The sequence below is a fragment of the Coffea eugenioides genome, chromosome 5, assembly GCF_003713205.1.
Source record: "Coffea eugenioides isolate CCC68of chromosome 5, Ceug_1.0, whole genome shotgun sequence".
Taxonomy (NCBI): domain Eukaryota; kingdom Viridiplantae; phylum Streptophyta; class Magnoliopsida; order Gentianales; family Rubiaceae; genus Coffea; species Coffea eugenioides.
The window spans coordinates 48,916,347-49,033,577 of NC_040039.1; the positions used below are offsets into that span (position 1 = coordinate 48,916,347).

The window sequence follows — 117,231 nt, forward strand, 5'->3', positions numbered from 1 at the left end:
GCTGCTTGCTCAGAGATTCTAGATTCTGATTTCTCATTTGAATAACTAGAAAGAAGAGATTTCAAGGGAAGCAGAAAATAAGTCATCCAAAGAGCTAGTCATCCAAGTCCTAATATAATTCCTAGTATAGCACTACCTCGTAGACTCATGCTCCACATGACAATACAGAATTCCACTCCCCAAGGGGAAAAACGAAAAAAAAAAAAAAAAAACCAAATGCATGTGAGAAAATTGCTAGAACTGAATTGTGAGAAGACTTACGTTGAGAGTATTGTCACCCAAATAAGCTCCACACAATCAACCCAAAGAAGTCTTTGTTCAATTGGGATCACACCATAGGTTATAAGGTGAGCAAATGGCCACAGCTTCCAACCTGCCTGAGATTTGAACCACGGCGAAGGATGGAGTTAAGAGGGGCATACCAATTGCAGAATAACAAGTTCAATAAAAATCTTTGATTGGTACAATTAGAGAAGCTGATGATCTAGTTTTTCCACCCATTTCTTACTTCAAACTCCACCAAAATATTGTGAACACAACCTAAAGCAGCGCACTCTCATTAGTGCTTCCCCCAGAAGCAAAGACGAGACTACCAACAACCCTCACATGTATCAGTACAGGAAAAAGGAATAAGAAAGTCCATCATATGCCATTCTTTAGGTATGGTTGAACTAAAAAGATTAAAAGATTATAGTCTACCGATGCGAAGACGTATCAAAGGTGGAGACAACTATCATAAAATGATTGCTTCCCTTTGCAAAATATCCCACCAAAACCACTCAACTAAATCAGGGAAAGAAAACTCCAATACCAGACTGACATTAACAATTACATTAGCAAGTATCTCAGCAAAAAAGAAAGAAATGTCATCTTACAGTTAACATGGGCCAGAATGTCGCCTTCAATTCGCCAAAAATACTGGCAGGGGATTCAAGACGCAAAGCTCCCACAACCGCATAATAGATACTGTTCCAAACTGCAGACCAAAAGGTCTGGTCGAACAATACTTTAGCAGGAACGACCCACCAATCATCAGAGGGAAAAAGAGCCTGAAAATGACAATGCTTTATCAATTACTGGAGAACAAAAACTGTATATTAAGGTAGACAAAATGAAGATATCATGACAAAACATATACCTCACAGAAGTGATAATAATAATGAGAAAGTGATCCGTGTAGGGTAAAGCCAACAAGACCTGATCTGAACATGCGTGCTCTATCAAACTCAAGAAGAGGTTTACCTTCATAACACTGTGCAGTTTAAAGGATAAGGATTAACAATCAGGGTGTGCTTTGAGACAACTTGAAAAAGAATAATGCTGAAGCCTTGCAAAAGGGTGGACTAACCTGTGCAATCCAATCACCAACAGAATAAACGACCCCACTTATCATCATTTTGGCAAAAACTGGATTTGTTTTAAGAGCTTCTTCATACGCACTCCAGTTGTGTTGCGGTACATATCTCAAAATCTCATAAAGTGTCCATCCCTAACAGAAGAAAGAGAAGTAACTTCTTCTTAGTAGTCATTATTACACATGTACAAAACATTAACAGGTTGTCAAGTCCCTTGCCTGAAATGCAAAACATATGCTGGTACCTTTTTTTGTTCCATGGTTAATAATGCCATTTGAATGCATAATAAGCTATTAACGTTTCACAATAATAATTACTTGCAACAGCTTAACAAGTAGAAAAGGAAATTAGCTATAATGGCGTATCAACTCTCTCAACCCCATTCTCGTTTTCCCTAGAAGGCAGTGATTGCATAGCTTCATTTTCATCCCTTAAATTCTGATAGACAGCATAAAACTTTGACATATCTAATTGCATGAGTCAGATTATACAGTCAAATTTATCTCAAAAATTTTCATGTTAGATTGTCTTCTTGAGTCAAAGAAGCACCTATTTGTGACAATGAGCAAGCATCTTGTCACTAGGTTAGCAATGCTTTTGGGAAGTAATTTAGCCCACTTTTCAGAGCTTTTAGTGAAAGAATTGGACAGCCGAACTTGTACTGCAAAAAACAATTTTTTGTAAACGAATGAAGGCTTCCAGTCTTAAAGACGAACACAAACATCATGCACCACACATAACATAGCTTCACTGGAACCATGAAAGAAGTACAACAACACGAACCTTGTTATGATGATGATACCCAAAAATAAAAATATATGGGTTACAAACACAAAAGGAATAAGCTACTTAAACCAAAAGAAAAATAAACTAATTAGAGTATAACGTTTTTATGCATCAAGCAATTCCCTACCACGAATAGCAATCAAGCTTCATATCCAATAAATACACAGAAACAATCCCAAAATCTAAGAAATTTTACGATTTCCCCAACGGCTGATGAACTCCAGTCACATTACTTGGTACAAAGAAGAAGTATGAAATTACTCACATGCCAATAATCGCTGTCGATCGTGAGCAACTTAGTAACAGCAAATGTCCCAGCAGCCAGAACAATGGAAGCATTAATAGCACTATCCATTAGCCTCTCCATTTCCTGCTCCCCCTTTTCACCTTCCACACTGGACCCTGTTCCACCACCACCACTATATCCAGAAGATGATGTTGCAGCCTCAAAAGACAATCTCCCTTTGTTACTAAACCCATTCACTACTTGATTTACAATATCTTCTCCACTAAGCCCTTCTGTTTCTATCTCTACAATCCCCCCAAGAACCCCATCTTGTTGATCAGTGTAGTCACTGCTCTGTACTGGGATGATGTCTGGCTCATTGGACACCGAACCTACTATAAAGCTGGAGTCTTTATGATGCTTTGACAATAAGAGATTGAAGGGGTGGGGAAAAGATTGGATTTTGGAGGTGGGCTTTGGTTGAAAACATAGGCAGGACTTGGGTTTGGGGAGAGAGAGGAAAGTCTGAGGAGTGGTGAGGCTGTTGATGGAGGCCATGTTTGGCGTCTGGGGGAAAATGGGGGTGAGTCTCTCTCTCTCATCAAGCCGGTGAAGGAATGAAGAGGGCGAGCTCTTTATATGAGAGGTAGTTGATTTTGGGTGATCTGGTGTGATAGGGTCTATGGCTCTGCACTCTTTCTTGGTAGGGCCCGGATGATTCGGATCCTTGTCATGGAAATGTGTACAATCGGATGGATGAGAAGGAACCAACAACTAGGCTCTTAGTTTTGGGTGTAGGTCGAGGGAAGTCTACATACTTCGTTGGCAAGTGTAAACGCACCCATTTCCTTTGAATTTTCAATTGAATTTAGTTTGCTGACGGTTCAGTTTCTTTTAAGTTTTTTATTGATCCTTTTGATCCACCCCTTCTTTTTAATATAGAGTAGTAATAAGTATAAAATTCAAAACATATTACAGAACTTTTTTTTAATATAGAATAGCAATATGTATAGAATTCAAAACATCTTAGGGAGTTGTAAAGTAAAATTAACCCCTTGAGTTCACCCCTTTTCTTTATTGTAGAGAATAATGACAGTAGGTGTAGAATTTAAAACACATTGCAGAGCTTCTCTGTAGCACAGAGTAAAAGTAGGCGTAGAATTCAAAACATGTTATGGAGTTGCAAAGCAAGGTTGATTGAGATTGTGAAGTTGCAGGTTTTATGGCGGAGTGTCAAAGTGGAGCATCCCTCCTAAGTTATGAAATTTATGTTCGGTTTGTCTTATTCAGCTTCTATGATCAATGTGAGCCAGTGGGTCGTTTGGGCCTCAGGAATTTTATATTATATATGTATATATTTATATATTTTAGGAGACAAGATACAAGAAAACCAGACTCCAATTGCAAACAGAACAATTAATGTGGGATCCACTAGAATCTACTCCCGAATGTTGGAGCATCGTAGTTGCAGGTAGTCCACATGTTCTACGAGCAAGGGCCCTTGTAATAATTTCACAGTAATCTGTGGGTGACAGAGATGCTTGTTATTCATCTGTATCCATACGCATCGTATATATATTTATTGAGGTTGAGGATTTTTTACACTTCCCGTGGTGGTGGTGGAAGAAGTAATTGCCCTCTAGAACTTCAGCTTTGTGGTCCAGACTGCTACGATTCTTGTCAGCTTTTGGAAGTGTAGAGTCGACCAATTTTTGTCCAGATAAGATAAACGTTTGTCAATAAGAGACATGAGTTGAAGAACTGAAAAAAGAAGAAGGGGAGAGAAAAAAAGTAGTCAAAGCAGGCTGCGTGATTCTTTGTTTGGATGAGTTATTTCAATATTATCTGGAATAATTCCTATCCAAACATTTTTTTTTTTGTCTATTACGAACAGACAAGAAAGAAATTTTTTTTTTAAGGAGAATCAGGACAAATATTTCCTGGGCTACTTAAGCATCCAGATCCAAATAAATTGTTAAAAACCATTGCTACAAAGAGAGAATTTATAAAACAATTGAGTTCCAAAAAGATATGCATTGACAGATGGTAAAGAGTCGGAAGCATAATGCATTTGTGTATAAAAAAAAAAAAATGAATTTTTCAAAGCCAGCAAGCAATTTGAGAGCAATAACCGATTCAAAAGGATCTCTCGAGCACGTTATCATTCTTCGGTAATACAAGGCGATCTTGGCCCTCCATCAGTTTTGCAGAACGAATCACGTCACCAGTCTTAATCTGAGGAAGAGTTTCTCTTCCCAGAGTCGTATACCTACACCAGAAAATTAATCAACTTCAGACGTTATGAACATAACCAGAATTCTCTGCACTTGTCCGATGGTCTCGAGTTGCACATAAACTACTTACCCGAATACAGAAAATTGACCCTCATCAAAAGACAGACCACCTAAGCCAGACTGCCAAGATCATACACGATCTATTAATGGTTTCAGAGATTGACTAAACTGAGGTAAAAAAATTGTCATCAAACTTACATTTCTCTTGTTGTATAGATATATGAAAAACTGGTTAGGTGATGAATATTCCTCTGCGACATCACTATGGGCCATAGCAACGGCACCATAAACTGATAATGGTAGTACAGGTAATTCCCCGTCCTTCAATTAGGATTAACATGAACAATTACTTAAAAGAGTCAGAGACAAAACGGTGGAGACTTGACACTTGCATACACGTAGATGTTCACAAACCTGCACGCTTAAAGTCGTCTTGTAAAGAGGCTCAAATTGTCCTGATGGCTTTATTTCTAGTGGAACGCTGTAGCCGGTGCTATTTCCAAGCTCACCGTCTGAAATTATTGCTTGATTGGCACAGTTAAGCTTCACCCCGTCGTACGCCCCATCAATCACCTATACATAATTGAGATCGTCACCATATGATTTTCCGATTGCACAAGGCCAGAGAAACATCTACAAATGTCAGAAATGTGTTCAACAAACGAGACTCTAGAAGTTGATCAATCAGTATGAGAAATAGAACAAAAGTTGTGTATTGGCTTTCATGTCAGTACATTAATGTTTATCTCCAGTTCCCATGTATAGAGAATCACATGTTGGGTCATTATTCTCTAAGAAGTTCATACTTTTAAAGCAGTGTGTCATGTTAAGCAACTTACTGAGGAACAAAGAGAAAAATTCGAGAACAAGAATTTCTATGTCGTTCATATGGCATGTAACTGGGATGAAGGGAATTTCAGTACCTTACCAGCTTTGCAAAGTTCCCTGCAGTCAATGGAGCTGAATATCCATCTAAGACAACCTGAACATTAGTGAATAACCAGTTAAAGGAGTACGAGGGGAAGCTACAAAAGACACTTTTGTTGGCAGAGAATTATCAGCTCCACAACCAAAGAAAATGTTGTCAGTCTTAACATACCCTTCCATTATCCAGATCTCCACACAAATCAATTTACGACGATAAGGTATTACACTTCGAACAGGATGAGAGTCAGGACTTAGGATGGAGATTTAGTTACCCGTAATGTTGCAACACTTCTTGGTTCACCAGCTGCTTCGGGAGAAAATGTTGAACCATCTCCTCTCTCAATGGTAAATTCTACGACCCCTCTCCCTGTGAGCCTATTCAATATATTAACAATCAATTCGTTTGAGAAAGCATGCAAGTTATTCTACACAGTTTTGTCTTCAATATGCCTTTCTGATGTCTAAGAGCCGTATCATAACATAATAACCAAATCCAGCTCATTTCAACTAAATATTTAGGTGAAACTTTATGAGACTATTTTCCTATCAAAACAGTAACAAGAAGAATTAAAAGACCATGAAAGTTGTAGAGAGTATAGACAATTGTTGAAACACTAACTAGAGCTACCACAAAGAACCTTTGCAGTAATGGAGAAAGAGAGTATAATGCAGACAGCCATCAAAATGACCCATATAGCTTTAGTAACAATCACTTTACCTAATATTCAACTAATTTCAAATGGATCTAGCTATCTCTTCACAACAAACAGTTGCAAGTGCAGACTCCATTACAAAATTGACGAGTTCTGTGTCACATGACTATAACTTCAAATTGCTCAATGTGTTAGCTTCGGGTAGTTGCTTTTACCCTTCTTATGGGCTGCTTATCACAAGAATGTAAGCAAAGGAAACAACCAAAAGAACTAAGGAGCTGCATTATACAACTAAACAAGAAACATTACCTTGGATAGTTTAAGTATTCATTAGGCAACAAGAATGATAATCCTGGAGCCTGTCCAAAAGTACATGTCAGATTCCTTTCAAAAAGCTCACACCAAATAATTGACATATGGTAAACAAAAGAAAATTATGTGCAAGGAGTGTAAGTCACAATTGATAGTGTAATTTTACTCAAAAGTCCACCTTGTGAGTAGCATATCAATAACCAGGTGGCAGTCATTTTCCCACTTGCAGAGAACTAATACAATTATTAGAATGAGATAGAACCCAAAGACAATTGTAACACCTGTAATAACTCCAGTTGTGCAACAGTATCCAGTGAAGAGGCAAGACCAACTGATACTTTATCTGGATCCTGATCTTCTATACTCTGCAGAAGGCTTTGCAAACCACCCTGGAACAGAAATAGAAGTACCACTTTGCACTTCAATAACACCAAGAAACCACCCCATGAACTACACAAACTCTTGCCAATAAGTTGCAGAATTTGATTAAGTATACTGCATCAGACACAACTAGATATCTCATCCTAAATTATGTAACAGCCTAGAGGAAGTTAACAATGAATTGAAGAGTACATTATATGGACAATAATCATCCATTCTTCAGAATTCAAAAGGAAGAGGAATCATCACATGAAAAAAAAGGAGAAAATGGTGGTATTTTCCCTTGCACTTTGAAAATAATTCAAAAGAAATCAAAATCTCAAAATTACATAAGAGTCCATCACACTTGTGTTTGAAAATTAACTCGTACAAAAGTGAAAAAGCGGAACTTGCATAACATGGGAGAAAAGTTACAATGGTCATCACTAATCAATGCAAGTCAACTGGACATCATATAAACAAGTTTCTAAATATGTTTAAAGAGGACTTGCTATAATATGGGAAATGAATAGGGCTCTTTAAAAGAACCTATTCTTTCTTAATGGAGTATCAACAGCTGTATTTTTCAGTACCTTGCCATCTACTAGTGATGTATATAATGCTGAGCCATTCTCTCTCAGTTCAGGTGGTATGCTAGACAAAATTGATTGCTTTTCATCTGTTGCAATCTGCAATTGACAGAAAGTAGAACAATTAGAAGGTAATGAAACTAGTTGTAAATTGCTTCATCTTTCCCATACCTGAACACCCAAAAAAAGAAAACCAGTGGTACCTTAAGAGCTTTCCTCACGTTCCCCTCCATTGTTCCATATGGTTTTCTCTGTGGTATCCTTAGCAAGTATGAGATATCCTCCAGAGACTCCTGTAAGAAAAGGAAATAGTATTAGTTAGATCCCCCTATTTGAAGAAAGCAGTCAGCATAAACTTAAGTGACTAACCTGTATAGCTTTCATGTCAGTGTTAGCTGGAATTGCTCTTCGCAGAGCTAGTTCACCTGTCCTAGGAATTTTGGTTTCTGGGGAATAAAGAACTGCTTCAGCTGGAGAAACTGACCATGAATCCCAACCAGCTAAAAATACTGGGCATGAGACTTGAAGAAAAATGAGGATTCCAGCAAAGGCACCATCAAATCTCTTTACCGTCTGATCCCAAAAATTCTGAGTATAAGCAAGAGTATTACTCCAGTTCCTTGACTCCTGCATTACTAAAAGTGTCATTTCAGGACCCAGAAAAACCAATGAAGAGCAAGACAATAGTACGATTTACTTTGCATACTTCAAAACTCAAATTACAAATCCTGCAAATAATCTGAGGAGAAAAAAGACTTATAGTACCATTAGCACTTGCAAGGATGGTTAAGGAAGGAGGTGGATGCGTTTTAAACACCTTGAAGCAGAAGGCAGAACATTTAAAAAAAAAAAATACACCAGAAACTTCTTGTACATCTTACATCAGTTATACCAAAATTATACGATATTTATTGTCCTAGATTTCATATTGATCAGAGTCTCAAAGTTATAGCCTCTCTTTACTGAAATAAGGCTTAAGAACACTGTCCAAAAAATTAGTAACCAGAAGACCGAGAGTTATCGGGAAACAAGAAAGAGCAAAAGCACCTGTGATCAGTGCCTCATTCCAGCCACCCCAACATAAATGCCGCTGCTAATGAACAACGAGGAAAGGGAACCAAGCAGTTAGCTTGATCACATTTTCTAAAATGTCAATGTTAGTTGAATATCCCATATTGATATTCCAAGGATTTCCAGCCATGTATATAATGTGTTGGGCCACTCCACTCATTACCAATTGGTTTTGAGATGGAAGTCTAAGTTCTTTATCAGTCAAGATAAGCAAAACTTTCTTTAACTCGAATTTCGGTGGGTAAGAACTAAGAAGCAAAGAAGTGACTTTCAAAACTTAAAACTGACCGTTTTTTCCTTTCTTCCTTTAAATTTGGTTTCTGAATGATAAAGCATCGATGTTTATGAGCATTTTGGGAGATCGATGAAAACAATCAATCACACTCAGTCCCAATCAAAAAACACCATGACTTAATCGAAAATGTTCTGGCTTTTGAATTCATATGGATCACCCAGGAAAATACCTCTGAAAAGGATAGAACTTTACCACTTAAAGATCCACTTATTTTTTATCTAAATAATGAAATTCAGAATCAGCAGTTTGCAATATGGAACTTCAATAAATAGCTAGGACTGAACTAACCTCAGAAAGGTTCTTTTTGGCAAAAATGCAGGTGAGTTTGGGGTGAAATGGTCTTCTTTGTGGGAATTGAACTAGTCCATTAAACCGAGCCAAGGGAAATGCGAAATGGGGTGTTACAAAAGTATGCTTAGGACAAGATGGAGTGGACGAGATTTCGAAAAAGAACCTTGTTCGAGAGGGGATGGAGAGGCATAGAGGTAGAGCCATAAAGGAAGTTCGTTGTTGGGGTAGTTGTGGAGGTTTTGGCGCGCCTCATCCGAAGCCTATCTCTTTACCTGTGCCTTCTTCTCAGGGTACTATAGCAAAACAAGTCAGCACAAGAAAGCTGAAATGTCCAACCTACCACGCTCACAAATCTAATTTACAAAAACTTTCTTCAAAAATAAAAAAATGCTTTCTTGTTCTTGGTATATTATATTGTGCAAGTGTATTTCTTTTTCTTTTCTTCTTTAAATCCATTTTTCTTTTCTTTTTTTTCCTTCTTTTGGAAACATGAGACTAGTCACAAAAAGAGCAGAATCTTGTATCACATTTGCACCAATCTTGAGACTAGAAAGGGAGAAGCATTATCGTGAGAGGTTAAAATACAATAATAACAAAAACTTAAAGGGGTTATCTCTTATTTGCAAATGAATTGAAGGATTATCATTTCAGCACTAGCTGCCACTTGAATTCTTTCTAGTATTGTTATATGGAAATAGTCAACCAAAATGAGATAAAGAGTTTAAACCCTTCTTTTTTTTTCTCCCTCCTCAAATATTACCTATTTTTATGTCATTAATCAACAATTGTCTTTGCCTCTTAAATGACATGAAAAGGTTGAGTTAGAATTCAAAAAGAAGAGAGCATTTTGCTACATGCACGCAACTTAAACTTTTATTCCTTTCATAAGATTATCTTTGATTAAGTTTGAGTTTATAATAGTAAAAGAATGTCTCACGGTGCATATTATTAAATAACCAAAATTTAAATGATTCAAAAAAATAGAAGTATAAATTTATTGCTATTTTCGCTTTTCTACATGTATGTATACAACTATTTCCTTGACCATGTAAACTCAACTTCCCAAGTACAATACACAAAAAAGAATTCTAAAGAAAAGAAAATTAAATTAAAAAAACCAAGTTAAAATTTTTGAAGGGCCAAGACGTAATTAAGCTGAAGTAAAATAAGGCGTGATGATACCCGAAACCTTGGTAAAATTAACTAACAGGTGTAATGTACCATACTAGGTGGTAAAATCCCAAAATCGACGGAACAAGGAAATCTACCACGCCACCCGGCAAAGCCCCACACACACTCACTCAGCACTTGCGAGGAAGAATTTCAACTCGATTCAATTCCATTCTTCTCTGTTGGACATTTTACCAAACACTTACTTGTACCATTTCCTTATCGATCACTTCTCAACTTGGTGCTAATGGTTTCCGCCGATCTCTGATGGCCAACTTCTTAGCTCAGTTCCAGAGTATCAAAACCTCATTCGATCGCATCATAATTGCCGGTAAGAACTAGAAACTATTCCCTATGGAAAGAAAAACAATGTGCCTCCGCCCGCCGCCGGGGGGGGGAGCTCACTCGCCCGTTTTGAATTCAATTCGAATTGGGATTTGAAAATGCTGTTCTGCTTTGATTAGTCTCCTTCATCTATAGGCAAATGGGTTCCTATTTGAAAGAAGAAAATTTTAGTTTTTGCTCAAAATTTCTTGGTATGGTACATCTGGATTGCTTAATTTACTAGTATTGTATTGGTTCTGGATAGCATTCTGGATTTTAATATTTCAGGGCAGAGTTGTAGTGATTTGCGTACATGGGCTTGAGATTGCATTTTTAGCTTACTTCAATTTTGTCACTAATGAATATTAATCTGAAAGATTGCAAAATGATAGTCTTTCGAAAGTTGATCCCTGTGGATTCGCCAAAGAGGGCATTAGTTACTAGAAGCAGCTGAAGTGACGGGAGCAGTGAACCAAAAATATCAAGTTACTATTTTTTCCTAGCTATTTTGGTCGATATCTTTATAAAGCTATCCTGGACTCATTTTGTAACCGGGAATACTTTTCAGTTGAAGATGTGAGTGATTTGTGGCCTCTTGTCAAGAAGGGGTTTGAAGAAAAGTTGCCATTCAAAAGAGCATTTCTGAATAACAAGACCCGTAATTCAGTGCTTGTGGATGATCTGCCTGCGGAGTATATATTGACAACAGATTCAAGAATTCGTAGCCGGTTTCCCCAAGAGCAATCGCTGTTCTGGTTCCGAGAACCATATGCTACTGTGGTTCTTGTGACTTGTGAGGTGCATGAAACAATTTCCTGATCATCTATTGGTGTCTTTATATGATGTATATGGTAGAATTGTTAAATGTTGCTTCATAAGCAGTTATACCATCACATATCTGACATGCTACTCAATGGGAGCCCACGTATTAGGTTGCACTATAATTGGTTCTTACAATGCAATGTCCTAATTGCACTTTATTGATTGATTTTCGTCATGATAAATTCAGATGGAGTTATACTGGAGTAAAAGGGGTTTAATTTAGCCAAACCCAAGCTTTTGACTTAAAACAGAGACTGTCCATTTCCTTGACATGGTTTAATTCCATATGCTGAGACACATTAAGGAATAGAGTCTAGATCCAAAACATGAGTTTTTAATCTTAAAAAAATTAAAAGAATAAAAAAGACCATGAACTTCAAATTTGCTGAGTTACGAGAGGGCTTAGGAAATAAGGTTAATCTTTGTGAATGGCAAAGTAGAATTGCCAGTAACATTTTCTCATGCCAAAGTGCTTTTCACCGATATTCTTATATTCCTAGAGTTAGCGATGGGAAATATCATTCCTGGACCATCTTCTGTGCATTATTTCATGTTGGTTGAAGCTTTAAATGGATTTATTTTAAATTGTGATCTATTGCGGTGCGTTAGTGACTGTGATACACAGTAATACGGTAGGGGTAGGTAGTTCTACAATCTTTTTCATTCTGCATTTCTGTTTTTTACCTTATTCTGATTTTGTTTTTCTTCTTCTGCCTCTGATGAAAATTTTCTTGCTTTGCTAGGATCTTGACGAGTTTAAAACTATTCTTAAACCACGCCTGAAGCTAATAGTTCAAAATGACGAACGGGAGTGGTTTATTGTTTTTGTGTCTAAAGCCCCAGTTCACAATGATCAGGCCACCAAGATGGCCAAAAAAGTATACGCCAAACTTGAAGTAGAGTTCAGCTCAAAGAAGAGGGAAAGGTAAAGCTGTAATATTGAAAATTTAAATAAGGTCTTTTATCGAGCAATAATACAGTTTTTATTTAATAGTTAAGTTTTTCTGGTTAATGTTGCATTCATATTTTGATAACTCAATTTGATATTCTAGTCTGAATGTGGTTAAATTGCGTAGAGTTCCTGTCATTACAAAACCAGCTGGTTGGAATTTGAATTGAAGTTGTCTTGAAATTGTTGATTCATTCATATTGTCGTCTTCTTTCTCCTCTCTCTTCCATCATTTGCTGTCTATATTTTGACCACAACATAAGTGAACATCAAGTAACTGAATAACACAATATCCAAGCTAATTCAGAAGCTTGTTATCGACTTAAGAGGACATAAAATATGGAAAACTGTGGCTTGTGGTTTTTGGTGATAGAAGGCAATGTGATCACTGCAACCCTATATACTTTTCTGAAGTGCTGATTATTGTTTCATTCAGGTGTTGCAAGCTGGATATACATGGAATTGATGCAAATTTTTGGGAAGACTTAGAGTTGAAAGTCACGGAATGCATAAGAAATACACTTGATCGGCGGATTCAGTTTTATGAGGATGAAATTCGCAAGCTTAGCGAACAGCGCTTTATGCCCGTATGGAATTTCTGTAACTTCTTTATTCTTAAGGTATGATGGTTGATGATGTTAAAGAGTATGCTTGTGGGTGAGGGCTAGATTACCATCAGCAATCAGTAGTTCTGTTTTAATTCTGCAACAGTAATCATGTAAAACGTAGTGACTTGTTGAATGTCGAATGTCTTGCCACTCCTCTTTTCCCCCCTGTTGTAAGTGGTATTAGGCTAGTGTCTCCAGACTTATAGTCTTCAGCGTTCTTACATGTTTGCACACTATAGGCTTATCATATACAACTGCTTTAGTACTAGCATTCTCATTCTAGGTTTTTCTGTTGCAACTGCATCATGTCTATTTGCAGGAAAGCTTGGCTTTTATGTTTGAGATTGCTCATCTCCATGAGGATTCATTGCGGGAGTATGATGAACTAGAACTCTGCTACCTGGAAACAGGTACTGTAAATTGTTGTATTGTTTGTTTTTATTGAGGATAATTTGTTAATAACTGATGGTTAATGGTAGCCATGCACTTTGAAGCTTACTAACTTAGGGTCCAAATCTACTATGACTCCTAATTGATCCGTTATGACGCTATGGTTAATTATTCATCTAAAATCACTTAACTTTCACTTCAGAGATGGTGCTAAAATTTTGGATTTGAATTAAAAATTTTGATTTTCCATCTCCATTGACGGATCTCCACATAATTTTGACATAATGCATCAGTTACATTCTTCAGCTACCATTATTGGTTGATGACAGTTCTATTAAGTTCAGCAAATATGCCTGTTCCCTGTTTTGTGAATGATCTGATTGCTGATTTTGTCAGGACTAATGAGGCAGTTTTGTCAGGTAAACTGAAGAAGTATATACTTAGTAATTTAGTTGTTAATCCCTTTGTCATGAGTTTTTTTCTTTGTTCCTGTTTTGGAATTTTTGAAGTTTCTATGGGAAAATGATTCATAAAGTTGTCCTATATGCTGGATCTGGCTATTTTCATAGGTCCACTTTTCTATAAATTTGCTAAGCTGCCTGGTCTTCTTCATTGGTACTGTGATCCCTTTCTTTTAAGAGCTGAGGAATTAAATATATGTCTCTCTGTGTCATGTAGTTAATATTAGTGGGAAACAACGGGAATTTGGAGGTATGGACCATGGTGATGATCAAGCTGCAGTGCTGAACCTGGGAAAGAAAGCACTGACACAAATGGTTCAAGACGATTCATTTCGGGAGTTTGAATTTAGGCAGTATCTGTTTGCCTGTCAAGCAAAGGTGTGCAAGACTCACTATGACTAGCTTAGGTTGGTAGTGCATAGGATACACCAGCTTTTCTTCCATTTAAACACTTCCTTAAGTTTGATTCTGGACAATCTAGATTTGGGCCATATTTGGACTTATATTTCCCTTGTTATCTATTACTGTTTGGTTGTTCGACGGTCTTCAACTTGATATCATATTACAAAAGCTTTTGATTGAAGTCACCATAAATCTTGATTTATCATATGGATCTATCCCGCTGAGTTATTTGATTCCATTTCAATTGCAAGAATTTCCAAGACCAATTTTTGAGGTTGATAATGCTTTCTTGGACTTAGCTTATGCTGTATTGCTATTTCATGGATGTTTTAAGCGTTTTGTTTCTAATAAGAATTATTATCTCATAGGCATTTTCTTCTCCATAAGTTGGTATTGACCTTTGTGTTGTTACATCATTTTTTAGCTACTATTCAAGCTAAATCGCCCATTTGAGGTTGCATCAAGGGGTTACTCATTCATTATTAGCTTCTCAAAAGTGTTGGCTCTACACGAGGTAGTTGCTAACATTATTTAAATTATTTGTCTTGTATCTTCACTCCTTGTACATTACTTTCTTATTTGTTTATTTATTTTTGGTGGTACTCTTTCCTCAGAGTGTATTACCCTTCTGCATGCGTGAAGCATGGGTAATAAATGCTTGCTTGGCTCTAATAAATGCAACTTCCTCCCATTACAAAGATGGGCTAGCCGCAGCTGATGTAGAACAGGAGTTTTATCGTGTTCAAGGGGATCTTTATTCTTTAAGTCGTACTAAGGTTGTTAATCTCTCTCAAGTAAATTTGCACTGTTCTGCACACACTGTTTGAGTGATTTCCTTCATGTAAAATCACCAGATATCTGCTTGCAATTTTCTGCTCTTTTCTTATGATGAAAGAATGGATTTGGCAGTTAATGCGACTTGCATATTTAATTGGTTATGGATCAGTTATACCAAGAAGTCCTGTGAACAGGTAGCTGGACAACTTCCCTTGCTCCAGTCAACCCTTTCTCTTTTCTATAAATTGCTTTTTCAAGAAACATAAGGCTGCTATGCCAGTACACTTAACATTCCTATTCTACAGCACCAGGGTTGTCCGACTTGTATGCTGACAATTTTCTTCTCTTAAGCAGTGCTTCGCTCAGCATGCTGTCATGGCCTAAGCCAGCAGTTTGGCCTTCTCTTCCACCTGATGCTTCGTCAGAGGTGCTTGTGAAAGAAAAGGTGCCTTTCTGCACATGGTATCTAGTAACTGGACAGAAGCTTCTTTTTCTTTTAAAAGAATGAACTGCTTATATGGTTGAAATCGGGTGTCAATTATTCTGAAGCAACTGTAAAGGTTTGGTAAAGATGCAAGAAGTTAAGACAACTTTATCAAATAGTATTACTCTCCCTCCCACAAAAAAAAAGTGGAATAATACTATTTTATTACTCATGTTAAGTTGAATCTATATTGCAAGTCATGTTTATGCTTGAGTACATTTTTGGTAAGAAAGTTTTTAATAAGGTTCTTTCAGATAATTAGTTGAGCAGTGCAAAACAATCGTCATAGTAAGTTAAATTGAATATAGTGGTTTGGCCTGATTATAAGCCTAGGTGAGACTTTACGAAATATGATATTCCATGGGAAAACAAGGAATAATTGGAGTAATCGAGGGAGATTATGGGACCACAAGCTACTTTCTGCTTCTTAAACTAATGAAAAAGATTATAGAGCCAATCAACTTTTCTTGATACTACTTTCTGTGAAAAATTTGAACTTTCACTTCGGGAAAGTAGCAATGACTAGTTAACTGATGTTTGGTGGACTTGACATTGAAACTGAGACTATTTCATTATAAATTAAGGATTTTCAGTTAATAGCATGCCCTTCCTGGAAGCATCTGAGTTTTTTATAGTAATTTTAACATGTATCATCCTCAACATTGTTTGTCATATCGAAATTAAGCTTTTTGTATGAACTTTTATGTGCAGATGATTCTTCAAGAAGTTCCACAGGTAAAACACTTTGGCATCCAGAGGAAACCACTACCCTTAGAACCAACTGTACTTCTACGTGAGGCAAATCGCAGGAGGGCTTCTCTTTCTGCTGGAAATGTGTTTGAGTTGTTTGATGGTCGAACAAATGCTGCCGATGGGTAATGAAAACTTATGAAACATGAGTACATTGCTAAGATTTCTTCAGTGGTAGTGGTGGTCAACAAGCTGCTGCCATTGAGGAAGCTAGTTAATTGATCTTGTCTATCTGATTCTTGTGGTCCTAAATTATTTCATTCGTTCTTCCTAATTGATTTTAATTTAATAACAGCTCAACTTTACTCACTCCATTGCCTAAAGCACATGCTATATCAATGTCACGAACAAATTCTTCACCTGGAAACTTTGAGAGCATGATTGATCGACCAATGAGACTTGCAGAAATTTATGTTGCTGCTGAGCATGCTTTGTGGAATACCATTTCTGATGCAGATCTAAGGAAATCACTATCCTCTACAGAGGAATTTGAGGTATAAACAGTTTATTTATCCTAGGCATATTTATTATGTGTCCTGCGGTGCTAAGGTGTGGATTAGTAAAATACTGGAGCCCTGCAATACTTAAAAGAAAATCTGTGCTTCCATCATGTAAAATACTTGTCTCTGCTAGTTTATGATAGAACCTTTTATAAATGATCGACAGCTATGTGTGGGATAGTTGACAGACAGAACTATCTTAATAATGATCTTGCTTTTTCCTATTTTGATTACATGTTTTTGGTTGACTTGGTTTTGGTTTAAAATTCAATTTATTGAACTTAATGGTTCAAGGAAATGCTTTATAATTTTGGCCAAGATTAAATGTTTGTTTGACATTGATTTGTCTGAAGCAACTGGCCCAAGTCAACTCTTTCTTTTTTCGTTTTTTAGGAGCCTCTTACTTTCTTCGTCTTTTACTGTTTTTGTTGGTTTTTTCTATTAGCGGTTCCAATCTTCCAAAGTTGGTTTTTTTCCAACTTAAAGATAAAGAATAACTATACAGTTGGAGATTTTTCTGTCGTGTTTTCATTTGTATTTTCCTGGTATCCAGTTTCAAGTTCAGTTGGCCAATCATTGTTTAATCTCTCTTTTTCATGGTTCCAAATCCTTTCCCTATTGCACAGCAAAAATACCTGGATCTGTCAAAAGGTGCTGCTGAAAATTATCATCATTCTTGGTGGAAGAGACATGGAGTTGTCCTTGATGGTGAAATTGCAGCTATTTACCATAAAGTTGGAAATTTTGATCTAGCTGCCAAGTTGTATGAGAAGGTTTGTGCTCTTTATGCTGGTGAAGGATGGCAGAATTTGTTGGCTGAAGTTCTCCCCAGTTTAGCAGAGTGTCAGAAGATACTCAATGATCAAGCTGGCTACCTGTCTTCTTGTGTCAGACTGCTGTCATTAGATAAAGGATTGTTCTTGACCAAGGAACGCCAAGCATTCCAGTCTGAAGTTGTTCGTCTAGCTCATAGTGAGATGAAACACCCTTTGCCTCTAGATGTATCCTCGTTGATAACATTTTCCGGCAATCCTGGGCCTCCATTGGAGCTATGTGATGGGGATCCTGGTACCCTGTCAGTAACAGTTTGGAGTGGATTTCCTGATGATATTGTTCTTGACTCTTTCAGTCTCACGCTGACGGCCATGAACAGTGCTGATGAGGGCGTTAAGGTTTCCATTCTTCATTTTTAAATGCTAGGTCTCAGTCTTTTGGCAGAAGATTATTATTATTATTATTATGGAAACATGATATTTACTTTCAAATTTCAGGCATTGAAGAGCTCCAATGCTACAACCTTGAAGCCCGGTAGAAATACGATCACAGTAGCCCTACCTCCACAGAAACCAGGTTCTTATGTACTGGGTGTTCTCACTGGGCAGATTGGTCAGTTGAGATTCAGATCACATAGCTTTTCCAAAGGTGGACCAGCAGACAGTGATGATTTTATGAGTTATGAGAAGCCGACAAGGCCTATCTTGAAGGTAGTGTGCTTTTCATATGATAGAGAATTGTTGGCAAAATCTTGCTCAACAACTTCATATATGTTTGATATTAAGGATAGGATAAATCCACTAGCTCATTGATCTCCATTTACATTAATTTTTTCATATTTACTTTTGAACCTTACAGAGGGTGGAAAGGCAGTTTAATACTTAATTTCTAATTGATATCATTATTCGAATGGAATTTACTATCAGGTATTCAACCCGAGACCTCTGGTTGATCTTGCTGCAGCTGTCTCATCCGCTTTGCTGATGAATGAATGTCAATTGGTTGGCATTGTTGTCAAGCCAATAAACTACCCTCTTAAGGGTGCTATACTGCACATAGACACTGGTCCTGGTTTGAGTATTGAACAGGCATATGGAATCGAAATTGAGAGGTATGCTGATGGATCCCGTGATGCATCTGACTTTGGTCCCTCAGAGTTATCTGTAGATCATGAGGCTCATGCTTCGGCAGAAGCTAAGCAGTTGACACTCCACGATGGAAAGATTGAGTTGCCTGATTGGGCAAGCAATATAACTTCTATATTGTGGATTCCAATGCGTGCTATCAGCGAGAGATTGAATAGAGGAACACAAGCAGGTTGAATCTAGTTTTGCTGTTGTTTAATATGCTGTGAGCAGGTATTATGTTTTAGTTTCTCATTCTGTGCTGCTTGATGGTTTTTCTTTTAATTTATCAGGTGCTGCAGTTTCACAGAGGCAGAGTGTTGTGGATGGATTACGGACAATAGCTCTGAAACTTGAATTTGGTGTATCATGTAACCAGACATTCGAAAAGTACTAGTATCTGTTCCATTTTCCCATTGATTTTTCTCTATTCTGATATTCTGTTTTCGAACTGATCTGGAATAGTTTGGCACCACTCTGCAGGACCTTAGCAGTCCACTTTACAGAGCCTTTCCATGTCAGTACACGTGTTGTAGATAAATGCAATGATGGTACTCTGCTTTTACAGGTACAAATCCCACAGTTTGGGATTCACTTTCTTCTGATTAGTGTCATACTAGTTTTGTTTCGATTAATATATTTCCTTGTCAAGCATCATGCTTTTGATTTTTTTTTGAGGTTCCTAAGCTGCAGTACATCAAAATCATCCCAACAATTAAGCTCTGCTTGGTATTAATTTTCTCTACAGGGCTCAGTTTCTAGGGTAGAACAAGTAACTCGACCTGATTAACTATAACTGATTAGCCTCCTTCAGCAATGCCCGTGGAACTTATGTGTACAGTCAAATCTAGATTTAATACTTGAATGTAGAACAATTGTCAAAGTTGTGACTAAGTCCATGTCTCACCTAGGTGATACTTCATTCACAAGTGAAAGCTTCACTGACGGTCTATGATGCTTGGCTGGATCTTCAAGATGGCTTTACTCATATTGGCAAAGGTGATAGGAGACCAACTTCTGCCTTCTTTCCACTCACCATATCTCCAAAAGCAAGAGCTGCAACTTTGTTCAGTATAGGTCTTGAGAATGCATTGCCCAAAGGTATGCCTTTGCTTTTGTTTTGGTCTCTCTTTCATGTCCTTTTTATCTTCAAAAAGACATCACACATGATGCAGTGTCCATTGACTGCATTTATTCCTGAATGTAAACAGTGAAGGAAGAAATATCAAAGTAAGCCGTCCAACATTTATATCCAAAGGATTGTCGACTTTTTTGTCGCTATGATACAGAATATGATAATACAGGAGGCTACAGTACATAAAAATATGCTTATAAAGATTTATCCTCTAGTTTCAGATAATGTAAATTTATTAGACACACATGTTGATGGACCTTGAAACATTAATAGCTGTATCTTGGTAGGAGTGCCCTTATTGTTAAAGGAATCTGTAACTAGTCAGGAAGCAAATTTTACCTCATAAGTGCAAGTTTCTTAAGGAGATTTCTTGAAGAGTTTTTAGTGCCCATTTCAGCCAACTCTCCATCATCTTTCTTTGGCAGAGCAGCATGTATTTCTACAGTGCTCGTTTTTTCCAATGATGAAGCGTGGCTAAGTGATCCAACTCACATTGGGCCTGGTGCCCGGGTGGTTTGGCCAATAGTGGGCCAAGAAATATCGAATGGTGATGTGGGCAGAGGTTTCCGTGGAATACAAATAACTTCCGGTTTTTGTTTTTCAGATTTGGAGAGCATCTGGAGCAACTAGTGAATTACAACTCTATTGTACCACAATTGGTGCACATTAATTGCCAAAGAAGTTTTTGTCAAGCACTTATAACCGTCTGGCTTAACTGATGACTGAGAAATTTCTGACTGGAATCTCGTGTAAAATGATTACGTGTAATTTGGAATTTGGACATATTTTTGAAACTAACAGTTTGTGCTTTTAGATAACACTAAGTTTATCTTCTTGGTTATGCTGCACTGCTATTGCTGCATTATTTTATGGAGGGGTTGGAATGTCTTGGCTTGATACTTTTCTTGGTAATGCATTTGGGCACTTAAAAGTACTTATTACTACACTGTACTGCTTGATGAAGCAGAATGTAAGATCATTTGATGTTAGGTGTAGTTGTGGGTTCTTACTGGGAGATAAAAGTTGGAAATTGAAGAAAAGTTCTATTGATGCTTATCCAAATTGAGTCTTCCCTATTCAGTGGGGCATTCCTTCATGTTAGTATCTCTATGAACAGTTGAAGCTTTGTGTACGTTGAACTATAGGACATTTTATCTGGAATTTCTACTCAGAGATTTTAGCATTCCGGCTTGTCCTAGAATAAGGATCAGAATACTTGAAATCAAATGCTTAGACTGATTATTCACCCCCAAAAAAAAAATTGCTTAAACCAATTAGAGATTCTATGTGGAAATGAGACGTTCTTTATCCCTGAGTATGTATAGTTTTGTGCATGTAAGCAAGTCAGTTGCACTCTCTCTCTCATTTGTTGTGTGTTCCCTCAAAATTGTTGTTTTCCTTGTGCAGATCAAGTAGAGGCAGTTCATTCTGATAGCATACTCAATATACAATATGGAATTTCGGGTAGTAGAACTCTTGGAGCCCACACACCCATGGATGCGAAACCTATTGCCTCTGATGATTCTGTGAAGCAGTTGAATTTCAGGAGTGCTCTTGTTTTGCAGCGACCCGTACTGGACCCTTTCCTTGCGGTTGGTTTCCTACCTCTTCCTTCAAGTGGACTCCGAGTTGGCCAGCTGGTGACAATGCAGTGGAGAGTTGAGAGGTTAAAAGATCTTGGGGAAAAATCAGAAAATAACGTAAGTCCATAGTTTCTTCTTTCTGTTATTACTGTCACTAGAATGTCATGTAGGAAGCGGACTTATAGTTTCTCGCTATTGATGATCTGCAACATTAGCGAGGAGATATTATGCAAGCTATTCATCCTTATCCTAGATTTCCTTGTTAGTAGTATTTGTAGTCCTAAAGCAAGCTGGCAATGCTGATTTTCTTGCTATTGAATGTTTGATTAGCATGGGAGCTTGTGGTTTCTTCATGTTCATTTGCAAACTGCTCATGGTTATTATTCTTGGGCACAGGATGAAGTACTGTATGAGGTAAATGCTAATTCTGAGAATTGGATGATTGCCGGGAGGAAAAGGGGTCATGTTTCGCTCTCCGCAAAACAAGGTATCTTTTTGACATTTTCTTTTGCTTGCTTTTGACATTTAAATTGTGCAAGTTGCCGTCAGTTCTCAATAATAGGCACTACCCTTCCTGAAAATTTCTTGGTATTTGACCAGGTTCAAGGATGGTGATTTCAATATTATGCTTACCACTGGTTGCTGGATATGTGCATCCCCCTCAACTGGGTCTGCCAGATTTGGACGAGGCACATATAAGTTGCAATCCTCCTGGCCCTCATCTGGTCTGCGTCTTGCCCCCAACTATGAGCTCTTCTTACTGTATCCCCACATAACAGCTCATGAATTATCTTCATGTCACTCTGTCTACAACTGCCTTGTTTCCTGAAGACTGCAAGGTTAAATGTGTAAGAGACAAAGTAGCCAGTTTGGTCATCACTGGGACTTTTGTACATTTATGTTCTTTACACTGTAGGAAGAGTACCTACTACTTCAGTGTACTAGTATTCTGCGGATTGTAATTTTTCCTTCGCCTTCTGTACAGTTTGAGTTTTACTTGTACAAGAGTGTTTCAAGCGGTACAACGAAAACCAAACAGAATTGAGAGTTTGTGGCATTTTGATGGCCAGAATCTTCTTGTAGTTGGAATCTTGTCAGGAAATGGAACCATGAGCAGGGACAAAAAAATGGTATATAGTCAAGTTGGTCATATTTGCATACCATGTTGGATTTTCAAATTGATGCTAATATTTGTCTTATTTTGTGAGCGTATTATGTTGTGGAACTGTTGACATGCATGCGTGCATCCCTTAAAAGTGCTAGGCCTTCTGCTTGTTGGTACGAGTATATACCATTGTAGTACCAACTTGAGTCGCGCCTCTCTTCATTGCCAGTAGGTTGGCTGTCATGAGGTAGGAGGATCTGGATATGTTGTCAGCAATGGGAATTGAGAGGTAAGGAAGGAAGATATTACGTAGACGTGCTGAAAGTAACTCTCTCCGATTTAATGATTTCTGCCGTCCCGGCTTTGGCATCTGATTCCTCGCGCTCTGCTACGGCATAATCAACGCCGTGAATTGTTGTTGGAAACAAATAATGCAGACTCGAAAATGGGAGGATGTTATTGACACCCCCGAAAAAGTCCATTCTCCCTTTAAAAGTAATTCATTGTTGGAAACAAATAATGCATGTGAAAATGAAAAGATATTATTAGCACTCCCAAAAAATCCTCTACCACCAATATTATTATTTCCCGTGGAAATGTGATTGAAGGCATACCATAATTAGCATATTTTAAGCATTGTAAGTAGGAGATTTGGTTAAGGATGAACTAAAGGTTGGGGGCGTACCATAGTTAGCATATTTCAACCACTGTAAGCAAGAGATTTGGTTAGGATGAACTTATGATTGTGTTTAAAGGCTTAGCATGGACTGCAGACTCGTTAATTAGGCCCTCAACCTAAAACAACTAGAAAAACCGATAATCAGAAGAAGGCTTGCAATCTTTTGTGGATGGCCGTAAGCCTGCCCTCTCCTCACACGTGCAGTCTTCGGAAAGAAAGCCTACGCCATTTAGGCCTTAAATAAAATGGTGTCGAAAACAGGTCCCACCGAGATTTGAACTCGGGTTACTGGATTCAGAGTCCAATGTCCTGACCACTAGACCATGGGACCTGGTTGTTTCGTTAGGTAAATTATTAATTAATCATTTAAATATATGTCATGCAACGGACGAACACCACATGCCTTTCCATGCATGCCTTTCCATGAAAAGGGAATGCATCTTAGATACACTCTTATTAGGAGTTAGCTAATACTTCTCATACATAAAATTTATTCAATGGTTTTTTGCATTTTTCATTCTAAACTTGTTTCATTCTTCTCCCTGTAATCCTAGGACTAGGTTTGTTGTACAATTGTCCATACAATTTAAGATCAGATCTGACCGCAAATCGATTAAGTCAAATTTAAACTCTCAATTTCAGAAAAAGTAAAATAAAATTTAAATTGGATCACCCATACTATGCATTGCGGGATGCCATTACCACTAACAATTACAAAAGTCCCAAATCCTAATTTTACCCACTTTAATGACAACCTATTCGCATAGTCGCTTTTCTTAGCGTATGTGTGTAGCACAGCGTTGAAGGATTGGGGTCCCTATTGGTAGCTAAACTTACATTCGGTTCATTGGTAAAGCCCATTCTTTTGGTATCAAGCTTCGGTTTGATCCTTAGCCGGAAAAAAAAAAGAAAAAAAAAGAAGGGGGGTTAAAAAATAAAACAAATTTAAAAAAAAAATTGTGAACATTGGTGATCGGACAATTTATGATCCAAACACTTTTCTCTTGCCAAATGGAATTTAGTGAATTCGGCACAAGGGCAATGTTAAACGTGCAGTAATATAATATCTGAGTGTCGTCTTGCAATGTGGTGGTGCCTCTATCTAATTTTGGAGCAAAAGCAACAAAATTCTCCTTGTGCTGACTAGTTAGAAATGCAGTTTCTTGAATCAGCTTGGAGTAAGCAAACGTGCATGGTCAATTTCTTGAGGGTTCTAGAGCTAATTACTTCGATAGAAGTCCCCAAAAAAAAAAAAAAACGAAGAACTTCAGGCTAGTAGAAGAAAGGACTAGCATGCTGCTATTTCCAGAAGTGGTTGATCGATGTTAACAGTTGAGGAGGAAACAAGAAGGACCCATATAATCACTAAATTTTACATCAGCATCTTAGAGAATTTAAATTGTTTAATTCCTATGTGAATTTCTTGCATTTTCTGCTATGATTTGGGAGATTTGACTTGTTCTGGACACTGAGATGATATCTACTCCAATCAAAGAACCTTCCATCATACTTAAGGCCGAAAAAAATGAAGACGTGAAAGCCACAAACTGAGCACGTGTTATACTAACTGATCATTGTGGATGCAGCAGGACTGTATCTGTATGGTTTCTTCATTTCGACTCAATCTAAAATCTCTATCTTACCTACGCAAGGCAAGATTGTTGTCTGCTGCAAAATGAGTTAGAATGCAAATGATTTTCTTTTCTTGTCCAAATGTCAGTCCTTTTTCATCATCAAAAGTCTTGACTCAAAACATTTCATCTGGCACCAGTAGTGTATCATCCCATCATAGCATCATTTTTGTATCTCCCGCTTGCTTGAAATTACTCCTAGTACCTAAACAAGTCCTTCGTTTCCTCTTATTTTCATCGTGGAAAAAGCACCACAAGAGGACAATGTCCATCTCGTCAACCTGCATCATGCAGATTATTAATTTGAGGAGCCGAGTAATTATTCCCTGAAGTAGCTAGCTTGAACTCTAGCAGAAGCAAAATCGCGAAAGAGAAAGAATATGAGGGTAGGTATTTGGTCTCAATCCAAGCCTTGTTGCAACTTAGATGCTAAGCTCCAGGAATAGGTGAAACATCGAAGACATCAACCAAACTCTCCTCCTCCACAAATTCAGGTGAGACAGAGATAGAATGTTGAGTTCAGTTAGATAGATAGGCAGTCTTCTCTTCGACTTCCAAACTTTTACTAACTTTTGTAAGATTTAAGGGACTAATCTAGCTTAGAATGCAGAAAAAGAAAGAAAAGAAAATGATTTTGTAACTTACTGTTTACTAAAAGCTAATATGATTTGAATTAATCTTCTTGATCTTGGTGTCTCACCCTTTTAAGCACACAAGGAAAAAGTGTATCCAACAATAATACTAAACATCGTCAAGTGCAAGAGCAAATGTTCCTATAACTCACAGCTTAGTCTTAGTGGGGGCGCTGGACTGGAGGATGTAATTATGCTCGGAATAAACAATATTAATGTTAGCATTTAGGAACTTTATTTCTGCTTTTTCTTCAACCTTCCTAGCTGAATGATGACTGTCTCAATTCCTATGCCTTTTAATCCCACAATTTCGAATAATAATGAGTAGGACCTTTTTTTGATTATCTGTCTCTCTTGAATTGGCTACTTTCAAGCAAGCATGGGAAGACTGTGACAAAAGCAGATCCCTACAGTTTAATCAGCTTTATAAATAGTTCGAAATCAGAAAAAGACACCATTTTTTTATTTTTTTTCTTCTAATTTTCTTGGTTAGATCAGATTTAGATTTTTTTTTTTTCAGGATTAGTTATTTTCAATTACTGTTCCTTTTCAAGTTCATTAATCCAATCGTATCAAACCTATAAAACTTTTGAAAATTTATCTTGGTACGTCAATTTCGTCTTGGTGGGCTGATCGATGTGCTCAAAGATCAAACTTTCTTGGAGATGTTTTGTTCTTATTTGCTCTCAGTATATGAAGTACATTTCTCAGTGGTACAAAAGAGTACTAAGAATTTTTGAACCAATACATTTAGTAAGAACAGCACACTACTATTTCACAAAAAAAAAATTATATATTTGAATCCTGACGTGAGGACTGTATTGATAGGTAATTAATTTACAAAAGCTCCGGTGACCTGCAGTCCTGAGAATATACAGAGACCCGAATTGGCGATCGAAATTGAAACCACCCAATTCTTTTTTTTTTTTTTTTTTTTTTTTATTGTTTCCCTTTCAGCCAGAAATAAAATAGTTGTGATAATCAACAAGACTACAATAATCATTCCACTGGCGGCCAAAAACAGAAAAAAAGTTTCCTGCATTTAAATAGAGAGAGCCAAATGCAGAGTGTTGAAAACAAGACTCTTCCCGACAACTGATATTTTATGCATCGCTGCTGTTGAAATTTGAAAGGTGCATATTTGAGGATGGCGACAACACAACGACCCTTAGCCTTACTGATATCAAATCTAATCAACTTAACAATCACCATGTCAAATTCTAACCGATGCAAAATGGCATCAGAATCAGACCATCCATATTAAGTACCATCAACCTCCCACCGCCGAATCCGTTAACCCTTCATGACGGGATGGGAAAACGGATGGATGGTGGTGGTTCTGCTTTCACTAACCAAATCTGTAAAATCAAAGTAAATTTTGCCAGAAAAAAGAGAGAGATGATGCATTTCACTACCACTCAAATCAAATGGTTTTTGCATGGACGATAGCAGCAGCGGTGGAATTGGAAGCAATTAATAATGCAGCGCTGCCAAAAAGGAAAGCCACATCCAAATCTTTCAGAAGAAACTACCAAAAAAACATGCATGGCCACCAGCTCACATGCCTAATTAGTGTCATATTCACTTTCCATGGCACTAATCAAACCGTACGATAGCGACTTGGCAATTTGATACATAACATTTTCCTCTGCTACAAAGCAATACTATTAGTTAGGCATTCAGACACAAACTCCTAAACATGTCACTATAATCCACTCTAATAGAAAGAAACTCATTCTCATCTACAAAGTACATAATAATGTTAACAAAATAATTATGCAGACAACAACAAAAAATAAAATAAATAAAAAGGGAAAGGAAAAACATTAATTACTTCTCTGGAAATAAAACATTTATAACGAATTCTGCTTGTACTCTAGTGAATAAGTATGAAAAGAATAAAGCAGAAAGAAAGTAGGAAAAAAAGGAACGACTTTATATTTATTTTGTCCAACTCTTTTACCATTTTCATACTCTAAAAATTAGCAGAATCTTTATATTTATACTTTCAACAACTTTATACACAAAGTGCTCGAAATATATTCTCATCCCAAATACTAGTATCATGAGACGCATCTGGTTCCACTTCGTTTTCCCAGATTCCTTTCTCATCATCAGTCATCACCCGTCCCCACAAAAACCCCCCACCAACCCCCCCCCCTTTTCCCAAAAAAAAAAAAACCCATCCAAAAATTAAAAAAAAAAAGAAAAAAAAAGATCATATTGTGTTACTATATATTAATTATGCATATATATATATATATATGCTTCTCTATTTTCTCCATCATCATCATTTCTCCCTTTTTTTTTATAGGGGAATAAAATTTGTAAATCCTTTCGATTCAACAAAGATTGTTGAATCTCCAATCGAGTCTAACTTCGTTAGACCCGGCAAAATGGTGGTTTGGCTTCTTGAATGATACGATGTGGCTGCTGACCATGAAGGCCGTTACACGTTCAGACACTCTGATATCCTCCATCCTCAATTCATGCAACCTCTGCACAAATTCGGGAACGTGTACTAGGTCCCACACCACCCCGACCCCACCCGGCTTCAGAACCCTCACCACCTCCCCCAGCACCCTCATCCTCTCTGCACCCGCCGCAGCTGATTTCGCCCCAAACTCCTTCCCTACCGTGTGCACGAACACAGACGATACCACCACGTCGAAGTAATTATCGCTGAAGGGCAGCGTCCCCGGGTCACCTGCCCGGCACGTGACATACTCTTGGACCCCCTCCAGCCCGGCTGTCCTGAGGGTCGACAGGGTGCTCGGCCCGTTCCTCCGTGCCCCAGTCGGATCCAGCCCAACCACCCGCCCCGACGACCCTGATTTCTTCAGCTGCATAGCCACCGCGTTGAGGAGGATTCCCCGGCCGCACCCGAGGTCGAGGGCTTGCTTCACCGACGACCAGTCCGAGACCGAGTTGACCATCCGCTGGGCCATGTCCCAGTGCAGTGATACCGAGGAGTACAAGAAGTTGGCGGCTGCAAAGAAGAGGCAGACGGCGGAGAGGGCCGTAACCGAGCCTGTAAAGCCCGCTATGAAACGGGCCAATCCGGGCCCGATGATGGGGAGGAAATGCTGTGTGAGGAAGCAAATGGGCTCGAAGTAGAGGAGGAAGAAGACGGAGAGGGCGGAGAAGAAGACGGCATGGATGAGTAGGAAAAAGGGTGTATGCCAATCGTCCATGCCGTAGATCGCATAGATCTGCGTCCAGTCTCTGCCGCTTTTGCCCATTTGTATCAACAAGAAGTTACCACCCCAGTCCAATAATTCTGCAGAGTCACTTATTTCTTGATCAGAATCTGCAACAATTCAAAACCATTCAACTGTTAACACTGTTAAAGAAATTCAACATTGAGATATATGGGAATGACTAAACCGGAATGTGGTGAAGTCATTGCGGGATATTGAGCATTGAGGGGTCGGAGCTTACTTTAACAAGATGGTTGATTAGCCATTTTTTGGTCCTCCCCCAAAAAAAAAAAAAAAACCAGCTGAAAACTTTCTACTTCAGGCAATCCTGACGCTCACTCAGCTGAGATTCTGTTGCAAAAATAGAACCAGAATACGCAATGTTAGAATAAGTAGTTGTAAAAAGTCCAGTAAACTACCGCTAGGATGTAGAGGAAATAGCAAAAAGATTTGATTTTTTGTGAATTTGAAACGAGTTCAACTGGAGCAAAGCTCCAAAAATCATTTCTTGATACAGAAAAACTGAGGTTCAAACTGCAAAACCCAGGAACCGAAAAATCCAAAGGAAAAGTAAAAAGACAAAGTTGGAAACTTTCACTTACAGAGTGATGAGATGGTTGGCTCAGAAGCAGAAAAACCTGCAGTCAGATCTGTGTGGGAATGCAGAGAATAAATTGGTGATCCCAACAAGGAAAATGATATTGATGACAAACTGAAAGTACAACTCTATCCACTGTTGAGATGGAGAAGAGGAAGGAACGTTTCTTTTTTTAGCAGTAGCCCTCCTAAAAGCATCCCACCTACAATTAAAAGCCCAGTCTTGACCCCAGTTAAATTTATAGCATTACTGTGCATAAATGATAAGGGTACATTAGAGGTGGCAAAATGGGCGGGATGGGCGGGATTTGCTTGGGTTTGAAATGGAACCGAGTCATATGGGTTTGGGCCCAACCTTACCCATATGTGTTTTGGGACTAACTTGGGCGGGATCATTTTGGGATGGGTTTAGATTGATCCCGCCCAATACCCAAATCCATTTTCTACATATTTTTTTTCCTTTAATTCATTTTTTATTTTTATATAATTTTAATATTTTTGATTTATTAAATTTCTTTTAGTTTTATTAAATAAACATGCAAGTGCTTTATACTCAAGATTCCCACCAAAAATTGGATTAACAAATAAAGGAAAAGATAGATATACATCCATATTCCAACATATATCAAGATGGCCAAGGTCCTTAGGATGTTGAATATTTATTCTTATCATTGTCCAATGATGACAGGTCTAAACTAACTGAAATGCTGGAAATTCTTGTGGATAATGACTAGGAAGACTACTAGATTATATTCGCTGGTATGACTATAAAAATTGTTAAAGATAATTTTTGAATCTAAGATTCCGTTTGGATTGACTTTTTTTTCAAAAAATAAGTTTTTCAAATACAATGTTACAGTAATATACAATAACTCAAGAAACATCCCATCCATATTAATATATCAAATATTTCAAAAAAATTTTATAGTAAAAATTTTTCATATACACTGCTACAATAAAATATTTCAAAAACACCTACCAAAAACAGCTAATCCAAACGGAGCCCTTGCCATTTGAGCCCAATGGGTACCCAAGTATTTCCCATCCTTTCCCATTCATTAATGGGTATAGTTGGGATGTGTCCCAACTTAAACCCAATACCAAATTATAATACCCATCCCGCCCAAAGTTCCTTTGGGCATGGGTAGCCCATTGGGACTTGGGACAAATTGCCAGCTCTAGGGTACATCTATGGCAGCTTTTTGATTAGTGGAGCTCTATTCCTCCAAAATAATCTGAGCTGAATAATCTGAAAGAGGGGAGAAAGGGCCTGTAGTAGATATTAATTGAAGTAGTCGTAGTTAAGACTTAAGAGGAAGAAGCAGCTTTATAATCTTGAAAATCTAGCAAGTTTTGGCCGACTGTTATTGAAGTTGAGAAGGGATGAGGGTTAAGGTTTCGAATTTAAAATTGAGTAATCACGCGTTTATGATTTGTCGGTTTCATTTTTTGAAAGCTTATATAAAAAATCGTAGAAAGGTGGGAAAGTAAGGGATTGGATGTTAAGCACACAGCAAATGAATATGAGTGACTGCTACTCCTACTCCTTTTTAAGGTTTGAGAGTGGAGTGCGGTGTCATCCATCGACAAAGATATAGCAATTGGGTTTTTGTCAAAAAAAATATGAACAATTAAAAATTAAGACGTCTAGTTTTAATTTTCATCCATTTGGCACCAAACCCACAATTATATTTTTTAGGGTAAAATATACTTTATCTTTACGTGATTTAGTACTTTTTTATATAACTCTTTTATAGTTTGAAAAACTATATAAAATCGCTTTATCGTTTGAACTAAAATGTTAAAGTGACGAAATTTGCATTCCATAACAGAATCAGTTAAAATGTCAAAAGTACTCCTCTGTAAAGTTTAAAATTATTAATTAACTACCAAGGGATTATGTTATATATTTTAAAAATTATAAGGGAGTTATAAAATAAAACATTAAATTATAAGAGGGTTATGTTGTAAAATATAAAATCATTAAACGTTAAAGTGTTATACATTTTATATTTATATATTTTGATCACTTCAGCGATTTTAATTTTTAGACAGTGATATTCTCGACCTTGCCTTGAGTTCCGTTATGGCCAAAATATCCGTTGCAGAGTAATTTTCCCGTCACTTTGATACCTTAATCCAAATTATAAGGGCATTAAGTATAACTTTTGAAACTATGGATAAATTATATGAAAAATCACTAAATCACAAGGGAATAAAGTGTATTTCACCCTAATTTTTATTAACTATTTCATGGCCAAAAAGGTTTAAATGGATTCGACTCTCATAATCATCATGAGTTAATCACGAGTTGATGCACGTCTTTCCAATTCTTACAAATCGACTGTCAACGCAGTCTTAACGTGACCATAGTCTTAACGCATTCTTATTGTTTCACTGCTCGTGTCAAAACAAAGTGCTTCTATACATGTGATAACTTGATGTAAAAGATACATAAGTTAAAGCTTGAAGCATCGTTTATTTATTTGACAAATAAAAAGAAAGAAAAGGAAGTAACGTGATACATACAAACCTTCTTTTTTTCTTTTTTTTTTTTTAAAGCACGATGCATACAAACTTAAATGTTGTCGACCAAGTAAACACTGAATTGATATTCCAAATTCTCAGCTAAGATATTCGAAAACCCTTAGGATCATGTGTTTGTGTATGGATAATGGATGGATGATAACATGTACATTTGGTGAATTTGTATGTGGTGACCGAGTGAACTGTTCCCAACTAGAAATTGACTTGGAACTTTCATATCAAATCCATGCGCCAATTCCTCCATAGATTTTTCATTTCACGTATTGAATACTTGCATTCGAGAAATTAAAAATCTCTCGGCCGGGTTGTTGCTTTTACATTTTAGCTGAGCTGTTTTTCTGATGTAGTTCTGGAAAGTCATACATGGAAAGATAGAATAAATTGCTCTTGACGTAAATAGGGTGCTACTTATCATTTGAAGTTTTCCATGCAAAGCTCAGCAACTTTCATATGGCCATTGTCTGTAGATATGACAATTTCTTCATTCCCCTTTCCTTGTACCACCAAGAATAATTATAATTCAAATTCAAAAATAGTTAGGATATATTTTCCAATTCTCCTTTATTTTTTTTCAATATTATAGTATTATACATGATAATAGAATGGTTACAACTTTCAATGCAGCTCTAGCACAATACTAATCCACTAGCTAGTAGAACTAATTTTTTTTTTTTTGTTTCACGAAAAAGCCTAACAGCGGTCCCTCCTCACGACTAATTCAATGTAGCATAGGTAAACTGTTGGCTAAGTGCATGTAAAGATTAAAGAATATACATATATTTCATCCTTGACGTATAGTTTATGAAATTTAGTGGGCAACAGAGTAGTAAATGTTCAATAATAAGACAGTCAAATTCTGCGGATTAAATCCGAATTTTCATGACCCTTTTATGCAAAAGATAATCTAAAAAAACCATTTGTTTGTTTCATATCTCTGTCATGTGTACGATATATTCCGCTTAAATTTGCTATAATGTTGATGTTCTTTAAACTCGCAAGAGAACAGAAATGCCCAACATTTTTGAATAGCTTGGCATACAGGGACAGGTAGGTGGCGCTAATCAAGGGGCTTTTTCAGTCAAGAGAAAGCAAGCAACACGATTTTTCATATACTACTACTCGCTACTTCCAATTACAATACACTAGTACTGAATGAGATATATTCCTCCTGATAGGGTAGCGTAAAGACCATTATTGGTTCTAAAGCTCTGATCCCATTTGAGAATTCAAGATTTCTTTAATTTCTTTAGCACAGCAGTAGTGTATCTTTGAATCCCACAATTTGGTGGATAGCTTTTATTTTGTTTCATTGAGTTCTTGACTTTTAGTACTTGCTATTGATTAATTAATCCCCTGAAAGAGATTACTTAAAAAATCTTTTTAGATGGTACCTTTTTTGTCAACACGTCTTCAATCTTAAGACAACCATGCCCTTGTCGACACACTCAAACTTGCATAATGCATGAGTGCATTCTGGTCAGCTGAGTCATTTTCATTTTCTTGGATTTCTTAAATAAAGCTTGTAAATTGGAATTTGATCATTAAAATGTGGGCCCCAAGAGTAGAAAAACGAGGGAAGAGAGGAAGGAAGCTGAGGAAGGCGGACAAAAGGCTCGTCCTGACGGTGCCACCGGCAGCAAAGCAAAGCAGTGGGATGTAACGGAGGCATTTGTCCTCAGGAGGAACTGGTCCAGTAAGAGACTACTTTCCGAGTTGAAAGTTGGAACTGACCGACTGGGCTTGTGTACAAGCATCACTCGTCACCCACAATTAGACATTTCTCTGCCTCTCTGGAACGCATCATCTAGATTCTAATATATTAATACTGCTAATTACACATTAAAATGAAAAAGTCATGCAATATCCACTTTTAAGCAGTTTCAACTATTGTATTCACACTTGCTTTGCTTTAATGCTTTCCTCAGTATGCCAATGTTTTAGATTAATGCAAAGTAAGGATGACCACACACACAATAATAGAAAATGAATGCAGTTGTTTGAGGTTTGCGTGATATGCCATAACCCAGAGTACCAAAGAAAAAATGGAAAAGAGATTAAGATGGAATGTTGAGAGTCAAATAATTTTGGCTTTTAATCAATAAGTCCCAAATTTTAAGGTCTGAGAAGAGCAAGTAGAACATATAATACTCCATACATGCCATCTATGACATGAAGTCTACAATATAGGAAATCTTTTCATAACAGAAAGAGAAGTTTAAAGTCCAGTCCAATAATATGGCACGTCATACCATATGGTTTTTAATCTTTTACAAAACTCAAAAAGTGGAAAGTACTTGGTTAAAATGGTGTTATCATGTATAAGGGTACAAATGAGTCGAATATTGACCTAATCGAACTAAGACTCAACTTAGTTTTATGAAGCTCGAATTCGAACTCTCAATGTAAAACTCGAACTCGAGGTCGACTCAAATTCAAGTCGAGCTCGAACTTAAAAAAAATAATTATTTTTATTTTTAAAAAATTAATAAAATAATAATTTTTCTTAATAAATAATAAAATATTAGGAATATATATATATAATTTTACTATTAAAATAATATATATAATTGAGTCGACTTGCAAGTTAACGAATTAAGTATCTTTGAATTAGAGTTCGACTTAGTCAACTCAAGTTCGATATTGACTGAGCTCAAGTCAAGCTCGGACTCGAGTTGCTCGCAAACAGTTCGATTCATTTGCAACCATAATCATATACAATAATCACTTCACCTAATTTCTTTTTCAATATATATACACATACTAATAGGTTAAACCAATGAAATTCTGAATATGACATGAACAAATGCCAAAACATAAAGCAAAAATTTTGGGATTTTTTTACATTGTTATCAAAAAAAGAAGCTGAGAGAGGGAGGAATGGATTGGATGATGCGGAAAGAGAGAGTGCAACTGAGAAATCTCAGGTTCGAGACCTCCTACTTAAACTAAAAAAAAATTATCTTTTAAAAAAAATGAAAGAGAACCTAAGAGTTAAACCATGGCCTGCATATCTAACTATAGTTAAATCTATGGTGTTTGGATAGCAATAAAATAGTGAAGGAATCCGCATGAACATGTGCCAGATTCAACCACTGCGCAAAACCGTCATTTAACAGTAGTATCTTCCATGACCAATCCGTTGACTCCATTGATGCAATCCATTTGAAAAATACTACCAAATTTAAAAAGAAAAAAAAGGGCTTATTCCTAGTTCATAGATCATATTTTATTAGCCCTACTAGTCAGTGGTCAACCGGGTCGCCGGCTGGGCTAAGCCAGATTCATAAAATAGCGGTATTAAAATACATCCAGTTAGGTACGGATTGCGGGTTCTTTGATCAAGAAATTGCAGACAAGCCAACCACATAATTTATGTCTCAGTTCGCCGGATGAAATGGCATTAGAATTTGTAAATTCGGGACAGCCGACAAACGTGTTGAAGATTCTTTGAATTTTCTCCGAACTGGGTTAGGCGTTTACTGTAACTTTTGGGTCATTAGAGTACTCCGTGAACGCTCACTGCTCGGACTAACTTTTGGGCCTTAAGACTACCTTGTTAAAAATCACGGCTTAAGGTCCAATGGGCTGTTAAGACACACACACTCTTCAGCCCATAATATACTAGTAAAAAGTTTCCCCATACGAGCTAGATTTTGAAGTCTCAGCAGTTTCAACACCCTTTTAGAGAAGAAAGAAGTGGAAGTGCTATTTCAACACACTTAAAAAGAGAAGGAAAAAGACTTCAGCAGTTTCAACATTCACAAGAATCTGTGGATTTCTGGTAACAGCAATTATATGATGAGAAGTGTCATGAATGACACAAAACTGCAACAGTACAGAGAAGCTCACAAATCTTGTCGAAATGGACAGAGAGAGACAGAGGAAGAGCAGCAAAGACTGCAAATCAAGAATCGATTGTCCAGACATGACTTGCATCAAGAGTTTAACAATCAAAATACATCATAGCCTCACAGGGTTGCCAATAATTGTTGTCCAAAACTGTGTAAGAAATTTAGTCCGGATTCCAGTGGGAGAAAGCAAAACGTTGCTTGCCAAAAGCTTGCATGCTCTCTTCCTTCTCATGGACAGGGTGATTCAGGGAGATATTGTACTTGCCACTGCTCAAGAAAAACAAAGAGCTCTTATACTAGCAAACACGCTAAGATAAACTCTGACAAATTTTTTGCCTGAAACATGTCAAATATCCAAATGTAAGTGTAGGTCAAATGTCCAAATGTAAGAGTAGGGACGGGAAATGCTGGCGCTTTTACAGATTTTAGGACAACCTATTTAAACCTTTTAGGAAGCAACTGAACTTAAGAAGAAAAACTTCCGTACTTGTCAACAAATTCCAACAAGTCTGAAATTATATCCTACTTTGCCTAGATAAATGTAAAGTCAAATTTTACCTCTTGAGATAAAGAAAAAGCTTCTTAGTATAAAGATGTAAAGATTAAACTTTGATCAAATTAATATGGTCCATGAAAACAGAGAATCGGGCTAAATAGGACAAGTTTCATCACACCTAAACCAGGAACAAATCTACAGAAAGATATGATCAGCAATTTGGGGAAAAGAAGAGATGAATATATTAAAATTAGCTGTCAACAACTTTTTTGCATGAACAATGATTGACAAGGCATTCTCTGTAATTTTCAAAGAAATGACAAACCAGGTGAAGCCATCTTCAAGCTGGCTGCATCCAGATGTACATTTGATTTGGTGAACCTGTGAAATGCAGCCAAAGAACAAGTCCTGAGGATCAAGTACTTAAGAGATTCAAAATTCAAAAGTTACTACAGGTGTGTTACCATGCCGCTCAGCATTGATTCAGTATGACTAAGCTTATTTGCGATGGTGGACAAAATGACTATCGGTCATAGATTAGATGAGTCCCAGCTAGCATAAACAGCCCCAATAATTTTTTCATGCAGCTTTACACCGGAGCAAGCGACTATACCCCTATCAAGCCCTTCAAGGTACATTCCCTTCGAAAAGTCCAGTGGCCGCCCTCCTGCATCAGTTACCACACCACCAGCCTCCTGTACAAGGAGAACACCAGCAGCATGATCCCATATCTTCTCCTTGTAGCCCGCTCTGGCAAACTTCATAAAAATCTCAGCATCTCCCCGAGCTATTGCTGCATATTTCACCATGCTATGAACACGGAGCGGCTTCTTTCTGCCATAGTGTATAAAATTGCAAAACCTCAGCCTTTCAAGAGCCATTTGAGGCTGTCCAAGCATGTATTATTAACGTATAGGAGGTTAAAGCCTCTTTCCACAACCAATAGAAAGTAAAAGCGAGAAAGAAAAATAGAAAGCCTCTTTCAAAATTCAGTTTTACTGAAGTACAGAAAACAGACTAAGGGCTTAGTTGTCAACAAGTGGCATTCTCCAATCATTGTCCTATAAGAGTGAAAAAGAAGTGTAACACCTTAAAGAGCAGCCATAAACTGATATTTACCATCCATTTAGTGTTTTCTCTCCATTGAACCTTTTGAAATGCAAAACCTATTGTTTGTAGCGCTGTAACCGCAGAGGGCAGAAGAGGTTACACCTCTTTTAAAGTTAAAGCTGTACAAATAACTGCTCTGCAGATAACCAACCCAAGTTGGTAACCAGCTTCAGAAATTAAATCCAACTCTAAAATATGCAACCAGCATGATGTCCAAGTTTACTAACCATTCAAGCTAATGTAAGTCATCTCCTTTTTAATAAAGCCACAGACGTTTAGTAAGGCATTCATACAAAGTGATAGAGAGCTACACACCTTAGCCCAACGGCTTGAGCAAGTCCGGCTGTGAAGGAATGATTTGAATTAGCTTCTTCCACAGGCTCACAGAAAGTAGCCAGTGCTGGATCCTGAATAGAAGAAACTCGCACTAATCTTGCAGAATTTGGCCAGACAAGCTTTTTATCACCCTGGACAAGTGGCTGCATCCAAGCTTCACCACTACCTGTCCTTGTGTACAAGATACACCCTTCTTCCCATATACCAGGGTTAGTCACTGACAATTCTGGCACGGCATGACTTTGTTGCTCGTGTTTAACAAGCCAGTTTCTTTTAGCTGGGTAATTAGGGCACCCAAGAACTCCAATAACAACTTCTGCATTATCAATCAAGGCAAGAGCAATAGCATACTGGCTCCCACGCAAAAATCCTAGCGTTCCATCGATAGGATCAAGGACCCAATGCTTACCAAGAGGACCTCCGGCTGCATTGCACCTGCCAATTGCCTCAAGAACTTGTGAAGGCCCAAGAGCTTGAGCTGGGCTTTTAAGACCAAATCTGGGTGCTTCACTTAGGCATTCATTCACGGTGTTGACAACCATTTCCAACAGACCTGCTGATTCAGGCTTTGAAAGAGTTTGAACATCTTCTTCAGCAACTATGGAGATGTTCTGGCTCCCAAATATTTCTGACAAGATCCAGCTTACCATGGCTTGTACACTCCAATCTGTCAAAAAAGCCATCACATGTTTTGTCAAGTCAAGTACAAATGCAAATACAGATGTGGCCATATAATAAGCAATTACATAGCTTCTGTATAGCTATGCAGCTATAAAAGCTTCAACGTTTCAGATATTCAAATGGTAGCATGTTACCACGAACGAATTTGAGATCTAACAAAGTGATTAAATAAGCATATTGACATGAGAGGTGGTCAGTATGGTTTTTGATTGGAGCTGTGTGTACTTGTTTTTATCAGTCAAATAAAATAAAAAAGGACCTACTTTACTCACATTCTGCCAATATAAAGCTAATCAAATGAACTGGAAACCTTTTCTAAACAGTTCTGTGCTCCTATATTCCCCTTAAGAAAGAGAGCCAGTAAACTAACAAGGAAACAAAAATTCCTTAAAATTTGGAAGAAACGAAGTTCATCTCCGTCGACAGAAGTTCTCAAACCCCTTTCGTGAAGATAAAAAAATTCTTACTGAACTATACAATGCAGAACAACTGCATTACATAAAGTTCTTTAGAGAAATGTCATAGGGTCAGCTTTACGTGAATGAGGAAATGTCTCACCTGAACAAATTTTAAATGCCAGCTTATAGACTATCAATCAACAGAAACCCGTTGTGAGTTCTATAAAAAAAATGCAACTGTTTTCGCAAATAAGATCACATTAATATGTGAATATGTACTGAAGAAACAAGATAAAAGCATGCAATCTTTTGTTTGTTAAGAATACCAAAGATGAGAACTTTCTTACAAGACATATGGTTCTAACAAGTATACTATTGTTCAGTACATTTACGTTCCTTTTTTTTTTCACCTACTTTCTCCGAATTTCAACAATGCAAAGCTCCACAAACTATTAAGAAAAACAGAAACACAAAAATCACCTATATTAAATGTTTACCACGAAACAACACCAAAAACAAAGTTGTAACTGAAATACGGGGAAAAATAGGAAATAACTTTTTCCTTCTAAGAAAAGGAAAGTTACCAGCGATAGTGACAGGGGAATTATCCTCTTTAGACTTGAATTGAACGAAGGATGTAGAAGAAAGCAATCCTTTTTGGACTTTTTGACAGAGTGAGCATGCCATATGCACCACCCTCACGGCCACATTCAATTCCAGAGAGTATTTATCGTCCTCCATGATGCCAATTTCAACAATATAGATCCGACCCAGGTGAAGAAACAATGCTATGTGAAAAGGGTTGGTCTAGATTGGTAAAGTAAAAGCTGTTCTCTGCATGGTTGATACCTCGGAAGAGAGGTCACTGATGATGCTGCATCATCTGGGTTGACGGCAAGGGAATGGAACGCGTTTGTAATGTACCAATTTTTAGGAGTGAATTGCAATTCGCTCCCTCGGTTTTTACACATGCGAATGTGTTTGGAATTGTAAATTTATCTCAAATAATATTTCATTTGTATCATAAACACATTTCTTAATATATTTTTTTATATTTTTAATTACTTTTTATGTTACATACATCACATCAAAAAAAAAGTACAACTGTAGTTATTTTGAATAATACTCTATATGAGTCCCTGAAGAATTAGTAAATTGTGTAAACGCCTCCAATTTTTTCCTGATTTTAGATTTCTCTTCTCATTTTTTTTTTCATATTCAGATTCGCCTTCCATTCCATAATTCAAGTTAATCGTTAACTTACAGTTATAGTTACTTCCATAACTCCATTCCCCTGCTTATAGTACTGTCCATTACAAATATATTAAACAAAAATTAAATCTTTGGCCAAAGCCATGATTTTGAAACCTTAACAAGCCTTGTATTCTAGAGGAGTATAAAAGAATAAGGATAAAAGCTAATTTAGTTATATTAGAGTAAAATCAACGACTGAAAGTTGTCTACTACTAGACAAACTCATAAATCTTGGTGTAAGTCCCAAACTTAAGATCTATAATCTTTGCTATTTTTCTAGTAGATAATCAACAGATCTATAAGAAGTTGTTATCCTAGTGAGCGAGACTTTTTTTTTTCCCCTCTGAGTGGGGGTGAGACATAAGTTTTTTTTTTTTTTTTTTTGGTGTGTTTGGGTAATAGAGGCCAATTTTGCTAACAATACAAATCAAACACCGCTAGCAATCCCTTCATTCATGTACCTTTCGTCAACATTAAAGACTTGGAAAAGCAGTCGATGCTGACTTTAATTGTATGGTTCACATGGAAAGATTACTCCCCCACGCCTTGATTCACTTTTATCGAACACAAATCTTAGTAGCGTAAACATTTGACTTGCGACCCATTTTAGGATTGGAGTGCAATAAATGAGTTAGATATATTTTTCAATCGCGCGCGCGCTTTGCTTTCTTTTCTTTTATGGGACTGAAACTTCAAACAGTTTCTTTCTAGCACACATGACGCAAGGCAGTAGGCAAATTGGGCATTTCAGTTTCCTTCTTCCTCTTAGACTCGTCTACTAAAAGCTGACAGGTTTGCATTAATGTTGTTAAGCTCGGATGGATTCGAGACTTTCAAGTGATGAAAGCTGCAGGGCAATACATAGTTGAAATTAAGAAAGTTCAACTTTAATTTTCAGGGGTATCATTTTATATGCTGCTGGGGACAAAGAAAATCGAGGTGTTGATGATATTCTTGATCATTTCCTCGGTGTAGCATTAATGAAAGGGGGAGAAAATTGAAAGAATAAAGACATACTACTAGTGTAATTTATTATTTCAAATGGTGGCCGTCCATATGTATATGTGACATGTCTTTCATGGTTCTACATTCCTGGGGTGGGGTACGTATTTGATTTCAAGTTTAGAAAATTGAAAGAATAAAGGCATACTACTAGTATAATTTATTAGGGAAAATGACATGTTTCATCCCTCACATTTCACAAAAATATTCTTTTCGTCCCTCACTTTTAAAATGAAGCAATTTCATCCCTGACATTTAAAAATTAAAGCTATTACATCCCTGAACCTAATTTTCAATCTGAATCAAACCATCCAATAATCCAATAATAAATTTCGGAGATAGAATTGATAGGTCACTCGGTCAATTTCATCATATTCACATGACATTTATCAAACCAAAAAAATAAATATTATAACATAAAGGCCATTATTTGTTTTGGAATAGTCGGGTTTTTCTTTTGGGTAAATCTTTTCATGCACCGTTAGTATATTCGCTTGCGAGTCTAAATGTGTATCATAAATACAAAATTTGGTGTTTAAATTTAAATTGAAACGATATGGTAGGTACATAAAACTATCAGTGTATACAATGACAATGTAGGAATTCAAGTTGAGTTATATTCAAGTTGAGTTAACCAAGTGATCTACCAATTATACCTCCAAAATTTGTAATCAGGTTGATAGGTGGTTTGATTCAGATTGAAAATTGGGTTCAAGGATGTAATAGTTTTAATTTTTAAATGTCAGGGATGAAATTGCTTCATTTTAAAAGTGAGAGACTAAAAGAATATTTTTGTGAAATGTAAGGGATGAAACAGGTCATTTTCCCAATTTATTATTGCAAATGGTGGCCGTCCATACTCCATATGTATATGTGACATGTCTCTATTCATTTCATGGTTCTACATTCCGGGGTGGGGTACGTATTTTTATTTTTTTTTTCAAGTTTTCAACATCCAACTGTATGTGACACGTGGCTTTCTCCCACCACCGAACAGTGAATCCTGTGTAGGTTTCCCGCTACATGAACATATTATCATGGACGAACGGGCGTCATCAACCCCTACATACGTAATAAATTCGAGAGATTGGCCAATCATCCCGCGGTTGGACGACGTTTCTTAGGAGTAGTTTACATAACATAATACCATTTGCCGACTTGTATAACCAACCTGTCATTTGCAATGCCCAGGAGCTTTGATTGAAACTAATACCATCACCAATAAATATGTAGACCAAGTAGTAGGCTTCGCAACTAAGTTTAACTCCACACGATATAAGAGGCTGAATCAGTGTGTGTGTGGTATAGCTAAATGAATTGTCTAGGTTATGAAAGTTGATTGATTTATGTGCTCAAGGAGAAAGTGTGTGCCCATTGGACGGAAAAAAATAGACAATACTAGTATTAAATACAGTAGTAGCAATTAGAGCAAATACAAATTAACTTAATTGATAAATACAGTAGTAGCAATTAGGGCCAATACAAATTAACTTAATTGATAACGTTAAGTCAATTTCTCGTTCGAGGTCGTATGCAAGCATTAAATTGGTGGGATATTTCTAATCTATAATAGTGACTCGAGCTAAATTCAGCTTAATCTTTTCTTTAGGAACAAAAAAAAAAACAACTACGGATTTCTATATGTAACTATGTAGGAGTTTTGGATTTGTTAAAACGGATTAAAATATGTATAAAAGGTGGATGGAAGGAACTGAACCTCCGCGCTATAAAATAAAATGTATGTGCTGCTAATGCTAAAGTACGACATAGTAATATTAGTGCTATTGACCACAGATTCTCTTCCAAGCCTCCGGCCCTCACCTCATTGAACTCTTTGAGTTGTGACCAGCACCGAAAGCAATTCAAGACAGAGACCTCAAAACTCATCATTTTCTACCCGTCATCGACTTCGACTTCCATGGTTTGCTTCTGCTTTTTGGTGGATCAGAAGAGGATGGTAAGGCGGTGCAAGCCGGTGGCAGGGTCGTGTTCGCGGTGCGGTCGCGGGGCAAGCGTGGCCGAAATGCGAACTTCCACGAGATTCTGTTACATTCCATTTTATTGGAAATCTTGGAAGGCGATCATATGCAGCTTCTGTGGAGCCGTTCTCAAATCCTACAGATAAACAACTCTTTCTTACCCTGTGGTGCGGGTGCCTTTCTTGTGCACAATTTGTATATTGAGCTAGAAGCCAAGTGATCATGATCAGATTGATGCTGATCATTCTTGGAAAGTCACATCGAGCTGCTACTTTCTTTAGTAATCATGGAACTTCAGGGTTAAGCATCGCGTTAAGGGGAATAAGGAGGAATGTTTCTTGGACAGTACAGCACCCACTGAAAGAATCTAATACTCAGTTTGCCGGATGTTCTCAAACTTTGAGTTGAAGAGAAGAGGAGAAGTACGGGCCCTTTTTTTGTTTGTTTTTTTCCCCCTAACCAATATCTGTATTTCATATAAGTACTTTCTTTATCTCTTATTTTTCGTATCAGAAATTTCATCTGCTAATCCCTGATCAGCATATTTACCCAAAAAATTTCTTTCTGCATATTTACCCAAAAAATTTCTTTCTGCTCCCCCGTAATTTCTGGGTTAGTGGAAACGAAGAAAAGTGTCAATCCTCGACCTCGAGAAATATTTTGACAGTTGAATACTAGTCATCCTCAAGTTTTACCATGGCGGTTCGTTAATACAAGAGCAAAAGGTTTACCTTCTCAACAATGCTTTTTTTTGCTGTATCAACACACTATCAGTATACTTACTAATCCAAATACCATTATAATGTCATCAACAACACCTTTTATCCGGTTAGTGCTGAGGTTTGGATTGAATAGCTAACAATGAACTGCTGTGCCTGTACCCTTTCTCAACATGATTTTATATATTCTTCTCTCCCTTCTGTGTTTTTTTTTTATTTATTTATTATTCCCTTTGATCATAAATGTTATTAATTACCACCGTATTGAAATTTCTACTTTAATTATACCGAATCTAAGCAGAGAAGACCATCTAGAATCTCATTATGATTTAGGCAGGGTAGTGTAAGATATATTTTTGGGCCAACTCGAATTAGGCTTTGCCAGCATGGGTAGATACTAGGCTTAGGCGTTAAGGTTCGTACAAACATGAGTTGTTTAGAAGGCTGGAGCATTGGCTTGGTCCCCATCGCAAACCTAAAATCCTAATGATAGTTGTGGAGTTTTCCAGCGCTGATATTAAATTAAAATTTGCTTGACAGAGCTTTTTTTTTTCCCTCCCAAGATTAGGAAGGAAACGACAAATTTCATTGTCAAGAAACTCTGCCATTCTAAATTTTTCTAATATCATCTCCAAACAAACCAGCAAGATATGTCAGAACTAGACTCCATGTCTTCGTCTTGGAGGTGGGATTGTACAGACATTTACTAAATTCAAGAGACATGATGTACTTTTTCGTTTCAAGGTTTAGTTAAAAAAATAAGTCACGCTTTCACTCGAAACTATCTCATCATGTGGTTTCATATTCGAATATTTTTGACGGTTTTGGAAATAGAATTTATACTTTCTTCAACTTAGTCCTACATCGCAAAATGATTATCAGTGGGTAAAACTATAGAAAATTTTCACTAAGAAGATACTTTCTAACAATCTAGAACACACACAAATTATTATTAATTAGTAAACTAAAAAAAAAAAAAAGTTGAGTTAATTCTTTGACATGAGGAGTAAAAAGGAACAAAAAAAAAAAAAGGAGAGACTTTTGGTAGCATTTGGTAATTCAAAAACGGCCAGTGACAAAATAAAATGTGTATTTGACTTGACCCAAAAAGAAATTAATTCGAGGAAAATTATCAGAAAGAGCGGCTCACGTGAATGGCGGTGCTACCGTTTTGAACTTTCTCCTACATTCTAGTCTTGTATCAGAGGATAGGCTGTCATTCTTACGTGTTAGTACTCATTAGTACTTAATTCCTCTTTACAACTCGACAATATTAATACCAAACGTACATATGACAAATAGATTAATAGTACTAGTTTTTATCATCTAAAGTCTTGGGCCTACCACCCGACTCCTCTAACCATCTTGATCCTGCAATTTTCGATTAATGCTGGCTTGGGTAGCAAATGAGACGGACTTCGGGTTTTTAAATGCTGTTGACATATCTACATGGAACGTCACCGACTGCTCGAGCTGCTATTAGTTTCAACCTTGATATGGATTCGATATGTAACGCTCCGGCCCAAGGCTCCTAGTTGACGAGGGACTGGGGTTGCATCCAAGTCAAGTCGAGTTTGAATACTGCACCGTTTAATTTCAATTCGAGTTAAAATAATCAAACTTGAATTTGTGGAATTTTGAGAAGTCAAATTCAAATTCGAATTAGATGTCATATTCTTCTTACTCGAATTTAAAGTCTAATCGTGCTTACCTAATAAAAATTAGTATTTTATATATAATTTTGAAGAAAGGATATAATCGACGTTTCATATTGTTACATATAAAAAATTATATGTGTGTGTCTATATATATATATATGTATGTATATAGAAAGTTGAATTAGACTCGTTGAACATATGAGTTTAGGAATATAATACTCGAACTCAATTCGTATATATTATCGAGCAACTCGAATTCGATTAACATCAAACTTGAGTCGAGTGGTTGACTGAGTTACTTGTGAGTTTGACTCGAGTAGTTTGGTCAACTTGGAACCCTACAAAAACCACCATTCACAATGTATGTCACATACATAGGGGTGTTTCGCGAATCGAGCCGCTCGCGATCTTGTCAATATCGAGCTCGAGCTAATTAAGTCGATCTCGAGCTCGAGCTCGTTGGCTCGCGAGCTCAATTATATATATATTTTTTATTTTTTATTTTTTATTTTAATGGTAAAATTACATATATATCCCTAATATTTTATTATTTGTTAAAAAAATTATTGTTTTATTCATTTTTTTTATTTTTTAAAAATAAAATAATAATAATTATTTTTTTTTATTTTTTTAGCTCGACCTCGATCTCGAGCTCGACTCGAATTTGACTCGAGCTCGAGCTCGAGCTTGATATTTTGAGTTCGTCGAGCTCGAGCTCGAGTTCGAGCTTCATAAAATTAACTCGAGCTCGGCTCGATTAGCCAAAGCTCGACTTGAGCTCGACTCGTTTGCACCCCTACATACATGATTGATGGTGTGATATGTGCAACATTTTTTTAATACCAAAAAATGGAGTTTTAGCATTATTAGGAGAAGATTTTGAAAAAGTAAAGGGAAAAAAATTCAATTTGTCATTTTAGCATTATTACAAGAAGAATTTGAAAGAGCAAAGGAAAAAAATCAATTTGTCAAATTTCCCTAGTGCATTGTTAAATCATCTTTTACCAAATTAATGTAAAAGAGCATCACGAAATTTAATCTAGTCATTGTCTATGTTATCATCATTCATGCAAATATATATTGATTGACAATCGCTAAACTACGTATGTGAGGCTACACAATGATCACCGTTGTGCACGTCATGTGTCAAAATCAGACGAATTCCGAAGAACTTTATTTCATCAGTCGTTATTTTTGTGTTCAATTGCAGATTTTACTGCAAAAAGTAAAATTACAGATAAATCGACCACACTGAATTTTAACACATAACTTAGCCCAAAAATTTTTTTTAAAAAAAAGGTTTGCATACCCAAGCCCAATCTGTCGACCCGCCCTTTCGGCCCAAAACAAAAATTGGATTAGCACTTATTTTTGGGGTACAAAAGAATTTATGGTTTCCTCAAACAAGAACTTTTTCCCTGATCAAAACGGAGCATCAGCAGTACTCTGGTTGGACAGGGGAAGATGATGATGGCCTTATCCATTGCTGCTGCTGTTGCCTCCCCAGCTCATCATCCAAAGCAAACTCTAAAACCCCTTAAACCCCTTAAGCCCATACTTGGTCTTCCACTTCGCATAAGTAGCCGGCTCTCAGTTCCCAAGCTTCATCTTTCCGACCACCCCTTTGTCCCTGAGGTACAATAATTTAGACTAAAAGGCAATTACTTTGAAGCAACTATGTGTTGCTCGTTGCAAGAAAATGCTACTTTTGATTTGTCATGAGTTGAAATGGGCAGGTTGAAAGAGCAGTGGATTCGTTGCACTCGGAGTTCAGAGCTGTGGATAATCTGGTGGCCCGCAATACTGCTCGTGTTCTCAAGGCTTTTCAAAATGTCCGGGTCGGATCTCATGTAAGGAGAAAATGCTCTCCTTCATTCTTCTTCTTCTTCTTCTTTTTCTTCCTTTCTTTTTTTTTTGAGGATTTTGGTGGGATTTTAGCCACAATGCAGAATGATGCTTATGTCTCATACTGTTCTGGTTTATTTTCTGAATTTTGGCGCATGATTATAGTATAGTTACTTGCATAGTAATCAGAGATTAGGACACAACTGACATTTTTTTGAAGCATGAGTGAGGGTAATCAATAAAGTCAAGTCTTCAGCTTATCTTAACTTAAATTTGGCCTAGTTGGTTGTTTTCTTCTTTCTTTAACAGAAGTCATATTCTCGATTAGAAAGAATTCTCTGCTCCACGTTGTCGATTTTAAAGCCAAATTCCTAGTAATCGACCTCTCTTCTCTTCTCTGATTAAGAAAGACCTCTTCCACCTTTCATTGGACGTGTAGTCTGCTCTTTTCTTTTTTTTTTTCCAATGGGCTAAAACAAAAGTATTGGCAACATTTGTAGAATTTTAATCCACGTCTTTCAATCTATTTTGTCGTCATGAGAATCTTCAGAAAAAGTGTTATAAATCAGGGAAGTTTACTTCTATTTCATACGGAAAGAGTCAGCACACATCAAATTGAGCAGTCTGTTCAAGTACTTGCCTGAGGCAGTGCCATGATTGTCAATTACGGGAATTTATGGTGCACTAGTAAAATCTTCTTTGAAGTCAAAAGTTTGGTTGTATTTTTCTTGTGTAGAGGTGCTGAGTGGGAACCAGAGAAGGGAAAAGAGAAGTTCATTTTTTTGTAACGATTTCTATGAAAATGATTTCAGTATTTGTGGAAGCTAAGGAAAACATTACGAATATTTTAATATAGAATAAAAATATCAATATTTGTTTGAATAACTCAGAAATAGGAATTGTACCATTACACAATGCCTCTTACACATGGTTTTGCTGAGGCGGAACTGGAAAATTGCAACTTGCAGCTTACCGATGTTGTCATGTTTACAATTTATAAATGACTGCAAGATAAATTTAGCAAACATGGCAATCGTTCTATTCTCGAGTACCAGGAAACACCAGCATATGGGCACTTGTTGTCCTTGTTAAATTCCACGAAGTTAATTTGACTTTGCCAACCATTTTATTGGCATTAACTCTACATCTTGCACCTGCTTCAGCACTTTAGTAGTAGCACTGGCTATGGACATGAAGAAGCTGGAGGACGTGAAGCCCTTGACCAAGTTTTTGCAGAAATTTTTGGTGCTGAATCTGCCATTGTTCGAGCACAGGTTTACCCTGCATTGATTGTTAATATTTGTATGCTTCCATGTTAGATTGGTTCCTTAATTCTGTTAATGTTTTCGTTCATCAGTTTTTCTCAGGTACCCATGCCATTACTTGTGCTTTGTTTGCCTTCCTGAGGCCTGGGGATGAGGTTAGCAGTTCTTTCTCTTTTCCTTGTTTTTGAGTCTCAACCCAAAATCATAATACGGTTATGTTGATTTATTTATCAGCTTCTAGCAGTTGCCGGTGCTCCTTATGATACATTAGAAGAAGTTATTGGAATCAGGGACTCTCATGGAGTGGGCTCTTTGAAAGATTTTGGAATAGAGTATAGAGAAGTCCCAGTATGTTGCCGTTCTCGTTCTCATGCACGTATGTGCATGTTGTAAAGTTCTATTCTTCTGATTTTTTACTCATTGGACCATGCTCAGCTTAAGGAGGATGGCAGCCTTGATTGGGATGCACTTAAGCTTGCTGTAAAATCGAAGACTAAATGTGCACTCATTCAGAGGTCGTGTGGTTACTCATGGCGTCACAGTTTGAGTGTTACTGAGATAGGAAGGGCCATAGACATTATCAAGGTAAACCTTCAGAAGTTCCACTAGATGATATGATCCTACTCTGTGGACCAAGTAATCAATAGCTATCAACGATGAGTAAGGATGTGAAGCATAAGTCCTATCATTGTGTCCTTGCAACACTTAGAAATTAAATTGGAGTTACATTGACACTGTTAATGTGATATCCTCTTGACGTCTTTGACAATTGCCTGAATGAGCTAAATCTTCCTGTAGATTTGCTAAACCGTGAATTATTTAAGATTCTTACTGAACTTTTCCATTGTTAGCCTCTTCATTTTGTTTTCCTGTTCATGAAGGATTTGTACGTGCAGGTGCAGAACCCTAACTGTTTGGTCATGGTTGATAATTGCTATGGTGAATTTGTGGAGAATATTGAACCTCCTATGGTTGTAAGTTGAAAGATTTTTTTTTAATCGTCTCATTTACATTCTTGTTGAGGTACAAGTAAATTAAGTGAACTGAGGGCAGGGTGCAGATCTAATTGCTGGGAGTTTGATAAAAAATCCTGGTGGAACAATCGCTCCTTGTGGTGGGTATGTTGCTGGTAAGAAGAAATGGGTGGAAGCAGCAGCAGCTCGTCTCTCAGCTCCAGGACTTGGTGTTGATTGTGGTTCAACACCTGGTGATATAATGCGAACTTTTTTTCAGGGTTTATATCTTTCACCTCAAATGGTTGGGGAAGCAGTTAAGGTGCATTATCTTTCGAATTATGTGAATATCATGTTTTGACCTTTCCAACCTTGAATAATGGGTTTGTTTTGTCTACAAGGGAAGCTTTTTGATTGCTGAAGTCATGACAGATAAAGGATACAGGGTGCAGCCTCTTTCTCGGATTCCACGTCATGATACTGTGCAGGTTTGTATATGGATATCAGTGGTGCATCTCTATTCTGTTGTATCTGTGATAGAAGATGATTGCTCATATTCTTCAAGTGCACACCTTTGAGTTGATTTCAAACATGTAATTCTACGGTATGGTCGACGGCTAGTCTAGCAGCTCCATTTGAAAGTGTTGTTTTGTGCAACAATTCATGGGACCTCTAATGTTGATAATTCTATCCCTAGATATGATTGAAAGGAATTGGTGCACCACTGATGCACATGTGATACTTCTTAGGCTGTGCAACTTGGAAGCCGTGAACTTCTGCTTGCTTTCTGTGAAGCTGTGCAAAGAAGCTCTCCAGTAGGTTCCTTCACTCGGCCAGTTGCAGGAGCAACTCCCGGCTATGCGTCGGAGGTAAATGCCAATTTCTGTCTTTTTCATCATGAACTGATTCAGGGAGACTTAGTATAGGGTTTGTACAAGCACATTGCTGAATGGGATTACTTAAATGTGTGAAAACAGGTGAACAAAAATGCTGTGAATCTGCAATTGGCTTATTTTATTTACCTCTCCAGTCTTAGGTGCACTTAAGTTGAATGCTATGTTCGTACTTACCACACATTGCCATAGCTCCCAAAGTAGCTCATACATAAACAAAGTCGTGACAAAACAGATCAAATCTTTCCTTGAATGTGTTCTTTTCCAATGTCTCTTCCTCCCAAAATCTCAGGAGACCACATAAATATTATGGTGTATTCTGGTTATTCAGCTTCGAATATAATTTGTCTGACTTTCTTTTCTGGGTATTTTTTATATGAATCTTCCTCTTATTTATTATGTTATTTCAATGCACTATTTAAGTGCCAATATTTGAAAAAAGTTGTTTGGATAGAGTATTATTCCAAATAATTATTTGGAATAATTACTGTAGCACTTTTTTGTGACGTGATGTATGTGCGATAAAAAGGTGGATTGGGAAATATGTTTATGATGCAAGCGAAAAATTTTTTTGGAAAAATTTGTTATCCAAACATTTGTAAATTTTGCAGATATATAAAAAAAAATTTTAAAAAAATTTGCAGATATAGGCATAATGGGTTCTCATGATGACCTTTGTAGCATTTTCAATAAGAAACAAGAAAAATTTCGTCTTGGCTTTTATAGACATTCTTTCTTTTGGTGTAAGCAGTAAATCTGCTACCAAATCCAGGAATATAGTCTATACATCCACTTATGGTGTCTCAAGATTTCGGTTCATCATTTTGACATATTTCTGAAAAAGAAATCTGCAACTCTGACAATTACTCATGGTTTAGGTGATTTTTGCTGATGGGACGTTCGTTGATGGGAGCACAAGTGAACTCTCATGCGATGGGCCATTACGGGAGCCCTTCTGTGTTTTTTGTCAGGTTGGTGCACATGACCTCCATTATCCTCATTTTGGGATACCAAACTGGAGACATTTCCTTTAAGATATAGCAGCCTTGAAACATTTGACTTTGTTTAAAACGTCTACAAATCATGGAATGCTAAACTGCTTCTTCAAATAAATTTCAATGCAGGGTGGCACTCATTGGACACAATGGGGACTAGTTTTAGGGGAAGTTTTAAAACTTTTGTGATAGAGAGTTGGAATAATTAAGAAGGGTGCTTTGAAGCATGATCACGACAAATTGGTATACCACATGAGGTTATAAGTGGCCATGAAATGTCAGCCAGCCTAAAAAGGACTGTTCATTTGCTGTTATGACGTGATCTTACAATCAGCTGGAATAAGGTAACGGACCTAATGAATAATTTTCTGCCGTGCAATACTCTAAAACATGATTCATGATCGTTTTAATCATCTAAATTTTGGGCTTGACCTTTCTATATGTCTTAGGCTCTACCGGTGGGAGAACCATAAACTTGGTCGGAGTCTTTTGAGTATATTGGCAGAGGCAGGAAAATAGTGGTTATCTGAGTGTTCTTTAGCTACCAATTTTGAAAAGTTGTTTCCCTGTCTTTAGCTCTTAGCCCAGCTTAATGCTGGTTTTGGGTGACAACATTATAGGGTAACCATGACCTTAGATGTTACATGCTAAACATGATTGCTTCCCTGTTATATCTGGTAACAAGAGGGAAAAAGTGTTGATTCTGGCATAAAGCCTGTTTCTCTCTTTTGGTATTAAGAAAGAAGCCAATTAAACAGGTTCGTGTACCCTTAATATGGTAATAGTACTCGAGAACAGAGACGGGAATAATAGTTCATGGAGGAAAGTTTTAATTTTAAGCAGTGTGATGGAAAGGGATATGGATGTTGGATCCATTTGGCATCTTCTTTGACTGTTTGTGCATGTAATTGTTATTGTTTGATTCGTTTCTGGTTAAAATTGTCAGGGTTGTGGCTGCTTCATGAAGCAACAAAATGTTCAAGAGATATTCATAACTCAGGTGGTGGATAATTACAATCTGGCAGTCTCTCTATTTTCTTCTCCACCTCCCCAAAACCCCCTCCTTTCTTGATATTTTCCTGCAGCATATGTTCAATTTTGTCTCCATACATTCTTCTAGAAACTTGTCCTTTTTTTTTTTTTTAAGATATATATTCTCCTAGAAATGTTAATGTGCCGGCAGCAAAATTTTTTAGCAAATTATAATGCAGGAGATTCGGGGTATCCCAATTTTGTTTCAACATGAAAAAATCTCCCTTCTGGTTTCAAGTTTGTTTGTTGTGTTGTAGTATTAGTTTACTTCCGTTATCCTACTACAAACTCCAGAAAGTAATTATAAATCCGGTCCAATTTGTGTCAAGTTTTTTGGTTAGCACATCATCAAAGGCACACTTTTCACTTAATCAAACATCACACCATTGAGCAAAACTTATAATTGTGTGAAGCACAGATTCAAGAAAGACTCGAAGCATTTTTGGTAAACCAGATTGGCTTCCTATCTACCCGTGATAATCTAATCAAATCCCTCCAGTTGCTTCTACATTTCAAGGAAATTGTTTCAAGAATTCGTAGCAAATAATTCAGGAAAAGAAACGAGCATGAATACTCGAGACAGACTTCCATATGGTCCACTTTTGGTTTCGTGTAGCGTCTTTTTGCTTTGTTGTTGGCGTATAATACTCTCTTAATGGTTGAATGATCGCTGTCTTCCCCACTGTTCCTTTCATGACGTGCCCAAAAATGAGAAGCATGCAGCATCTCTATCAAATCTTCAATCTGATTCTTTCAGCCATACGGAAAACCTTCATTTTCATTTGTATTCGTCCCTGATCCCCGACAAAAGGGAATATTAGATCGGTTCCCTTCAGGTTTTGCATAATTACAAAACTTTCCCTTTTAAAAGTTCCGAAGTGAGAATAGGTCCATGTAATATTGAATCAATTCTTGACCACGGATTCCTCAGTGAGTAACGTTACATTTGTATTGAATCAATTATTTCTATCACAGTACCAAAGTTCTCAGCTACCTAATGCCAATTAAACTCAAATAATTAGTGGTCGAACTTAAATTTTAAGTAAAAGCTTTTAGAATATGATCATTTATACGCGTGTAATGTAATAGATGTTAAAAAAGTAACAATACGGTAAACTTGATGAGTCTGCGACTCAAGTCAACTTGGACTTTTGGATCGATCTGCCTTGAGCATTTCTTTTGGTCAGTTCACTCAAACAAGGACATGATTGAAAGTAGGAAACTTAATTGGGAGTAATTAAAATTTTAGTAAGAAGAAGGGACGGATTTAGTCCAAATAACGTCTCGAGATCAGCAACAATAAATAATACCGCGAGTACTCAGGATTCAGGAGTACAACGTGGGGTGGGACCGACGCTTACGATTGTTATACGATTCTTCAGCTACTGTTGAAGGCGCGTTTTTTCAATCGTTAACAAGTCCAAATTTTCTTTGTTTGTCAGTTTTCCCCACTTTTCTTTCGGAAATTCCCAAGCTGTAGTTGGACTTATTCACGTACAAATGGGTTTTTAAAGAAATTCGTTCTGAAGTAGTGGTTGATAGTGGGTAGAGGAGTAATTTTATGTTTCAGACTTGCACAGGCCCACAGTTCGTCGTTACACATCTACTTGTTATCATATCAACCCATTTCAGCTTTGATTGCATTCATCTGTTGATCAATCGCAGCTGGAAAGTGGCAACCCTGTAAGTGCAATTCTTGAGAACTCTCCGTTTTACTTCAATTTTGAGGTTGCCTCGTGTAATCTCTCATTTTTGTGATAAATCCGAGAACTTGAAGTAAAATTTTGTCTTGAAACGAGCGATTCTTGTGGAAGACTGGGAAAGTTTAAAATCTGCTGTGCACTGAATGTGTTGACTTTGTTGATGTGCCATAGTTGATGTTTTTTATTGAGAAGATTTAAACTGATGATTGTTAAAGATCATGTTCTTTTCTTGCAAATCAACTCATGAAACTTGAGCTATATTCAGAAGATTTTAAGTGATTATTGTTACCGATCATGTTCTTTGCTTGCAATTAGCTTATGAACTTTGAGCTCTATTGAGAAGATTTGGGGTTAAGGAAGTGGATAATTCCTGACGAAATTATCCAGCTCATGTTGGCTTCCCTTTTTTTTTATTATATATAAAAAAAAAATTGAACCTTTTGCAGTTTCAGAAGTGCTACGATGAGCAAATGGCTCGAGACTTGAATCATAGGAACTGCAAGAAAAGCTTTTATGAGGTAGTTGGTTAGGCAACTGTGAGTGTTGAACAACTCTTTGGGGAAAGCCGGGGTCTTATGAGCGTGAGGAGACTTCTTTGATCGTATGTTTAAGTAATTTCATTGGGTGTATGTTATCACCGTTGGTTTTCAGATTAAAGGCTGCTCAACATTGACCCATGGTTGAGCGAGTCATTGCATTTCGATATATTTCTGGTTAAAAAATTTTCTTTCTAGAGTTGAGCTGCATTGTTGGCTCTGTATCTTTCAAAAATCTGCACAGTGATTGACAAAAGTTGCATGATGGAGCAGCGATCTGTTAAATAATTTTGGATTAGCATACTTCTACATTAAGATGAATATCAAATGTTCCAGTGTTGATTATTTGCTATATTACGCCATGAATGTTGAATATTACAACCTCAGCTGCGATGTTGATTTATGATTCTGGATGTAATTGACAAGAACTAAAATCTTTTACTGCTAATGATTTTTCATTTTCTCCTTTCGAGTTACAGATATAGCCAAAATGGATCGAGGTCAACTCACCTTCATGGGATCTACTGTATGTGTTATGCTCACCCTGCATTTCACCATACAGCTTCTGACGCAACACTTCATGTCTTGGAAAAAGCCAAAGGAGCAAATAGCCATAGTTATCATCATCCTCATGGCTCCCATATATGCCATTGACTCATATGTTGGCTTGTTAGATCTTCTTGGAAGCAAACCATTTTTCACTTTCTTAGAATCTGTCAAAGAGTGCTACGAAGCTCTGGTAAGCCGTTTTGTAGCCAAAGAGCAGATTGTCCACCATCTGGTTTTGTTTTCTCAGTTTCTTGGATCTATGGTACATTTGTACTCCTGCATTTCATTCCAATTTTGCTAACTTTCTCTTTTCATTTTACATAGGTGATGGCTAAGTTCTTGAGTTTGATGTACACATACTTGAACATATCGATAAGCAAAAATATTGTGCCAGATGAAATTAAAGGACGGGAGATTCACCACTCCTTCCCAATGACACTTTTTATGGTAGGGTTGTTTGATTTCAGTTCAATTTTTTGTTTAGTCCTGGCTTGTTTTTGGCAGAAACATCTTTCCCACAGTGAAGAACGCAGTTTGAGTGTGCAGATCTTTTTTAAAAATAAGTATGCTGAGTGTTGCTTGCAAGGGATGAGAAAAAATAACAAGTTGTGCAAAAGGTTACTGTATCTCTTGCTTTAGCAATTAGATGTAGAGCTCACGATGGGTTGCTTTCTTGTTTAATAGTTGTTTCCTTAAGATGAGTCAGTTTCTGAAGGGCCACACACCCATGATTGTTTACAGTCACTAATTATAAACTGTCAGTATGACTAATTAAGCTCCGTATGCCAATCGAAAGGCACTGAAGATCATGGCCACTTGAGCTCTATCACTTGGTTATCTATTGTTCCTTGATCTCATGGCCAATGTCACATGCCTAATCTGCTGTTTATATCTATTGCAGCCTCACACTACCCGTTTGGACCATAATTCACTGAAGCTTCTCAAGAATTGGACGTGGCAGTTTGTTGTCCTTCGCCCTGTGTGCTCCGTCTTAATGATTGCTCTTCAATTGCTTGGCTGGTATCCTGATTGGGTCAGCTGGATATTCACCATGATTCTAAATGTATCCGTTTCATTGGCATTGTATTCCCTTGTGGTTTTCTACCACGTTTTTGCTAAAGAGCTGGCACCACACAAACCCCTTGCGAAGTTCTTATGTATAAAAGGGATTGTTTTCTTCTGCTTCTGGCAGGTAAGCTTGCCACAGTACCTGTCATAAAGTTGCTCATAACTTTAGTTTGAAATGGAGAACAAACTATATTGCTTTTTATCATGCATGGAAGAAAGACTATTACCACAATTGTCTATAATTATGGGCATATTTGGTAATGTACTGCTGGTAATTAGTCTGGTTTGTCTTCTTATAATGTTCTGGGGCTATTACAAGTAACTTGTGGAAGTTCTTCAAGGGGCTTGTAAGAAGTTGCTAGGACACCTCTTAGCCTGTTTTGACCGCCATTTTTTCTGTGTGGCATTGATGCATCTTGCTTTCATGTCATTGTTCTTTGTCACACCTTGTGCTAATTAGCCGCGCAACTTGAGCATAAATATACAAAAGAAAGCGATACTGCTACAATTAGGCTTAAATGTAATGAGCTCGGACGGGGTACAACTGAGTGGTTGAATAGGAAGTGCATAGCATACCTTCTACTTTCCTTTTTGCAAGTGATGAACTATCTAGTTTCCATATATTTGTTAAGCCAGCAAATTTTATCGCTTTTGCAGGGTTTGCTACTCAGTGGTCTTGTGTCCGTTGGCATAATCAAATCTACTCATTTCTGGCTTGATGTGGAGCATCTTCAGGAAGCTCTTCAGAATGTCTTGGTGATTGTGGAGATGGTTTTCTTCTCCATTGTTCAGCAGCATGCATATAGTGCTGAACCGTACCGTACTTACTCAGTTTCGGGTTCTGGAGACAAAAAAAATGAGTAAATGAGTAAAAGAAATTTTGAAGGTAATTTTGGGGCATCTCAGTTCCTCTCTGTATTTTGTCTGGAGATTTTTTGTGATGTTGCCTATCTTTAAGCTGGAGATGATATTACCCTTAATTTGGGATACCATCAGCATCTTAGCAAGAGTAGTGGGATTGCAATATATTATTTCTAATTCCTGATTATACTGTGCTAATTAGTTTTATTTACATTTCTCTTGCGTTGGTAATAAATTATTGGATGCAGAATAGAAATAAGTAAGATGGTGAAGGTGATATTTGTGGTGTTCGCCATCCTTCTGTCATTTTAATGCTTCTATCATGAGGATATTTACTCAATAACTAATAGGCGTCAACAGTTGCCTTTACTAATGAAAAATGAGGCAGATAATTAAACATAAGAGATTGGGACTTGGGATAATTTGACAATATTTCTGTTTAAATATCCTTGTCTGTTTTCCCAATCATTTCCTTTCTGTTTCTTTACTCCAGAGCTTCCTTGTAAACAGCCATATAGCTGGTCTTCTACACTTCGCTTCCTCATCTTTGGTCCTTAGTTCAATTTGTCCAATTTATCTCTCTCTTGGGGGATTGTCATTGAGGGAAAGGTAATTCAGGTCTGCTAATGCTGCCTGCATCTAAAGCAGTCAAGTTCAGTAATGGCGCGCTTGACTAATGCAATGCATCCTTAGCAGCAAACAAGAGAAGAGACTGATATACTTGAAAATGTACACTAATGAAAGATCTGCTCTAGTTAGGATGCCTGGGAAAAGGCCTAAATTCCGCTCTTCACGTCCGCTAACTGTCATGAGATACCCGTAAAGGAAATGAGCAATGGTTGTATACCAAAACGACTAATGCAAAGTCAGTTGAGCATTGCGCTCATCATATGTTCATCAACAAGGATGGGATTTTTCTTTGTTAATCACATTGAAAGAAGAATATAAATTTTGTACAGCAGAATCGGAGAGAAGTGAACAGATCAAATACGCTGTAGACAAGGGAGATTTTCTCTCTCTTTCAGTCTATGGAGACGACTCAGGCAAGGTATTGGGTTGGTCATCCATCGAGAGGAAGCACGCAACAACAAAATGGGAAGACTTCACGCTTAATGCCTATAACCCCAAGGCCATGATAATGAGAGCTCATGTTCCCCTTCCATCTCAGATATATGAACACAAAAATTTGGAAGGATGGATGGATCAAGCCTCGCATCCATTGTACTCTTGCTTTTTGATATGGTTAGAGATTTTCTCTCTAACCTTCCACAACTAATTATGATACAACCCGCATTTTCTTTGTCCAATATTGAGAATATTCAAACTCGTCCACTACTCGATTGTTAATACATAGATTGTTGTTTTCTTTAAATAATTGCACGTATGTAGTTCTAAAGACTACTAGAAAATGTCCGAAGTAGGTTTTTTTTTCCTTTCCTGTGAAGCAAAACTTTTACTATAAATATACGTAAAAACATATAAAAAAAAAAGATTTATAACTCTCCTCATAAATTTGTAAAAGTTCTTAATGTGATTCTAGAATCAAATTTGACAAGTACTTACTAATACTTCCAATATCTCTAAAATATACTCTTTTGTTTTCTCTTTCCTCTTCTTCCTTTTTTTCACTCTAGGAAACTGAAGGTTTTGTTTTTTTTTCTTTTTTTGGGAAAAGAGAGGAGAGAGGGGGGGGGGGGTTTAAATATAGTACAGGGAGAAAATTACAAAAGAATCTTTTCAAGGGTTCAATTTACAAATAATGGCAAAGACAAATTGGTTGGTATTCGGCCCAAAAGATGCCGTCCATCAATGAAAATGAACCGTGCTTAGAAGAAGACGATTCTGCACTGAAATCGCAACCCTTTCAGAAGTTGTGTTCCCTTTCCTCCGTCTCAGTAGCCGTTGGAGGATCTTCTCAAAGCTCTCAGCTCATTCCCTCCATTTTCATCACCTCTGCAAAATTCCCGCCTAAGTTACACTGATCTTCTCTTCATCTTTTCAATTCATCCTTCAAAACCCTAGCTATGAATTCCTCATGAAAAGCTGCTCTTTTGTGCATTACATGCAAATACTCAAATGGGATTTTGAGCTTTTGGGCTACTGAGGTAAATATCCCGTTTTTCAGTTTTTCTATTTTTTATTTTTAATTTTTTTTGACAATGAGTTGTGCTTCGATGTTGCTACGTTCTATCAATTTGGGGGTTTTTGTGGAAAACGTAATTCTGGTGTGAAAATGTCAACTTTCCATAGTTTTTGTTTTAGAATCGTATGGTTTTGAATTTTTCACTCTCTGGGCTTACATAATATCTACTTGGATTAAGTATATTTGTTATTTCAGTTATCTTTTGAATCTGGTTTGGAAGTTTTGCTTGATTTTCTGTTACTTGTTTCAGTTTCAAGAAAATTTGTGTTGCAATTGAGGTGATGCCAGTCTGTTTAGGATTTTCCAGCGCAATTGAGAAATGTTAGTATGTCGAGAATAGTTGAATTTTGGAGGTGAAAATTTTGCAATAAAGAGAATGGCTAGTTCCACACTTTGGCGGATGTTGAAATAAAGTTTTCTGCTTTTTATATGGTTGCAATCTATTCTGATAAATTGGCCATCTTAGCTTGCTCTCAACACTTTAGCATTTTTAATTTTACTATTGCAAAAGCGGAATGATGGAAATCTCTTGAATTAATTTACAATAGCATGTTTCTTTCAAAATGTTTTTGAAAAATTAAAAGCTCTCTTTTGAAGCACCTTGCTGGCTGCTTCTCATAATCATCTTTCTTTCAGCTAGACAACATCAAGGTGACAGCACCTCAAAATGGATTTTGGCCTAAAAAAAGCTATATTGTGCTGAATTTAAGATTCCAGAATAAGTTGAACAGGTTTTAGCCTATTTTGTGGGAATTAGTTTTGGCATGCTGTAGTGGAAATATTTTGACGAGCAAATTCATCTGTTGAAGATGTCATGAGTTGATTGTGTGTGCTAGCCCAATTTGGATGATGAGGACGAATGATGATTAACATTTCCATGTCTTAGTTCTGATGATCAGTTTTGACGATAGTTTCAAGGTCTGAATGGCAACTGACACAGCACCAGATGAGAAAGTTCACACCCATGAAGAGAAGATTGAAAGGCTCGAGCACACAATTGACTACTTAAAGAAAGCAATTGAAGACCTACAGAGAAGTCAGGATGAACAAATGCAGCACTTTGAAGGTCGATTCCAAAAACTGGAAGGCATGCAGAGTTGCTCTACCTTGGCAAAGCAACCAAAAGAGTTTCGAGGTGAAAAAAACTTTTGTTACTCTTAAACGAGAGTTCACATAGATATTTTAAACCTTTACTTCTTCAATAACCAGAGTTGTAATGTACTGTAACTATGCAACAATATGATGCCTAGTTTTGGATTTAGGTACAAATTCCAATTTTAAAGTGAGGTTGTGTCGGACCATGAGGAACTATATGTATGTCGCTGTTGACTATCAGTGATCGCCAGGCAAAATTCTCTCTTTGGCATTAGTCATTTTTGTTTTGTATCTCTCTGCAGTAAAGCCTAACACGCAAGATGAAGTAGCATAAAAAGTTAGGTCCTAATCCCTCATTTTATTCTTTTGGATTCCTCAGAAAGGAATCTTATTTTATAATGGAAGATTGTAAGTTGTTGCCTTTTTCTTGCACCTATATAACTATCCAACTCAAGGAATTATCTTTAATGGGCGGGACTATCTGTGGTTGAGTACAAAATAGGAATGAATTTCCAGTGACCCACTTTATCACAAGAACCCATTATTCTCGAGGGTACATAAATGAGACTTACATGCTTTATCAGACACTTGCTAATATCTTATGCTTCCAGGACTAACATTTGATCTATTGTGCCCATGTAATAAAAGTTCATTTACCTACATCAAACAGTCGTAACTAAGATAAGAAATCGAATGTATCACTTAATTTGGTTTGCATTCTTTGAGAAGGATTCTCTCTCTGTATCAATGTTGTTTGTACTTGTGTGTTTGTTTATTTAGTGCAATAGTGCATTACAATGTGTTATACAAACTATGCATAGTGCTTCAAATTCATTCATTGAAGAGGATCGAACTGACTTATGACTTATGACTTATCCTTTACATTGGAAAAATGATCCAGTAGTTTGTCAAATTATGGTGCTACCTCTCTTCCATATTTTATGGCAAGTGAATTTGGAATGACGTTCTTCATGAAAATTGAAGAATTAATGGGTCATTGAGTGTCAAGCCTACACATAAATGGATATGATAGTGCTTTAATCATCATTTCTGTTTGGGAAAGTTCAAAATTTTTTCCTAGCAAGCAGCATAAATAGTATTTATGGAATAACAAATACCAATATTGGTCTTTATAGATCCTGGGTTCATGTTTCTTTATATGCTTAAATCCCTAATATATGTTGAAAGTATTGAAAAGTTGCACTAGATGAGTAAAAATTTATCTGGAAAGAAGAAGAAAACATGGACACTGTTTTTTTGACAAAATCAATTTCATTTTTCTGGTCATAGTGTAACATGGTTCAGAGAAATATTGAAGCCTGAGATTTGTCACAGTGGTGCCTTATGTAAAACTAGATTTAGATATGCATTTTTTTCTGATCTTAATACTCAGTTTTCATGTATGGAGATAGCTAACTATTTTCCAGGTACTAAAGTAGTGATGGACCGTGGGGCTAATCATGACTTGCATCCAGGACCCATAGATGAGTCTGTGCTGACTCTGCAGTATGATCATAGGTCCACAGCCATATGGCGTGGTCAAGAATTTGAGCCACTTACATGTAGAAGGTGTGATGGTGCATTCTGGCGATTAGGTGAATTAGATTCTCGTATACAGTGCTTGATGATCCAAGCTGGCTTCTATGGTGTGTATAAGGCGGGTCATATACAATTAGATCATGCTTTAATCACAGCACTTGTTGAGAGATGGCGCCAAGAAACTCACACGTTTCATCTTCCTGTTGGTGAGGCTACTGTCACTCTACAGGATGTCTCTATCATGTGGGGCCTCCCAATTGATGGTGAGCCAGTGACTGGGCATGATATAGCTCGGACCACAGAGGAGTGGCAAGAAATGTGTGAGGAACTATTAGGATTTAGACCGCCATTGAGTGCTTTTGACAGTGGGCGCCTTAAACTGAAATCCATAGAGGACCATTTTGAGGTTGAGCCATTACAGCCAGATGCCCCAGATCATGTAGTGCAATTCTTTGCTAGAGCACGCATACTACAGCTTCTTGGTGGTTTATTGCTGCCAGATGCATCAAATAATAAGGTAAAACTAATGTTTTTGCCTTTGTTAAGGGATTTTGAGGCAGCTGGCAAGCTTAGTTGGGGTAGTGCTGTCCTTGCTTCATTATACCGTGCTCTATGTCGGGCTACTAAATCAAATGTAGATGGTGTATGTGGGCCTCTAGTTCTTCTACAGGTTAGTATTTTACTACGATATGACTATGAACAATCACCAAATGTCATGCCTTGCTCGTTCTTGTTTCTCGTTTAAGAATGCTGTTTGAAAAACCTCATAGTTATGGGCATGGGAGAGAATACCGCTCATCCGTCCTGAGAGATTAGCCCCTCGACAGCAGCCACCATTTTTTGTGGGGGACAGAGATCAGCCTTTACCTGCTGGACCTTATGGCGCTAGGTATACAACTTGGTATTGTTGACAAAACGCTCTCAAGTTATTTTCTATTGACATTTTTACTTTATAAGAATGGATCTATTTGCAGGTGGGATGTTGGATTTAAGCTGGAAAAGGTGGGAATGCATGTCTTGGTTGTGTACAGGGACATGTTGGACTGCATGAAGGATGACCAGGTTTTTACAAAATTATGTTCTTAATCTACAACCAGTCTTTTTTTCATTTCTGATACACTTTCTGATTGAATAAGCTTGTATCTCATTTATGTGTAAACAGAATATCATTTTCCCTTTTCACCTTTCTTCTATAAGGATTTTAAATTGCACACATTCTAATTATTGGAGTTGCTGCAGTTTGTATGGCAGCCCTATGCAGATATCATCACCAGTTTGCCTGACTGCTGCTTATCTGGACGTGATATTTGGCAAACAGTTTCACCTCTTATATGTTTTGATGTCGTAGAACTGCATTATCCAAACCGTGTGTTACGTCAATTTGGTCAGCACCAGGGTATCCCTGCCGAATGTGACACTATTAAGGAACTCCATTCCGTTGATCGACGGGGAAGACAAAACACTGATTGGGTCCAACACCACAAGCAATATGTGGACATGTGGGCAGACCGCCATGCCCGTGTAGTCTGTGAATCCCCAGTTGATGGTCCTATGGATTATTCAGATCCATATATGATTTGGTACAGGCGGATTACCCGTCTAATAATTGGCAACCCTGCAAATCGTACAGACAGTGGATACCAAGGAGTGGGGGGCGTTATTGAGCTCATGGTAAGATAATATACTAGGAGTTTTTGGTTCTGAAAATCATTATTTCATTGATTATTTAAATAGTTTGTTTTCAAAATGTGAACTTAGAGATTGGTCATTTGCACAGGCTCAGAGTTTACAACGGATCTATTATTGCTGTAGTGATGCAATAGATCAGGGGGGTGAAGTTTCCAGATCTGACATCCTGAGGGAAATCCAGGATTTATGTAAACATGCTCTAACTGGAGCTCATGAAGATCGACGCCTTACTCTGCGACCAGATCTAGCTCAACCAGCTCCAATAGCCGCTACCATTGTTGGTCCATCACAGGTTAAGCGGCGTAGACCCCGGAGAGGAGGAAAAATGGGATTATCAATTGGTGATCGACTAGCATTCAACTCTGCAGACATTTCCTCACCTTATGCGTCAACTCCATCTTCTTCACTGGCACCACCATACCATTCCCCAACACACTCTCATGAAGTCTTTACACCAGACGCAGAACCATATGTTGCGCTGTCTGCATCTGCAGCACCTGAAGTTGCTCATGAAGATTTTTCATCAGCTGAGCATTTAGGCACTGTGGCCATACCCGTAGAATCCAAGGTTGAACCAGACACTTCATTAGCTGAGCCTGTGGACACCATGAATGTAGCCACACCCCACGTTTCAAGACATGATTCTTCATCAATACCCCCAGTCCTGAATACCACACAGCCCAACATTTTAGAATTGGATAACATGGTTGGAGCAATTGCAACAGAGCCATCGACTGAGATGTTTGTTACACTGAACTCAACAGTCGAGGATGATTTAATTATGTCCTGTTTGGAGAATTCTCAGCGCCCAAAACTGAAGAAAAGAAAGGCCAAAAGTTGACAACTACAGAGAAGAACCCCAGTTCCCATCTTTTCTTTGCTAAAGTAGTTTGAAGTTGAAGTGAAGTAGAATCCTTCATTTCTGTTTGCAGAGTGAATATGTTAGTGGCTCTCTAATTATCCATGCATATTTTTTGGTTGTTACATGTAATTATGGTTCTTTTTCTTACAGCTGAGTTTCAGCTTTTGACTTTCTTTTTTTCTTTTATTAATTTCTTCTTCTTCAGAACCGTTACATTTTCTGTGAAGTATCATTTTCTTTCTCTGATCAGCATCTACGAGAGTCGAAACTGAATTTTATTGTACTTGGCTACTTGCAAAGCATTTGTGGTTATTTAATCAGGCATTTGGTAATTGTGGTCAGAAAGAAATGACAAATGCCTAAATAAAGAAATATTCATTTCTAGATAAAGTCTTATAAAATCAACGGCCTTTGGACTGTTGGTCACTATAAAAACTTTAAATTTTGATGGAGTGAAATATCAAAAATTCAAACCTTAACTTTTATTATTATTTCATGCGAATTCTTCAAAATCTATACGAGTAGACGAATCTATTGGATCCTCTAAATTGGCCTAACTAAGCCTCCCCTCCCCTCTTCTCTTAGAATGGAGGTTATTATTTGACAAAAAAAAAGAATAAAGCCTTAAAACATACAAAAATTCCAGAAAATTTCAACCCAAACACATTCTCAGAATTTAATAAGTAGAAAAATAAGACAAAATCCGTTAGGCCACGTCGGAAAGGGAAAATTCCATCATCGGTCCTAATTAGTCTCCATCCCAATAAGTTTCTGGAAGAATGATGGAGCTAAAAATATCCATGCATCTCTATCCTTGCTTCCTCATCAGTCTTAATGGACTATGAATAGCTCACCTCCACATTTAATTAGTCAAACAACTTAAATTAATACACTAACAGCTGCCATGACAGCATTTCTTCAGATTTCCACTAATTTTTCTGCCTTAAACTTTCCACCCCAGGATTGTTTGAGGAAGCAGAGGCTTCTGGGATTGAAAGTATCCGAGCCCATCAACATTCGCAGTCTTTCAAGAAGAAAGATTCGATTGGTAAGTAAATATTGGTTGAAAACAGGAGTTTCCGAGAGGAAATTGACATTTTTGAGAGTCAACAGGATTAAAGATGGGACTTTTATCGGAGAAGATGGGTGGAAGAAGAGCAAGAGGGTAGTGCTTGTGAGATTCAATGGCCTTGGTGGTGGCGGTGGAGGTGGAGGTGGCGGTGGCGGAAGAGATAATGCTAGAGTATTGGGGAACCTTGCTTTGGCAATTGGCTTGATTTATCTCTCAGTGACTGGACAGCTTGGTTGGGTTTTGGATGCAATTGTTTCTGTTTGGGTATGGTAACCTGTCTACCTTTATCTTCCTCTTTTTCTCCCTGTATCTGTGTTTTTAGTTAGTATTTATCTTTCGTCTGTATTTTTAGTTGCATTGCGTGACCATCTGGCAATCTATCTGGTACTGCACTTTGCATCTGCTAAAACTTTGTGTATGAAACTGTAGGTTTTTGTATGTGGGGCCTCATTCCAAGATTAATGTGCGTCCTTAATGTGTTTGTGGAAGTGGGAGCAGCAATACGTTCAATGTATCGACTTGAAATTAGTTGCAAAATTCATGGATGACCAGAAGATGTGATATATTTCAGTCTTTGCTACGTTGTTTTTTTTTTCTCTACATTTTGATTCTTTAATCAACTATGAAACGTTAATTCTTGGATTTGACATACGTGGCAGTTTTATGTACTGGTACAATTTGCTACGTCCATATATAAGTTCTAATTGTTGCGTGATGAATATGGGTGAATCGATGCCTTCCTGATACTGAAAAGTTTCTGACAATTCTGATATCAGCTTCTTGCCGTGCTGCTACCAATTGTGGGATTGGGAGCTTTTCTCTGGTGGGCTGGACGGGACATCGTCCAAGGCACTGTGAGTAACCTAACCTCCAATCTGTATTTTCTGCTACAATAGGCCGTTCGCTTGCAACAAGAAGCTTCCTGCTGAAAACATATGATATAAAGATGTACCAGTACGTCTGATATCACTTTCTGTTGTATCTGCAGTGTCCAAACTGTGGGAACGTTTTTCAAGTTTTCAAGTAAGATCAACTCTAACCCTAAGTATTGATAACATTAGTTATGAATTCCTTGTTCTTATGGTTCTTTCTTTGCCTGCTCATTGATTTCAGATCTACGCTTAATGATGATTTACAGCTATGCCCTTTCTGTAGTCAACCGTTCTCAGGTAACAACAAATTCCATCTTGGCCTGCTATTCTGCATTTTGCCCATTTTGTAAAAGCATTTTACTAAATTTGTCCAGAAATTTATTCTTCTGGAACATCGCTGTAGTTATATGGCTACAGATTGTGTTTGTGGCTTTGCCAGGCTGCTTTACATGGTAAAATACTAGTTTAATTTTTTAACTTGTGATCATTTACTTTACCTTTATTCAAATGATGAGCAAGCTTAGAATTTTTGTTAATGAACTAAAAGTTTATTGACAACAGCTTTTCCCATAGAATTCCTTCATTTTGCTTATATTTTGCTGTAATTGAAATGAATTTCTTTTTCATTAGTCTAATTTTTTACCATGGTTTTGCACTGAAACTCCTACACTTCTTACAATCATCTTTTATAGCTGATAGTCTTCACTATTGCGAAGAAAGCTCTTCCCCTACCTACAGTGCTCCACCTCTTCCTTTCAGTCAGCAGTATATTACCTTGCTTCAAGGGTCAACTCATGTGCTATTTATCTGTTTTAGTGGTAGGAGATAAGTTTGTAAGAGATCCGGTAAAGTTTTCCAACCAATCCACTACTTTTGAGGACGCATTCAATGATTTTTTCCCTCATGCAAAGAAAGGTTTGTGCCTCTTTACCCTTCTTTAACGCTGTCTTATGCATCAGGCATGCAAGCAGTATTTGTTTATTTGTTTTAAGAGCAACAGCAGAACCTGTGATTCCTGCCATGGTTTATGTAAGTTTGCACTTAAGTTAGGAGACAACCTTTGCTTTGGCGCTTGTTAAATTCAATATTGAATTCTGAACTTATATCAGTCTTTACTACTGTAACAACTGTCTCATGCTTCTGGAATTGCTGGCCGCAATAATTTCCTTTAACAGATGCACTTAGTTTAAATTTATTGAATGTTATGTTGAATTTTGGTCACATCTATGCCACTTAATTTCTAAAAATATACTTGTTCTATTCTGTTTCCCCAAAACCTGATATCTATACAGAATATAATCCTCAGGGTTTAGGGAGCTGGAAAATGGGGTAAAGAAAAAGGAATGCCGAACAAAAGGGTAGAAGAAAGTAAATCATTTTCCTTATGAAACTTTCAGTCGCACTAAATCAGTATCATTCTTTTGCAATTCAAGATTCATCTGAACATAGAACCTCAGTCTTTGGTTATTTTGATGCTGGTGTTGAAATTTGCACTGTGATGAAGCATTTAGTTCCAAGTTACTAAAATTGCTGTCCTTCAAATTTAAGCACACAATATTCCCACTGTACAGGAAAGGATTCATCTGTATCAGTTGTCGATGTTGAAGCTGAAGTAAAAGATGCAGAGTAAGGCACCTTTTATCCCAGTCACGGCATTTGGTAAGAATCTGACTTTTAAGTCCTTTTTTTTTTTTTCAATTTCCACTTTTTTGACACACATGGTACCCAGTGACAGTAATCTCATTCTAGATTGGAACTGTTATGTTCCTCATTTTCTATAGTTACATGTAAGGCATTTTGGTTAGCATTTTTGGGGAAAAGCCACTCATTCTTGACTGAGTCAGTACTCGATAGTCTAACATAGAGCATCTGCATCTCATGCCAACTGTTAATTAGGATGGATAATTACCCACAGGAATCGCTGGGCATGGTTCCTACAAAAGAATAATGGCGTGACCATGAGGTCAAAATGCCTTAAAACCATTTTTCGCGAAATAAACTCAATACTGATCTTTTAATATATTTTTAACAATGACTATAAGCAGTAGTTATCTTGCTGAAAAGTCACTGTGTGCAGTTTAACTGCACCACTTGTATCATCTTGATCGTGCTTTTGAGATCTTTTTTGGAGATGCCAACAGTTTATCTTAGTTGCTCCTGTCTTCCATGCACATCTGCATGCTCTTCTACTTTAAGCTCTTTACAATATATGCCTACGTATGATGTCAATGGAAAAGCAGGTTGAGCCTGGTAAGGAGAGAGTCTCTTGATAGAGATCATGATACCCTCTTTGAATCCTCCCAGGGGCATATGGTGTCTCAAAGCAATGGATTTAGTTGCAAGCGCGGGTTGTTCGACCGAGCAAAGTGGTTTATCCATTCAACTTTCCAGCTATACCACGCAATGTTTGTCTAGTGTTTCCTTGTTGAAAGATGGAAATTTGTACCACAGTCTTCTCTAAAATTTGGGTAGAGTTGCTGTACATCTTTTTGCGCCTGTAAGCCATATATGAGATTGGAAATGTTACAGGATTCCTGTAAAATTAGCTTTTGCTTTCTGTCCTCTGTGAGCCCACTCCGCCATTCTTTGGCATTGGAGAAGAGAGGGCGTAAGAGAGGTTTGTGGGGAGCTACTGAACCTTGAAAGGAGATTCCATTTCCAGTGTAGATAGATAGATAGATAGACTTGTGTTGGATACCCTCTCCATTTGTCCAGACAAATTTGTGTCCCCGGACACAAGCTTGTATTGGACTCCTACCACGATGGCCCGTAAGCATACCTTTGACATTGGACTAGAGTTTTAGTGCCCAGCTATGTTTGGGCAGTAACATCAGTCCTCAACGTTGTCAAACGCTATAAACGAATTTGTCACTCGTGGTTTGCCTTAGTCCTACGTGAATAGTAACTCGGATACCGGCCATTACCCCAGTTGACATCGATATCAATAATAGGATAGGATTACTATGCGAGCGTGCCACTATTTAAGAATGGCAAGAATACTACCCTGGAATCTGGATGAACTAGGACCATGCTTGATTCAACACATTTGATGGTTTCACAAATGCCTCTGGCAATTAAGCCTATTTAATTGTAAGTTCCAGTTTCCACGAGTCAATTATACAACCGAAAAAGAGTTTCAGATACTCTTCCGTCAAAACACCAGTTAAACAACAGAAAACTATATACAACAACCAGCCGACAATATCATAGTAGAATTATACAAGGAAATCAACAGGCGACTTCATGCAGTACACAGAATACATGCTACTAGACAAGGCCATAAGTCACCTGATTCTAGAGCCGTGAACGGATAAAGACCTTCTTCTTGTCAGTCTGTGCAGAAGTTGGAGTCTGTATAGGCTCATCAGAGAGCTCTTTCAAAGGCTCCAATTCCCTTGAACACTCAGCACATGTCTGGTTTTGCTGCTTCAGTATATTTACATCCTCTTGCATTTTCTCCATTTTAGCTTGCATCTCCTCTGTTGCTACCGTGAGGTCTTGCTTCTTAATCTCATTGGAAGGGCGTGATTTAGGTTGATCCTTCAGTCCTTCCCTCACTATCTGATACACCTGTATGCCACCTGCAGATACCAAGTAAAAAGCATAAACTATGGCCCCATTTGGCAAATGTTCAAGGAAGATTCAAATATCAATAAAGAAAGCAGCAAGACCAACAGGGGTAATTTTTTATGTAAAGTTTCAAGATGGTGTGAGTAATCAAATTTCGAGTCTAAGCGCAAACCAAGTACATTTCAGCCAAATCGCTTTCCAGATGCGAATTTAAGAACATCACTCCTACGACTTGAAAGGTCCTATAAATCCTATACAATATTTGACTCATATTGAACACTTACTAAGAGAATAATTTACTGTACTGTGATAGTGCTTCTAGTGCTTACTGCTCGGTAACTCTTGGTCAAGTACTCAAGGTTATATATTTCTTCCAGGCAAAATCCCCTCTGTTCACAGTTCCATATTTGGATTTAATAACAATTTGTACCGGAGTCATAAGAGTCCAGGCTTGGTCCTTTTCTCCATCTCAAATTCTCACTGTAAATCCTAGTAGCATGAGTCAGCTTTACATTACACTCAATGCTCAAGCAGAAATTTACATGGCGTAAACAAGTATTAGATTATGTGGTTCCTTCCTCAAAAACTGATACTGAAACATGCCTAGCCAAAGCAAATCAATCAATTATACAAATATTTGGGGGAAGAGCCATAAACAATCAACAGCAATCTTAGGCAATTTTAATTTTTTAATTACTAGTTCAATTAAATAATACAGTCCCACCACTTGAATTTCGTAATCCAGTTAGAATCACATCAAATTGAAGCAAAAATTGGATATTTAAAGCAAATATCAGATAATCCGGGCGACAATTATCCCTATTTTAGAGAAAAATATCAATGAAGTAAGATGTTTGGTACAGGGGAGGAAGGTGTCTGACCGGTGACGCTTTTGAGGCACTTATTGATGGCGGAGTCAACGGCGAATTTGCCAAGGTTAGTCAGAACCCGGCTTATCTTTTCGCGGCGGTGAGGGCCTGGGAAATAGTCATCCAATTTCTGAGCCCCGTTAGATCTAACGGCATCTACGACTTTTGTAGCTCTGGATACCAAGGCGGCGGCTGGCTGACCATGGAGAGCTGTAATTGTATCGGACGGACGTTTGCTCGGACCGGAAGGTTTTCGGTTTACAAGTCTGGACACACTGAATTGGAGCTCATCCCATATACCCATTTTCAAGGGAGAGTGACTATAGGCCTTTCGGTCTTTCAGATTCTCTCTCTCCCTTTTTTTTCGTCCGGCCTTCGGCTTTTGTAATTTAGTACGACTTTTGTTTTTTCTTTCTTGACATTTTATTTTGACTTTCCATAATCCCAAAGTCAAAAGTACGCACTTAATTATCAAAATTATTTAGCTGAAATTATTTTTAAATAATTTTAAGGATTATTATCACTTTACCCCCTTAATGTTTGGTGCTACTATCAATTTTTCCCTTAATATTATTTTTTAATCACTTTACCCCCAAGACTAACGGTTAAACTTAACGGAGTTTGTTAATTAAAGTGAAAAGACATGTTTAACCCTTAAAATTATTATCATTTTACCTCCATAAAATATAGTCTCATTATCAATTTACCCCTAGAGTTATTTTTTAGACAATTTATCCTACCATTAAACCAATTTAGCAAGTTAAAAAATTTTAGAAGAAAATACCCTCATCTTTACATAATAAAAATAATAAAAAATTTAGAATGACTCTTCTCCTTTTTAGTATCAAGAAAAAAAGTCAAAATATTAATTTCTTTCTTCTTGACAATCAATATTGAAAAAAAAGGGGAAAATGCACTTTTTATCCTTAAAGGTTGGGTTGATGACCAATTTCGTCCTCAAAGTTTCATCAAGAATACATTTCATCCTCAAAGTTCCTGAATTTTTGCCAATTAGAAACAATTGACAGAATAACAATCAATTTGGACGGAATGCTGCACGTGAGAAGCATGCTCTGTTAGAACCAATAAAAAAGAGATAAAACCCGTTCGGAAGTGCAGATACCAGTGTTATAACTTTTGAACACTAAAATTTGTATCTTTACGTTATTTTGTTTATGGTCCATATTCAGTAGGAGCCATGTCAAGGACCACTTGGATTGCAATTTTGACAAGCTTATACCTCTTCTTTTTTGATGGTTTTAGTTGATTATATTAATTTGGTTACAGTATCCAGTTTGGTTGTTACTTCGAATTGTTAAATTTTAAGGCAAAATTCTACCAAAATTTTCCTTCTTACTTTATTGACATGCAAATCAGCATGAAGATAAAAACAGTTGGTGGTTTTTTTATATAATGCCCATTTTAGCTTGGAACTGAAAATCATACCCATAAATAACTGGTAGTTTTTTCAAATAATGGACGAAAGCAACAAACAGCTGATAGTTTATAGGAAATAAAAGAAGCTCACAAAAGAATCTTATGCACAACTAGTATTTTTTTCATTTCTAGAGAAGGTAAAAAAAAAAGAAGTTATAGAGAGATGATAATTTTTGGACAAGATAAAAGAAAGAAATAATTCTAGAAACCTCGACCTCCCCGAGGTTTCTGACAATTTTACTCACCTCCCTTAGTTTTGAATAATTACATTAACCTCCATTCATGCAGTAAAATAACTATAATATCTTTCATTTATAGATAATTTCTAAAAAAGCCTACAACTAAAACTAATCTTTCATTTTAAAACAACAGCTACCACACAAAACAAACTCTTATTCTCTCTCTTTGATGCTCTCTCTTACCTTTTCTCTCCTGTATTTCATAGTCCACATTTTTTTCAGAGTCGCTATTTACACAACCATCTAATACATCCCGAATCCTCATTATTATGGAAATAGATCGTCTCTTTTTTTTTGTTTTCCTTTTTTGTAAGTATTATTGAATTGACATTGCTAAATGATAGGTTGTCAAAGCATATTTGTTGTCAAACTAAATAAAAATGAAAAGAATGGTAGTGATACAGAATATAAACAAGAAAATAAAAATGATGGCTAAAAAAGAAACATAGATTGAGGAAGATTACACTATTATACTAATTGTGCAAAAAAAAAAAAAATTTTGGGATAAAAGAACTATAATCAAATTGGCCTAAAGACATAGAATGTGGTCTCTAATGTTGCTTTTGATTGCTCCATATTGGTATTTTTGATGGGTTATATTATTTTAGCATCAACAAGCTTGCATCCATTTTGATTGAATTTGAATAATGACATTGGTCAATTTAGATGCAAAATTTAGGCAAAAACAATTGAGGAAAAGATTAGGTTGAATGCAAATGTTAATTGTCATAATTGATTTGCCCAGGAAGCTTTAAGGCTGCAAAGTTGGGCTTTCGAAATTATGAGAATACGAGGATTAAATTAAGGTGGCTTATTGACTTCGTTAGGGTGGTAGTTATGCGGATTGCAATAGTTGCAATATGGAAGAAATTCATGAGCGAGTTTTCCCCCCTTTTAACTAACAAAGGGGTATTTTAGGATTTTTAGGACAAATTTAGCATAGCGATTTTATATTGTTACTGAAATGCTAATAGTAGAGAAGGTAAGTGTAATCTTTTAAATTAGAGAGGACCTATCTGCAATAGTCAAAAACCTCCCCTGAGGTTTCTAAAATTATCCCTAAAATTAAAGTTATAAACAGTTGGTAGTTTCTATACAAGATAAAGTAACAACCACCTACCAGCTTTTTATGACTTTCCTCTATTTTTGCAAATAGGGTTTCTTCTATTATATTTTTTTTATAGATAAAAAATTAAATTAAATTAAATTAAATGGACTAGGCTAATTTAATACGTTTGGATAGATACTCAAATCCAAGTCACCTATAATCCATGAATAAGTGGATGTCGACCATTTATGTCAACCTTTTTGCCAGCAAATGACTGGATTTAGTGGTTAGAATTTTTTTTAGAACTACAATAAGAAAAGGAGTGGAGAGGACATAAATGAAGCAAGAATAGGTTTTACCTGTTTTTTGTTGAATGCAAAGTTGGTTCTAACAGGGCATGCTTTGTACGTGCTACTTTTCGTCCAAATTGAGTGTTATTCTGTTAATTGTCCCTAATTGGTCAAAATTCAGGAACTTTGAGGATGACATGTATTCTTGGTGAAACTTCAAGGACGAAATTGGTCATCAACCCAACCTTTGAGGATAAAAAGTGCATTTTTTCCTTGAAAAAAAATAGAAAGATGGAAAGGGGGAGGGTGAGGGGGAGAGAGAGAGCTCAATTCTTTTTTTAAAAATTACAAATAAGAAAGAATTAAATACTTTTATTATTTTAAAATTATTTCACTTTTTTTGTTTACCACCAAATTCTAATTCTAATCCCGACGACCTTAAAGTAATACAATAATGTTAGACTTTTCTTTATTTTCTTTTTTGTAAAATCTAATTTTTGTCCCCTTCTTTCCTATCTCTTTTTCTTTTCCTAGTATTAATAAGTGTGAAAAAAAGAAATTTGAAAAAATCCTTTTATTTTTATGTTTTTCGATCTCTTAAAATGAAAGAAAAGGAAGAATAACCATTCCAACTTTTTATTTTTAATTATATATAAAAATGGTAAATATATTTAAAATTTTTGACCATACTAGTTAGATTAATGATGAGGTAAAATGCCTATAAAATAATATTAGGAACTAAAGTAATTGTATTACTATAATCCAAAAGAATAAAATGATAATAACAATGTAGTAATGCTATAAAATAAAAGGGTATTTTTATCCAAAATTTCTTAACATGTTGAGTTGAATTACTTATGGGGGTAAAGTGACTAAAAAATAACAACGTTATGGGGTAAACTAATAGTAGTGATATAGTTTAAGGGGGTAAAGCGATAATAACCCTAATTTTAATTCAAAACGTGCTCATAGAAGTTATTATTTTATGAATTGCCCATCAACGGCGCGCTTAAACTAACAGCAGCACTCACTCGACCACCAACACCAAGACAAGAAAATGCCAAATCTTTTGCCAAACATCATCATGGGCTTGTTTGGAAGTAAAGTTTTTGGCAAAGTTTTTTAGCTACTAGTTTTTTAACAACTTTTGCTACAGGAACCCCAAAAAACTTATCAAAGTTTTTTACTTACACACTTCAAAATAATACACAAAAAACTTTCCCTTCAACTTTTCTTCTTTTTCCTCCCCCACCCAACCGGCTACCACCTCCACCACCGCTTCCGGCGCCGGTAACTATTCCGGCCAACTTTTGCCGGCCTTCCTCTTTTTTTTTTCTCTCCCTCCCCTCCCCCTTTGACTGATATATTGGTTCAAAATCTCTTTTTTCTTTTTTTTTCTTTCTCCCTCCCCCCTCCCCTCTTTCCCTCTGCCTTTTCCCCTCCCGCAGCTTGGGGAGAAGGAAAATTGCAAAAAAAATAAAAAATAAAAAATTACACTCGGCTGTTGCTGCTTATTCTGCCGGCAAGATAAGGAGAAGAGAGGGAGATGGAACATTGGAAAAAAAAATCATTTCTGTTGCTACAAAACTCATGTGCAAAACTCAGGTGGCGACAGAGGGAGAGGGAAAGGGAGGGATGGCGGGGAAGCTTTTGCAGGGGTGGCGGGCAAAAAGGGTGGCAGGAGAGGGAGAGGGAGGGGTGGCGGGGAGCTTTTGCAGGGGTGGGAGAGGGGGTGACGGGGCAGAGGGGGTGGTGGGGCAGAGGGGAGGAGAAGGGGAAAGGGAGGAGAGGGGTGGCGGGAGGTGGCATTGGTGGAGTTGCTGCTGGGGGTGGCGGAGGTAACGGGGAAGGGGGAGGGGGAAGGAAGAAGAAGAAGAAGAAGAGAGGAAAGAAAAGAAAAAGGAAAGAAAGAAAAAGAAAAAGAAAGAGAAAGAGAAAAAGAAAGAGAAAGAAAAAAAAAGAAAAGGAAAAAAAAAAGTTTTTCACCCTACAAAAACTTCTACAAAATTTTTCACCTTACAAAAACTTTTACAAAATTTTTTCAAAAACTTCTACAGTGCACTACAGTAAAGTTTTAGATAAATTTCCAAAAAACTCAGGTTCCAAACAGGCCCATGTTATTGTTAGCTGAATTGAGAATGCTGATGATGGATAGAAGTTAAAAGGGTACCCTAAGTTGATAAGTACTACATTGAATTATTTTATTATTAACTCCACTAAATAGAAATATCCTCAACTTCCTTCCAACCTCTTCTCATGATCAGTGCCTACTAACTAGTCTCTTTTTCTTCCCTTATGGCTAGTTTGGGAGCATAGGATAGAAAAGAAAAGATGACAAAACTTAAGTTATGAAAAAAAAAAGGAAAGAAGAGAAAAAGAATTGTAGTGATTTTGATGTTATTTGGAAGTTCAGAGAAAATAAAGAATGATTTAGAATATATATGTCATTAAAATTTTGTTTAGTACTCATCTAAGGATAGAATTGGTATTTTGAAAAATTTTGTGGGCTTTGTTCGACATTCGGTCCAAATCAAGCCATAAGTATACTGAATCCCTCTGCCAAATCCTTTGTCTTTTGTCACGAGTTTACTCGCAAATGAAAGAAAAATATTCCTTCCTCCCACTTTCTTTTCTAGCTATTGGTGATGGCCGATGGGAGTAGCATATGATCAAAGCTGACATTATATCGAATGGAGCCCTTACAATAAGAGAATTGCAGGATTAGCGGTTTTAAAAGCCAAAATTTAAGACAAAATATGAGCTGGAACCTTGCCTTGATGCTGACACGAGTAATCATCAAAGAAAGAAAACTGAAAAATATGAAGCTCTTCCTTACACTAGCTTAAATAAGATGTCGATTTGCCGGGTATACGAGTGAAGATAACAGGAAGAGAACTGAAAAATGGGCAGCCTGTTCCTTAAACCGGCTGCTGGATATGTTGCCGTCAATTTGGTGCAAAACTTGCACCCTCGGATTTTGATACAGCCAATGCAGGAATAAAATGCACAAGTCTTGAAGCAATTCTAATAGCCAACTCATACATGGGCTTATTCTTCAAACTTTTTTCTTTTCTTTTTATAATTTCCGGAAACTTCACAAGTTCATTAGGAAGACGCAGAAAACCCAACAACAGCTTCTTTCCTTCTTTTTTTCCTTTTTAAACAATGAAAACCACCATTAAGGCTTGAAGGAGCTGGATTCAAGAAAAAAAACTACTACTATTTATATATTGCTGAAACACACCAGAGTAGACTACAGAAATCAGAAAAGCATATTACTCCATCAGTAGGAAAGACCAAAGCCTTACTTAATGATCAAAGACCTTATTGCAGCCATTTACTTGGTTTTGATGCCATGCATAATCTGAGGAAGTATCAAATCATCAGCAAAACGCTTGCCCATAAACTCCTTCATCATGAAAATGCGAAGCACATCTTCTGGTGTCTGATTTGCAGTTGATTCCGCCGCAAAGTTTCCCTTGTTAGCTGACCCCATTTCCAAACCTCTGCTTTGCATTTCTACTCGGTCAAGCAAATTCCTGCCAGCGGAGACTTTCCCTCCGCCACCACTTCCAGTAACTTGGGTCACTGCCATCATCTTTTGTGTGCTGAGATTCTCAGATTTCACATCATTCATTGTCTCAGAAATAATTTCAGCCACTGCTTTTCCACCTGTAGATGAATGAAACCGATAAAATAAATAAAATATCCAGCAAAATATACTTCCAAGCTACGAAAACCTGATAAATTTTTTAAGTCCGCATAAGATACGATACGAGGGATACATCGAGGTCTGAACTCTGAACATTAATGATGAATAGTAGTTAACCAGCAAAATATACTTCTTCTAGCCGAACCATATTCTCATTATTGAATATATTCTCGAAATATACTTCTGGCTAGTAGATTAGCCTCCGCAAGGCCTCAGTCCACACATGAACCCAATTTAAAAAAAAAAAATACATCTAGATCAATAAGATAACAATAATCCTCAGGATTGAATTACTTTTTACCAACTAAGACTGCACTTGGTGGTTGATTGCGATAATTATATATAATTGCGCCCACACGAGTACACGGAGCTCGATTCGTCTTAGTTTTGTATCTAATACGAGATAGTAGTATATGTAATAACTCGGACAAAGGAAGTGAAGTAGCGTATGATTAGGATCTAAGCTGACCAGGGATCAATTTGTACCCTTCCCGGAGAGCATGACGAGCAGCATTTTGGGTGAACTTGGAAGCGAAAAGGCTGATCCTTGACCGGGTTTCCTCGCTGGGCATGTAGTCATTGAGCGCCTGCATCCCGTTGACTCTGACGGCGTTATCGATGTTGCCAACTACGGCAGAGCTGTAACCGTAGGAGGCTTTGCATGCATCTATGACGGCCGCTGGAGCGGGTGCGTTTCGCTTCACGGCTTCAGTTGTTGAGTTGATCAAGTCCCAGACTCCCATCTGCTGTGCTTTTGTTATCGATCAATTTCAGATGTGGAACCACTATAACTATTGCAGGTCTGCTGCCCGGTAGTAGGAGAGTAAAGTTCAAGCACTCACCAACCGTGAACAGAAAGAATAAAAGGAAAATCATTCAAATTGTCTACTGCATTTTGTTAAATAAATTCTTTCATCTTTTAAATATTAACTATGTATCTCTTATAAATTCAAGTTAATAAAATTAATTTTAATCTAAATTTTTTTTATCATTTTTTAACCTGAAATCAATACGTGACTTGCATGTGGTCATTTTTAATATATAAAAAGTTTATATCCCATTTTTTCAAAGACAAAGAGAATATGGATTAAATTAGATTTTATATTTTTAGAAAAAAAAAGAAATATATTCTAATTCTACTTTTTTAGAGGCAAAAAAAATTGAGTCGAGTTAGTTGTTTAACTATAAATATAATTTAACTTGTTTATCCTAAAAAAAGATCATATGTGGGTCATATGATAGATTCAAAATAAAAAATAGTTAAAAATTTAAGTTAAATCAAATTTTTATTGACTTAATTTTGTAAAGAACATAGAGTGATCATTTTAAAAGTAAAAAATAAAAAAAAAACTCATTTAACAAACTATGAATACATTTTGAATGATTTTCTCAAAGAATAAACAACTCTTGAAAACGAAGACCGTGAGTCAACGTACATAGGAGGACCTCCAAGAGAACTGTACAATATACCTCCTCATTTTATTACACACTGCGACGTTCCCCTTTTTTCATTACAACGGTTTGCAATATACTTTAGCTGCATATTCTTCTTTTTTTTTTTCAATTTCTTGTGCTGAAAACGAAATAATTTCTAGTATGGAAATCTTACTTCATTTTTAGCTGCTCAGATCATTTGGATTATTTCTTCCCTTCCATTCAATTTTAAAGACTAATAAAAGTTAGACAAGCGAATATCCGAAAGGCTGAAACTCCATTCTAACATTTTATTTCAAGGCAAAATTATGAGCTAGTTTGGTCCGATTTTGCTCTGAAATTATGCTCATATGATAGAGGTGTGCTATTTTTAGCTAGAAAAAATGAGCAAATACGAGCACTACAACTAAACTGGCTCATAATTTATATGTTAGGAACTATTTTAACTGATTTTAAATATTAGAGAATAAAATTTTTTTTTGTGAAAATATTAGGAACCAATTTGACAAATTTTCCTTAGAACTCTCCGTCATTCTACAAAGAAATGGGGATCGAAAAGGCAAAACTGCAAAGGCTTCGCAGTATAACCTCTTTGGCTCCTAAACGGAGGACGCGGAGAAAGAATAATGTTGACATTGAACTGAAGAACTCACTGCTGTGAAACGAAACTCGTCGAAGAGGACGGGTATATTCCGGATTGATCATTCGGGGCGAGTGACGACCATCGCGAAACGACGACGTTCAGCATTTGTAAATCTGTTGGTATATACGTCCGCACAAATTGCCCTTTTCGTCCTTAAAGTATTTACATGTTTCACTTTAATCTGTAAAGTACAAGGGCTAGTGATCTGAAAATAAAAGTAACTTATTTTTATTTCCACAGAAATGACAAAGTTTTTGTTTTTGAAATAAATCCAATTTTGATGTCATCAACAGCGTATTTCTATTGTGGTCATCGTCTCTTCTGTTCTTGATCGGTAGGGATTGTTACTACAGGATGGAAGAGTTTCCATTGACCAAAACAAATTAGGAGTTAGTACTGGAGATTGATTGAAAGCATGTGTGTTCTATCCGTACACACTTATTTCTTGATCAATAAAAGTCCATATTGCTAAAAAAAATCAACTTTGATTAACGAAGAACATAGTTGTCATTTTAGAAGAAATCTACTGTAGAATTAAATTTGTGGTCTTGCATTTTAATTTGTCAAAGTATTATGCCGGAATTCAATCCTTAATGTTTGTATTATCTTCGCTCTCCTTTTAAGTGAAAAGATGGTACAACATTCAATTAGGATGGTGGTATGTTTATTTTTTCATGCAGCGCATTTACATTAGGTTTGCAGCAGTATAAGCGGCTAAGCAGTTGCATTCCTACTATAGGTTTACTTCAATTTATATTTTCCCCATATTCTACTCATGACTACATTAATCAAAGTCTCGAGGCCGAGTTAGACATTTTCTTGTGAACTTATATGCACTAGATTACTAATTAAACATGTAGTATTCATTTCGCATGGGGTATGATCTTCATCCAACTTGGCAAAGAATTCCTCAACTAGGCATTGTCTAATTACCCTGTTTGACCTTTTTCTCACTCGGCTATATAGGTGAATGGTGCGTTTAATGGATTTTTTGGCACAAGGGTTTGATCATTGTTCAAATGAAATTAGTGCGACAGTTTTTGAGAGATGAGAATAACATTAAGATTCCTACCAAAAAAAAGGGCAGAATAACATTAAGACATGATCCATTAACCTCGAGTTCTGTTTGGATTAGCCTATTTTTTTACAAATTATTTTTTTTGTGTGTAATCTATAATAATAATAAAAATAATCCAAAAAACACACATCTCAAATACAACTTACAAAAATATAAAAAAGAGTAACTCTAATAAATTTTCACTAAACATGACTCGTTAATCAAAGTCCTTCCTCCACTATTACCACCTCCAACGTTACCCCCTCCCTCCTTCCTCTTTCCTCCTTCTTTCTCTTCCCTCATTTTTTTTCCTGTCTCTCTCTTTCCCCTCTCTAGCTACAACCAGATCTAATTGCAACCAGAAAGTCTCACGACCTTTGGGTCACAGCCAAAGATTGTAACTTTGACGGTAAAACAGAGGGAAGGAAGGATGAGGAAGGAAGGGAAGGAAAGGGAAGGGAAGTGTGGCAATAGCAGTGGCAATAGGGTGGAGAAGAAAGGATGGGGTGGCAGGTTGCCAATGTTTTTATATTTTTAAAAAAATATATCCCAATAAAATTTGAAATTTTAAAAACACACCAACAAACAATCCTGATGAAATTTTTTTATATACAATATTACAATGTAGTATTTCAAAAATACCTGCAAGGATATCTAATCTATACTGAGTCTCAATTTCATTGTGCATAAAATTACCCTTAACTAATTCATAGTTCATACCTAGGGATAGCAATGACGCAAGAGTAGGCTGGGACAACCCTCCTCCGACCTCCACTTTGTCACTCATAAGTTTCTTTGGGTCTCTTGCTCTAATCCTGCTACTCTCACCGCTATCCCACCTCTCGTTCCCCCACCCATTATCTTCATGGGTGCCTCTGCCTCGCCCAGCCTACTATTTTTTGTTTTTACATTTGACTTACGCTCTGTTTGGATGAGAGTGTTTTTTAAAAACTAGTTTTTCAAATACAATAAAAATTTTTAAAAAGTACTCTAAAAGGTAATCTAAAAATTAGTTTAAATTTTAAAAAATATCTCAAAATATATTCTAGAAACTCTTCTACTCTTAAATATCCCAAAATATTTTTATGAAAATATCCCAAAATATAATCTAAAAATTCTGCTACAACAAAATTTTTAAAAAATAGCTAATCCATGTATAACACTAATAATGAATTTGTTAATTATTCTTTTGAATTTTTAATAAAAAATTAACAACAAATAAAGTTTAGAAATCATTTTGATATTATGAATTTGTTTCTTTATATTTGATATTATGTAAAATCTAAATCAATTATCATTATATTTTTCAAAAAAAAAGGAAGGCAAACTAATGTAATGAGATTATCATTTAACCACAAAAGATTAACAGACATAATTATTTTATTTTATCATAACAAAATTTCATGTTACGTGTATATAATTATATTGTATTTTGTATTTTATATTTATGTATATATTATTAAAAATTTAAGCAAGGGTTCAGGCAGAGAGTAGAGCAAGAATATCCTCTCCCATCCTTGCCTCGTTTAAAAGCGATGGGAGTTTTTCCTACCCTAACTCTGCATTTTCTCCCGCCCCATCGTGAGCCCCGGTTACCATTTCTATGTGAAGCATATACTTGAAATCTGACAAGGTGCGCAATTCTTTCCTAAGTTTCATGTTCATTACATCTTGAACTGATTCTTTGTTTTCGAAAGGCACCATTATTAGATCTTGAATTGTTTGGTTGTTTCGAAGAACTAGTTTTCATAATCTACCTTTAAAGCTCTTACTAACAGCCTAAATGCTTTGATATATGTAGGAATTTGCTTTTAATAAAAATTCAACACGATAAGCCTAATAAATCACTAGAAAAATAGAAGGCTATAAAAAATACGTTAATAATGCAACTAATTGTTAGTTATTGGTCTAATATAGAATGCAAAGTTGAGTACTTCACTTTGATTGCTTCTACTATTTATGATTTCAATAATCGGTGAATACACTAATAACAAAAATTATAGAGGTTGGATTGGATGATAAAGCGGGAGGAATTGGAAATAGGGGTCCTACTTTAAAAAAACAAAGAATATATATACCCTATTTTCGCCCTATTTCTCTTGAAGGAAGAATATATATACCTAACATCTATCATTTCTATCATTTTTCCATTAGTTACCGGTTATTTACCACACCAAATTTACCTCGTCTTTATACAAGTACCATGTGGCCCCATAATTTTCACCTTTTGTGGTTAAAGCCAAAAGTTACTGGTGCTAGTATCATATTTCTCGTCAGCACCGGCCACATGGTTCTCATCTATTGGAGGACGACACCCCCAGCTCGAACTCCTCACAAGAATTACGCGTGGACCCTACTTCTGACTTCTTTACCACCGGTCCACCAGAGCCCATTACACGTACGAGATAGCAAAACTCCACCAACGACCAACGAGTCCAATCGCACGTGCTAGACTCCAAAACTTTTACAAATAAATAAAAAAAATAACAAATAAGTCAAGCATAAAATCGAATCCCAATTGTTCATCCCTTCTTTTCTCCTTCTCCGGTTAATCACGATTGGTATTGAACGGTGGTCATCTGATCGGACGGCTATAGTGGACGAGGGAGGGGAGACGGAAAGGATCGCCGCCGCCGCCGCTGCCCCCGACGTCGTCGTTTCTTCGCTTTCTCCTCTCTCGCTCTCTTTTTCCGGTTCCACAAATTTGATTTGTGCGAGAAAATTTTTAGTTTCTATCTGTTTTATTAAATATCAAAGCAGTTGGTCACCATGAACGAGAAGGCTAACGTCTCGAAGGAGCTTAATGCCAGGCATCGGAAGGTATTAGCTTTATTTAGCTTTTTATTGAACTTTAGGAAATTGATCTCTTGCCTTCTATCGTAATTCGGCTTGATCTCTGATAACGCCAGCTGTTGAGTGTTGAGAAACTAATGTGTTTTTTATAACTTTTGTTAATGCGATCGGGATGGCTCAAATCTGAATTGTGGGATGTTTTTTACGTGCTTGAAATTTGTTTAGGACGGTTAATCATGAACTGATAAAATATATGAATCTCACGCTTTTTTAGTCATATAAGTAACTATTAACTAGGTGAAGCAAAGCTTTTTAGGTTTAAATGCTTAGAATCTTGAATGAAGATATGAAATTTATATTAATTCTGTAATTTGATCTTGTTAGTTTTGAACAGGATTAGTTTGCGGATGGAGATCAAGGATTGAGCTCAAAATATGGTCTGGGAGCTTTTACATTCTTCAGATTTAGTGCACATTTTAGGTGGACTAAAGGTCGTGAAAAGTGGGTTAATTGGTTTGTAAAAGGTCCGCAGTTCCTTCAGGAAATTAATGCCTGTTGTAGTCAGGACTGTGGGTGGCTGGACTTAGGTTATATGCTTAGTAAGCTATATGAAGAAGTGTGTATTGCTTGAGTGTTTGGTTATGTTCATTTAAACACTTCAAATGTCAAATCATGTATTTCTAGATATCTTCACTTGGATTTTTTGTGAATTTATTAGATGTCCAGTTGAGTAGTTTGCCAAAAAAAAAAAAAAGGCTCAATTCGTTTGTGTTTCTACATTTCAATGGGATGATGTGATTGTGGTTGTTAATAGTCATAATTTGTAAAATCTGTCCAAATTCAACTTGGTCTTTTATATAGTCTCCTCCCTCCTGCTAATGTAATCCTTTTTTCGCCATTCTGTGTAATTTATACTCTCCATTTTATAAAATTTATGCTGTTCTTATCTGCAGATTCTGGAAGGGCTACTCAAATTGCCAGAGAACAGGGAATGTGCAGATTGTAAAACCAAGTAAGTTCCTAGAGTGTTTCTCTATTTTGGCATTTTATTTTTATGGAGATAAAAGGTAAAGGGGTTGAACAACAAATTAATAGCTCTCAATGGATATCAGAATTAAAAAGAGTTAATTTTAGAAGTCATTAATTCGTGTAAAGCTGTAATCTTAACTTATTTTCTTTTTATTATTGAAATGCAGGGGCCCTCGATGGGCTAGTGTGAATTTAGGCATCTTTATATGCATGCAATGTTCTGGAATCCACAGAAGTCTTGGAGTGCACATATCCAAGGTGAATAGTTGTTCCTTAATTATGTAACTTGCTGGTGAGTGGAATTTGACAAGCATTTGCTAGTCACTTGACTGGGACAGTTCAAACAATGTACAATACTTGTGTGATACATCTGAGAGACTTCCAAAAAGAACCTTTTGATAGGAATATCAGGATTAAATATTGTTGTGCCTGACAAAATATGTGCTCAACTCCTTAGCTGATAATGAGTTTGTTGATAGCACAGCCTCATTAGTGGACCTGTTCAAATCATCTACTATTAAGTTTGTCTCATGTGCTACAATGCAAATTGACAGAGTTGCATATGTACTTAATTGCCAATTTTTTTTTCCTCGTCCGTCTTGTGTCTGAGTTCTAGCTCATCGCCTTCACATTTTTTGTACGGTGTTTTTTGTGTCAATATTCTTGAAATTTTTTCTGCTGTCAAAATTGTTATTCTTTTCAAATGGAAAGTGACCATCTGGGTTCAAGTAAGTTAGGCATTGTTTTATGAACTGTGTTTTGATTTCTTTTCAGTTTACAATGATGGATCTTTCTTGAATGGCTAATTGTTCTAGGGGCCAAAGCAATCATATTGCAGTTCACTTTTTTTTTGTGGGTAGAAGTTGGATAGGATATGTATTACTATCTTGTTTCTAGATGTAATTGTTTCACTAAAATTTGCAGTTATAGAGATTTGTAAGCTATACACCTAAGATAAGTTTGTTTTTTAAACTGATTAAATCTGTTTTCTGAGTACGTATGGGCTGATTACTCCAATAATATACTTCTGTGCTTTGCTTTGAACCCTTTATGGCCAATTAACACCATGGGGACGATGTGAGTTTGATGTCTGAAGAAGAAATGGAAGCTGATATCCGCATCAGCAACTTGACTGTAGACCTGAATTTCATTGTTGCAACCAATATTTTACTTCTTGTTCATATAGATCAGGGTAATTTATTGAATGCATTCTGTTTTTTGCTTCATAATGCACCACTTCCTTCCGTCCTTTTTGTCAACAGATTAGTGTTTAGTGGATAGACATCATCATTTGAAATATCTTGCGACTGATGTTTCTTGGTGCTTCTGCAGGTGAGATCTGCTACCCTTGACACATGGCTTCCTGAACAAGTGGCATTTATTCAGTGTAAGATTTTCGATCTCTTATTTTTTATAGGTTTGAGAATTTCTTGATTCAAGTTGATCTGATAGTTCAAAGTCTATTACATATGAAATTGTTTTCTTTTTGTTATAGCAATGGGAAATGAGAAGTCAAATAGTTATTGGGAAGCAGAGCTACCACCAAATTATGATAGAGTTGGCATTGAGAATTTCATTCGTGCTAAGTATGTCTGGTTTAACCCCGGCAAAACTTTCCACTATTTGGAAGCATTCATCATTTCACTTATTTTGACACTTTTTTTCTTGAATACCTTGATTAAAGGTATGAGGAGAAGAGATGGGTTCCAAAGGATGGGAAACCAAATTCTCCTGCTAGGGGACGAGAAGACAAGCTATCAGCTCAGTGGCAAAGACCTAATGATAGAAATGTTCCTGCATACACTGGCCATTCTAGGACTTCATCTGATGAAAGGAAGAGCATTCAAACAAGCAGCACTAAAGAAAATGTTGCTGCTGGGGGAATTAGTATTCCAGTACCACCGAAAGCTCAAGAACCTGTATGTTGAATTGCAAATTATAGTTTTGATTTTTTTTTCCTTGTTATCAAATGTGATTTTATTCTTCTATATAGAGAGTTGAATAGTCTCTCTCTTATCTGATTGGGCAGGAGTGATCGTGTAATGAAATTCCTTTGGTTGATTTTTTCTTTTAACATAATGGAGTGGAAGCATTCTGATTTGCAAACCTTTAAATGATGTTTTTGTTTGCAATAACCTGCCTTAAGGTTAAGTTGAAGCTATACAAGAATGAGTGCATATTAATTATACTTATCAGAATATGGACAGTAGTAATTATTAATTTACTAGTAATAAGAGTAATATAATTTCCTAAATTTGCTGATAGTCCTAGACTGATCCCCTGTTTTTTCTAGGTTTCTGTGTGCCTTATTTTTTGTAATTTATATACAGGTTGTTCCAGCTCCAGTGCCTCAACAAGTGATTCAGAAAACAGAATCTGTTGCCTCAGAATCTGTCAAACAGGTTGCACAAGCTGCCTCACCACCTAAGGTTGACTATGCTATGGATCTTTTTAACATGCTTTCAATGGACACTCCTAGTGAAAATGGTTCAGGAGCAGCATCTGCAGATGATAATTCATGGGCTGGCTTTCAGTGTATGTATAGAAGATCATTTCCTTTTTTTTTCCTGCTTCTGCACCTTTTCTTCTTCTGGGATTACGAAATTTTGTTCTAGACGGATTGAGGTGTGGTGGTTGGATTGGTTTCCTCTAATCCTTGTTTCTATGTACAGCTGCTCAAGAAACTTCGACAGCAGAAGGAAGTGTTCCATCAAAGGTCGATGACAATAAGAAACAGTCTGCTAATGAAATTGAGGATTTATTCAAGGATACACCATCTATTGCACCTCTAATGACAGAGAAACCTGAAAAAGATGTGAAAAATGACATCATGAGCCTTTTTGATAAGGTCTGTGCCTGTTCTCTCGTAAATGTTGTTAGACTTTTCTCCTGTCAGTTCTAACAATTGCAGTGTAGTTTAAATGAGAAATGTATTAACACTTGTACCTATTGGCACCCCTATTTTTCTATGTTATTTGCAAAAACTTTGTCATTCTGATTTGGCTTTATTCTGGATAAAGTGTAATTTTGTTGCGCTATGATTTTGTTATTTCTTTTGTTGCAGTCCAATATGGTGTCCCCATTTGCCTCTCATCAACAACAAATAGCAATGATGTCACAACAGCAGTCTCTTCTAATGGCAGCAGCTGCTGCTAATGCTGCTGGTGGATTGCTAAAGGTTCCTGGAAATACGCAACAAGGGCCAAATGGCATCAACTTGCTAAATCAGAATTTGGCAAGTGCAGGCTATCATCAATTTTATGGGATGATGATGCCAGGTGCTGGAAAGAATGAGCTGGAGAAATATATGCAGGTAAGATTCGCTAATTATGAATGTAATTGATTGAAGTATTGTGTTCTTATTCTTCTCTCTGTTTCTCTGCTAGAGTGGGAACTTGGGGAACGCCCAGCTGGTTGGGAGCACTGCTCAATTTCCAGCAACGAGGTATGCTATTATTGCATCATATACTTGCAATTTCTCCTTTGACAGCCCTTATTATTTTTGTGGAATAGGTGCTAAAACCTAATAGTATTTTGATGTTTAGCTGTTGACTTGTTAGGTATCCTTGGAATTTGGAAATGTATCTTCATTTGTCTATGTATCTCCTCATTTTACATATCAATTTTTGCCCCCCTGTTTTCTTCTGCAACTTAAAAAGCTTAAAACTTGCTGTGATACGTATGTTCGATGTTTTATGTGATCATATTTTCCTCACCATATTCCATTTTGTGCTTTCATCCTGCTCAAGCTGTTAAAGAACCTGCTGATTCATCTACTTTTGAGCAATTACTGATGGAACTTTGTCTCAGGAGCAAATCTGGAAATTAGACAGAGATTGTCTGACTCCTACTTTTTTTTGCTATGATATTGCAGTGTCTACCCTGTGGGTCAAAGTACTTCTAGCAATGGTGTAGTGACACCTGGAGTGAGCAGGCAGACGGCATCCCCTGTTTCATCTTCTTCCACGCAGACAGCCAAAGAGTATGATTTCTCCTCTTTGACTCAAGGCTTGTTCTCAAAGCATTGATCAGCCTGTGAGAGAGAGCAACCTGCTTAGTCATAGTATACCAAACGAGACATTTACGAGAAAAGTAGTTTTCGGATGATATCTTCGATATCAGGATTGTACACTTATTTGTAGAGTAGCAGATCCGCTTTAAAGTCTTAAATGTCTTCTTCCATTTTTGTTTATACCTCGGATAATAAGCAGTTCATATTGATTGTTTTTGGAACAGTATCTGGTTCACTCCTACTGTTCTGGTTTTCGGGATGAATTGGAAATAAAATATTGCTGACTCACACTATGGATCATGGCTAATTGGTGTGACCGTACGATTTAGATCCTTGACTTGTACCTGTTTTTTTTTTATCCCGCGGGAGTGGATCCCGCAGACTATTTCCCACCTGCAGGTACCCGTTTAATGTTGGCTATGTTGGGAGCTTGGGAGGGCAATATCGTTATTCTATCTTTGTAATCTTTCTTCGGGAATTGTCAGAAGAGAAAGGCACGGTATCTTTCATCAAGAGGGAGGTTGAAGATGAAGAGACCATAATGTCCGTGTCCGTCTCTCTGATTAGCTGGAAACCTGGGTTAGACGTAAGCAAGAGTAATCAATCATCCTGTCTAGGGGTGCGTTGTACTATTCGAGCTCGACTCGAGATAAAATAACTAAGCGTCGAACTTTTAGAATTCGAGCTTTAACTCGAATTCAACTTAAATTTATGTTACTCGAGCTCGAGTTTAATTAAATCTAATCAATTCAAATTGAACTCAATCGAATCTATTCAAGTTCAATTAAACTTAATTAAGCTCACGTAATAAAAATTAATGTTTTACATATAATTTTAAATAAAGGATATTATTGATATTTTATAATAATAAATATTAAAAAATTAAAATATATATTATAAAAAACTCGATTAGGTTCGTCGAGCCTTCGAGTGCAGAATATTAAAACTCGAGCTCGACTCGCTGCTTCTATCAAGCAACTCGTCGATCTGCTGACCGAGTAGCTTGCGAGCTCGAGTCAAGCTATTCAATCTAGCATCAGCCCTAATCTTGACGGTTCTTAAAAGGAATTATTCTGGTTAACTACATTGAACTCTTTGCAGTCTTTAAAGGACTAAAAATTTGGACTAAAAATTTTGTCTATTTTTCTAGATTAAAAATATCAACGTCTATACAAAATCTTAGTTCTATCATTTTGAGTTGTTATCGCATTTGAGTTAGTTATATTCCTTTTCTCCTCTTCGATGTTCCTTTTTCAAAATTTATCTATTGAAAGTTTGGGGAATTTTATTTTCACTCTATTTTTTTTTTGTTATTTGTACTCCTATCATTTATTTTATCATATAGTCTAATAAATAAAAATTATATGATTAGAATGATAGTGGGAGTGTGATTAACAAAAATGGGAGTGTAAATAATAATTTTGAAAGTTATTAAATTTATAAATTCAGGAAAAGTATGCCTTTGGCTACAATGTACTTGCTTGTCACCAAAAAAAAAAAAAAGAAGAAAGAAAGAAAGAGAGAAATAAAAAAGGCCATCTTGGTAAAAGACTAATTCGAACACAAGTCAAATTCTGCAATCTACCGCTTTCATCAGATATCCCGATATCTCGATCATTCTTTGGTTGGCCGCTGCCTGCTGATAACGAGACCCTCAACCACAGACTGAAGTTTCTGAAATCGTGGCCCTCTTTCTCCCGTCGGCGGAGTTCGACCCATAGTTATACTTTCATTTTCTGCATTTCGCTTTCATCTTTTCTTTTCATTTCGGCGTTTGGTCGAATTTTAATACATAGTCACACGCATGCCTGTCACATCGATGTCAAAATATTGGAGAAGTGTTAACTGTTGTAGCTAACATGTCATGACAAAGTGATCGGGGATAGAGCTACATTTGATTATCTAAAAACATTAGTTATAATTATCAGGTCCAACGTATAGGTTTTTTTTTTGTTTAAAATTAAAGTTTGAGTGGTTTCAGTTCCGATCATCATCATATATTAGAGTTAAAATTAAAGTTTGGGTGGTTTTACTTTCGATCATCTTCATAGATTAGAGTATATCTTTTGATTAGAGACCCACCAACACAACTTTTACATTGATGTGAAGATTCAACATCTCTTTTCGTAAGAAAGTGATCCGTTCTTACCAACTAAAACAACATGAATTAAGCTTCAATATAGTATTTATTTCAATATCCTGTTTATAAGTTACACAGATTTTAAATTTTGACAAAAATGTCATCATCATTTGTAGTGATAGAGTTAAGGATCTGTGAGCAGAGAGGACAATGCTCAATGTATAGATTTGTGATAGAATTAAATCTTCAATAGGAATCGTCGTACAACCTTGTATTTAAATTGTCGCTTCATGGTTATAACTAACATCATTGTGCTTAAACTTATAAAGGTTGATTTATAAAGTGAATTATGTTGTATTTTACATGAAGAGAGAACCTTAGAAACTTGAAGGGGAAGATGTATACAAACGTGTGAACTTTGTAAATTTCAAAGGGTCTAATTTAAGAAACTTTACAAAATTATAGAGATAGATCGAGCAAACAGATGCTCTTTAGAAAACAAATTGAGGAGGAACAAGAGAGGTGTAAGAATAAAAACACTACAAAATATCAAACTTATTTCATAGTTTTCTAGAACTCGAAGGGAGGAACAAATTGCCCCTCTCAAGTACAAACTGTTGTAGAATCAACAACGTATGGTAGGTAAACCAAGGGGAGAAAATTAATGATTTTAGTGGAAGATAATCACATCTGTCTCAGTCTAACTAAGTTTGCACGGAACCAAAAAGGTATACTGCATCACGTAGCTACCCCTGCAGATACACTAGTATTAGTCGTCTTTGCATGCATGATCAGACAAAAGCAGTAGTATATATTGAACTTTTGTGCAGCTTCGTCTAGTTATGTATGTAAATGGATACAACTTCAGTATAGATATATACAGTTTTAGTATAATTGTAAGTTTTGCAAAATTAAAAAAAAATAAAATTCATCTTTAACTTCCTCTCTTTTAAGGAAGCTGTCCTTTAAATTCATTGAACATAGAAGCTTGTTGTTATTTACCTATTGCGTGCATGGATAACATAACGCATTCTTGTGGCGAGGGTTTCGTAGAACACTATACAATGTATAGAAAGACAGGCGGTGGTTGTCAATCTTTTCTCGTAAGGACCTTACGTACGTTTTAGTCTCTTATTGAAAATTTTTTGTCAACCATATCTAACTTCCTGTAGAATAATACAACATACTGAGCGCATTTTTTCAACGCCAACCCCTACAACCACCCGTGTGGAATGGTGTAGAAGAATTACGGGTCTAAACTAATCATTTGGCACTCCACTTTCCTTCACATAACAATAAATTGTTAGAATGAAATTCTTAGAGTGCAATTATCACTTGTCCATGATGATGTCTAACCGCTTATCCAATAAAAAAAGAAATTGTCTTCTATTTTCACCCACTCACAACCCCCCCTTCCCCCCCCCCCCCCCCAACAAAAAAAAGGCCAAAAAAAAAAAAAAACGACGATTCTGACAGCCCTGTATTCATTCCCATTCTTGTCTTCGTGAAAGCGTGATCGGTCTAAAACTGGGCTGTTGGGCACATGCAGAGCGAAAGAATACAACTTAGCAACTGTTTCAGTGTCCCACGACGGCGATCCTAGAACAGCTCCCGGTTGCAACGGTCATTTATTCTGAGTATGGCCGTTGATGATGGAATGATCAATCATACACATTAATCAATTCACTTCTTCTGACAATCCCAGCTTTAGCCATGCATATAAAATTGGTTAGGGAACGTGAAAAGGCAATCAATTACATACTCATAGATTCTCGAAATAGATGGGATCCCCGACTCCACGTACTGATCAAATTTTTTAACGACGGGTCACTAATAAATATTTAAAATGCTTCTACCACGGATGGATGTAGTAGCTAGGCAAGAAAGGATTTGACTGAGTCATGCTTCGCTTTCCATCAACACATGAGAGGAGGGCTCTTCGTCCAAGAAGGACAGCGCCAAGAATGAAGAATCACCTGCTTCCTTGCCGACTTTGACAATTATTTACGCATGGTTTGCTAGTCTTATCAGTAAAGCAAGGCAGTGATAATTATGAAGCTTTTTCTTTTTCTTTAAAACAAAAAATGAGTGTCTGATTTACCTATACACATTTCCCTTGTGCTCCCAACAAAGGTCATGGTGTAAATGATACTGCTTCAATGTGTACAATCTTTAACGAAAAAGTCATACAAAAATTGCTTTATAGGATTAAAAAAATTCAAATTATTTGATACTCGAACGGGCTTTTGTATAAATTTGGTGTGCCAATTGATAAAGACAAACAAGAATACCATTTATATTTAGTGTTTGTTGAACTTTTACATTTTGGTTAGACTTTACTTGAGTAACACATAATTTCAAACACATTCTTTAGAATAAACACATAATTTTAAACATTAACTCGTTAGAGTTGATCATTCATACTTCATGGGCCCTGGACCATAATAGCCACCCAACAACCCAACCCAATCCAACGCTTCGACTTCAACCGTTTATAATGTAGAAAATAAGCCATCTTTTAATTTATTTATAGTACTACTATCAAGTATATCGCTTAATACACAATTTTTCGATGCAAGAACCCAACCCAAGGCAATAATTAAGCTTCTACTTCAACGGTTCATAGTTCTTTTAATTTATTTACGTGGCTTGACCAATTATCAACTGAAATATATCGTTTAGTATATGATTTTCCAATTGATAAAATATGGAACCGTATAAGCATTATCAACTATATGGTTTGGTATATGATTTTCCGGTTCAAAGTACGCATGTTCCAAAGTCAAATATTGTACTACGCCATAATTAGCCCAAATATCAAATCAGAAAAAAATAATAGTAGTAATTCCAAAAAAATGATTTTTTGCCATCTATAAAAGCGTCTCCCCAGGCCCAGACTAACGTTCTTTTTTATAGTTTCCCTGCTCCGCTCCAGAAAAGAAATTATACTACTGCTATCCTATACCGTTCTCTCTCTCCAAGTCTCAAATGTCGATCCTCTTCCCAGAAGCCTCAAACAACTTCATGCTCTCGCTCAAACTCGTCTTGATATCCACCACCGTTTTATCAGCTGCGGTTGCCCTGAAGCTCTCCGCACCGGCTATCACAGAGTTCGCCGTCACCGAAGTTCCTTCCTTGTACCACGGCGTCGTTTCCTGGCTGAAGCCTCCCTACCTCTACCTCGTCATCAACTGCATCATCATCACCATTGTTGCTTCCTCGAAGCTCCAGTCTGCAGCAAAGCTCCACCATGACGTCACTCCACCCTTGCCGACTCATCCCCAACTTCAACCGACGCCGTTTCAGGTCGCTTATTATCAGCCTCAGCCAGTGCCTTTGGTTGTGCCTCATCTTCAGCCGCACGAGTTTGCCGATGTCGACCGGCTGGCTGAGGCTGCTGGTACGGCCAGTGTTAGGGCGCCGCCGGAGGTTTATGAGCGGGCTAACGATACCATTAGTAGAATCAGTAATATAAACAGCAATTACTACGAAAATAAGCAGGTTTTGGTGGATGATAATGGAAAGGAGGAGTTTGTTGGTGTGAGTGAGGTGGCGGAATTGAGTAATGGTGGTTATGGAGACGAATCTAATTATGCAGATGTATCAAAGCCTTCGTGGTCATCCACATCAACATCTCCGGGGATAAGTAGGACGGATTCACTGGAGCTTTCGTTATACTCGAACGAGAAGCCGCCGGTTTCGGCTAGATTCGGCCACCGACGAACGGCGAAAGCCAGTCCTGATCAAGGTACTTCATTCGTCTTCACTTTTTCTTTTTCCTCTTTTAGGTATCAAGCTCACCGTGACACATGCAAACTTGTTCCGGAAAATGTTTCGATTTAGTGGTCCTGATAATTGTAAATTTGTAATTTGAGCTTCACAGTCCGGATTGAATATTTTCACTCATTTGTTCGTGGTTCTGAACTTCTGATTACCATTTGAAGTTACGGGAGATTTTTTTTTTTTTTCAAAAAAAAAGGCTGATAACGGTACTATGCCGGAGAAGTGTCTGGTTTTTACTAGCCGTTGGATCAGATGGTGCTTTTAGCTTTGAAAGAAAAGATGTTACCCAATTTGAATTTATGATTGTGCTTTTAGCTAGTTTTAGTTAGCTAGAAGGATTGTGATTGGTTAAGACTCTGAGACAGAGACACCCAAGACGTACGAAAGTTGAAATGACAAGAGTGTCCCCCGGAGATCGGTGAGTAATTGAGCATCGGTGAACAAAAAATGAGCGTTTTATCGTCACGAAGTTTAAAACGATAAGGCCCAAGACTAGACTAGACTAGACTGGACTAGGATAGTCGTCCGAATCACCTCCTATATCGTTTTTTTTATTATTGTCCTCATCTATCCATTGGCTTAATTGCAGCCCACACACCGCCGCCGACTTTTAGTCCATTTCTATTATATGATTTCTAATTTTTTTGGGCTGCTGCTACTCGTGATTCGGTGTTTGATGTTCTCATGAGCTTCAACAAAATATGGTAGTAGTCGGTGGTCAACGATGTAAAATTTGCTTGACGTTTGGTTTTCTATTCAGGTGGGAAAGCGGCGCTGGGGGTGTCGAAGCCCAAGAGGCAGGAGACGCTGGAGAGCACGTGGAAGACTATAACGGAGGGGCGTGCGATGCCGTTGACGCGGCACTTGCGCAAATCTGACACGTGGGAGACTCACGGTGGTCGGCACCACCATAACCAAGCCCCACAAAATCCGAGGATGATCAAATCCGAAACCTTCGCTGACCGCCGCAAAACTGACGCAAGTACTGGCGGCGGCAGCAGCAGCAACAACTCGCTGCTGAGTCCCTCACCCGGTTCTGGCAAACTCAAACGAGAAGCCTCCCTGAGTCAGGACGAGTTGAACCGACGGGTGGAGGCTTTTATTAAGAAGTTCAATGAGGAAATGCGGTTGCAGAGGCAGGAGTCTTTGAATCAATACATGGAAATGATCAATCGAGGGGCACATTAGTACATTCAGGGAGGAGTTTCGAATTACTGCTGTTTTTTTTTTTATGTTCATTTGTCAATTTGTTAAATGCACATAGAGAAACTCTCTCTTCGAAAGTTAAGTGGATGGAAAAATTCTTTTTCGTCGAGGCATTTTGTCGCTGCCCTCTTCCATTTTTTTCCCTCTCCTTTAGCCCCAGAATTTAGGAAGAAGAAAGAGATGCTACCGATAGAATTTTTCCTTCATACATTATTATGGTACTCCATTTTTGTGATCACATTCCCTTAGACGAGCAATCGAAATTTTTGTGGCTGGTAGTCTGGAAAACAATTGACAGTGACGGAATCTATCAGAATTGGGTGTGAATGAAGTGACATAATGCTTGGTAGCTTGTAGTTCACAATGCCAAGTACTATATCTTAATGATGCAAGGATTTAACGACTTCTTGGATCTGAATCCTGAGCGAGTAAATGTGTATCAGGAGTGGGCATTAAAGAGTTACATTACATGGGGCTCCGCGTCACCGATGTTGACAGTGATGTGCTTAACGGACCTTATCTGCTGAGTTCTAACTCCGTCTTCATTCTTATCTCTTACGGCCATTAACTGAATGGAACTTAATGCACCATCATCTCAAGATACCGATTCCATGAAGTCATGAAATTTAGTTAGTAGGCATTCAAGTACTACTTGAAAGTTGGTACAGAAACTGCTGCTTTCCTGTCTAATATTTTTTTCCCCCCCCTTTCAGCTGATTCTGTGCATTTCAATGTACGTTGCAGTATTTTACACAATATCTAACTCCATGTTTTATATGTTTATACAGTTCAGGACCTATCAGAAACTTAACCTTTCACACAACTGCTTCTGATCTATAGCTTACTTCTTGTGCTTTCACATGGTTGAAAAAAAAGCAGCTCTAAAAGTATCAGCATTTTGCTTCGAGTGCCAGTTGAATCCTACATTGCCATTGAAGTAGCTGGGAATAGCCTATCTAAGAGGGTATAAACACCTCCACCTAAAAGCAGAGCACCACTGCAAAGCAAAATAATCAAACTTAAATATAGACTAGAAGCAAGCAATGCTAAGGAGCATGAATGCAATGATGCAGGAAGTGACACAGCCGCACGGTACGTGAACTTTTTAAGAGAAGTACTAGTCCAGTCTACCGTTTTAAATTCACTACAGGAACACTATGGGGTTTTTTCTCTGGGACAGATCATGAGCATCAGAAGACAAAGATACAGATAGATAAAGCTTAAGTGATATGTATACAACTACATGTCAAGTAGCATTCACTCTCAAGTGATTACCTCATTGGGTTAATCCACGCTGAAAACTTGCGAAAAGAAAGCAAGCTCTGCGGACATTCAAGGGATAGAAAAATTAATTCTCAAATCAAGAGAATAAATGACTAGAACAGATTGCTGTCAGGTAGGCAGTGAAAGGTGAATGGCATTGAGTCCATAAAACATCCCTCCAGTGATAGCTAAGCTTTTACAACTCGATCAACAACTGATATAACTAGTTACCAAAAAAAAGCCTACCTGCAATGCTCCAGCAAAAGAAGCAGCAAGAAGCAGAGGAGTAACATAGCCAGTGGTATAAGCAAGAAGTAAACTGCCCCCAACTACTGTATCCTGCATAAATTTTTTAATTGAAAAAAAAAAAGAAAAGAAAAGAATTTACCTGATCAGTTTGAACTAAGCGTAAACCATAATACCGTAACTCTAAACAAATAAATACACCAAAAGTGGTAAAACATTTAAACTTTGTACCCAGTGCAGTTCAAAACTCCTCGATGATAAATTGGTCGCAAGCAGAGCTCATGCCCAAGGTAATATGAACCATTTACAAGTTCCATCTATTGAAAGATGATACCCAGCAGGACTATATACTGTAACAGGAATGTGCCTTGGTGACTTGTTCCTGTTCACTTAGTCTTCACTTTTTCCCCCCATTGTGCTTTTATTTTTCATTTTATTTCATGGGAAGGTTTTTGGTTTTTTTTTTTTTTCTTTTTTTGGGGGGGGGGGGACAAGTCTGTGTCTTAAACCAGAAATTCCTGCCTAATTTATCCACAAAACATATGCAGCATATAAGAATTTTATGCAAGTTGAATTACCCTGGAAGCAGCAACATATCCGAGCAAGGTGGCCAGGACAGGTGTACTGCAAGGTGATGCTGCTAAAGCAAATGTAAGCCCGGCCAAATATGCCTGCACACCTGCCCAGCCAAAAAAATTAAGTTGCAGTTTCAGATTTTCAATATACTATGTAAACCAGATTGTGATCATCTTTTGTAATTAGCTGATACTACTATCGAAATGCACATTACTTGAAGGAAAATTAGCTGCGGCAGCACGGGGATCAAAGTTGTTAAAAAATGAGGGAAGCTGAATCTCTATTATCTGCAGCATTGGCCAGGAGAATAACACCAAATGAAAAAGAATTAGCAGGACAAAATAAAAGGCAATTGTCTTAACGTTGTACTGAAATCAATTAAATTTAAAAAGAGGACAAAACATGCACAGTTGTCCATTCCTCTAAAAATTAAAGGTTAACTTATCAAAGCCCTTATCTTTGAAGACACACACATTGATCTGATTAAACGTTGTCAATAGCAAGCGACCATCAGTCTCAGGAATTTTATTTGCAGATATTTGCATGCGGAAATCAAGCAGAATAAGAGGCAGAAAAAGACCACAGCCCATGCTTGTATCTGCGAGAGGAAAGATGGAGTGGAATTGCAAATAGGTTTGAACATTTCCATTCATAACTTGCATAATATGCTTTAGGCCGTTAGTCAGACCCGAACAAAAAACACAAGGGTATGAGATGTACAAACTTTATCCAGGATGATCACACACGGATTAAATTTCTAAAAAGACCAGATTAAGATGCAACCAATTCCAAACCTACGCAGGCCTAACATAAAAAGTTTTTTTGAGTGGAAAAAAATTCATTCAATTTAAGATCAAGCAATTAAGGTTGGAACATTGTAGCAAGTCTGCAAAGCCACAGACTTTCGGCATCCATTGCTTATCAGCATCCCTATTCAAGAACTTTCGCTGCAGATAAAAGTACAACAGTATACTCCCAGGGTATTACAAATCTCATTTGGATCGAAAGTCCATGCAGCTGACAATTGAATTCACTCCAGTAGGTAACTTGGGGAAAGGTTAGCAGTAACATGAATAGACAATAAAATAGCAATAGATACGTAGTTAATCACCTCTAAGAGATTAAAACCCATGACAATTGCTAGACAAGAAGCAGCCAATGGCAAGCCTTGGCCTATCTGACCATATGCTTTTCCAGCAAATGAGGCTGCTATTCCAAGCAATGCCAATGTAGTTGCCAATCCAAGGGCAAATGCAAGAGAATCCCCAACAATCTGAAGTATGCAACATAAAAGATAATAAGAGCACCAATAATTCTATACGTACAGATTTTAGTAGGCAGTTTAAACGAAATTCAGTCACTCCAAACAGCCAGCCAGACATACATGTGACTTATTTTCAACAAGAAAATTTGGATGTCAAATCATCATTTGAACATTTGTCTAAGCTATAATTCACACCAGAAGATCTGGTGATTTCAGAATGAAAGAGCAAATGAGATCAATTGGTAGCTTACTGCTGTTCTGCTTCTTCCTGAACCATAAGCCCCTGAATAATTTCCAGTAAAGACAAATGGCATCATTAGATGAAGTCTTAAGAACAACGAAATCAAGAGATTTTGGGACTTAGTCTCTAACCAATATAACCAAGAGTCAGTGGCAAAACACTGAGTGTACAAGGAGAAAGGCTGGTAACGAGTCCGGCACCAAAAATGACAGCCAAACTGTATGTAACAAAGCGCTTAACATTCAGTCACTTCAGAACTTAACCCTCTTCCAGACTGAGGGATCCAACAATATGAATACATGCCTAGTAAAACTGAGGGCAGACAACTGGTCTAGAACAGCTTCATTTGCTTGTTGTCCAGCCGAATATAAAAGGCTTCCAAACCAATCTGTAATGTTTCCATCAGCCAAAATAAAAAGAGAAGTAGGCGCCTCCTGATACCAAAGAGATGGCAAAACCTCGTAAATATACATCATAAAGCTTATTCGTGAAAGTACACTAACAAGCCATGATTCACTGAATATATGGTACCATGAAACTTTCATTGCTCAAAGCATTCGCAGCTTGGGAAGTGACCAAATTTGCTGCTAGAAACATTACAGAATGAATCAAAATGATGTAATCAGTTTACAGAAGAAACTTATGCATTGATAATAAGTTAACAGGCCTAGTATTTTAAGAAGAAGACCACAAACTTCATTACATAAAGATTAGCAACAAAAAATTAAACTTCAAAATTAACCATATTTCCCATTTGAATGGACTCTTAACTGTTTCAACGGGGACCTACGTAGAATTTGGCAACATCATGTAGTGAAAGATGCCAGAAGGCTAGGTCATTTCAGAATACTAGTTAAAAGTGCATGATACTAATAGCAGAGAACTCTATGAGGAGCGGCACAACAATTTAATGAAAGTTATGAAATACAACAGATAAATGAGATTTTAAAACAAGGTAGACTCGTCCACAAGTAACACCTAGGACTAATTATTTCACAAGATATAGTAGTATCACACGATGCCTTGCTGAAACAAGCATTAACTCCATCTAAATTTACCTCACCTTCGATTGGAATTTCAGCCCCTCTGAAAAAAGATTTACCAACCAGAGAATCACATGTTATATTTTGATGTGGATTGATTGTCATTCCAACTCCAAGCTCCAATTTTTATTTAAACGCATCCAATTTGGTTGATATAGTTAAGATATCAGCAAAGCTCAAACCAAACCATCGCAATGTGTTTAACGTCACATTCAGACCCATACACAAAACCAAAAAGGAATCTCAACCAGCCAACAACCAAATAGCTAATTAAAACAACTAAGCTGTAAAAAAAAGTACTAAAAAGAAGTAAAGAATGAAGGGTCCGATACCTGTAACAAATGTAGTGAGTTTAAGTTTGTCAGTGGCGCCCACTTCACTCGTACATTTCATTGGCATTTCGCTATGCTTCTTATAGTTCCCTTTCAAGAAAAAGAAATCATGGAAAGAAGCATGTGGACAGTATTAAGTACATATTATAGACTGACAGCACAATCAGAGTTTCGAGTAACTAAACTTGAGTTGCCGAAATTGTGCCATATCCCAGTTGAATTTTGTGGATAACTCGAAAAGGGATAGAGAAACATACAAAAAGATGTTCTATATGAAGGTGAGACGCCTATAAATGTGGCTTACCATGAGAAAGAATTGATCTTTGTGGATACTTTGAAGCGACGATGTAATGAAGCCGCTGGCAAGTCATGCCATTTATGGTTGATAAATTCATTTGTGTTAAGCTTCAAGAGGACACAAAAGGGAACCCAGAAACAGGAAAAGGATGCAGTCTTGGGCAGAGAACTTTTTTTTTGGGGGGGGGGGTGGGGGGGGTGTTGGTTGTGAAGGAATTATGAGGAGGAGGGTGTGGGAGTAGGAGAAAGTGAAGCAGCCTTCAAGTTTCGGAGATTATTAGGTGGAGGAGGACCAAAGTCAGAATTACAAGCTTGATATTTTTGTGTTGTTTTTGGGGTGAAGGGAAAGGCGTTGATACAATTGTTGTTATGCCCTTACTTACTGTCAAGTGGCTCACTGCCACCGGGAAAGATATCTTTTTCTCATATTTTAGTACATTTTCAGTCTAGAAGATGGTACATTTGACCTGACAATGAGATGATAAAGGGCAATTGATTTTACATTTTTCATGTAAATTGAAAATGTTGAATTTCTTCGTGTAAAATTTCTTTTACAATGGAACCAAAATGCTATAAGCGAAAGCATGGCCAACCATGAAGGTTTTCAGCAGGCTTCTTTTCTTTTCTTTTTTTCCCATTAATTTTCGATGGCAAATTTCCGCTGCTAAAAGCTCTTTAAAAAGATATCTGCACCACCAGTTTCTTTTTCGTTTGGCACCGGGACTTTTGGGGAGCTTGGGAGTACCTTTTCTTCTTTCTAGTTTTTTGGTTGCGTCAGAGCTGAGTACATGAACCCTTTTTCCTTTTTTATCTCTTTCTTGGATCTGTTCCAGATAGAAATAACAGGATGAGGAGGGGAATTGAATTCTTTCTCCATTCCAATATCAAATCAAATACGGTAGGCAGGCCATTCGTGCAAATATAGTAGTAAGATCATCTGACAAAGCATCTACTTTCGTTTAAAAGGAACTGAAGATTAAAAGGGGCGAGAAAAATACTTCCTCAAGCAGTTACATAAACAGACCGAGGTTATAAATCCTCTCTTTAATCTACCACTCTAATTACACATGGTTGAGTTTAACTTTAAGCAGTTTGAACAGATAAAAAAATAGCCCCCACAAAAAAGGCATTTTATCCAACGTTTGGATTGAAAGGGTACATTTTGATTGGCTCAAAACACTCCGATTCTACTTGGTGGTTGACAGAGTATCCACAAAGGTGATAAATGCTTCCAAGGGGAGGCAGAATATCCAGTCAGGAACAACAACTCCCTGAATTCAGGCAAAAGACTTCAGCTTAAATCTTTTCATACGCGCCCCGGCTTCATTTCTGCCAAAACAAAGGTTGAGCTTGAGTTAAACATGTAAAAGCAGGGCTTGAACCTTCTCCTTGGGCTTGACTTCATCGTATGTAAGCCGAAATGAATAAATATATGATAAAATAAACTCAGAAGACTGAATTAAGATTTGGACCGTATGCCTGTCTGTCATAAACTAAATCTGTAAACTTTGAACAAGCTGAAAACAGAAAGAAAATGCATATCTTGGGGATAGCGAACGAGAGAAGTTGTATTAAACAATCGACAGACAAGAGCAAGAAAGTTGACATTATGTTAAGCCATTTTATAATGTTTTTCTTCTGTGTATGTGGGGGTATCTGTCTCTTCGCACGCTTTTGTGTGGTTCAGAAAGGTCTATGATCATTCTAAAGACTCTGGTCTACGTTTATCTCACTGAAGCATCACAACTCGTTCTCTTTTTTGCAATCCACAAAGATCACATTATGCAATTTCATAGCATATTCTGATGTTATTTGATAAGGAAGTCATATGATAATCTACAAAAACCACATCCTTCCTAAATTTTGGAATCCTTAAGGTGAACTGTCTTTTGCTTATTTCTGATAAATCAGTATTCTTTAAGTTTTCCCATATTTTCAGAATTCTTATTTCCCCCTCTGGCTCTCTTTAGAATCACCATACTGAAATGGTTAGAACAGCAAAGCAAACTAAATGAAAAGAGTAAAAGTGTTCTTATGAGCTCGACCCTGCACCATACAAATGCAACCTAAGTATACAAATCAAAATAACTTTGAATGCCATACCTCATTTGGTGGTTGCAGAGAAGAAGTTTTCCTTAGTCCAATTATCAACTTTCCACCCGGTTCCACTCTATAAAATGTGACTGTCAGAACACATCAATTTAAACATTGTCAGGGAAAAAAGTTTCAAATTCATGAGACATCATGAGCTGAAAAAAAAAAAACAATAAACCTTCAAAACTTTAATTTTCATAATCTTGGGTCCTAAAGAGCACATTTACAGCTCCATGTTGCTCGGGTAATCTGACAGGGTAATATTAGTCTTATGACACTCCTAGTGTTGGCAGCAACTGATGGGTACCTCCTGGAAAGACAATCACTATTTCCTCTCTTTAAGGACCTATGCATGCAAAAGCTACACATGAACTTGGCCCTTTTACAAACTACACAGGAGGACATCGCCACAATACAATGTGAAAATGAAGTTAAAACCCTGAAACATTGGTTATTGAGACCTTCCCTTTTGAATGTTCATTGGATTGGAAACCACTATCCTACCATGACCACAGAACTGTCAAGTATGATCTGTTTAATTGAATAATAGCAATTGGTTATAACCTTTTTCCTTGTAACTATAAACCACTGAGTCATCAAAAGCCATTTAACCTTAGGAGATAGGATACTGACCAGTATCCCCTGCTTGCCATCTCTTTGAAATCATAAAGTCTCTAAGCCCCTCCAGGATATACATCTTACTGCCACCATTGATCCAATAACGATAGTTAAAATCCCAATCCTTGCCTTCTGTATCCTGGATTTTGAGGAGAAATCCACGTGGCTCAGAAATATCTGGGAAGAAAGCCTGGAGGATTATAAGCTTCCATTAACATAATTGACATATCAATAAGATGATCCATCCTTCATGAAGAATTTATTCATAAAGCACAATAGTCAACAGATGAAAACATGTATCTCACCACCAACACTACACAGTGAATACACAAACATCATCCTCGTTCTCTGCACATTTCTTTGGTATTATAAGGCGTGCAAGTTTCAGGTCGCATCGGTAGCAGTAGGCAGTTTCTCAAAATAAAGGAGTGACCACACATTCAAAACTAAAGACTTTGTCAAGGAAAAGTACAGTACTAGTATTACATTAGAAACAACGGACTCCAGATACAACCAGTAAAACTAAAACTGAAAAGACAATTCATTTCATTTATATTGTATGCCAACAAGACAATTGACTTTAGAAGTTCTAACTAGGCTTACAACAAGAAAAGCTGAACAGCATCCTTCAGTTCAAGGAAAAAAAAAAGAATAATAAATCACGAAGTTGTATAGCTAGATTTCTTTGGTGAAGTACTCTCAACAGAAAAACAGGTAAAATATAACAGGATACTTTCTGGATATCTGTTGCACTTCCATCTCACTGCTTCGAGGCCGGTATTGAGGCTCTATGACAGTTTGCCTGGTGATATCTGGCTGACCTTCAAGAAACAGGCATCTGCTTCGTGCCTAAAATGTAAACTTCAAAATCTTGTAAGAGTTCTGGATACTATTGGAGAATTTAGATGGAGCACTTTGGGAGTCATCTATCCTAATTTTCACAAGTCAAAATCACTGAAAATGACTATCAGGGGCCAAAAGGTTCATGATTAACATTGTCTAAGATTGGTCTTGATAAATTAATATCCAACTTTATACTCAACTAAAATTCAGCTTAGCATTGTACCACCTTATGCAGGCAAGATTGTTAATGTAATATGAATGTGACTCACAATAATTTCCTCTGTCATGCTATTTCATTTCGGAAACCAACAAGCCATTCTGCCGAGGCAGGAGGATCTGCTGAATACATTAATCCCAACCATGGGTACCATAGACAGACACACTGAAACATAAAGTGTGACAATCTAGAACGAAGAACTTGCCAAGGACAAATTTGTCACATAAATGAGTTTAGAAAGACATCAAGAGGTCAAAATAGTCCCCCTCTTACCAGAGCAAAATTAATCCTTGAGCACTCCATGCAGATTACTCCACCAAAATCCAACAGCAAATATGCATTAAATGAGACAATACATCCACAATGGACCAACTGCACAAAAAAAGGATTGACTTTAGGGCCTAGTCTTTAGTGTCTCTCAATCAATCAAAATGTACTTATAAAAGGCTTTCCACAACTATATTATTATTTGCCCATGAATGAGTTGCAATTTGGGAAAAAAATTTGGAAAAACCTTCCATAGAAAACAAAATACTGTTAAGTAAGTTTTTGGACAACTTTGACACACATTGATTTTGACTTTAGCCTCCAAACAGTATATCAAAAATCACACTGGAACACTTGTTGCAATTATAAGGGTGGTCGACACATCTGAAAAATATGATTCTGAAAGAAAATGATGCGACATCCATGAACCACATATATTCAAAGTTCAAACATAAGTTCCTTACCTTACCACAAGATTCACAATCCCTCCAACCATCATCGTTTGAGTGGAAAGCCTCACAGAACTTTCCTTCCTCATAAATGGAACTACAAAATAACAATGCCGTATGTTAAACATGATTACAATACCTAAAGAAGGAACTGCATGTGCTACATAACTAAATCAGTTCCAGGAAACTTAAAACAAGGTATCAGCAGATAAATCATGTTAATCATGGTAAGTAAGCTTCACCACATAATACACATTAGCGTCTTCTTGATTACAAAGTAAAACACGAATTTTGTGAAATATGCAATCAAGGTATTACATCAGATCAGATATCGGGTAAAGAATTAATGTTTCAATCATGTACTCGTATAAAGGCTAATCCAGCAAAAATTACCTCCTAGCTTCGAGCTCATATACATGGGAACTTGCACATATTTTATCTTTGGCTTATACTTTTAGCAGAAAAAATCACCCAGCTATCAGCTCATTCCACTTTTTGATCAACATAGCCTATTTTCCAAATTGTACTAAATATGTGACCAGCATTGTCATTAGCATGTAATTTAGGGGACTAAAACGTGAATCAGACAAACTTTACACTCGCCATGTACAATTGGTTCACACTTCACAGTCCCCCAGCCCACCCCTCCTAATCTCTTGTTTTGAAATTAAAATTCCAATTTCAAAACCCCAGTTATGCAAATGAATACAATCAAAGGCATTACACGAAACTTAGAATGAAAGGCAAAAAAATAAAAAAGGAAGAAATCTAGAATCACGCACCCAATAATTTAGAGATTGCTTAGGAAGCAAGAAAAATCACAAAACAGTACTAACAAACCACAAACACATGTCAAAACCAGAAATTTCAAGAATTGAGTGAGAGGGGTAAATATTTGCAGCTAAAATAAAATGTTCACAATTTCAAACGACAAAAGCTCTCAACAACAAAAGAACTTCACAGAACCCAAGCCCGAAAATATCAACGGGCTTCAATTTTAACATCTTCAAGAAAACTTAAAATTGAAGGTAAAACCAATGTGAATTCATTCATTCATGCAGGTGTTTCTGTAAATTGTCAGGAAGTGGAAAAGAGTACGCGCAGCGGGGGCAGAGCTGAGCAAACTCGCCACTGCGAAGGCGCCAGCCATTTCTGAAATGGTCAAAGCTGGAGCTGGTCTCTTCACATTGAAAGCAAGAAATCTTTGAAGATGATGATGTTGAAGTAGAACCCATTTCAGCTTTCAAGAAGAAACCCTAGAAGAAAATAAAGAAGAAGAAGGAAATCAAAGCAAAAGGGAGGTGATGTGATTTTTCTGGTGTTGTAAGAGGACTGTACTGTTCGCACTTCAAGAAAGAAAGGGACGGTTAGGAACTAGGAAGTGAGTCGGGGAGATATCAATACGGAAGTTCCTTCTCTTCAGTTTCCGCAAGTGCAATTAGTAGTTCTACTTAGCAGGAGCGTGAGATTTTTACTAGATTTCGTGAGTAATGAGTCAGCATAAATCCAGTACAACCCAAACTTTTAAGGTTTGAAATTCTCTCATCTGTGCTGCTGAAACAACATTTTACAACAATTTTTTTATTTTTTTATTATTTTTCTATCTCACATTATATCCAAAAAAAAAATATTACCGTAATTCTTTCAAAATATCATTTCAAATCATTTCTTAGCCGAAAACACTTATTAGGTGTTGGAGAAAGTGTAGTATATAGTTGAAACATAAATGCCTCTTCATTCAATTTGGTAAGTATTGATAATAAATTAAAAGCACTGGTTTATATTTTGGTGGTGGCGTCTCAGAGTCAGATGCATACAACAGTACATACCACTAATGAATTGATGAATCAGAGTCTGCCGGAGAAAAGTTAATGAATACCTACTAGGGATTTGGGGCAACAACGGTTGCAGGAAGCAATCGTTCTGAAAGATTAATGACCAAGATTTAATAAAAAAATATATAATATTTAAATATCATCTTGTATATTATTTTTCACACCATGTGTGAGATTCACAAAATATTGTTATATAGTTATACGTTGTGCAAAGTGAATTACATCATATGCAAATTAAGTTACATCTTATGTAAAATGCACAAATCGATCCGAACGATTTCTCTGTTTACGGTTCTGCTCCAAATCTGAGCTACTAATATATTATCTGTACACTTGTCGGAGTTTTTGTACGGTGTAACCGCGCGCGAATAACTACACAACTGGGCATTGGTAACTTTTCAGATCATCTTATAAATCAATTAGGTGTTATGCATGTTTCCTGATTTTAATGTTAATGTTTTTTTTCCCCTTTTGGGGTTGAGTTTCAATTTGGACGTTTGCACTTTGCTCGCCAGACGCAATAATGTAGAACGATACAAGGGCGCGCACAAAGACAGGATCAATCTGTCAGGAGCAAGGACGTAATTGCAATTTGGACCAAGGTTTTAGGGGCTTAGGGTAATTAGCTTTCTTCGAGCCAAAAGCTGTTAAAAGTTAGTTATAACAGAATTTGTTATCCTCAGGCATTCCGTGCCAAGTTAGAATCAGAATCTTCTGTGAAGTTGTATAAATGTCCGGCAATGCTACGGATTGAATAACAAGAAATACATTCACAATTTTCATTCCAAATCTCTCTCTCTCTCTCTCTCATTTTTCCCTCTTTTTTTCTATTCTGCCCTTATTCAAACTCCCCCAAATCTCCTGATCATAATTCTTCAATTCATCCTAAATTGGAAGGGCCTGACAAATTGGTATCAGAGCTGACGATCCTTCGGCAGCTCCGAGATCCACCAATGGCAGAAAGTACGTGCTTCAAGACTTTAGAAGATCATCTCAGGAAGCAGGAACTCAAGTTGCAGGAAATTGTGGAGGATATGAAGAACATGCAGCTGCAAGTTAAGGAGGAAATGGAAGGCAGGGACAAGAGACTGGATACGATCACTCTGGGAATGGAACAAAAGTTTGAGGCTCTCCACTCGATGATGATGTCACTACTGACCAAGGAGAAGGTCTCAGAAGAAGAAGGCAGAGTTGTGAGGGAACGTGCTCCATTACTTCCCACACCTCCCAGTCATCAGAGGTTAGGCTTGGGAGTAGATGGGGAAACAAAAAGTGGCGAGTTCCTGGGTAAGATTCCTGGCTATAATCCTCCCAAACTTGAGTTACATTTGTTTAGTGGTGAGAACCCCAGGGAATGGATCAGAAAATGCAACAAATATTTCTTACTGAATAAAGTGCCTGATGAACATAAATTGCTGTTGGTAGAAATGTTCTTGGAATGTAGAGCTGATAACTGGTTTCAGGGGATCAAGTTGGAAAAACCTAGATTAACATGAGAGGAATTTGGGGAATTGCTTTGCCAGAGGTTCAAAGGAACATGTTGTAGAGATATTGTGGAGGAATTTAATAAACTACAACAGGTAGGTACCGTAGAGGTTTATCAGGAGAAGTTTGAGGAACTAAAGACGTTGATGCTGATTCAGAATCCAAGCTTTAGTGAGGAGTACTTCATTTCCAGTTTCACGAGTGGTCTCAAGGAAGAACTTAAGCCTATGGTGAAAATGCTCAAGCCCAACACTCTTTCTGGAGTCATGGAGGTGGCTTACTTACAGGAACAGGCTCTCAGGTTACAAAGGAGGACTGTCAAGGATGGCAATAGAGTGGTGGCTGAACCCAAATTTGGGATGTACAGGCATCCCACGTCTGCCAATGGAGGAGTCAGTGCATACAAGCTACCTCAGAACAGCATCCCAAAGTAGCTCCCAAGAATTCAGATAGAAGCCCAGAGTTTAAGAGATTATCCCCTCAAGAACTACAGTTCAGAAGGAGCAATGGACTGTGTTTCAGGTGTGGGGAGAAGTTTGGGGTTGGTCATCAATGCAGGCAGAAACACTTGAACCTTATGATGTATGAAGAGGAGGAGGAGGATACTGAGTTCCAGGATGCACATGGGGAACAAGATGAACTGACTGGAAACCCAGGCGAGCCAGTTGAAATTTCACTAAATGCCCTATCAGATTCCCTTAGGAGAAATACTATCCTATTGCAGGGACAGTTGGCAGGGGAGCCTGTTAGAATATTAGTGGATACAGGTAGCAGTGATAGCTACATCCACCATAAGCTGGTATCTACACGAGGCCTTTCCTTTGAATATATCAAGCCTTTCACTGTCACCATGGGGGATGGAAACTTGGTAACCAGTGGAGCTTACTGTCCAAAGGTTTCATGGAATGTGCAGAACAACAAATTTTGCTTTGACCTCAGGATAATGGAATTAGGCGATTGGGACCTGATTCTGGGGGTAGATTGGATGCACAACTACAGCTCCATCACCTTTGACTTTCGCCAACTAAAAATTTCCATGTTTCATCAAGGGGAGGTGGTCACATTGCATGGGGCAGTTACTGATGCAACCATGGAACTCATTAGAAGGAAGGATCTCAGAGGTTTCTTACATGAGAAAATGAGGTGCTGTGCTATTGCAGCACAAGCTGGAAAGGAGGACACAACTACACAGGGAGTTCCTGGATCAATTACTGCTGTTTTGGAGGAATTCTCAGGAGTATTTCAGGAGCCTACTCAGCTGCCCCCTAACAGATCTTTGGATCATCAAATTCCCCTTAAGCCAGGAGCACAAGCTTTTAAAATGAAACCTTACAGGTACCCTCACTCACAGAAGGCAGAGATTGAAAGGCAGATAGCAGATATGCTAAAAGCTGGAATCATCAAACCAAGCAATAGTCCATATGCTTCACCTGTGCTGTTGGTTAAGAAGAAAGATAATACTTGACGTTTTTGTGTAGATTATAGGCACCTCAATGACTTGACAATTAAGGATAGGTACCCTATTCCCAATATTGATGAACTCTTGGATGAGTTATATGGAGCCAAATTTTTCTCAAAAATCGACCTGAGATCAGGCTACCACCAGATCAGAGTTAAGATGGCAGATACACACAAGACAGCCTTTCAAACTCATCAGGGACATTATGAGTTCTTGGTGATGCCATTTGGGCTCACCAATGCGCCAGCAACATTTCAAGCACTGATGAATCAGGTTTTTGAGCCATTCTTGAGGAAATTTGTCTTGGTTTTCTTTGATGATATCCTGGTTTACAGTGCTACCATGGACCTCCACAAGGAGCACCTGGAACAGGTGCTGAAGGTGCTCCAACAGAATCAGTTGTATGCCAAGCTTTCAAAGTGTTCTTTTGCTCAGCAAGAAGTGGAGTACTTGGGACATGTGGTGTCCAGGACAGGGGTAAGCATGGATATGAGTAAGGTGGAATGCATACTCTCCTGGCCCCCTCCTAGGAATATCAAAGAACTCAGGGGCTTCCTAGGCCTCACAGGCTACTACAGACGTTTCATAAAAGGATATGGGGCAATCTGTAAACCACTCACAAATTTGCTAAAAAAGGATGCTTATGACTGGAATCCAGAATCATACAAAGCCTTCAATTGCCTTAAGCAGGCTGTCAGTAGTGCTCCAGTACTGAGGCTGCCCAATTTTGATATTCCCTTTGTGGTGGAAACTGATGCTAGTGGACTGGGCATGGGAGCTGTTCTCTTACAAGAAGGCCACCCCATAGCATTCATCAGCAAGGCATTCTCCCTTCAGAATTTAGGATTGTCTGTCTATGAAAAAGAACTAATGGCATTGGTTTTTGCAGTAACTAAGTGGAAGCATTACCTGGTAGGGAATCACTTCATCATACGGACAGATCACAAGTCACTGAAATTTTTGTTAGAACAAAGACTGACTACCATGGCCCAGTACAAATGGTTGACAAAGCTGTTAGGCTTGGACTATGAGATTCAGTATAAGAAAGGGACAGAGAACACTGTGGCTGATGTCTTGTCTAGAAGCACCAGAGTTGAACTGCAACATGAACCACAGCAGTTGATGGCTCTCACTGGTGCTCAACCTATATGGATGCAGGAATTACAGGACAGCTATTTTGAAGATGCATAGTGCAGGGAATTGATGAGTCAACTGCTGTTAGACCCCACACCCCAGAACTCTGAGTTCCAGCTCAATCAGGGGATACTCAGATTTAAAGGGAAGCTGTTTGTAGGGAATAGTAGGGGAATTAAGCAGAGAATAATCAAGGCTTTGCACGAGTCCCCTGTTGGATGACATTCTGGTCAGCGAGCTTGTATCCACAGGGTGCAGAGTATATTCTACTGGCCAGGAATGAAGAAGGAGATCATACAGTTCATACAAGAATGTGAGGTTTGTCAGAGGAGCAAAAGTGAACGGATACCTTATCCAGGCCTACTTCAGCCACTGCCAATTCCTACCCAAGCCTGGTCACATATCACTATGGATTTCATTGAAAAACTGCCTAGCTCCACAGGTTTTGACACTATCCTGGTGGCCATTGATAGATTGACTAAGTTTGGCCACTTCATGCCACTCTCTCACCCATATTCAGCTGCTCAAGTGGCACAAGTCTTCTTTGATCAGGTTTACAGGCTCCATGGTTTACCAGAGTCCATCGTAACAGATAGGGATAAGGTATTCACAAGTACATTTTGGCAGGAGTTATTTAGGATGGCTGGTATTGAACTGCACTACAGTTCTTCCTACCATCCTGAAACTGATGGCCAAAGTGAGAGATTGAATCAGTGTTTGGAAACTTATTTGAGATGCATGACCAGTGAAAGTCCAACTCAGTGGAGTAAGTGGCTTAGTTCAGCAGAACTTTGGTATAACACTGCCTACCATACCAGTTTAGGGGTATCACCATTTGAGGCTTTATATGGTTACAAGCCTCTATCACTGCCTATGGGTCCTTACCATGACACAGTAGTTCCAGCAGCTCACCACACGTTGCAGACAAGAACTCAAATGCTGCAGAGGATAAAAGAACACCTGTATCAGGCTCAAAGTAGAATGAAGTTGTTTGCTGATAGGCACAGGACGGAAAGGCAATTCAAGGTGGGAGATTGGGTCTTCCTGAAGTTACAACCTTACAGGCAGCAGACTATAGCACTCAGGAGAAATCTTAAGCTCTCTGCCAAATTCTTTGGCCCTCTTCAGATTGAGGAAAAGATCAGTGCTGTGGCATACAAGCTTAGGCTTCCACCAGGATCTCGAGTACATCCAGTTTTTCACGTCTCTCTCCTTAAGCCTAAACTGGGACCTCATCAAACTACTACTTCTACACTACCTGAACTCAATGGACAAGACCAGTGTCTCCTACAACCTGCGGAAGTTTTAGAGAGGAGGGTCATTATGCGCAATGCTGCTCCAGTGATCCAGTACCTCATCAAGTGGCACCAGCTGGGGGAAGAAGAGGCATCTTGGGAGGATCAAACTTTTATCAGTCGCCAGTTTCCTGAGTTCCAGCCTTGAGGACAAGGCTGATTTCAAGGAAGGGGTAATGTCAGGAGCAAGGACGTAATTGCAATTTGGACCAAGGTTTTAGGGGCTTAGGGTAATTAGCTTTCTTGGAGCCAAAAGCTGTTAAAAGTTAGTTATAACAGAATTTGTTATCCTCAGGCATTCCGTGCCAATTTAGAATCAGAATCTTCTGTGAAGTTGTATAAATGTCCAGCAATGCTACGGATTGAATAACAAGAAATACATTCACAATTTTCATTCCAAATCTCTATCTCTCTCTCTCTCTCTCTCTCTCTTTCTCTCTCTCTCATTTTTCCCTCTCTTTTTCTATTCTGCCCTTATTCAAACTCCCCCAAATCTCCTGATCATAATTCTCCAATTCATCCTGAATTGGAAGGGCCTGACATAGGCCAGCAACAAGAGACGGCAGAAAGTCTGGATAAAGTCCTGGAGTCACAAATGACCCCAATGAAAGGATTGACCATCGGTCAACCAATGAAAGAAATGGTCAAAGATGGTTGCCCGATGGGTCCAACCCAAAAGGAGGAAAAAAAAAAGAATTGTTGTTTTTTTAAGAATTGGGAAATATAAATATATATATATGGTATAGGTTTAATTGTTGCCCAATAGTTGAACGTTAGATAAAACCAGCCTATCTTTTTGGACTAGCATAGGAACTAAATTTCAAAACCCAACTTAAAGATAGCTTTCGAAGTAAAGTTCAGTTATTAAACTTATACTTGATTAATTACTTCCAATATACTCAAACGAAAATCTAAAACATCTTAATCTAGCCGTATTAAGTCAAGTTAGATAAGTAAGATAAATTCTAAATTGCTAAACGAAAATACTTAAAAATCATAATAATAGTAATGCTAATAATAATGCTACAAATAAAAAATAAAAAATAATAAAAATAATAATAAAATAATAATAATTTAACAAGCATATTAGTAAGGATAATAACAATAGGGACATGAAGAAATAAATTAAGGATGTAAACGAAAATAAAAATATAAATACGAGTGAAATAAACTAAGTCAATACTAATTGTAATAGCCAATATAGATATATATATATATAATATATGTACGTGTATACATAAATAATAATAACGCTATACACGCACAAAGGTAGAAATAAAGCGAAAGGACAATAGTAAACTAATTGACAAACATATATATAAGTGATAATAAAATAAATTAGTGACGACGAGGATGGTGATAATAATAATGGATAATCATAAATTATAAATAAATATAGTAAGATAGTAGTGAGAATAATAAACAGGATTGTGAATAATTATTTTCTTCTAAATTAGGAAACTTTACAAAATGGACACTTTCCAAATTAAGAAACTTTCTAAAAATAGAAACTTTCTAAATTAGGAAACTTTCCAAAAAAAATAGAAATCTTCCGATTGGAGGGAAATGATATTAGCGTCCATACAATGGTCTAGATATGAATCTTGTACTTACTTAGAGGTTGTATATTTATGCATCTATAAGAAGTAACAACCAATTAGGGAACTCATGCATTTGATAGGTACGGTACAAGGATTTAAGGTAGTTCCACTCGAGCAGCCAAAAAGAGGTAGGTGGTACTTACCCTTATGAGATTTTCAAATGTGCAACTGAAATTCTTGTTTTCAATCCTATTTGGTTGTGTTGACTCGAAACGTGTTTGATTAAATGCTTTACTTGGATATTTATGAAAGTTATATTTTGCTATCCAAAATTGGACCATGTGACTTATTTGAAATGTTTTGATATGTTCTTATATACAAAATGAGTTGAATCTTTTATGAAAGCAAAGAATTATGTACATGATATACAAAATGAATTTTGACAAGTAAGGCTCAGAGCAGTCATGGAATAGACGGTAGGGGCTATAGTCCTGTCTAATCGCCATGGTAGCCTGGTATAAAGTCCGGCCGATTGGTAAGGTCATGGTAGCCTGGTATAAAGTCCGGCCGATTGGCAAGGTCATGGTAGCCGGGTATGAAGTCCGGCCGATTGACCCAAGAATGAAATGAGATCAATTGATAGTCATGAAATCTATTGGTCGCCCACCTAGAAGGGGTCTAATCTCTAGGCTGAGTACTCAGTAGCCGGTTATTACATGTACTTGTTATGAGCTGAACTGATGGAATGATTTATGAACTGATTTGAAATGAGACTTATGAACTGATATGAGTTGATTTACGAATGGGTATGAAGAGATTTGTGACTTAAGACGAAATGATTTATGACTTTATGATTCCTCATGTACAAATACCAATAAAATGCTTTTAAAAGTACTTGTCCTTCTTTACTGCTGATTGCTTTATAAATGACATACTTCCAAAATTACGAATGTGAACGATATGCAAACGGTTTGAGTTGTACTTATATTTATATATACATCTATAAAATTAAGAGTGCATGGTCCAACAGAGGGGTAAATATTACCTACTGAGCGATGTGTCGCTCAACCCACTTCTTACCATTTTTGCATATTCTGAAGAGTATGAATTGGTCTACGTAGAGGACCCTGAGGATGACTTTTATTAGTTTTAAAAGAATAGAAGTTGGCAGACTAGCTACTTCTAGTTGTTAGTCTTATTTACTTTTGTTCCCGCTGTTTCAATTGGAGAATAAATGTACGAACGTTTGAATATCCATAGACTTTCTCTTACATGTAATTCGTACCGCACTTTAATTAGTTGAACTATTTAGTACCGTTAAAGTTAAATTAGTCAATGTAGGCTTGTATTCTTGAGTGAGACTTGGGAGTACGGCGGATGTCATGTGACGGGCACGGGCGGGCTCGGGGCGTGACATTTTTAGTGGCATCAGAGCTTAGGTTATATGGTCCGGAAATATGTGAAATGGTTTTTGAGGTATTAGGGGTTTTGAGAATTGAAATGAGATTAAAAGAAAAAGAGGATTAAAGGAAATAAGAGATTCATGTGATTTTTAATGTTATCCAAGTTTAGGTTATGCGATCTAGATGTATGTTGAATGATATTTGAAATATTAGTGATTTTAAAAAAGGGGAATGAGGTTGAATAGAATATTGTGAAATAAGAGATTTTCATAATATTTAATGATAACAGAGTTTGAGGTACAATTTACTCTTTAGATGAAGTATATCCTAGGAAATTATCAATTGTGACTAAATAAATAGGCTTGAAAATTTGCATGTGTGAATAGTTGAAATGGTACAATTGGTGTTTATGATGTCCTTTTATTGGATGTAATTTTGGTAGTACACTCTACGTTTAAGATGTCGGACGTGTAGGAAATATTATGTGTATTTGAAGTATTGTCTATTGGAAATTAAAAGGAGATGGAAAAATAGATCAAAAGAAATAAGAGATTGCTGTGATTTTTTTGTTGTATCAGAGCTTAGGTTTTATAATCTGGAAGTGTGAGAAATGATGCTTGGATATTAATGATTTTGGAAATGGAAAGGAGATGCCAAACGATCAAGAAATTCCTATGATATTTAGTGGTATTATAGCTCAAGTTGTAATAGTTGGAAGTAGGTATAAAGATACTGAAGATATTTGTGATTTTGAGAATTGGAATGAAATGGATAAGGGATTAAGAGAAAATAAGTGACTCCATAACATGTAATGGTATTAGAATGACCTCAGGTATTGAGATGATGATTACTTTTAGTAAGTAAGTGGTGACTATATGTATATGTTAAGTTGAAAAGGTAACCAAGCCCACCTACCAGATATGATTGACACTTACCAAAATAATAATAATAATAATAATAAAAGGGTATTTAGGGTGTTCTTTTGTAAGTTTTGATCTCTATAGTACATTTCAAGGTTATCATTTAGGATGTCAGATCTATGGATAATCTTATGTCTAGTTGAAGTCTAGTATAGAGAAAACTGAAAATATTGAGGAAATTAGAGTGCACAACGAAAGTATGAATGATCAACAATATGATGTCATCGAACGCAAGCAATACACGTTGGATCTTGGAATTTTGTTGACTTATTTTGAGGTTTATGATAATTAGATCTAATGCTCAAGACATTTATTAAACTAGCTGATATTATTAGTTCAGGTAGTATTACCTCATGATCAGGTAAACATATTTTATAAATTTCTTACAATATATAATCTTACATACTTTTTTCTACCTAAAAATGAATAAATAATGAAACCAAAATTTTATTTGCACAAATAGTTTTTAATCAGAATTTTTAAATATGTACCTTTACTTACAGTTGCTTGGTAAGTATAATTTCTAAATATATATGTATATATCTATAAGAAAAAAAAGAATAAACACATTAAATAATTATATCTTATAATCCTGTGCAAAATATATATATATATTTTATATACTCATCCAATCTCAAAAAGAGCTTTAGCTAAATGTATTATGCAAAAAAAAAAAAATTCTTATCGTATAAAAAAAAATTTAACAATAATTCTTGATAAATTTTCTTTGTACTCTAAATTCGAATGCTGTAAGAAGTATAGTTAGTTGACTTATGTATTTCAAACACTTTCAGTTTCTAAACCTGTATGAGTTCGAAATTCTATACATAGATAAATATTTTACCAAAGTTATATAAGTTATTATATTCAAAATATGAGAATTTGATAATAATTTTTGTATAAATTTTCTAAATTTTGTATGATCAAGAAGTGTGAAAACGATATTT

At 37.1% G+C, this 117,231-nt stretch overlaps 17 protein-coding genes, 1 long non-coding RNA gene and 1 other non-coding gene across 26 annotated transcripts in view; 9 read left to right on the forward strand and 10 right to left on the reverse strand.

The window, feature by feature from the left end:
- The window catches only part of LOC113769828, a 3,452-nt gene extending 483 nt beyond the window's left edge, over window positions 1–2,969 (reverse strand). Inside the window, exons 1-6 of the mRNA XM_027314129.1 lie at window positions 2,407–2,969; window positions 1,349–1,489; window positions 1,139–1,252; window positions 876–1,049; window positions 262–377; window positions 1–45 (exon numbers count right to left, since the gene is read on the reverse strand). The exon at window positions 1–45 is cut by the window's left edge and continues 40 nt beyond it. Coding sequence (XP_027169930.1) covers window positions 1–45; window positions 262–377; window positions 876–1,049; window positions 1,139–1,252; window positions 1,349–1,489; window positions 2,407–2,925 — 1,109 coding nt within the window. The 5' untranslated portion in view covers window positions 2,926–2,969. The remainder of the gene's footprint in view (window positions 46–261; window positions 378–875; window positions 1,050–1,138; window positions 1,253–1,348; window positions 1,490–2,406) is intronic.
- A 730-nt stretch (window positions 2,970–3,699) lies between these two features.
- LOC113772433 (peptidyl-prolyl cis-trans isomerase CYP37, chloroplastic) lies at window positions 3,700–9,435 on the reverse strand. Its single transcript, XM_027317026.1, has 13 exons — window positions 9,158–9,435; window positions 7,873–8,130; window positions 7,707–7,796; window positions 7,507–7,602; window positions 6,835–6,942; window positions 6,551–6,600; window positions 5,861–5,963; window positions 5,590–5,643; window positions 5,076–5,234; window positions 4,860–4,982; window positions 4,732–4,781; window positions 4,500–4,636; window positions 3,700–4,128 (listed from the first exon to the last, which is right to left on the reverse strand). Exons 1-12 carry the CDS (start codon window positions 9,362–9,364, stop codon window positions 4,504–4,506), a joined length of 1,431 nt encoding a protein of 476 aa, XP_027172827.1. The 5' UTR covers window positions 9,365–9,435; the 3' UTR covers window positions 3,700–4,128; window positions 4,500–4,503.
- A 1,046-nt stretch (window positions 9,436–10,481) lies between these two features.
- On the forward strand, window positions 10,482–22,565 carry LOC113770562 (trafficking protein particle complex II-specific subunit 130 homolog). The gene is made up of 21 exons (XM_027315059.1): window positions 10,482–10,661; window positions 11,223–11,452; window positions 12,220–12,401; window positions 12,862–13,045; window positions 13,353–13,443; window positions 14,102–14,262; window positions 14,711–14,800; window positions 14,901–15,062; window positions 15,196–15,257; window positions 15,418–15,508; window positions 16,259–16,422; window positions 16,593–16,791; window positions 17,424–17,969; window positions 18,069–18,281; window positions 18,498–18,888; window positions 18,989–19,085; window positions 19,179–19,263; window positions 19,607–19,796; window positions 21,238–21,530; window positions 21,810–21,900; window positions 22,014–22,565. The coding sequence occupies exons 1-21, from the start codon at window positions 10,598–10,600 to the stop codon at window positions 22,187–22,189; spliced, it is 3,762 nt and encodes a 1,253-aa protein (XP_027170860.1). The 5' UTR covers window positions 10,482–10,597; the 3' UTR covers window positions 22,190–22,565.
- Window positions 22,566–23,456: 891 nt separating this feature from the next.
- On the reverse strand, window positions 23,457–23,528 carry TRNAQ-CUG. Its single transcript has one exon. It is a non-coding gene; the product is annotated as a tRNA-Gln (tRNA).
- Window positions 23,529–27,703: 4,175 nt separating this feature from the next.
- LOC113770767 lies at window positions 27,704–29,526 on the reverse strand. Its single transcript, XM_027315344.1, has 3 exons — window positions 29,263–29,526; window positions 28,902–29,011; window positions 27,704–28,770 (listed from the first exon to the last, which is right to left on the reverse strand). The coding sequence occupies exon 3, from the start codon at window positions 28,700–28,702 to the stop codon at window positions 27,803–27,805; it is 900 nt and encodes a 299-aa protein (XP_027171145.1). The 5' UTR covers window positions 28,703–28,770; window positions 28,902–29,011; window positions 29,263–29,526; the 3' UTR covers window positions 27,704–27,802.
- A 6,049-nt stretch (window positions 29,527–35,575) lies between these two features.
- LOC113770901 (PAP-specific phosphatase HAL2-like) lies at window positions 35,576–39,586 on the reverse strand. 2 transcript variants are annotated; one of them, XM_027315528.1, is made up of 6 exons: window positions 39,261–39,586; window positions 38,007–38,264; window positions 37,577–37,913; window positions 36,616–36,985; window positions 36,477–36,532; window positions 35,576–35,922 (listed from the first exon to the last, which is right to left on the reverse strand). In XM_027315528.1, the coding sequence occupies exons 1-4, from the start codon at window positions 39,415–39,417 to the stop codon at window positions 36,682–36,684; spliced, it is 1,056 nt and encodes a 351-aa protein (XP_027171329.1). In that variant the 5' UTR covers window positions 39,418–39,586; the 3' UTR covers window positions 35,576–35,922; window positions 36,477–36,532; window positions 36,616–36,681. The 2 variants fall into 2 exon arrangements, with proteins under 2 accessions (XP_027171329.1, XP_027171328.1); XM_027315527.1 differs by having other exon boundaries at window positions 37,577–38,264.
- A 3,015-nt stretch (window positions 39,587–42,601) lies between these two features.
- LOC113772053 lies at window positions 42,602–43,608 on the forward strand. The gene has a single exon (XM_027316592.1). It carries the CDS (start codon window positions 42,851–42,853, stop codon window positions 43,055–43,057), a length of 207 nt encoding a protein of 68 aa, XP_027172393.1. The 5' UTR covers window positions 42,602–42,850; the 3' UTR covers window positions 43,058–43,608.
- A 3,114-nt stretch (window positions 43,609–46,722) lies between these two features.
- LOC113770021 (uncharacterized protein YnbB-like) lies at window positions 46,723–52,508 on the forward strand. 2 transcript variants are annotated; one of them, XM_027314366.1, is made up of 13 exons: window positions 46,723–46,923; window positions 47,025–47,138; window positions 48,297–48,407; window positions 48,491–48,553; window positions 48,633–48,746; window positions 48,834–48,983; window positions 49,295–49,372; window positions 49,452–49,673; window positions 49,753–49,839; window positions 50,101–50,220; window positions 51,123–51,215; window positions 51,369–51,583; window positions 52,186–52,508. In XM_027314366.1, the coding sequence occupies exons 1-12, from the start codon at window positions 46,753–46,755 to the stop codon at window positions 51,426–51,428; spliced, it is 1,383 nt and encodes a 460-aa protein (XP_027170167.1). In that variant the 5' UTR covers window positions 46,723–46,752; the 3' UTR covers window positions 51,429–51,583; window positions 52,186–52,508. The 2 variants fall into 2 exon arrangements, with proteins under 2 accessions (XP_027170167.1, XP_027170168.1); XM_027314367.1 differs by lacking the exons at window positions 51,123–51,215; window positions 51,369–51,583; window positions 52,186–52,508 and having other exon boundaries at window positions 50,049–50,120.
- Window positions 52,509–53,633: 1,125 nt separating this feature from the next.
- Window positions 53,634–57,201, forward strand: LOC113770637 (transmembrane protein 184A-like). 2 transcript variants are annotated; one of them, XM_027315158.1, is made up of 5 exons: window positions 53,634–53,954; window positions 54,990–55,249; window positions 55,384–55,506; window positions 55,961–56,251; window positions 56,785–57,201. In XM_027315158.1, exons 2-5 carry the CDS (start codon window positions 55,001–55,003, stop codon window positions 56,989–56,991), a joined length of 870 nt encoding a protein of 289 aa, XP_027170959.1. In that variant the 5' UTR covers window positions 53,634–53,954; window positions 54,990–55,000; the 3' UTR covers window positions 56,992–57,201. The 2 variants fall into 2 exon arrangements, with proteins under 2 accessions (XP_027170959.1, XP_027170961.1); XM_027315160.1 differs by lacking the exon at window positions 53,634–53,954 and adding an exon at window positions 54,473–54,575.
- Window positions 57,202–58,776: 1,575 nt separating this feature from the next.
- On the forward strand, window positions 58,777–64,465 carry LOC113772536 (serine/threonine-protein phosphatase 7 long form homolog). 4 transcript variants are annotated; one of them, XM_027317159.1, is made up of 7 exons: window positions 58,777–59,093; window positions 60,018–60,266; window positions 61,654–62,435; window positions 62,536–62,654; window positions 62,740–62,827; window positions 63,005–63,436; window positions 63,543–64,465. In XM_027317159.1, the coding sequence occupies exons 2-7, from the start codon at window positions 60,056–60,058 to the stop codon at window positions 64,293–64,295; spliced, it is 2,385 nt and encodes a 794-aa protein (XP_027172960.1). In that variant the 5' UTR covers window positions 58,777–59,093; window positions 60,018–60,055; the 3' UTR covers window positions 64,296–64,465. The 4 variants fall into 4 exon arrangements, with proteins under 4 accessions (XP_027172960.1, XP_027172963.1, XP_027172962.1 ...); XM_027317162.1 differs by having other exon boundaries at window positions 61,702–62,435; XM_027317161.1 differs by having other exon boundaries at window positions 60,031–60,266.
- A 635-nt stretch (window positions 64,466–65,100) lies between these two features.
- LOC113772306 lies at window positions 65,101–68,955 on the forward strand. 2 transcript variants are annotated; one of them, XM_027316899.1, is made up of 7 exons: window positions 65,101–65,652; window positions 66,165–66,242; window positions 66,377–66,411; window positions 66,502–66,557; window positions 67,077–67,175; window positions 67,832–67,919; window positions 68,501–68,955. In XM_027316899.1, exons 1-6 carry the CDS (start codon window positions 65,221–65,223, stop codon window positions 67,888–67,890), a joined length of 759 nt encoding a protein of 252 aa, XP_027172700.1. In that variant the 5' UTR covers window positions 65,101–65,220; the 3' UTR covers window positions 67,891–67,919; window positions 68,501–68,955. The 2 variants fall into 2 exon arrangements, with proteins under 2 accessions (XP_027172700.1, XP_027172699.1); XM_027316898.1 differs by having other exon boundaries at window positions 68,565–68,955.
- A 341-nt stretch (window positions 68,956–69,296) lies between these two features.
- On the reverse strand, window positions 69,297–71,077 carry LOC113770416. Its single transcript, XM_027314860.1, has 2 exons — window positions 70,712–71,077; window positions 69,297–69,841 (listed from the first exon to the last, which is right to left on the reverse strand). Exons 1-2 carry the CDS (start codon window positions 71,001–71,003, stop codon window positions 69,555–69,557), a joined length of 579 nt encoding a protein of 192 aa, XP_027170661.1. The 5' UTR covers window positions 71,004–71,077; the 3' UTR covers window positions 69,297–69,554.
- Window positions 71,078–76,761: 5,684 nt separating this feature from the next.
- LOC113770645 lies at window positions 76,762–78,254 on the reverse strand. Its single transcript, XM_027315168.1, has 2 exons — window positions 77,895–78,254; window positions 76,762–77,385 (listed from the first exon to the last, which is right to left on the reverse strand). Exons 1-2 carry the CDS (start codon window positions 78,166–78,168, stop codon window positions 77,051–77,053), a joined length of 609 nt encoding a protein of 202 aa, XP_027170969.1. The 5' UTR covers window positions 78,169–78,254; the 3' UTR covers window positions 76,762–77,050.
- Window positions 78,255–83,039: 4,785 nt separating this feature from the next.
- On the forward strand, window positions 83,040–88,686 carry LOC113770667 (ADP-ribosylation factor GTPase-activating protein AGD5). The gene is made up of 11 exons (XM_027315198.1): window positions 83,040–83,379; window positions 84,306–84,364; window positions 84,549–84,639; window positions 85,714–85,768; window positions 85,877–85,967; window positions 86,066–86,300; window positions 86,712–86,916; window positions 87,054–87,229; window positions 87,446–87,694; window positions 87,768–87,826; window positions 88,256–88,686. The coding sequence occupies exons 1-11, from the start codon at window positions 83,329–83,331 to the stop codon at window positions 88,407–88,409; spliced, it is 1,425 nt and encodes a 474-aa protein (XP_027170999.1). The 5' UTR covers window positions 83,040–83,328; the 3' UTR covers window positions 88,410–88,686.
- Window positions 88,687–93,411: 4,725 nt separating this feature from the next.
- On the forward strand, window positions 93,412–95,575 carry LOC113770483. Its single transcript, XM_027314952.1, has 2 exons — window positions 93,412–94,221; window positions 95,017–95,575. Exons 1-2 carry the CDS (start codon window positions 93,462–93,464, stop codon window positions 95,442–95,444), a joined length of 1,188 nt encoding a protein of 395 aa, XP_027170753.1. The 5' UTR covers window positions 93,412–93,461; the 3' UTR covers window positions 95,445–95,575.
- Window positions 95,576–95,748: 173 nt separating this feature from the next.
- Window positions 95,749–101,069, reverse strand: LOC113770484 (cytochrome c-type biogenesis ccda-like chloroplastic protein 2). The gene is made up of 12 exons (XM_027314953.1): window positions 100,732–101,069; window positions 100,428–100,517; window positions 99,584–99,639; window positions 99,356–99,486; window positions 99,184–99,269; window positions 99,063–99,094; window positions 98,659–98,820; window positions 97,762–97,834; window positions 97,550–97,650; window positions 96,972–97,064; window positions 96,738–96,784; window positions 95,749–96,459 (listed from the first exon to the last, which is right to left on the reverse strand). Exons 1-12 carry the CDS (start codon window positions 100,820–100,822, stop codon window positions 96,384–96,386), a joined length of 1,038 nt encoding a protein of 345 aa, XP_027170754.1. The 5' UTR covers window positions 100,823–101,069; the 3' UTR covers window positions 95,749–96,383.
- Window positions 101,070–101,644: 575 nt separating this feature from the next.
- Window positions 101,645–103,622, reverse strand: LOC113770808. The gene is made up of 3 exons (XR_003468426.1): window positions 103,452–103,622; window positions 102,828–102,907; window positions 101,645–102,053 (listed from the first exon to the last, which is right to left on the reverse strand). It is a non-coding gene; the product is annotated as an uncharacterized LOC113770808 (long non-coding RNA).
- A 222-nt stretch (window positions 103,623–103,844) lies between these two features.
- Window positions 103,845–106,668, reverse strand: LOC113770951 (B3 domain-containing transcription factor VAL3-like). Its single transcript, XM_027315579.1, has 5 exons — window positions 106,311–106,668; window positions 105,228–105,309; window positions 104,770–104,868; window positions 104,170–104,285; window positions 103,845–103,882 (listed from the first exon to the last, which is right to left on the reverse strand). Exons 1-5 carry the CDS (start codon window positions 106,445–106,447, stop codon window positions 103,852–103,854), a joined length of 465 nt encoding a protein of 154 aa, XP_027171380.1. The 5' UTR covers window positions 106,448–106,668; the 3' UTR covers window positions 103,845–103,851.
- Window positions 106,669–108,000: 1,332 nt separating this feature from the next.
- LOC113771935 lies at window positions 108,001–109,997 on the forward strand. The gene is made up of 3 exons (XM_027316482.1): window positions 108,001–108,468; window positions 108,571–108,962; window positions 109,055–109,997. The coding sequence occupies exons 1-3, from the start codon at window positions 108,001–108,003 to the stop codon at window positions 109,995–109,997; spliced, it is 1,803 nt and encodes a 600-aa protein (XP_027172283.1).
- Window positions 109,998–117,231: the final 7,234 nt, after the last annotated feature.

What these genes read in the sequence shown, in the direction of transcription:
- LOC113772433 (XM_027317026.1), bottom strand. Translation starts at nt 9,364, where the DNA reads ATGGCTCTACCTCTATGCCTCTCCATCCCCTCTCGAACAAGGTTCTTT. An exon ending in CTGACATGAAAGCTATACAG is followed by an intron (nt 7,797 to 7,872) that starts GTTAGTCACTTA and finishes CTTTTCTTACAG; the next exon opens with GAGTCTCTGGAGGATATCTC. An exon ending in ACGTGAGGAAAGCTCTTAAG is followed by an intron (nt 7,603 to 7,706) that starts GTACCACTGGTT and finishes TGTCAATTGCAG; the next exon opens with ATTGCAACAGATGAAAAGCA.
- LOC113770562 (XM_027315059.1), top strand. Translation starts at nt 10,598, where the DNA reads ATGGCCAACTTCTTAGCTCAGTTCCAGAGTATCAAAACCTCATTCGAT. An exon ending in ATTCTTTAAGTCGTACTAAG is followed by an intron (nt 15,063 to 15,195) that starts GTTGTTAATCTC and finishes TGGATTTGGCAG; the next exon opens with TTAATGCGACTTGCATATTT. An exon ending in TGAGAATGCATTGCCCAAAG is followed by an intron (nt 19,797 to 21,237) that starts GTATGCCTTTGC and finishes TTCCTTGTGCAG; the next exon opens with ATCAAGTAGAGGCAGTTCAT.
- LOC113770767 (XM_027315344.1), bottom strand. Translation starts at nt 28,702, where the DNA reads ATGGGCAAAAGCGGCAGAGACTGGACGCAGATCTATGCGATCTACGGC.
- LOC113770901 (XM_027315527.1), bottom strand. Translation starts at nt 39,417, where the DNA reads ATGGAGGACGATAAATACTCTCTGGAATTGAATGTGGCCGTGAGGGTG. An exon ending in TTCCCCTGTCACTATCGCTG is followed by an intron (nt 38,265 to 39,260) that starts GTAACTTTCCTT and finishes CTTTTTTGACAG; the next exon opens with ATTGGAGTGTACAAGCCATG. An exon ending in GCTCAAGCCGTTGGGCTAAG is followed by an intron (nt 36,986 to 37,576) that starts GTGTGTAGCTCT and finishes ACACTATGGCAG; the next exon opens with AAAGAAGCCGCTCCGTGTTC.
- LOC113772053 (XM_027316592.1), top strand. Translation starts at nt 42,851, where the DNA reads ATGGTTTGCTTCTGCTTTTTGGTGGATCAGAAGAGGATGGTAAGGCGG.
- LOC113770021 (XM_027314366.1), top strand. Translation starts at nt 46,753, where the DNA reads ATGATGATGGCCTTATCCATTGCTGCTGCTGTTGCCTCCCCAGCTCAT. An exon ending in ATGTCCGGGTCGGATCTCAT is followed by an intron (nt 47,139 to 48,296) that starts GTAAGGAGAAAA and finishes CACCTGCTTCAG; the next exon opens with CACTTTAGTAGTAGCACTGG. An exon ending in TGGTTGGGGAAGCAGTTAAG is followed by an intron (nt 49,674 to 49,752) that starts GTGCATTATCTT and finishes TTTGTCTACAAG; the next exon opens with GGAAGCTTTTTGATTGCTGA.
- LOC113770637 (XM_027315158.1), top strand. Translation starts at nt 55,001, where the DNA reads ATGGATCGAGGTCAACTCACCTTCATGGGATCTACTGTATGTGTTATG. An exon ending in AAGAGTGCTACGAAGCTCTG is followed by an intron (nt 55,250 to 55,383) that starts GTAAGCCGTTTT and finishes CATTTTACATAG; the next exon opens with GTGATGGCTAAGTTCTTGAG. An exon ending in TCCCAATGACACTTTTTATG is followed by an intron (nt 55,507 to 55,960) that starts GTAGGGTTGTTT and finishes TATCTATTGCAG; the next exon opens with CCTCACACTACCCGTTTGGA.
- LOC113772536 (XM_027317159.1), top strand. Translation starts at nt 60,056, where the DNA reads ATGGCAACTGACACAGCACCAGATGAGAAAGTTCACACCCATGAAGAG. An exon ending in GCAACCAAAAGAGTTTCGAG is followed by an intron (nt 60,267 to 61,653) that starts GTGAAAAAAACT and finishes ACTATTTTCCAG; the next exon opens with GTACTAAAGTAGTGATGGAC. An exon ending in ACTGCATGAAGGATGACCAG is followed by an intron (nt 62,828 to 63,004) that starts GTTTTTACAAAA and finishes GAGTTGCTGCAG; the next exon opens with TTTGTATGGCAGCCCTATGC.
- LOC113772306 (XM_027316899.1), top strand. Translation starts at nt 65,221, where the DNA reads ATGACAGCATTTCTTCAGATTTCCACTAATTTTTCTGCCTTAAACTTT. An exon ending in GGGACATCGTCCAAGGCACT is followed by an intron (nt 66,243 to 66,376) that starts GTGAGTAACCTA and finishes TTGTATCTGCAG; the next exon opens with TGTCCAAACTGTGGGAACGT. An exon ending in CTGTAGTCAACCGTTCTCAG is followed by an intron (nt 66,558 to 67,076) that starts GTAACAACAAAT and finishes TATCTGTTTTAG; the next exon opens with TGGTAGGAGATAAGTTTGTA.
- LOC113770416 (XM_027314860.1), bottom strand. Translation starts at nt 71,003, where the DNA reads ATGGGTATATGGGATGAGCTCCAATTCAGTGTGTCCAGACTTGTAAAC. An exon ending in GTGCCTCAAAAGCGTCACCG is followed by an intron (nt 69,842 to 70,711) that starts GTCAGACACCTT and finishes TGGTATCTGCAG; the next exon opens with GTGGCATACAGGTGTATCAG.
- LOC113770645 (XM_027315168.1), bottom strand. Translation starts at nt 78,168, where the DNA reads ATGGGAGTCTGGGACTTGATCAACTCAACAACTGAAGCCGTGAAGCGA. An exon ending in AGGGTACAAATTGATCCCTG is followed by an intron (nt 77,386 to 77,894) that starts GTCAGCTTAGAT and finishes ATTCATCTACAG; the next exon opens with GTGGAAAAGCAGTGGCTGAA.
- LOC113770667 (XM_027315198.1), top strand. Translation starts at nt 83,329, where the DNA reads ATGAACGAGAAGGCTAACGTCTCGAAGGAGCTTAATGCCAGGCATCGG. An exon ending in ACAAGTGGCATTTATTCAGT is followed by an intron (nt 85,769 to 85,876) that starts GTAAGATTTTCG and finishes TTTTTGTTATAG; the next exon opens with CAATGGGAAATGAGAAGTCA. An exon ending in GCTCAATTTCCAGCAACGAG is followed by an intron (nt 87,827 to 88,255) that starts GTATGCTATTAT and finishes ATGATATTGCAG; the next exon opens with TGTCTACCCTGTGGGTCAAA.
- LOC113770483 (XM_027314952.1), top strand. Translation starts at nt 93,462, where the DNA reads ATGTCGATCCTCTTCCCAGAAGCCTCAAACAACTTCATGCTCTCGCTC. An exon ending in GAAAGCCAGTCCTGATCAAG is followed by an intron (nt 94,222 to 95,016) that starts GTACTTCATTCG and finishes TTTTCTATTCAG; the next exon opens with GTGGGAAAGCGGCGCTGGGG.
- LOC113770484 (XM_027314953.1), bottom strand. Translation starts at nt 100,822, where the DNA reads ATGAATTTATCAACCATAAATGGCATGACTTGCCAGCGGCTTCATTAC. An exon ending in ACTGACTCTTGGTTATATTG is followed by an intron (nt 99,095 to 99,183) that starts GTTAGAGACTAA and finishes GAAATTATTCAG; the next exon opens with GGGCTTATGGTTCAGGAAGA. An exon ending in TGGGTTTTAATCTCTTAGAG is followed by an intron (nt 97,835 to 98,658) that starts GTGATTAACTAC and finishes CCAATGCTGCAG; the next exon opens with ATAATAGAGATTCAGCTTCC.
- LOC113770951 (XM_027315579.1), bottom strand. Translation starts at nt 106,447, where the DNA reads ATGGGTTCTACTTCAACATCATCATCTTCAAAGATTTCTTGCTTTCAA. An exon ending in ATTGTGAATCTTGTGGTAAG is followed by an intron (nt 104,869 to 105,227) that starts GTAAGGAACTTA and finishes TTTTTTGTGCAG; the next exon opens with TTGGTCCATTGTGGATGTAT. An exon ending in GTGCAACAGATATCCAGAAA is followed by an intron (nt 103,883 to 104,169) that starts GTATCCTGTTAT and finishes CAAAGTCTTTAG; the next exon opens with TTTTGAATGTGTGGTCACTC.
- LOC113771935 (XM_027316482.1), top strand. Translation starts at nt 108,001, where the DNA reads ATGGCAGAAAGTACGTGCTTCAAGACTTTAGAAGATCATCTCAGGAAG. An exon ending in ATGAACATAAATTGCTGTTG is followed by an intron (nt 108,469 to 108,570) that starts GTAGAAATGTTC and finishes TTGCTTTGCCAG; the next exon opens with AGGTTCAAAGGAACATGTTG. An exon ending in CCTCAGAACAGCATCCCAAA is followed by an intron (nt 108,963 to 109,054) that starts GTAGCTCCCAAG and finishes ACTGTGTTTCAG; the next exon opens with GTGTGGGGAGAAGTTTGGGG.